Genomic DNA, 114,539 nt, shown 5'->3' on the forward strand with positions numbered 1-114,539 from the left:
GTGGAGCACGGCCAAGTGTGTAGTGCAGCAAAGCACCTTACTTGTTGGCCAACAGCAAACAGACAGGGGCCAGGTCCCCAGTGGTCTACTTCCTCCAAGCCTTAGAGAGACGACGGCTCAGCAGTAGGAATGCTTACTGCGCGCTCTCTCTCTCTCTCTCTCTCTCTCTCTCTCTCTCTCTCTCTCTCTCTCTCTCTCTCTCTGTGTGTGTGTGTGTGTGTGTGTGTGTGTGTGTGTGTGTGTGTGTGTATCTCTTTCTCTCTCTCTCTGGTTTTTTTTGAGACAGGGTTTCTGGGTGTAACAGTCCAGGCTATCCTAGAACTCACTTTGTAGACCAGGCTGGCCTCAGACTCACAGAGTTCTTCCTGCCTCTGACCCCCAAGTGCTGGGATTAAAGGGGGGCGCCACCACCGCCCTGCCTTACTGCACCTACAAAAGACTGAGGCTCAATATCCAGCACCCGTAACTCCCAACTGTCTTTAACTCCGGGATCTGATGCTTCTTTTGACCTCCTTGGGCTCCTGTACACACGTGGTATGCATATATATTCTCAGGCACACACACAGCTGTACACAAATGTTTAAAAAATAGATTCCTCTATTGATTAGTTCAAAGCCCTTATGAATCAATCACCTCTCAATGACTGACCCCACTGCATGGGGGAACCAAGCCTTCAAGAAAGGAGCCATTTGGCAGGCTCTGTATGTATGTAAATCATCACAGGCATGTGTACTCTAAAATCTGCACACATGCAGATGTACATACCTATGTGCTTACATAAAAAGCAAATATAGCAAAAATGGAGGAAGTCTTGCGTGGTTGGTTGGTGGGTTGCTTTCCTCACATATGAAGTTTATCACTCAACATTGTGCTACAATTTTTATTTTTGTTCAAAAAGGTCTTCAAATAGCTATGGGTGGCGGTGCATGGTTTTAATCTCAGCACTCGGCAGGTAGAGTCAGGACGATCTCTGAGTTCAAGGCCAATCTGATCTACTGAGCCAGTTCCAGGCAGCCAGGGCTATGCAGAGAAACCATCTTAAATAAAAAGAAAGGAAAAGACAAGAAAAAGAAAAAGACTTTAAAAATACTAATTTGAATTATTATTGTTATTCCGCACTGCCTCCAGAATACAACTCAGAATTTTTAGTCTGGCAGATGAGGCCCTTCTGTGAATCATCTCCACCCTCTGCCCTCCTCTCCTGCTTTGGTCTCTATGCTCCATTAAATTGATCTGCACACCTTCTCCAGATGATCTCTGGACTTCCTCTGCCCGGTGCCTTTGTAGAGGCTTTCTCTCCATTCAGTGGCCAATGGGATTACCACATTTTTATAGAATGTCCCCTGATTTCCATACTGTAGCAATCTCCCTTCTTCAGATTCAGACTTTCTCTGCGGTATTAATTATCTTAAGTGTTAGTCAAAACACCAGAGAAAAGCATCTTGAAGAAGAGGACATTAGTTTGGGATCATAGGGGTTTTTTTGTTTTTTGTTTTTTGTTTTTTTAGTTTTTTGAGACAGGGTTTCTCTGTGTAGTTTTGGTGCCTGTCCTGGATCTCGCTCTGTAGACCAGGCTGGCCTCAAACAGAGATCTTTCTGGCTCTGCTCCTGAGTGCTGGGATTAAAGGTGTGTGCCACCTCCACCTGGCTTGGGATCATAGTTTTAGAACTCTCAGTCACTCATAGCAGGAGGGGCGGAGACAGCTCAGCTAGTGGTCACAAAGGGAGGGAGAGAGCATGCCTGGAATGATGAGGACTTTCTTTTCCTTCTCTTTTTTCTTTTATTCTATGCAGTCTGTGGAATGCTGCTATCCATGTTCAAGGAGAGGTTGTCTTTATCCCTTAGTTACCCCTCAGCAAATGCCCTCATAGACCCACCCAAAAGGTGTGCTTCACTAATCTATCAATCCAATCAAGTCGGCAATCAAGATTAACCATTATGGTGCTGAAGAGATGGATGACTCAGGGGTTAAGATCATGCACCAGAGTTGTGTCCCTAGCTCTCACATCAGGCAGCTCCTCTGGCCTCCAAGGGAACTTACATATATATACTCCCACGTGTGCGCGCGCGCGCGCGCGCGCGCGCGCACACACACACACACACACACTTAAAAATAAATTTAAAATATTTTTGAAAAGCTAACCATTGCATCTTGTCTTATAAAGATTTATGTTTCAGACGTATCTCCCCCACTACAGGGTGCCTCCCTCTGAGGTACCATTCATACCTGCGTTATCCTTGGTTTTCTCACAATAGTGCTCAGCCTACCATATTCACCTATTCAACAGTGTTGATTGTGCATATGTTATCAACTTGAAGTGTCAGCTATGTGTTGGGAACACCAGAGTAAACATACAAATAGACTAGCTCCGTGCAAAGCGTAAAGGATCTGAGGGTCAGATGGGTACACAATATGGAGCACACAAATGAACATACACAGTATGTATACAGAGAAAAGATTTACAATAATTATACACACAAGGAAAAGCTATGGAGAGCAATTGGGATGTTAGGAAAGAGAGTGTAATTTGTTTCAAAGAAGAATAAACACTTTATAAGCTATGACCTGGCAGTTGAGGATGAGTTAGGAAATAATGGAGACAGTCATTCATGTGAAAGGGTCTGAGAAGGAAAAAGACAGTGACCCAGGTAGAGATAGAACATGGTGCTCAGAGACCTGAAGGGCCTCTTGGGAAGTTTGGATTTCTTCCTTAGTTCGTGGGGAGTCAATTAAAGCAAGTGACTTTTGTTTAAAAACTACCAGTGGCTGGGCTGAAGATGTAGCAGTTGGAAAAGTGCTTACCCAGCATGCACAAAGCCTTGGGCTCAGTCCCCTGCACCCCATAAACTGAGTATGGTGGCACATGCCTGTAACCCTAGAATATAGCACTTGAGGTGGAGACAGGAGTCACAAGATAACCTGCCTGAAAAACAAAAACAAAACAAAACAACAACAACAAAAAAAACAGCAAACAAAGAAACAAAGAGAAACTGGTAATGTCACTGAATATTGTGGCAACAGATATAGGAAGATGTTGACAAATTCCAGAGCATTTTGGAGTTAGGGTTGGTACATCCTAGTGGCTCGTCAATGTGTGTGACTACAAATGTTTGAAATTACTGTGCATTGTTTTCATAGAGTCCTGAACTCACCTGTGTGGTCAGTCACCAAACCGTATGTGATCTTTGCAGTCATTTTCTTTATAGGGCTAGGGTACAGGAGCTCCGTGCTTTCAGTGAGTCTGTTTATCTTCAGTCTGTCTTGTAGAATGCATCTCACACCCCAGCGGCCAGGGAGATCTTCTTAATCTAGTCTGTCCTCCATCCAGAATTCTCCTTTTGGTTTTGGTTTTTGCTTGTTTGTGGTTTGAGGATTTTTTGTTTGTTTTGAGACAAGATCTCACTATGCAAACCAGGTTGGCCTCGAACTCATAGAGATCACCCTGCCTTTGCCTCCTGAGTGCTGGGATTAAAGATGTGTGCCATCACATCCAGGCCTCCATCCTGGAGTCTCAATGGCTTCCTTAATCTAGAGTTGAAATCCAACATCTCATGTGCTAAATTTTAACCTTCCTTTACTATCTCAATTTTCACTATTCAGTCTGTTTCAGTATACCTACCAAATGCCAATGCTTTGGACATTTATATACTCATGACTTTTTTTTTTTAAGTAAAGACTCCTTTTACATACTCCTCCTCTGTTCCCCACCCCCACCCCCCAGAGAGTGTTTCTCTGTGTAGTTTTGGTGCCTGTCCTGGATCTCACTCTGTAGACCAGGCTGGCCTCGAACTCACAGAGATCTGCCTGGCTCTGCCTCCCGAGTGCTGGGATTAAAAGCTTGTGTCATCACCGCCCAGCTTATTTATTTATTTTTTTTATTTTTATTTATTTATTTTTTTTGGAGACAGTCTTTCTATGTAGTCCTGACTGTCCTGGAACTCACTATGTGCACTAGGCTAGCCTCAAATGCATAGAGATCCATTTGCCTTTGCCTTCTGAGTGCTGGAATTAAAGGTGCATACCACTATGCCTGGATGAGAATGTGTACATGTTTTATCAATCAGGAATAAAATGGATATGAAGAAAGATCCATGTGTAGATTTCTTTCTTTCTTTTTATTTTTTAAGTTAACATACAAAGGAGTAGCATTTTCTTTTGTGTGCTTGTGGGTACGTGTGTGGATGCATGTACACCTGTGCACAGAGGCCAGAGGTCAACCTTGGGTCATGTTTCTCGAAATCACCTTGTTTTTAGTGACATGGGCTTCTCATCGGCCTGGAGCTTGCTGATCTGGCCACCCTGGGTGGCCATCGAGCCTAGGGATCCACTTAGCTCTGCCTCCCCAGCACTGAGATCACAGATGTGCACTACCACATCCAGCTTTTTAAATAAGGGTTCTGGGTCTTAAACGAGTGTTTTGTTTTGTTTCCAAAGCAAAACCCTTTACCGATTATCACTCCAGTCCCCATTATAGAATTTCCACACAAATACTTTGTTCCTAATTACTCCCTCCTTGCCTCCGCTGGTCCCTTCTCCCCTCCAAACAGTCTCCATCTGCTTTCCTGTAATATGCATTCCATTACTTTCTAGTTCGTTTTCCTTACTTCTGAGCATACAAGGTTTTTTTTGTTTTTTTTGTTTTTTTTTTGGAGATTAGGATCAAACCCAGGGCCTTGCGCTTGCTAGGCAAGTGCTCTACCACTGAGCTAAATCCCCAACCCATACAAGTTTTTTATAGAAACATGTTTCCTACTTGTCAGGTTAAACTTTTTTTTAAATTTTTTTATTTTTGGTTTTTCGAAACAGGGTTTCTCTGTGAAACAGTCTGGGCTGTCCTGGAACTCACTCACTCTGTAGACTAGGCTGGCCTCGAACACACAGAGATCTGCCTGCCTCTACTTGAGAGTGCTGGGATTAAAGGCATGCGCCACCACCACCCGGCCACTAATGGTGCAGATGTTTGTGGTGGTGCAAGCCTCATTAACGTAATACAGTATGGGCATTGGGTGCCCCAATTTTACCCTCACTTCGCTTGTATAGTCAATAAAACACATTGTTATTGAGAAAAGTAATCTTTTTTTTTAATTTTAGTTATTGATCAATTGATTTTGTGTGTGTGGGTCTGTGTGTTTTCAATCAAAGTACTCACCATATAGCTCATGTCGTCATGGCTGTCCTAGAACTCACTCCAACTGCTTCTGCTTCCTGAGTGTTGGGATCAAAGGCGTGGGCCACCATTGCCCAGCCCAAGAGTCTCTTTGTAAAGATGAATATGAAGTAATTTGAGTTTGTCTTAGACTGAAGTCCCCTGAGGCTTTACTGGGGAGCATTCCATCTGGGAAATGAAAGCAGCAGGAAGGGTCTGAAGCTAAAGAATGCAGTGGCAGCAGAGACCCTCAAGTATAGCATGAGCTGGACCGGAGTCAGCTCACTGAGGTGTTCAAGCTTCAGAGTAGATGAGGTTCAGCCTTTTCCCTGAAGATTGTCCAGGGAGTGGGCAATCCTGAGAAACAGACACTCAGCTGTGAGCTATCAGTCACCAACACTCCCACCTGAGGACAGTGCTTACTCCTAAGGTGGGCATCTGGGGGCCGCTTCAGAGCATCCTATACTCCATAAGCACGTCCCCTCTTAGGTCAAGACTTTTTCAGTTCACTTAACCTACATGAAAGATCCTGGTAGAAGCTGCACTTGGTAACCCTGTTGTGACTTGCCAGAGGGACACTAATTCCTGCTCTCCCTAAGCGATTCTTAAAGCCTACCAGTTCCAGGTACTGTTCTCAGAGTGGGAAAGAGCTTGGGGAAGGAATTCTATTTCTGGGATCACTGGGGATTGGTCTAATCTCCTTTGTTTGCTGTCTAACTTTTCCTGCAGCAAGGGCTGTCTCTGACCTTCCTCAGAATGATGTAACTCATTGAAACTGAGGAGACAGAGTGAATGTGTCAGAAAGGATCCTTTGGCAGAGTCTGCAGGGAAGTAATGGGCCTTCTGCTTTTGGATCCTTAGGCTCAACAAGCACATTAGGTGTGTTTTGTGTCTAGCCACGTGGAGCATTATTGTGTGTTTTCAAATAAGGACAGCTTCACGTGCCCCTCACAGGAGGCACTATTCAACTCCTTATTCATTCAGTCATAATGTCCCAGGGCCTTGATCACCTGGGCTTAAGTCCTGTTTTTGTTAAGTAAATTCAATCTTGGGCTGTTTATACAACAGCTGGACAATTTTCTTATCACCATATTAGTAACTGTTTTGTAAGGATTTGGAGAAGGATTATGAAAACACAGGAACTGTGCCTTGATACATGATGTTAAATGCTACCTGTAATTATTAATTGTACCAGGTCAATAGAGTTCACCAGATCTCACCCAAGTTGTGGTTTGGCTTTGAAATGTCTCTCCCACAGGCTCATATGCAGAGGTTTGGTCCCTAGCTAGTGCACATATTGAGAGGTGATGGGATCCCAGGATCTAGCCTCATCATTTGTAAACTCATAGCTGACCGGGTTATTAGGAGATGGCACTTAGGGCCAGCCTTTGAAGGGCTACCTTGACTCCCGGACTCTTCCTCTCTTGCTCTGCCTTCTGCCCACCATGAAGGGAAATGCTCCATCCACCACATGTCCCCTGCCTTCATGCTCTATCTCATCACACCCAAAAGCGATGGAACCATGTGAGCATGGGCTGAACCCATGAGACCCAAATCAGCCCTTCATCCCTTAAGTTGTTGTTGTTGTTGTTAAAGCTATTTTTTTTTTTTTTTTTGTTTTTTTTCGAGACAGGGTTTCTCTGTGTAGCTTTGCGCCTTTCCTGGAACTCGCTTTGGAGACCAGGCTGGCCTCGAACTCACAGAGATCCGCCTGGCTCTGCCTCCCGAGTGCTGGGATTAAAGGCGTGCGTCACCACCGCCCGGCAAAGCTATTTTTTTTTAAATGTGTGTACATGCGTGCATGCTGGTCTGATGTGTACCACACGCAAGCAGTGTCTGGGGAGGCCAGGGAGAGTGTTAGATTCCCTGGAGTTAGAGTTACAGGGAGTTACGAGCTACATGATTAGGGTACTGGGAACCACACCTTATCTTCCGAAAGAGCAGCAAGTAATCTTACCACTGGGCCATCTTTCCAAACTCTCCAAATTGTCTTATTATAGATATTTTGTCCGAGCAACTACAAGCTCAGACAGTTTCCAATGAGAGCTGTAGAGAAAGCCTGGAAACATTCGAACTTCTTAGAAGCAGAAGTGGATTGTTATTTTGTGTAAAGTATCTTCATGTGTCGTGCTGTTTGTATTCATACCATCCTCACTCTTCTACCTACATTTTTGTGGAGAGGACAACTGAGACCCAAATAAGTAAAGAACCTGCAAAGGCAGAGCCTATGTTCAAACACAGACATGACTAGGCATGTCATATATTACCTATGCTTTGTCATCTTTTATTTATTTATTTAGGTTTTTCGAGACAGGGTTTCTCTGTGTAATAGATCTAGCTGTCCTGCAAATCACTCTGTAGATTAGGCTGGCCTCAAACTCACAGAGATCCACCTGCTTCTACCTTCCAAGTGCTTGGATAAAGGCATGTACTACCACTACCTGGCAATTTTTCCCTCTTTTAATTCACAATTTTGTTTCAGATTTTTTTCCTTTAAATTTGTTTTGTTGTATTTATTTATTTATGTGTGTGCGCATCTCACGGTTCTCATGAGAAAGTAAAAAGACAACTTTTGGGGACTGGTTCTTTCCTTCTACCATGGGGGTCCTGGGATTTGAACTTCAGTCATCAAGCTCAGTGGCAGGAGCCTTTAGCTACTGAGCCATCTTACCCACCCTAATCAGAGAGGGATAAGAAAACAAAACAGGATCCATTCAAACTAGGAGTCACAGGGGCAGGGGATGCGGCTCGGTGGTAAGGCACACACCCAGCGTGCACAAAGCCCTGGGTTCAAACCCCATCACCACACTAAAAATGGGTGTGGTGGCACATGCTTGAAGTCCCAACACTTGGGAAGCAGAGGTAGGAGGATCAGAAGTTCAAGGCTGTTCTTGGTTATAGTGCATGTTTGAGGACAGTCTGGGCTGTGTGTGGCTTTGTTTCAAAAATGGCAAGAAAAGTAAGCAAACACAAGGGCCAGTGAGACAGCGCTGCCTGGGAAGGCGCTTGCTGCCAAGCCTGATAACCCGAATTTCATCCCCAGAATCCACGGGGTGGAAGGAGAGAACAAACCCCCTCAGGCAGTCCTCTGACCTGCAGGTCTGTGCCGCGGTGTGAACCCCCCAATGGATAAATAACAGGCATCAAGGTGTCATCAACACAGCAGAATGACATTTGACTTAATTTTGATAGCATGATACATTTTCTTATGTCTTAAAAGTGTCACTGGTCGGGCTCGAGAGATGGCTCAGTGGTTAAGAGCATCTGAGTCCTGAGTTCAATTCCTGGCAACCACATAGTGGCTCACAACCATCTGTAACAAGATCTGGCACCCTCTTCTGGTCTGTAGGCATACATGCAGACAGAACACTGTATACATAATAAATAAATTAAATAAAAAAAAAAAGTGTCACTGGTCTGGACCTGTTCCTGTAAGCCCCAGAACTGTCACCATTTTCAAACTACATAGCCCCCATTGTTTCACATCAGAAAAGCATGCTTTGCACTGCAGAGGAAATTGGAGGCTCTGGGTGACACAAAATCCACAAAATCTGTATCAGTTAGAAAGTGCTTTTCCTGCCGGGCGGTGGTGGTGCATGCCTTTAATCCCAGCACTTGGAAAGCAGAGGCAGGTGGAGCTCTGTGAGTTTGAGGCTAGTCTGGTCTACAAAGCAAGTTCCAGGACAGCCAGGGTAGTTACACAGAGAAACCCTGTCTTGAAAACAAAACAAAACAAAACAAAAAAAGAGAAAAAGAAAGAAAACGTGTTTTTTCTTAATAATATTAAATGACAGCAAAAGTCTTTTGTAACAATTGGCTAGGCTTATTTGCAAGTAATAGAAACTCAGTTTATACTGGATTAAACACAACACTTTCATATACAAAGAAAGGCACAGAAAAGTAGCCAGCTTCCTCCATCTTGTATTGTTTCTTTTGATAAGGTTGCTTTTTGCCTCACGGCGGCTGGCAGAGCTCCAGTTGTTTCTAACTGCGTCATAAGCAGCATGAAAAAAGAAGGAAATAAAAAAGCAAAAGTCTCTCTTTCCTTATAGTTGTTGTCCCAACATATAAGCTCCCATCTAGATCCAGCACCATGTCTACCTGCTTGCTGTCATGCTCTCAGGCATGATGGCCATGGACTGTAACCCTCTGGAACCAGAGCCAAGCCTCTCAAAGCTCAAGGGGCCGAGCAACATCTAAAAAGAATCCAGCACAGCTACCAAAAGTAGCGCACTACTTTGGCTTCCATTGAGTCAAATGAACGGGATCCTCTGAAGGCAAGTGACTGGATCCGGCACAATGGCTGCAAGTATTCGAATAGTCTTGTGCAAGCAAGAATCAAGGATGCACCAGGCGGTAGTGGAGCACGCCTTTAATCCCAGCACCCAGGAGGCAGAGGCGGGCGGATCTCAGTGAGTTCAAGGCAGCCTGGTTTACAAAGTGAGTTCCAGGACAGACAGGACTGTTATACAGAGAAACCCTGTCTCAAGCCAGGCGGTGGTGGCGCACGCCTTTAATCCCAGCACTCGGGAGGCAGAGCCAGGAGGATCTCTGTGAGTTCGAGGCCAGCCTGGGCTACCAAGTGAGTTCCAGGAAAGGCGCAAAGCTATACAGAGAAACCCTGTCTCGAAAAACCAAAAAAAAAAAAAAGAAACCCTGTCTCAAAAACCAAAAAGTCAAGGATGCAAACTGGGGATGAGAAGGGGGCAATAGAGGGTAGGGGATGGGGGATGAGAACATGAGGGAACAGGATGGTCAAGCTGGGGGAGGGATGGAGTGGGAGAGCAATGAATGAGGTATCTTGATAGAGGGAGACATTATGGGGTTAGGGAGAAACCTGGTGCTTGGGAAATTCCCAGGAATCCACAAGGACGACACCAGATTAGACTACTAGCAACAGTGGTCAGGGTGCCTGAACTGGCCTATCCTGGTAATCAGATTGGTGAATACCCTAACTGTCATCATAGAGCCTTCATCCAGTAACTGATGGAAGCAGATGCAGAGATCCACAACCATGCACCAGGCCGAGCTCTGGGAGTCCACTTGAACAGAGGGAAGAGGGATTACAAGAGCAAGGGGTGGGGTCAAGATCATGATGGGGAAATCTACAGAGACAACTGAACCAAGCTCAAAGGAACTCACGAACTTTAGACTGATAGCTGTGGAACCTGCATGGGACCGGACAATAGCCTTTGCATAAGGGAGATAGTTGGGTAGCTGGGTCTGTTTGAGAGGCCCCTGGTAGTGTGATCAGGATCTATCTCTAGTGCATGAGCAGGCTTTCTGGATCCCATTACCTATGGTCGAACACCTTGCTCATTCCTGATAAAGTGGGGAGGGACTTGATCCTGGCTCAACTGAATGTACTAGGCTTAGTTGTCCCCCCACAGGAGAACTTACCCTATTGGAGGAGGGGATAAGGGATGGGATGGGGGGAGGTGGGGAGGAGCAGGAGGAGGGATGAGAAGGGAATCTGTGGCTGGTATGTAAAATTAATAATAAAAAAAAATCAAAGATGCCATGAAAGGTGTCCTGGCTGGTTCTGTGTGTCAACTTGACACAAGCTAGAGTCATCAGAGAAGAAGGAATCTCAGTGCAGGAAACGTCTCCATGAGATCCAGCTGTAAGGCATTTTCTCAATTAGTGATCAATGGGGGAAGGCCCAGCCCATGGTGGCTGGTGCCATCCCTGGGCTCGTGGTTCTGGGTTCTATTGAGCAAGCCATGAGGAGCAAGTCAGTGAGCAGCATCCCTCCATGGCCTCTACATCAGCACCTGCCTCCAGGATCCTGCCTCGTGTGAGTTTCTGTCCTGAATCCCTTCTATAGTAAACAATGATGTGAAAGTACAAGCCAAATAAACCCTTTCTTCCCCAACTTGATTTTTGGTCATGGTGTTTCATTACAGCAATAGAAACCCTAGCTAAGACACAAGGCTTTATCATCAACACTGAAAAGAGATATATTAAGCTATGTAAACTTATAGCATCAGAAGAAAATGAGTATTTTTAAAATGCAATTAAAGAAGAAACTATTGAAGAGAAAAGAGATAGAATAAGAGAGAAAACCAAGTTATTAAGAATGAAAAGGAAAAAGAGAGGCAGGATTTTTGTGGCTGAAAAATTAGACTAGCAATTAAGGGAATGTTGTGAGGAGTTCAATACTAAATTGGTTTGTGCCTATGGGAAAAGTGGGTGAAGAGTGGAAAGCGAAGATAGCATTCAGCAAGGAGCTGACGAGGCAAAAGCTGGTGGAAGAGCAGATGTTCACAGGTTCCTCTGGGAGGAAGATGGATTAAACAAGGAAAAGTGAGAAGCCCAAGAAGAGAGGAAACAGGAAAGAAACAAAAACCAAAACAAAAAGCCAACGGTGGGAAAACACACACGTGGGGCTGAAGGCCTAAGTCACCGGCATCCAGGAGCAAAGGCAGACTGTACAGTGAGTGAAGGGAGAGGAGGCCTGCCTCCTGCAGCACAGCAATGCACAGGTTAAACTAGAGCACCAACATGAGAAACTCCAGAAATAGGAGGCAAAACTGGGAAACTAAGAGCATTTGGGGAAAGCAAGAGAAGAGTCTGTGCAGCAGGAGCACAGACCAGAAGAGGCTGGGGCAAGAAACTTGCGGGCGGGGCCCTTCAAGATTAGAAAGAGAGGCAGATAAAAGTAAGCAAGTGAGAGAAGGCATGGCGAGAGAAAAGAAGGTATGCTATGGATGTCTAATGTAGCGAGGAAAGGAAGAAACAGCCCAGGAGAAAATGGGACAGAACTCCAGAGGACATAAAGGCAAAGAAGTTGGCTGAGGAGGGTCAGGAGCTAGCACTTAAAAAGGGAGCAAGGATGGAACTCATGAATGAGGATTGCATGTACAAGGAGACTCAAAGTTCAAGAAAAGCATAAGGAACTGAGTTATATCTATTTTATTATTTGCCTTTACTTTTAAAAAGTTAATTGTTTCCTCCTTCTACTTATTCTCTCTGCCCCCCACCCCCCCAGCCCCACCTATCCTTCTACTGCCTAGCTACTGGCCGTTCGGCTTTTTATTAGACCAATCAGGTACTTTAGGCAGGCAAGATGAAACAGATGCAACACATCTTTACATAGGTAAACAAATGCAACACATCTTTACATAGTTAAACAATTATTCTGCAACACAAATGCAATACATATTGAAATGTATTGAATGAGGTAACCCAGACCTGGAAAGACAAATGTTGCATGTTCTCTCTTATTGGAGGTTCCTAGATCTAAATCTTCAGATGTGACTACATAGCCTGCAGTTAACTACAGAAACTATGAAAGTAAGATGGGACCACTGCCAGGATGTGGGGGGGTTGAGAGGCAATAAAGAGGGTAATAGCAGGGTACAAGTGATCTGATCAGGTAAATGGGAGAGTGAGATCTCCTAAGGGATGAGGAGAGAGGTGAATAGGGAAGAAGGTGGGAGGAAGGTAAAAGGGAATGGCAGGACACAGGTGATCTGGTAGGGGAAATGGGAAAAGGTGGGAGGGGGCCTACTTAGAGAAGAGAAAAGGAAGGGAGATGGGTAACATAACAGTATGGTAATCTGACAAGTCCACAAGGATTATACTGCTATTTACCTTAAAAATACCTATAATACATGTAATTCTGTGTATAAATATTCATATATAGTTTTAAGAAACTTTTCTCATTTGGGTTGATGATGCTTCCTCCAAGAGCCAAAGACCACCTCACAAAAACCTCAGTACCAGACATGAGCAGCCTTCTTTTGAGCTGTTGACCAGGACTGTCCAAGGGACTCCAAAGCACTACAAACCATTGCTGTTGCCCTTGGTTGTCCCCTAGAGCTGGAAGGTAAGTCCCTACTTCTGACGACACCATGCACTTCAGACACAGGACCAGAGGCACCTGAGCTGGGTTGACCTGAATGCCTCCTCTCAGAGGACTACTTTTGATGGTACCAGAAGGTTCCACGCAAGCTTCCAAAGGAGGTAGGCAGCCAACAGTCCTACCCAGCTATGATGTCTATGAACCACAGCAACAACAAGCACGGCATGACAACTTTATGGGTGCAGTAGCGGCACATTCCTTGGTGGTACCCAACAGCTCTCTAACTGGATTTAAAACCTGCTCAACAAAAGGGATGCCAGGTCTAGTGCTGGAAACCTAGCTGACTATTCAGTGCTAGTGAAGTCCATGGTCATTAGAGGAGAATCTACAACTACTAATTTACTAAGCCAGCACAGTCCCTAACAACAATCTACACATATTTGTCCTTATATTCACAGATAAGTGTAGTCTTCACCCCTCATCAAGGAAACTTCTCTTTGCAACAGATGGAGACCCAGGAAGACATAACCAATCAAAGTATAGAGTTGTGGAGTTCAGTTCCAGTAGATACATTTACAAAACACACCTAAGGTCAGGGATTATTGCTGAAGATGGGGTAGAAAGAATGTAAAAGCCAGAGGATTCGGGAGTTTGCTGTGAGATTGTGTCTTATAGTAACATCAGAAGCTATACCTATAAAGTCTCACCAACGTGACTGCCCAAACATGAGCTGAACAAGAATGACACCAATGAACATGCCAGACTAGATGGGGGAAAAACCCATGAGGAGTCAACCCTGTGCAAAGAATTATAGGCTGTTGAGGAAAGCTGGGAGCGGGAGAGGTGGTCCTCCCCAGGGAAGAGCATACCGATTGATTGTCAGGTGCTAACTGGTCAGCCCTGAAAGCACAAGTAACATTTTCTGAACTCAACAGGTTGTATATACATGTATAAAAATACACATATGGATGCAATATGTATCTTTAGTGAGAAAAGGAGAGGCCATGCATTTGGAGGAGAGTAGGGAGGGGTATATAGGAAGGTTTGGAGGGAGGAAATGGAAAGGAGAAAAATTGTAATTAAATTGTAATCTCAAAAATAAACAACGAAAAAGTTATTCCCTTGGGACACAGTGGTTAAAAACATTTGCAATTGTGGGTCAGGAGGACCCACATTCAGTTCTTAGCACCTACTTGGTCAGCTCACACCTACCTATAACTCCAGATCTTTTGGCCACCATGGGCACTGGCACTCATGTACACACACACACACACACACACACACACACACACACACACACACACAGAGTAAATATTTTTAAAAAGTTATTTCCTGAATGATTTCACCTTTTTTGTTTGTTTGTTTACTTGTTTTGTTTTTTGTTTTGAGACAGGGTCTCATGTAGCCGAGGCTGGCTTTGAACTCCTGACCTCTTGCCTCTACCTTTCAAGTGCTGAGATTATAGGGAAACATCTTCACAACTGACTAGTCACTTTGTCTTTTAAAGGCACAGATTCTGCCTCTTGCAGAAGAGGGAAAACAGTGTGAGATTTTATTAGGGTACCTGTTATGTTGTGGGTGTGACTTCCCCTGTAAAATTTATGTTGAAGTTCAGTTGCCCATGTGAGACAATTAAGAGGCCATGGGACCTTTAAGAGGTAATTAGGTTATAGGGTCTCCACTCTCAGGCAGGATTAATAAAGCTCCATGAAAGTGGGTTAGTTATCAGGAGGGCTTGTGCAGTGGGTCAGCTGCTCTGTTTCTTAGTTCTGCACTCACTTCCTCTAGCCTTTCCATCATGCATGGAGCAGCACGGGGCCCTCAGCCAGATGAGCAGATTCCGGAGCCATGCTCTTGGACTCTCAGCAAAGAACTAAAATACATCTCTTTTTTTTTTTTTTACTCTTTCACAACTGAGACTTTATTGGTTGAGTACACAGACATTTCAATTCTTAAAACACGGACCCAAACTCTAAGAGTCATACAATGTATTCACGTACCCAGAAGAGCCATGTGTTGTTTCTCTTTGAACTTATTCCAGTGATGTTCCATCCTAAACTTGGCAAGTTTTCCATAAGACTTCACATAACAATCAAATGCTCACAATCCTTAATTCCACTGACTCACAATTTTATGCCACATACAGTACATATTCAAAATTTCAATCTTTCACAGCACATTATCACAATTGTTAGGAAAATGGACTGCCATGACCAGAGACAGTTTGACAGGGCAAGGACCGAGGAGTGGTTTTTAGGATACAGTTCTACTAGAAACACAAGACCAGAAATAACTGAAAATATTCCAGACACAAATGCACGACCAAGACTCCAAGTATGCTTTGTGTTGTAGGATATAAAACTAGCCCCCTCTACGGAATGTTTTGGTGACCCCCGAGACAGTCACAGCCTCTCCTGATTCAGTATCCTGCTCTTTTCTGGTTGTACCAAAAAATAAACAACCAGCAAGTGATTTAACCTCTTAAAAAAATCATTTACACTTAAAAAATGGGATGAGGCGGGACTTCTTCCCACCTTTTAAAAATGTTTCTAGAGCTACTAAAAAACTCGCATTTACAAAATAGTTGATAAAAATATTCCTCTGGATTGTACAAGAAGGGAGGCGGGGACACTGACAGACACGATGGATGGTTAGTCGGACTTGGCTTCTTTCTCTTCAACTTCAGAGGCTGGACTCTGGTTCTCAGCCTCTCCGTTCTCCGCAGGCACGTCTGTGGTCTGCTGGTCAGCCACCTCCGCCTGTTTGCCCTTTGCTCCCCTCTTCCCTTTGGTTTGCACTTTTTTGTCTGATGGTTTATCCTTGCCCGCGGCCTTCTTCGGCTTCGCGTCCACCTTGGCAGGGGCGGGCTTGGCCGACAGCCTCGCGGAGCGCCGCTTGGGCTCCGCCTTGGCCGCTCCGTCCGCGCTAACCTTCCTCTTGGGCATCGTGGCGGCGCTGGGTGGGAGGCGCGTGCGAGGCCGAACCCGTCACGGAGCTACTCCGCCTCGGCCGCCACCGCACGAACTAATACATCTCTTTTTGTTAGAAGTTAACTACTTTAGCAATTTTGTTATAGCAATAGCTTAGGTCTTAGGTCTCTTTCGACTTCCGTGCCGTGGTGATTGCTAAGGGTGGATATCAGGTGTTTTTTTACTTTCATTTTGCTCTTAGAAATGCTGTCTTTCTGATGCAGTGAGGCTGGATCCCTCTCCAGCTTTTGAGGTCTATTCTGCTCCCTTCCTAATGCATGTCCTATGATCCCACTCCTGTTACTTCAGTGACATTGCCCTTCAGGGGCTTTCTTTCTTGCTTTTAGATTTATTGATTTCATCTCATGTGTATGACTGCTTAACCTGCACTTATGTATGTGTACCACTTGCATGCCTGGTGCCTGAAGAGGTCAGAAGAGGCCACTGGGTCCCCTGGAAGTGGAGTTGTGGATGGTTGTAAGCTAGTATGTGGGTGCTGGGATCTAAACCCTGGGCTTCTTCAAGAGCAGTCAGTGTTCTTAACCACCCAGTCAGCCTTCTACATCAAGTGCTCTTAACCACTGAGCCATCTCTCCAGCCCCCTCTAGTGGCTTCTTAACATTATTATTTATTTATTTATTTATTTATTTAAATACAGGGTCTCACTCTGTAGCTAGCCTTGAATTCAGACAGTGGTCCTCTTGTTTCAGTCTCCCAGATACAGGGTTTACTGGCTCACACCACCACTTCATGAAGTTCCCATGGGCTTCTTTTGTGTAACTGTTCTCTTTTCATCCATATTTGCTTGAAAAGCACCCAGTTACAAAGCCCCACCCTATCCTGCCATGTACAAACCTTCCTTCCTTCAAAGCCATTACTCTGGCTGCTTCTTTCTAGTACTTACCAACTACAAGTATCCACTAGGACTGGGAGCTGCACCAGAACAATCAGGTCTGACTTCCATGATCAAATTGTTCCTGACTTGCTGAGAAAACAAGTGACAATGTGTTTCGAAACAGGCCTCGGGAAACAGACTTCCCATTTTGTTTCTGTTTAAAGGGGTTCTTGGAATATCTCCTTTATGCTCGGTCTCGTCATAGCACAGTCATTTCACAGTCAGATGGTTTTTGGTTGCCTGCTACCTATCAGCCCTCTGCTGGGTTCTGGGGTGAACAAGACAGTTTCTGCATTTGTGCAGCTCAAATGTGAATGCAGCAAATCACAGAAGGAACAAGTCTGTGTGTTTCACAACATCGATAGAACGGAAGTCAGGAATGCCATTTGCTTCTCCTTCCCAGGATCCACATCTACAGCACTGCACCCATCCCTGTGGTTCAAAACTTATCACAAACCCAGTTCCCTTTTTGGACATTCCCAAGAGGCAACTGCTTAATCTGCCTGCTGAAAGTGAAGTCATTAAAACCCAATCAGGAAGGCTGCAGATGTTGCCTTCAAGCCATCAGCTTTCCAGCTGCTTCTACACAAAGCTCAAATCTAGGATCAGGAACTATCTCCCAGCTAGGACACAAATCCCAGTTTTAGCCCTTACAGCCAGATGGTCTTGAATTCAGTGGTTCTCAACCTTCCTAATGCTGCAACCCTTTAATACAGTTCCTCATGTTGTGACCCCCAACCATAAAATTACTTCATAATTGTAATTTTCTATTGTTATGAATGATAACGCAAATATCTGATATGCAGGATATGTGATATTTGACTCCAAAGGGGTTGTGACCCACAGAGAGAGAACAGCTGGTTTAGATGGACCTTTTGACAGTACAATTTACAGTTGTCCGAATTCTGTTTCAAAATGCTAGATAATCAAAGTAGAAAAGGTTTGTTTGGGGCCATAGATACGGTTCATGGCACACATACACACAGGTAAAATAATCATATGTATAGAAATCTTTTTTAAAAAGTATGTTCTTTCTATATTAAAAAATAGTTACAGGAATGTAAAGTCATGTAGGCTTACTCTTGTTTATTCTTCATGGGAAATGGTGACAGATGAGAAATATTTGAAACAGTTACATTTTCGCACCATGGGACACAGAATCATAAGCAGGGTGGCTTTTTCTGCACTGATGTAGAAAGATAGCCATGGTAAGTGCAAAGTGTCTCTAATTTATTTATTTGTGTGCATATTCATGGTGAAATCACTTCAAGAGCAACACACTAAACTCTTACCTTTCTGGAGAGTAAAATTTTAGATAATTTTTTTCCAGAATGTTTTATTTATTTTATTTCTGGACAGACTCTCTGCATAGCCCTGGCTGTCCTGAAACTCATAATGTAGACCAGGCTGACTTTGAACTCACAGAGATCCTTCTGCCTCTGCCTCCTGAGTGCTGGGATTAAAGGTGTGCACCACACGTGACTCAAGATGTTTTTTTTATTAGCATATATTCTACACACAAAAAAAATGGTTGCACTTTTTATACATGTGCATTATCTATTTGGATCACACTTACCCCTCTATTACTCTCTGCCTCCTTCCCCTTCCCACTACCCTCCTTCCCCTTCCCACTACCCTCCTCCTCTTCCCAACTGGTCCCCCTTTTACTCTCATGTCTGTGTGTGTGTGGCTCAGTCTCATTAAGGTCCCTTATAGGAATGTAGGGAGGGTTTGTTTACAGAAGCACGGACACTTTACCAGTGACTACACCACTGGAATAAAAGTCTCTCCATCCCCCATCAACCATTAACTACACATAAAACCTCAGGCTGGGTGGGGCCCCACGAGCCTCTCCTTCTTCCATAACAGGATGTTGATCTAACCTTGCACAGGTGATCACAGATGCTGTGAGTTCAAGATTACCATAGTCCTATCATACCTGGAAGTCAGTATTCTACCTTATTCCATTTCCTCTGTCTTTTACATTCTTCCCACTCCTTCCAATAGTGCCCTGAGATTTGTAGGGAGTGATATAGATTCCCCTTTTATGGATATTCAACAGCCATTTATTCTCAGTATCTCAGTACTTTGACTTAAGAGTCTTTGAAGTCACCACTGACCCCTGCTAAAAAGAAGTTTCTCTGACCAAAACTGACAGCAGCATTTATGGTCATATGCACATAGGTATTTGGAAGGCAACTTGACGGACACATCACACCTATTAGCAAGACAACAGCAGTAGTTTCCTGACTTGGGCATATGACCTCTCCAGTCACGGGCTTTTGAGTGGGTTTACAGTATCAGATGTGAGTATTCTCCCGTGGTGCAAGCATCCATTTCAAGCAGAAAGTGGTTGGTCACCCCCATAACACACCTGCCACTATTGAAGCAGTGGGCTCAGCTTGCCTAGCTGGTCTGTACCATTGTAGCTAGCTAGTGTCTACAGCTGAATAAGACTACTGATGACAGTTCTCATCAGCTTGCATAGCATCTTCCAGCACTGTGAGATCTAGCTGACACATAGGAAACTTCCAGCTTGATTTCTTTATGTCCTGAGACCAAAGCACCTTTACAAACAGGGTCTTACTACCTAGTTCTGGTGGCAACCAACAGAGGTGGCAATTGACTGTTTTGAGGCCTCAGGGAACTCCCTCACCAACAGCCCATGAGGTAGTCCAGTCTCGGCACTGGGATTTTCATTTAATAACTTGTAACTGTCAGTTTTATTTTGATTGGCTTATCAAGTATCAGGTGTTTTCCTGTTGTTTTCCGCCTATTGTCATGTATCCTAGGCTGGCCAGGAATTCATTCTGCTGCTGAGGATGACATTGAACTCCTGACCTTGCCTCACCTCCCCAGTGTTGGGAGTACCCAGTTTTATGCAGTACTAGGGATCAAACCCAGGGATTTGTGTATGCTAGGTTAGCAGTATCACCAGCATTTCTTGATCTTCAAACTGATACAATCTAAGCAGTTTTAAGGATGTTATATTCACAATTGGGAAAAACACACACTACACTACACACACACACACACACACACACACACACACACACACACTGCTCATCACTTAGTTCTCTTCTACATACTTTGGAGAATGAGTTCAGCTAAATTGGGAGCTTGGAGAGTCACGTTGAATAATGAGCAAGCTCCTCTGAACAGCCTTCCGTGCAACATTTGCAAACCAAAAAGTAAGGCAGAGGCTGTCATGAGACCTGCAAGCTATTCATAACTGTGTCTCTAATGCAAGAGGAAAGAAAGTCAACATAATGCTATTAGATCATTGTAAGATGCGGAGTTGTCAGAGCAAAGCCTTGCTTGCTGAAATCCGACATACTCATTTCTCAAAGATCACAATGCCAATCCACTCAAGCATAGCTAGAAGAGGAAAAATGTAAGATCATTTTGACCTTCCCACACAGTAGACCTCACTGTCCTCCCAAAGTAGAAATCCATAAGCCATGTCTTGTCTTCCTAAAGTTTAAGAAGGCTACTTCAGTGATTCAATAGCTGTGGTTTTGGAAAAATGCAATTTAGGGTAGATATGGGACCTTACTTAAGTACCTCTAGCTTGGACTTATTAAAGTAGAACTTTGATCTTTCAGCTGGTATGCTCTATCCTTTTACTGTATTTTCCCATGCAGCAATTTTTCTGGGGCTGAAGAGATGTCTCAGAGGTTAATAGCACTTGTTCTTTCAGAGAACTTGGGTTCAGTTCCCAGCACCCAAAATGGTAGTTCACAATCATCTCTAACTACTTCCAGGGTATCTGGTATCCTTTTGACTTCTGCAAGCACCAGCCTACATATGGCTGCACATACATTTGCAGAAAAAAAAACTCATAAAAAATCTTGATGCCAGTTTTTAACTGTTATACTGCAAACTATCACCTAATATAATTATCAACTACATTGATTATTCCTAGGCTTAAAAAATACTTTTAGCCAGGCGGTGGTGGCACACGCCTTTAATACCAGCACTTGGGAGGCAGAGGCAGGCGGATCTCTGTGAGTTCAAGGCCAGCCTGGTCTACAAAGCTAGTTCCAGGAAAGGCACAAAGCTACACAAAGAAGGCCTGTCTCAAAAATCCAAAAAAAGAAAGAAAAAAACAAACTTTTAAAGTAACTACAACATTCTCTGGGTCTTTACCATTAGTCAACCCAGGGCCTCAATCAAGTTCCACCTCCTAGAGCTTCGGTTTCCAGGTCTCTAAGTTGTGAAGTATTGCATCCTATGTTCTCCCACTGAAAACGTTTAATCTAGCCTTGTGGATCTTCCCCAAGATTAGCCACCTAACAGGGTTTATGCTAACGTTAAGAATCCATCTCTTGCTTCACCCAGCAACAGGTGGAAGCAGATGCAGAGACCCACAGCCAAGCATTGGGCCGAGCTTGGGGAATCCTGCTGAAGAGCGGGAAGAAGGATTATATAAGTCAGAAGGGTCAAGGGCATCACAAGGAAACCCACAGAATCAACTAACCCAGGCTCATAGGCGTTCACAGAGCCTGAACCAACCAATAGGGAGCCTGCATGGGACTGACCTGGGTCCTCTGCATGTATGTGACAGTTGTGTAGCTCGGTCTTCTTGTAGGCCTAACAATGGAAGTGGGATCTGTCTTTGACTCTGGCTGGCTTTTGGGATTCTACTCCCCAAACTGAGTTAGCTTGCCCAGCCTTAATACAAGGTGAGGTGCTTAGCCTTATAACTTGATATACCATGTTTTGTCAATATCCATGGGAGGCCTGCCCTTTTCTGAATAGAAATGGTAGAGGAATGGATGGGGGGGGGCAGAGGCGCGGGGGGGGGGGGGGGGGCAGAGGCAGGAGGGAGGCAGGGAAGAGGGGCTAGGAGGAGAGGAGGGAGGGGAAGCTGCATTCGGGATATAAAATAAATTGAAAAAACAAACAAAAACCTCTGAGGTAGTGGCAACACGCCCTTAATCCCAGCACTCAGAAGGTAGAGGCAGGGTGACTGCTGAGAGTTCCGAGGACAGCCTTGTCTACAGAGTGAGTTCCAGGACAGCCAGGGCTACACAGAGAAACCCTTTCTGAAAAACACATCTCTCCCCATTATATTCTACTCTTAACAAAAGTAACATTCCATCTAGTGCTCTGCTCTTGGATCCAACGTCCCTTCCCACTGTTTTTCCTATTAAAAAAAAAAAGTACATGTACGGGTGCTTTGCCTGTATGCATACCTTGGTACCATGCCTTTGTGTCCACAGAAACCAGAAGAGGGTATCAGATCCTGTAGAACTGAAGTTATGGAGGGCTGTGAACTGCCAATGTTGGTGATGAGAATTGAACTCGGGTCCTCTGGAAAAACAGCGAGTGCCTTTAACCACTGAACCATCTCTCCATTCCTTATCCTCCTCTGATTTTACTAGTTTGCTGAATCTTCAATCTTGATCACTTTAAGAGTAAAAATGATGAATGATCTTCCTGTTTCACATTCCTGAATGCTAGGATTATAGATATGTGCCTAGCAAGATTTTTTTTTGTTTTTAAAGATTAAACAAAGCTACAGGGCTATACCTAAGAGAAATACAAACCATGAGGGCAGCTAAATGCTTAAGGGAGCTACCTAAGTCTCTTAAAAGGAGAGAGAGATGGGCATCTTTCTAGAAATACGTGAATTTGTTTAGGGCAAAGTGGTATTTCTCCAACATCAAGAGTTTTGCTGGGGTTGGGGATTTAGCTCAGTGGTTTGGCCCTAGGTTTGGTCCTCAGCTCTGGAAAAACAAAACAAAACAAAAAAATCAACAACAACAACAACAAAAAAGAGTTTTGCTAGTGAATCCAAGTATGATGGAAAACCCATTAAAAACAAATTCAGAAACAAAAAAGGTATAAAATACAAGTACACGTTTTCAAGTATACAATTTGTTTTTATTTACAATACCCTATAAAAATGTAAATTTAGAAACTTTTATTAATTAGAACTGAACAAAAAGCACAATAAGGAAGAAAAAATAATCAAGTGTTTACTTGCTCAGGTGTGAAGGGAAGGTAAGAAAGGCTCAGTGGAGACAGTCAGCAGATGGTAGAAGGAAGCTAGAGACTGTCACTGGGGAGCAGCTGGTGGAGCCTGAGGCCACAGAATGAGAAGAAATGGAGATGAGAACAAGGACAGCTGGTTGTAACGGAGGGCTATACTGTTATACATTACATGTATGTGCAAAACGTTTACTCTTTAAATATCATAGCCTGTCCCCTGACTACATTCAAAAAGGTGAGAAGAGCAGAAAGCAGGATCAGGATGGGAATATAAAATAAATCCAATTTAGTTTTTCAGAATTGCAACTACTAGGGAGCAAGGTCCCTCATCCTGGCTGACTGCTGAAGGTAAGAGAGGTGAAAGGACAGTGTCCCTAAGATTCCAACCCAGGCCCCGGCTGCCAGTGGATGGGGGCTCAGGCAAGACTAAGCAGCCAGGACAGCAGTTCTGCTGCAGGGCAGAGGAGACCGAAGAGCTGAGCAGCCCAAGCTTAGCAGCCATGGCTACATTTGGAGGCTTCTACCCAAGACACTAAATGAAAATGGGGAAGAGAAGCAGAAGCATGGCTTACAGAAGTCACATCAGGAAGACAGTGCAGGTGCACAGAAGCCACACTGCAGAAGCAGGCTCTAGGTGAGGCTCATCTTGGGTACTCTTGAATGCACTTGAGGGACAGGCTCAAGCACGCTGTAGTCATCACAGGAAAAGGCTTAACTGTGTGTGTGCTGTTTCCATTATGGTGGTCAGGAACAAAGGAAATACCGGTAGGGAGAAAGACTTCTCAGCCTAGAGCTGGGCATCAACCATTTAACAAGTTTGATTTAATGTAATGTGCTGTGTACCCTGTATTATATATTAAAAAAGTAGAATCCACCAAATTACAAGATAGAACAGAAACAGACTAAAAATTTATCAGCTGGTTTATTTTCAGAGGTATATGTCAACTAAATATTTTTCAAACTAAAACTCATCCTGTAAGGACCCTCTGGAGACCACATGAATGTGTGTGTAGGGGTGTGTGTACATTTACCTATATTTTGACTTCTACTTAGTTTTGGCTCTCCTATAGTCCTATTAATAAAGGTGGAGGGAACCTTTGGCAGACTACAACCTACTCTGAACTGTAATAGTGGTGATGGGATAAAGGGATATTATATTTGTGTCTCTAGGGCAAAGAAAATGCAAAGTTGAGAAGAACTGAGTAAAAGTAGGACATGCAGAGTGTAACACGGAAGGTGAAAGAAACACCCAGCAGAAGTATCAGAGCAGTGGGGAAATACCCGGCATTCAGAGCTAACCTCTGCAAACAGGCTGATCCCACAGACTTTCCTTTGGGTCATAAGCTACCTCCCTCCCCTCATTAAAAACACTCCGTTGGTGATGGCAGCAGTGCAGGCGGCAGCCAAAAAAGGAGGCACAGGGCACACTGGGAGCTTTATCGTATCCCCTGGACCAGCCTGAGGACATGAAGAGAGAGAAAGACAACTTCTTGTATGAATAAGTTAGAATAGGATGAATCTTTTGCATTCAAATTATATCTTTAAAAGAACTCTCATAATAAAACACCCTAGATATATCTGTTCTCTCAGCTTTTGTCATTTTCTGAGGTACTGTTGCATACAATACAGTGATTTGTTTCAGCACACACACATTTAATGGATGTCTCAATCTCTCACTCCCATTTAGCTTCATCCTCCCCGCAGTATGATGTCTAAAGTACCAAGGTAGTGAAATGTATTTGGAACTTACTGTAGTTTTGTCTCCAGCAAGTTCAGTTTCTGCCGGTCAACATAGCGAGAAAAAAGGGACACTAGATTTGTGGGTATAGAGATTGGCTTGGCCAGGGCTGCTTGGGGGATCTGTAGAAGTTCTCGGGTTGCCATCAACATCACCTCTGTCCTGATAGAGAAAACCCAAAACAATATGAGAAGCAGAAGGGGAAGAGAAAGGAGAGCAAAGGTTATTTACAAGAATTTGAAAGAAAAGATAAACAATCGTACTGACCACTGGTTATTTTGTGTTGATTCTATAGCAGGGCCTGAACTCTGTAGGTCTTCCCCACGGCTTAGGAGGATTAGGAGCAGTGACAAGCCAAACTGGAAGAAAAGCCAGATAGAATCAAACTTAACAATGCATCTAGGAGGCTGGAGAGATGGCTCAGTGGTTAAGAGAACTTGCTGCTCTTGTGGAGGATCAGGTTTCTGTTCCCAGAAACTACATGACGGCCCACAACCATTCACTGACATCTATAAGGTGCACATGGAGATAAAACACTCATACACATAAAATAAATCTAAAAGCAACAACAGCAAAACCCAAAACAGTGCATCTAAGCCTCTTACACCTCAGTTGATGGGACCCTGGCACTGATGGGAATGGCTGTACACCAAAGTTTTTGTGTAGCCAGGTTGAGAGGGTCTGGCGAGCCTGGAATTAGAGGTGTGTCTTTCCTCTAGATTCTAAACACTAGGACGACTGTGCAAAGCCTGCATCAACACTTGCACATCACAGATCAGGAAACTGGCTGAGCAACACTCAGGATCATAAGGCTGGAAAAGGGCAGGCAAGGACCGACACTGCCTGTTTAGAAACTCACAATCCTCTTTTCTTATTAGGTTTCCTCTAAGAGGCTTTGAACTAAAAAAGAAAAAAAGGTTTTGTTTTTAGGGTAGGATTTATGTCTTGGAACTCGATATGTAAACTAGGCTGGCCTCGAACTCACAGAGATCACAGCCTGAATGCTGGGATTAAAAACAAGTGCACCAAGCTTTGCCTTAACCTTTGCATCTTTAACAGGACATAACTGAAAGCTGTACGTAGCTTTCCTGCAGCTAGGTATGCCATGTGACTAAATCCTGGCCACTGCTACTCAGCAGAAGCTTGTTAGAATTTCTGGGGAAGTCCTAACAAAGAGGACAGGCAGTTAGTCTATACTTTAATCATCCACATCCAGTTCTGTTCCTCATGCCATGACAGCTTTAACTTTCAGAACTGTCTTGAAGCAGGAACTTCATGAGTATGGGAATCTACTGTTAAAGAGGACAGGAATAATTGTAAAAAAGAATGGATGCTTGATGCCTCAAATTTCATAAAACACTCTTTTCTCCAAAGCATTGTTTGTTTTCTAGCCTTTGCTAGTGTAATGTAATTCCTGAGTGGAAGGAAGCTACAGCAGTCATAATTTTCCTATGTCAACTTTAGATGCCACATAAGTTAGGGACACTAAAGGACAAGACCACCTTGTTCTGGAGCACAGCAGTGAGGTGAGGGTTGGAGGGTGCTGGTGCAGTTGCACTTTGAGGTAGGTTCATTAGCTGTTGCAGAAGGCTGGTGACAGTCACTGAAGGAAGATGATAGAGGAGAAGAGAGAAGGGACTCAGTAAGCATGGCAGCACCTACAAAACAAACAAGAGCGTTACATTCTGCCAACTGGTCCTTCACTACCTCCCACCAGTGGTTGTGGCCAGCAGGATGCTCACTATATACAAAATCATTATGATATTACTGTGTGCCAGGACATTTGGTTGTAATGGAAAGGCAGGATAAATACTTGACTCTTCCTTTTTCAGTTTTCGAGATGAGTTACTGGCCCAGCACTCACTACAAATGATATATTTTTGGTATCATTTATGAACTCATTAAGTGAAATCTAATGCAGTCTACTGCTGTAATTTTTCTTTCTGATATTAAATATATCACTTCTGGCAAACAGGAGTTCCCTCAAATTGGTATGTGTATCCCTAGTAATCTATTAGTCCCTTGTCTCTGGTGTAAGACCAGGGTTATCTGTACTCCCATGCTTTACACCTGGAACCAGTTCTTACTGGAAGAAAATGGATTCTTGAGACATGGTTGATTACTTTTTAATTCACACAGGTTGAAAACACAGCACATGCATGTACACATACACATGTACACATACACACAAACAGAGACAAATAGAGAGAGGAGAATGAACTACATTCTACAAACACATATTTTTAGGTTGGCCTCGAATATACAGCAACTCTCCTGCCTTGCCTCCCTAATGTGGGGAAATCAGGCATGAGTTACCACATGCAATTTTTCTATATAGTTAACTAAGTGTTCTTTACTAGCAAGTAAGCTCTATAAAGGTATTGTTTTATTCCTAGCTTTCTTTCTATAATATAAAATGGTGCCTGGCATGTAGAGGTATTCAGAGAGTATTTGCCAAATGGACAAGATTCTTCCAAACTTGCTTCCATTGATGAGTTTCTGTGAGATCATGATTGACAGAGTGCCTACTGCTCCATTCTTTTCCTTTGGCATTTATGCTTTAAAATAGGCATACCTTTTTATTCTGGCCTTTTATTCTCTAGGATAAATCTAAAATCTTTAAAATTCCCTCCATCCTATTTTTCATTCTTGGGAGTCTCTTAAAAATGTACTGGTTTTGGGGCTAGAGAGACAGCTGGAGCACTTGTTGCTTTTACGGAGGACTCAGATTCAATTCCCAGCATCCATATGGTGGTTTACAGACTGTAACTGCAGTTGTAGGGGATCCAATGCCCTGTTCTGACCTCCATGGATACCAATCATGCACATACACACATGCACGTAAATTAGTCATTCACAAGTAAAACCTGCATTTTTCTCATAAGATTTAAACTTTTCATTCCTTTCTGTAAATTCTAAAATCTCAAAAGCTACAGTAGCCATTTCCAGTTCTTTTGTGTTTCATGGTATATAGGCATGTCTTCTGCAGATAACTCAGGTAGTTACTGCTCAATTTGTAGTCAACTATAATGTTTCCTCACAAGTATCTCGCTACTCTGAATCCCGTACTTAATAGTACTATTCCTTTATTAATTTCTTGTCTTGCACTTGAAAAAGTACAAGAAAATTTGCTAATCTTTGAAAAGCTTCTACAAGGATAAGCAGAAATCTTTTTTTTGGTTTGTTTGTTTTTCGAGACAGGGCTTCTCTGTGTAGTTTTGGAGCCTGTCCTGGATCTCGCCCTGTAGCCCAGGCTGGCCTCGAACTCACAGAGATCCGCCTGGCTCTGCCTCCCGAGTGCTGGGATTACAGGCGTGCGCCACCACCGCCCGGCAGAAATCTTTTAATCAAAAATTTACCTGAGGGACACCCCTGAACTAAACCTCCAGGCTAACATGAAGCTACTGACAACAGAGCAGGGAGGATGGTTCACATCCATAAGAGTAACCAGAAGTCCACGTTTTCCAGCTTGAGAAACTGAAGGAAAGTTGCCCTGCGTGGTGAGTACCTCATCTTGTGCATCCTTCTTGATAAGGAAAGGGAGGTTCCTGGCAGTTGCCATGAGAATGTCAGCTGCTTGCTCTGTGGAGAGGAAAGGGAGAATGCGGGCAACCATTCTCTTCCCTTTTCGGATACACATGATCTGTACAAAGTGGTCATCGCTTGGCCTGCAAGAAGAATGCCATCTAATGTCAACAAGGGCAATACAGAAAACCCACATTTTTTTTTTTAAATATGCAACCCTATCTTCACAATCATCTGTACTACCCAAACTGAGGATTACTCTCCAATTCCAACTAGATAATAAATAGTAAAATTAAGTTGTACAAATATGAAAAACTATTCCCATATTATATGTAAAAATGTGATCAAATTTGATTTAAGTAAAAATTAAATGTTAATTTATAAGTGTTAACAGGGCACATAGAATTTATATGGTTTTGTAATTTGACTTTTTTCACTTTTCCTCCCCAGAATGGGAAACTAAGTCCAGAGCCTCCTGTATGCTAGGCAAGTGCTCTACCACTGATCTACAGTTACATCCAACTTCAGTTAACCTTTTAAACACTTTTCTCTATCAATAAATATGCTTCTGTTAAAAGCATTTAATGGTTACATAACATGCCTATCTATGGATAAACCACATTTATCAGACCAACAGCACGTAAGTGTGCTGAAAAGAAGTCTATTCTTATGTGCGTGTAAGTTCTGGTTCAGGAGAATCTGAGCGAAGGGAAAGGAGCTGTCAGCAGGTGTAGTCACCTTACATTAAATATTTGGGATTTATAGGACATTATCACAGCTAGGTTTGCTTCAGACAATGAGCAGGAGAAAGATGACACAGAAAGAGGTAACATTCTTCACTGGAAGATGGACTGGCTTCCACATACACACTCTATGGAAATCTCAAGAAAGTACAAACGTTGGTAAGTGCCGCGTTAGCAGAAAAGTCAATACATAAAAATTACAAAGTGGAACACACTATTAATCATATTCCAGATATAATCTGTCACCTCAAAACCAAAATCTAGGAGCGTCCCCTCTGTATCTGGACCACTAGCACAATTGTAGAAGATACTGACTATATATTGTTGAATATATGAATCCAAGAAAGAACTCAAAAGGATTATGGAATGTTCTACATGAAGTAGCACCCAAGTCTGGACAAAAATATAGATACTAGTGTGGTGTGGTGGCCCATACCTTTAATAGAAACATTTGGAAAGCAATTCAAGGTCAGCCAGGGCTACACAGTGTGCCTTTGTCTCAAAACAAAAACAAACCCAAGAATAGATGCTAAGCTTATAGAAATGGTAGGACAAGGAACACCACAATCCCAAGTGGAGTTTAGTGGCAATGGAAAGAATCTCTCATTTCCTTCAAGTGCACAATGCTTACCTCTCTTGTCCAGGCAATTTGCCCCTCAGGTTGTCATACATGCTACAGATTTTGTGCTTTCTTTCATCCACCAGGGCAGGCCGCTCTTCTTCTAGACTTAGGAGATATCGCCTTTCATAATCCTCAACATCAAGGAGTAAACTATAGGTCTAGGGGAGAGACAGAACAAGCCATAACATGCTGGGTCAGGACCAGAGTATTAGATAAACATCTTCACAGTTTAGGGCTAACAAGTAAAAATACAAGAGTACAATTCAAAAAAAATGAGGTTTTTTTTTTTTTTAAAGTGCTTGATTAAATGTGGGGAAACATGGTGAAATAATAATCCTTCAAGCATCAGTCTTTCTCTCTCTTGGACTGATAGGTAGTAAAAATAGTGAAGTAATTATGCTTTCCAAATTTCCCAGCAGCAATGTTAGGCTGAAACACCCAACTTTCCTAACAATGCCACTAGGGTCACTTTCCAGTAATAAGTGAGGGAGTGAGTAAGAATGTGTGTGCATAAAGAGGTCAGATCTTGACTGTCAAGTGTTTTCCTCCATCTTTCAGTACTTTCTGTATTGATGCAGCATCTCCCACCTGAACCCAGAAGTTGCCAATTAGGCTCAATTTATCTTTTTGTCCAAGATCCAAGGATTCTGTCTCTGCCCCTGAGCACTGGGAGGGTTGCCATACCGGACTGGCATTTATGTGGATGCTGAAGATGCAAACTCTGTTCCTCAAACTTACACAGCAAACATTTTACCATATTCTCCAGCCCTGCTAATCTTTGAGATATGGTCTCACTGTGTAGCTCTTCTGGAATTTACTATGTAGTCCTCACATTCAGAAACTGCCTCTGTGATTAAAATCACCATACTGGATTCCTTTTTTCTTTCTTTCTATTTTTTTTTTTTTAATGGTGTTTTGCCTATATTTATGTCTGTGTGAGGGTGTCAGATCCTCTGGAATTGGAATTACAAACAGTTGTGAGCTGCCATGTGGGTCCTCTGGAAGAGCAGCCAGTGCTCTTAACCTCTGAGCCATCTCTCCAGCCCCCAGCATACTGGATTACTGATAAAGATTGCTAACCAAGCAATTTTTTCTTTTCTTTTCATTTTTTTTTAGTTTCTTGAAACAGAGTTTCTCTGTGTAGCCTTGGCTGTCCTGGAACTAGCTTTGCAGACCAGGCAGGCCTTGAACTCACAGAGATTCACCTGTCTCTGCCTCTCAAGTGCTGGGATTAAAGGCATGTATAACAAAAGACCAGGCAAGATTTTTTTTTTTTAAAAAGACTTAATTTTTATATACATTGGGGTTTTGCTTGCATGTATGTCTGTGTGAGGATGCCAGATCCCCTGGAAATAGAGTTACAGATTGTGAACAGCCACATGGGTGCTGTGAACTGAACCCAGGGTCCTTTGGAAGAACAGCCAGTGCTCTTAACCACTGAGCCATCTCTCCAGTCTGACCATGCTGTGGGATGTCTTTCTGTATGCTGTGAATATGTGTTGCTCTGATTGGTTGATAAATAAAACTGCACTGGCCTATGGCAGGGCAGGATGGAGTTAGGCGGGAACATCCAAGAGAGACAGTGGGAGGAGAAAGAACAGTGAAGCAGACACTGCTAGTCACTACCAGGAAAAGTAAGATGTAAAGCACCAATAAGCCACAAGCCGTGTGGCCAAGGTATAGATTTAGAGAAATGGGTTTATTTAAGATACAAGAGCTAGCTAGCAAGAAGCCTGCCATGGCCATAGTTTGAAAATAATATAAGCCTCTGTATATTTATTTGGGTCAAAGCAGCTGCAGGACCAGGTAGGACATAGAAAAACTCCCAACTACACAACCAGGCACTATTTTAAAGTTAACTTTACTACTGGTGTCAGCCAGTGGTCTAGCACTTTGCACAAATTCCATTCATTTGCAAACTCAACCCTAAAACAAAACTACTACAATCATCTCCATGAAGAAACTGAGGACAGCATAAAAGGTTAAATAACTCAGCCTCACGTTAGACTCAGAAAAGGGATGGTTTGAGCTTGTGTTCTAAACTACTGTGCTCTAAGTAGTGTAGTATGGTATTATGTATGTAATACTGCACTGTGGTATGTGTGCTTTACAGACTGTCTATATGTATCATCTTGTTTTCCTTAGCACATAAGGAATGCCTAATAAATGCCGTAAAACTAAATTAGTTCATGTAACAACGAAACTTTTATTCCAATTTTTATTAGACTGAAGATGAGTTGGGCTGATGAGATGGCTATGAACAAAACCCCAGTGCAGTGTTCTTTCCAGGATTCCATAGGCAAGGTATAGCACAATCATTTCTAGAATACTCTGGTAAACAACAAGCACTTAACACAAATCAATTCTTAGGTAATATAAAAGAAACTGGGCCAGTGAGATGACTGAGCAGGTAAAGGTACCTCCCCTCAAGCCTGACAATCTAAGTTAAAAGCCTCAGAAACCACAAGGTGGAAGGTCAAGAACCCACCCCTACCAGTTGTCCTCTGACATGCATGCACAATGCCATCACCAATCATAAAATGTAATTACAAAAAAAAATTAATTAACACTGATTTCCTGCTCACTCTTCTACTTCTTGGATACACACATTTTTGATAGTTCTTTAAATTGAAACTAAATACAGAAATAAATTCTTACTTTCTCAATTATGACAAGGGTTTTTCTTCTCTTGTCCCGAACTTGTTTTTCTTTTGTTTCCTTAAAAAAAGAAAAAAAAAAAAAAAGGTTATTCAGTATGAATTCTTTACCTTTACTGAGACCATTTTACCAAGAATGCACTTTTAGGTTCACTGGTGAAAATACTTGAGAATCCAGACTCCTTAAAAGTTAACAATCCAAAATGACAACAGTATGAAACAAAGGTCACTGACTGAGTCAGCTCATAAATTATTAAACTAGATTAATAATCTAAAAAACATAGAAATATTGTTTTAAGTAGTAAACTGGAGTAAATAGGCACTACTTGCAGCCAGAGGTATCAGATCCAAAGACTCCTGCTATTGCATGCTCTGGCTGGCCGTTTCATAAATAAAGGCATTAGGGCCAGCAAGACGGCTCAACTGGTAAACAGTGCTTGCTGCATGGACATAACTGACCATTTGAATTTGATTCCTGGAGTCCCTGTTGCAAGGAGAATCTGTTTCTAGAAAGTTGTCCTCTGACTTCCACAAGTGCACCATGGCATGTGACACACACACACACACACACACACACACATTTTTTTTTTTAAATGAAGGTATTATATTTCAGCTTATGTGTGAAAAACTAAAAAATTAGGACATACCAGGTCAGCTTAGATTACAGACAATTCCACCATGCCTCATCTCATTCCAATGACTGCCAAAATGAACACCCTATTAGCTTGCACTTACATCATCTTCACTCCGAGATGTCACGACAGCATCAATCATCTTTCGAGGATTATTCACACTAGAGACTGTAAGCTTACCCAAAGAGCCCTCAAACTGCACTGCAAGGACAAAAAAGATTCTGTTAATAAAGACTTGGAATATAGCAGACAGCGTTCAGTAAGCTTTCCTTTGTGCTTCACCCATAGTTTAATAATTCACCGCAAGAATGTATGTAGTGAGGCAACCCCTTTCCTTTTCTTTTTTGGTTTTGTTTTAACTCATGATCCTTCTGTCTCTGCCTCCTCAATACTGAGATTACAGATGAGAGCCACCACAGCCATCTAAAGCAACTCCTTTGCATAATCGATTCTCCATCCCTTCATTAAAATCATCATCAAAAGAAAAATTATTTCCTCTTCATTTTAGGAGTACTAAAAAAAAAAAAATCATAGTAAGTTTTGAAAGATTATAGACTCTCAAAGAGCAAAGGACCTGTGAGCTCATCTGTCAGGCTACTCATACTCTCCACATATAAATATCTCAAATTTATCAAAACAGTAGTGTCTCAAATTTCTCTTAATAATGAACTAGAAGCCGGGCGGTGGTGGTATAAGCCTTTAATCCCAGCACTCGGGAGGCAGAGCCAGGAGGATCTCTGTGAATTCAAGGCCAGCCTGATCTACAGAGTGAGTTCCAGGACAGGCCCAAAGCTACAGAGAAACCCTGTCTCGAAAAACAAAAACAAAAACAAAAACAAAAAAAGAAAGAAAAAAAGAACTAGAACCTTACCAGGCTTATATGCATGCTCCAGTTTGGCCACCTGGGGAGTGATGAGCTTGGTTCGCTCCTTCTTAGGACCATCACCTTGTATTTCTTCAGCAGCTGACAATTTCTCCAGTTTTTCAAAGTAATTCTATCACAAGAGAAGATGGTTTTCATTGCAAAACAAATACAGACCACCACTGTTCTTCACACTAATTACACCATTGGTAATAATACAACTAGAACTCTAGAAATACACTGAAGCCTAGTTTTTGTTGTATTTTATTTATTTATGTTGTGGGATAGTCCTTTTGTACACTGTGAAGATGTGTCTTTGCCAAGGTGCCTTCTGATTGGTTTAGTAAAAAGCTGACTGGCCAATAGCTAGGCAGGAGAGGATAGATAGGTGGGATTTTCAGGTAGAGAGAGGAAGAGGAGACGAATCTAGGTGCCAGGAGATGCAAAGCAAGTCGGACATACAGAATAGAAGAGAGGCCACATGGCAGAACGTAGATTAACAGAAGCAGGTTAATTTGAGCTGTAAGAGCTAGTTGGGAAAAAGCCTAAGCCAAAGGCCAAGCTTTCATAATTAGTAAGTCTCTGTGTCATTATTTGCAGGCTGGCAGTCTAAGAAAGCCTAACAAGAAAGCTTACTACATATTTATTTGTTTATTTTTGTTATTTTGAGACTGGGTTTCTCTGTTTAACAGCTGTGGTTGTTCTGGAATTCACTCTGTAGACCACGCTGGCCTCAAATTCAGAGATCTACCTGCCTCTGCCTTCCAAGTGCTGGGATTAAAGGCATGCGCCACCACTGTGAGGCTTTTTTATTTATTTCTTTTTAAAATTTTTTTCAACGTCCACTGCTAGGCTACTTTATTATTATTATTATTATTTGATTTTTCAATATACCCCGGCTGTCCTAGCACTATGTAGACCAGGCTAGCCTTGAACTCAAGACATCTTCCTGTCTCTACCTCCAGAGTGTTGGGATTAAAGGCATGCACACACATCCTTGGCTTCATTAAAAACCAATCTATGGATTATGGGTAAACCTCAACAACAGAGTAGGTTTATAGCATGTTCAAGGCCCAACTTTCAATGCCCAGCACCACAAACCAGACACTCACACACCACAAACCCCTTAAGTCTTCAAAAACATTAACTGGCTTGATAAGATGGCTCAGTGGGCAAAGGCACTTGTCACTAAGCATGGTGACTGCTAAACAGGTACCTCAGCCACTGCTCCTAGGTATGGTGGAGGAGAAGGTTTATTGTAGATAAACGGGACAGCATAAGCAGAGACAGGGACATCTGGCAGAGTCCAGAGGGGACATGACTGAGCCATGTGAGACGGGGAGGGGAAGGGAGAGAGGAGAGAGGAAGACCAGGTACAGCAGGCAAGAGGACAAAAATACAAAAAAGGCAGGTAACCAAAATGGCTGGATTATATAGGGAAGAGCTGCCCAGGCCCTGGGCTAGAGAGTTCTGGGGGGTAGGGGGTAGGGTGGGAGGGATAAAGGGTGGAATATGCCAGTCATACCCTGTAACAAGTAGGTAGAAAAGGATTCTGGGAGAAACTGGTGGCCAGGTCCATTTTGATGTTAAACAGGCACATTAGTCATTTGTCCTGAGTTTGAGACTTAACAATGACCTAAATTCAATCTCTGGGATCCCCCTGGTGAAAGGAAAAAACTAGTTCCCCCTCACATCCACACGTGGACCTTGACAGCTGTGCCGCACTGCCCACAAAACAAATGTTTTTAAAAGAGTATTTTACAAATGTGAATTAATGAAGATGTCTTTAAAGTTAGACTGCCAATATTCTTTTCTGTTCATCTGTCTTTGAATGTCTTTTCTTTTTCTTTTTGGTGTGTAATGAGGAGTACTAGGGATAGAAGCCTGGGACATGCACATGCTAAGCCAAGTGCTCTCCCACTGAGCTACATCCCCAGCCCCACACCACCAATATTCTTAATTGGAAGAACCAGATTATTAATGCCAAAATGAAAATATCAATCTGAGCACATATAGCTTGACACTGAATATTAAAAAATGGATGGAATCTGCTTAGTCAATTTGCATTCAGGGGACAGTATCTCCATAGAAAATTCTAAAAAAAAAAAGAAAATTCTATTACTAACATAAGCAGACAAACTGTTCTCAAAACAAGTACTGGCTATTTACCTGGTAATAGAAATCATCCAGGTAGGGATCAGTGCTCTGCAGCTGCATCATCTGGATTTTAGAGACCCAATCCTTTTCCCGCTGCAGCATGAGATTAGCATATGGGTCCTTCCGGAGATGATCTTGATGACTGGCCCGGTGACCTCCTCTGTCTCCGGCACCATTGAGATTCCGATGCTGACTGAAAGGCAAACAGATGCTGCATTCAGGCCAAGTCAGCACATAGGCCATGCTTTTCGAAATACAGGTATACAGTACTGCTGGTTCAAAAACACCCCTTTGCCTTTGTGAAGAAAAACAGAACTGCACCCTAACAGAATCAAAGGGGAAAAAGCTACGTGATACATAATCACAGAAATCAAACTAAGATCTGAGTACCTTCCCCTTTGTTAAGCACATCTGGACTTTTGTGTAAACTATAACCACACACATGAGGTAGATTTCTTCATTTAAGACAATACACTGAGGTCAGGAGAAATCAAAGCTGGTTAACAGGTGGTAGAGTAAGATTGAATACTGGCTAATCTGATCCTGAAGTCTGTATACTTTTTCTTTAACTCACTGAAAATCATAAAACATTTTAATGTATCTAGCTCAAGCAAATACTATAATAAATATCTACCTATCGTTCAAATTTAAAAACGTATTTAGGCCAATTTGGTTCACTTTGAAGTCACACAGTCAACCATGGTGATACAACCCTATACTCCCAACACTCAAGGCTTACTAAGAACTGTGGGTTTGAGGCCAGCCTGGGATAGAGTCTGAGGCCAGTCTTGACTACACAGTAAGAACCTGTCTCAAAAAACCAGGTAATACAGGTGAGAGTTGAAGGCCTTCAAGATTATTTTTAAAAATTTGATGTGTACTTGTGCATGTACAGGACAGAAGAAGTTGTCAGATCTCCTGGAGCTGGAGTGATAGTTGGTTATGCGCTGAATGATGCAGCTGCTAGGAACTGATCTCTGGTCTTCTTTTCAAAGAACCACCAAGTTGTCTTTATATGGATTCTCTTCCGCATGTCCATACCTTTATGCTGCTTGTTCATCTGTCTTTGAATGTTCTTTCTTTCTTTTCTTTGATTCAGGATCTCACTATGCAGACCCGGTTAGCCTGACCTTACTATGTACATCAGGCTGTCCTGGAACTCAGAGACCCACAATGCCTTTACCTCCTCAGTGGTGGGATTAAACACATGAGCCACCACACTTGTTTTGTCTTTCAGTCTTTTTTTGTTTTTGTTTTTTGAAACAAGGTTTCTCTATAGCTTAAGAGCCTCTCCTGGAACTTACTTTGTAGACCAGGCTGGCTTCCAACTCACAAAGATCTGCCTCCCTCTGCCTTCCAAGTGCTGGGATTAAAGGTGTGTGCCACCACTGCTGGGCTTTGAGTCTTACACAACATTATTCTGTATGCTTTTGATTACATAAATGGTAACGGGCATAATTTTACTCCTTGTTTCTTTACATCAAAAAAGTATCCTGGGAATTCTATAAAGTGAAATTGTGAGGTGTGGTCTAGTCATATTTTTAACTTTATTTTCTACTGCCTAAATTCTCTCCTGAGGAGCTACATACTCAATTCTCACCCCAAATGAAGTAGTGAGACACTTCAAGCTTTGCATGTCTGATGATGGTAACTATCTAATTTTTATCGTTACCCTGAAATAAGTGTGCTTGAACATCTCTTCAGTTTTAGGAACCACTCAATAAATTTTCTTCTATTGAGAACTGAATATTTGGGCAAGTGTTTTGTTAGTGTTTTCATTTCTTCCTCAAAATACTGGTTTTTAAAATTATTTTAAAATATGGAATGCTTCACGAATTTGTATGTCATCCTTGCGCATGGGGCCATGCTAATCTTCTCTGTATCGTTCCAATTTTAGTATCTGTGCTGCCGAAGTGAGCACCAAAATATTGTTTTTAGTGGTCTTTGTTTATTACTGTTTGGCTTCTTCCTTTTTTTAGGTCTTTTCCTTCAAGTGATAAAATTACAAGCATGTGTCACCAACCAAGGATTAATAGTTTAATACAGCTAAATGTATTAATCTTGCTCTATATAGCTAATACTTGGAGTTTTGTTTCTAAGTCCACATTGGTTCCCTTATTCTTCCCTGGAAAAATATATTCTAGAATATTTTTGAAAGTGAAAAGGAATTATACAAAGAGAACAAAAACGGATGTTGAGGACCCCTTACAGCTCTATCTAGTTTCCTTAATTTATCTAGGCAAATAATTATAGAATGACTTGATACAGACACAGAAGGCAGAGGCTTTATGTATCCTGCTATTTTTAGTTTTCAAAGCCTACCATAGTTTGATCACACAGCCAGGGGTACATATATAAAAATACATTTACATCTGAATGAAGAAGAAATAATGTGAGGAAAAGATGGCCATTGTGCTCACATAACACCTACATTTAGAGCTGGCTACTGTGTTTTAAGATTCTTTCTGAACTAGAAGACAAAGAAAAAGGCAGTTAAGATGGAGATTATAAATTTCATAAGGACTATAAATGTCAGAGCTCAACTTTAACTATGACTTAAGGTCAACATGACTTCAACTATGAATTCACTGATAAAAATAGGGTCATTTGGACAAGCCAGATGACTCAAGTCTTTAAAGTGCCTGACAACAAGACTGACAACCTGAGTTCAGCTCCTGAGACATATGTGCTGGAAGAAAACTGACTGTCACACACAGTAAGTAAATAAATGTAAGAGAAACCTCATCATTTAGAGCTAGCATATAGAGTGAGTGAGTGAATGTGTGTGTATATATATACACACATATACATATATGTATATGAATATATATGTGTGTGTATGTATGTATGTATGTATGTTTTTTTCCCCTCTCCTACCTTCCCCCCAAAAAAGAACAAAGAGAAGGGCCAGCAATACGACTCAGTCAGGGGGTTAGGGCACTTGACAGATGAGTTCAGTCCCTAGAACCAACTTGATGGAAGGTAAGAATCAACTCCTGCAAAGTTGCCTTCTGACCTCCAGATATACATATGCACACACAGCATAAATTAAATGTAATAAAATAAAACATAAAAGGACAGCATTCAAGCCAACAAAACATACTCCACCTTCAGTAAATGTAGTAACAAAACCAAAACCAAACAAACAAAAAAGTAGCCCAAGCCAGCAACTTCCACTGACAGGTCAGGAGAGTGAGGAGTACTCACTTTCTACTCTGCTGTTGCCGCTGATGCAAGAGGCGCCGGTGCTGTGGATGAAGGTGGGTTGTGTCTGGTCTAAACATTGGGGCCTGAGGTCTAAAGAAAAAAGAAAATGGTTCTTGATTATCTTATCTTGATGACTTCATTTTAAAAAAAGGTTGTCAATACAGGATACAGGTTCACTCAAGGGATGGCCAGAGTGTATTCTAAACAAACTTTTAGAAGTGAAAGTTTTTATTTCTTCCACAATGACCAATTCTTAAACCTAAGAGGATGACTATGAAACACCTTTAGTGTTCTTTCAGTGAACTACTCCAGTGCATTAGTAGTAAAACAATACAATTCTTCTTGTTCCTAACAGGCTTAATGGATTCAGCTTTAATTTTTTTGTGGGAATGACACTGAAATTGTATGTGTGGCAGTTAATTTTACATGTTAACTGACTAGCTATGATACCCAAGTTTAACCAAACCCCAGTGTACACTGCTATGAAAGCATTTTAAAGACAAAATTTACATTTACAATCAGGTGACTTTATGAAACTGCCCTCCATAATCTCGGAGGCCTAACAGCCAAAACCAGGAGTCACTCAGAGAAGAAACATAGCCAAAACCAGAAGTCACTCGGAGAAGAAACTTGTATCAAGAACGGAAACCATGTTCTGCTGGGTTTCTAGCCTACTGGCTGACATACTTCAAGGTCAAGACTGCAATGTGACTCTTAGTTTCTAGCCTACTAAATGGATTTCCAATTTGCCAGTCAGTTCCCTGGAATAAAATTAACTTTTCCCACATATATGTATCTTCTACTGATGTTTCTCTTGAGAACATGAACTGACATGATTTATATAATAAGACACAATTTTACCAAAGTAGAAACCAAGTCTGTCTCCTTATAAAACCAGCAACTCAGCTGGCACTGAGATCAGCTAGCTTCCTGGCCTCTGTTTCTATCTGTTACTTTTTGGAATAAATCTTTAGTCATCAGCACTGTACATCTTACTGCATGAATGTTCAAAAAATGGGTATGAAGTGAAACTTTAGTAAAAGTAAAAGAAGCAGTTATTATCATGTACAAAGGAAGCATGATACTCTGAAGACAGTAGAGAAGACAGTGGAGAGCCTGAAGACTCAAGCAGTTCTCTGAGAACTTGAGGACCCAGGAACTTCTCAAACACTATACTGAGCAAGTACCATAAGAATTTTACATCACAAAACTAAATGAGAAACATAATTTTTACACTTATAAAACTAAAAGGGACTTGGCTGACAACTCATCAACAGAGGCACATTTTGTATACCTTAGGTTTTGCAGGTGAGGTCCTGGGCCAGGAGGATGCTGCTGGGGAGGTGGTGTACCAGGGGGTGGAACACTAAAGAAGGCACGGAAGCCTGGTGCTGGGGGAAGCATCTGCCCAACTCGCCCTTGTAGCAACTTAGGATTCATGGCAGCCAGGGGGCTACCAACAAATCCAGGGACCCGTGCAAACTGGCTGGGAGACATCCGTCCAGGCTGTAGTCCAGGCTGTAGCTGCAAAGAGGAACAAGATCTTTAACATAATAGAATTAGTAATTCCCACTGGCCCCACCCCACTTTGTGAGAGGGTCTCATTATGTACTTCAGGCTGTTTGGGAACTCCCTGTGTACCCTAGGCTGGTCTCAAACACACGATCCTAACTCAGCCTCCCAAGTGTTGGGATTATAGGCATGCACTACCAAGAAGGTAAACACTGTTTCCATTAATATCTTCACTTGGGATAACAAAGTATGTATATTGGGGGAGACATGGCTAACAGTGAAAGAAAAAAGTGTCAAGCAATGAATCTTAGGACAGCAGGATTATCTTTATGGGCATGGCTAACCATAGGCTTACCTGTGCTCCTCCAAGAAGCTGTGCTCTCTGCAGGGGACTGAGGACAGGAGGAACACTAGGAGGAAAAGGGTGGCCCAGAAGGGAGGAGTTCTAAGGACACAAAAAAGGGAAATTACGTTCATATTATGGATCAAGCAAATCAATGTACTAAGCAAACTCAGTATACATCTGGTATAAAGTTAGGTGTAAAAACCTCTCAAACTGGAGAGTCTTATGCCAGAAAAGATTGTTAGAAATTATGAAACGCCATGTCCATTTAACAGGAAAAAGATAGCAGTAGAATGAAAGGCTTAAGCAGCAGAAATAAAAATGAACTTAGAATCTTTCTGTGCTTTTTCTTTTCTTGAGACAGTCTTGCTTAAGTAGCTCAAACTGGTAGCCTGAAACTCACTCGCTATGTAGACCAGGCTAGCCTGGAATTAAGGATTCTTCTGCTTCAGCCTACTGAGTGCCTGATTACAGGCATATACAGGAATTCCCAGCTAAGCTTAGAATCTTAAAGTGGCATGAAACAAAGTAAACCTTTGTCCTTTGACCTTGGAACCACAAACCCCAGAAAATAAGGAGAGATTACAAGGAATACATATAATCTAGGAAATATGAGCTACTACATACTAATGATGATTATGAAGTTCACATTAAACATTCCTACATGTTGTAAAGTGACATACCGGAACACTGCAGAGCTGGTTTGGAGACATCCTCTCACCATAGGGAGCAGGATAACGTGGTGGCATTGGGGGCCGTACATGAACAGGCTTCGGACACAGAATCTATTAAGACAAACATACACAACTACATTCAATGAAATCAGTCTTTTGCCTTCCTACACTCCCTCCCCTCGAGTACTGGTAGAGACACAGAACTCAATGCAAAGCCCTACTTCTAAGCAAATTGCTCTGGCTATGGGTTCAAACATAGAACTTTGGTTACTTCCTCTCACAAATCAGTTTCATCTTAACTGAGGAAGATTTAGCTAATTCTCCAGTATCCCCACCCTTCCATGCTATCTGAGGGAAGTACCAGCAGACATTCTGACTTGAAAATTTTCTCCAAGAGGATATATTTTGGTTCTAGTGAGGGGCAAGGAATGATAAGAAAGCTGGAGGATTAACTAAGTCCTATTCTGAAGCCTCAGTGATATGGCCGCCATGCTCAGCAATGCTGTGATACATTGTGACTCCACCATTTCTTAGGATATTGAGCCTAACTAGGCCATACCAACACCACCCTCCCCCCATACCTTCCAAATTGGCCTTCCTTTTCAGCTGCTGGTTTCAGGTGGAGGAAAGTCTATGGAACAGGACTGCACAGGCTCTAGGGAAAGCAGGGATATCTTAAAGGTAAAAAGGGATGTGGACAATGCTGAGTGTTCCCACTCCCCCCAGCTTTCTGTTATCTCTCTGCTAATGTACCCGGCAGCCAGCAAAACACTTAAGAAAGGATATATGCACTGATGTGGCTAACTACTCTTTTCTCCCCCAGTTAAAAGATATCAGAAGCAGCAGCAGCAAATGGTACTAGGGAATGTGTCTCATTCGTACTAACTTCTTCTCTAATTGGCTATTCTTTTAATGCCTACCCATAATGCCCACCCTCCTCCCAGTATCCCAAATAATTTTGCCCAGGTTCCCAATATTCTGGGCTGTGTGCGTTAATGGAAGGTACCTGCTGGTTGAAGCTGGGAATGGCCATCTGCTTAGGCGGGGTGCCTATAGGAACAGCTCTAACAGGAGGGCTTCCAATGACAGGTGATGTTGACCGCCTTGGTAAAGCTCGCTCAGAAAGGTCCCGGTCATCTTCTGGGCCCTGTGGGGGCCTCTGAGGCAAGGCATATTCTAATACAGACACTGTAGGCATTTCCTAATTGAGGAAGTGGTTAAAAAGCATACAGAGAAATTAGTTAAGTTGGTTGTAATATTTTAATAATCTCTACAGATGCCAAAGATACTTTGAGAAATTATCTTCATTTTTATTTAATTTTAACTCATATATAGTAAAAGTTATCCTTTATTTAGTATACAATTCTCTGACTCTTGATAAATATGCAGACCAATTTTATCATTCCCATAAAATTCCTTTACATTATCTGTTTATAATCATCCCTCTGGCCTTGTGCCCGACCACTGTCCAACAGTTTGTCCCTGATCTGCAGTTGTGCCTAGATTTTTAACTAGCTCAAATCACACACTGACATTGATGAGCTCTAACAACTCCCTTTCAGTCTTTAAACTGAGGGCTAAGGAAGGGAGCATGAGCAGGCACAACTGTCAAGTGCTGGATGTAGCAGTCAAGGTTAGCGCTGGTGAATGAGACATACTGCTATATTATTACAGTGTATTATTACAGATAATATACTATTTAATTACCGTAAGAAAAGGATGACAAGAGGAGCCAACTTATCTGTGGATGCAAGTCATTCTACATGAAGAGTAAAGTATTTAATACCTGAGCAAGTAGTGGTCCACGGATTCGCCTCAGAACTTCAGATCCATCCCAGATGCTGGAATTTAGACTTCTGGGTTGAGGCTGCCAAAAAAGGAACATACACACAGAGTCTAGATGGCTCTCAGACTTTAACCTCAACTACTTGGGAATAAGAAGTCACAGTGTCCCAGAATACACGCTTCCTCAACTTTATCTACAAAATTGCCAACATCAGGAATTATCAACCTTTTGGTCTGTTTTCTGAGATAGGATCTTATCTGTAGCCCAGGCTGTCCTTGAACTTGCTAGGTAGCTAGGCTAACTCCAACCCACAGTAATCTGCATGCCTCAGCCTCCCCGGTGCTGAGGTTTTATGTTTGAGTCACCCCATCTGACCAATTAATAATTTTCTATGGCACATGTTAATTCTGTTATTAAACAGAAAACAAATGACAAAGCTCAGTACTTTAATTATTAATCTGTTGTTATCTGAGCTATTGTTAGTTCCCAAATCAGAGTAACTTACTTGTAAAACCGGCCTGGTCTGCACTGCCCTCATGATAGCTGGATCTTCTAGCTCATTTTCAATCACCATCTTACTGAGCCTTTCTGCTAGATTCTCCTCATGGTCACCCAACAAGTCCATCTCATCCCTCTCTCTATTGCCTGTTTGCTCATCAGCTGCCGCAGGTAGCTTCTCTTCCAACTCAGCCAGGCGCTCATGTGCTTCCTGCCAATCATCATCTGTAAGACAGGTCAGTTCATATAAGAAATGTAGCTCAGCTGGACAGGGTGGTGCATGTCTTTAATCCCAGCACCTGGGAGGCAGAGGCAGGAAGATGTCTGTGAGCTCTGAGTCAGCCTGGCCTACATAGTAAGCTCCAGAGCAGCCAGGGTAACACAATGAGACCCTGTCTCAAAAAAAAAAAAAAAAAAAAAATCTATATCTATATATCTATCTGTCTGTCTGTCATAACAAAAGGGTTTTATGACATTTAAGTTTCTGTAAGCAGACATGATATACATAGTGAACTTTTCACTAATAAAAAGAAAAAACATATTAGGAATAAAATACAAGTTCTAGGGGGCGAGAGAAATGGCTTAGTGGATAACAGTGCTTGCTGTACAATCATGAAGACTGGAGTTTGGATCTTAGAACCTGCATAACAAGCCAGGGGTCCGGCAGATGCCTGGCAGCTTCTGACACCTGCTTTGGCCTCCACACAAAAAGGCATGCATCTGGACACACATGTGGGAATACACACACACACACACACACACACACACACACACACACACACACACACACACAATCTCTCTCTCTTCAAAATCAATCAAGCTTTTGGATCAACAGTTTAAAGTATTAACTAAGAGTGTCTGAATCCCAGTCTGAAACTGACTTTGGGATTTCAAATGTTTCAGGAAAAAACTGCAGGAAAAAGTAAAATCCTATAGCACTAACACAAGAACTTCTCTCATATTTTAACTGCCAACTTCTTCTAAGTCAGCAGTTCTCAACCTGTGGACCACGAACCTTTTGGCAAACCTATCTCCAAAAATATTTACATTATAATTCATAACAATAGCAAAATCACAGTTAGGAAGTAGCAACGAGAATAATTTTATGGTTGGGGAGTCACCACAACATGAGGAACTGTGTTACAGGATCAAAGCATTAGGAAGGTTGAGAACCACTTAGAATCTAAGTCTTTGAATCTATTAATTTCATTCACTATTTTTTAAGCCTCTATTATATGACAAGCACTGTTTTAGGAACACAGGATCCAATGTACACAACAGGGATGCCACCCTCACATAGCCTTCATTCAAACAGGAAGACAGATAAAGAAAATAAACACAATGAATAAGCAAATGACATACTGCATTAGAAGAAAATTCTATGGGAATATGGAAGAAAGGTAGACTGAAAATGTAAATAAATAGATGGTCAAAGACAGGCCACACTGTGAAGATGACAATTGAGGCAAAATTTTAATTCTCCCTCTGTACAATGTACCTTGGATATCTTCTCATGTATAAATACTAGGTATAGATACTTATTTTTTCTCATTCTTTTTAACCACTATATATGATCCCATTCTATCAACAAACTAATTTAGCTTATTCCCTAGTGAAAAACATTCCGAGGATTTAAAACTATACTGTAGGAAACATGATGCATATCTTAGAATCTTAAGTATTTATGTAGGCTAACTCGTTTTTTAGGATCAGGCTATGTATTTAAAATGTACTATTTATCAAGCAGAAATGCATCAATATATAATACTAATAATTCAAAAAGCAAAGCAGGTAGGACTTCCAAATTCAAGATTTTGATGTTAAAGGACTCAAGGTCTGCTCTTTCAGAACTCTGTGAAACATCCAAACTTATTAGTCTTCTTACTGTGTCCTTAAAATGATGCAATCATGGGGGATGGAGAGATCAGTGGTTAAGAGCACTGGCTGCTCTTCCAGAGGTCCTGGATTCAATTCCCAGCACCTACACGGCAGCTCATGACCATCAATAGTGGGATCTGATGCCCTCTTCTGGCATAAAGTCAACAGAACACTCATATACATAAAATAAATAAAAAAATTGTGGATCATTCAGGGCAGTGGTAGTGGCGTGTGCCTTTAATCCCAGCACTTGGGACTCAGAGGCAGGTGAATCTCTGTGAGTTCGAGGCCAGCCTAATCTACAAAGTGAGTTCCAGGACATGCTCCAAAAGCTATACAGAGAAACTCTGTCTCAAAAAACAAACAAATAAACAAAAATATTATAGAATTTAGGTGGGCGATGGTGGTGCATAAAAATTTTAATCTCAGTACTTGGGAGGCAGAGGCCAGCAGATCTCTGAGTTCAAGGCCAGCCTGATCTACAGAGTCAGTTCTAGGACAGTCAGGGCTACATAGAGAAACCCTGTCTTGGGGGATATATATAAAAATTAAAATTTTACTTTTTTATATTTTATTTTAAAATTTATAATACATTTTATTTATAAGTATATATATACTTATATATATATACTTATATATATAAGTATATATATATATATACTTATATATATAAAACTCAAATTATAGAATTCAAGTGGCTAATCATGAAACATTAAGAAAAGGGTAACTGCGGTTGGAGACAATTCAGTGGTTAAGAGCACTGGCTGCTCTTCCAGAGGACCTGGGTTCAATTCCCAACACCCACATGGCTGCTCACACTTGTCTGTAACTCCAGTTCCAGGGCTTCTGACAACCTTCACACAGACATACATGTAGACCAAACACCAAGGAACATAAAATAAAAATTTAAAAAAAAAAAAAAAAAGGGTAACTGGATAGTTGGCTCAGCTCAGTGGATAGCTCAGCACTTGCCACACAAGCATGAGGTCAAGAGTTCAAATCCCTAGCATCCACATAAAAACCTGTGTGTGTGTCCCATCTGTAATCCCAGTGGTACAGAGATTTGGGAGGTGGGGATGGAGGAATCCTAGGGCCAAGTTAGCTAGAAAGACTAGCAAGCTCTGGATTCAGCAAGAGAACCTATATTAGTAATAAAGTCAGAGGGTGATTGAGGAAGTCAATCTGACATTAACCTCTGGCTTCCACATGCACCTTCACACATGTAAATATGAACACACATGTACACCACACAAAATACACATGATAAAAAGTGAAATTAAAAACACACACATATGCACCTTCACAAACAACAGGCACATACAAATGAACTAAAACATGAACACAAAGTAAAAATATAGTTGCTTAGCTATATGCTTATACCTAAATATACTATTGGTCAAACAGATAAGACATAAAGAATAATAAAAGGAAGGAGAGATTTCTTCACTTAATTAACCTGCATACCCGGAATGAACTTTTTCCATAAACTTTAACCACACTTGAAGCCCATATTCAGGCTATTTCTAAATAAAAACAAAAAGTGAGGTCATCTAAGTCATTAAGTTTACGCTAATGAGAAGATGGGAGAAGGAACAGGGAGCTCTTCCACCTAAATGGAGATTTCCAGACTTCCCCAAAGACACCTGTACTACAGCCAGTAGTTCACACTAATTGTGTTTATAGTTTCTGAACCCTTGGTCACTGTGCTTATCTGTTAAAATTAGGACAATATTGGGGCTGGGGATATAGCTCAGTAGTACAGCACTCACCTTGTGAGGCATTTGTTCAACCCCTAGTACAGGGAAAACAAACACTGCTGTAAAGATTAATAATATATTAACTATTGAGAATGGAGTCTGTGACCACCAGGTAAGTTTAAGCTTTTATTTTTAGAGAATGGATAGGGATTACTTAACACAATTTGTTGCTCTGAGATACGCAAACTTTTATGCAGAAGATAAAGGTTAAGTGTCTTACAGAAAGGTCACATGAGAACTTTTGGTGCCAGTGACCTAAGGTATCCACTATACTAACAGGTCTTATTCAAGGTGCCAACTCCACGAATTACAAATCATCAAATTAACATTTCACCCACTGGTTTAAACTCCTATTAACTCTGTATATCTACAATGGTTTTTCCAAAGAAGTTACAGATCAACTTAGAAAGCAGTATTTTTTTTTCCATAACAAAGATGCTGTAAAGGAATTAAGAATTTCAGTTTACAATTCCAGCATATCAAACTCTGAATGGAAAGAGAAGACCTTTGGAAAACTTTTCTCTATTATAATCTTTGTTGGCAAAGAAGTCCTTAATCACCTTTCTGTTCTCAGGTGCAAAGTAAGCTAGCCATGTTACCCTGTTCCTCTACTGTTCTTCTACTATGCACCCCAAGAACATTCACCCGACCACACAAAATAGATTACATATTCTAGTGTCTTTTTCAAGTCAGTGATCTTTTCAAGTCATCTTGTGATGACAAACAAAAACATAAGGGGGAAGTGGGGATCCTGTCAAAACTCTGAATGAGAGGCAAAATTCATTCTGTCAAGGTTCAAAATTGAGAACACATTATTATGCTGTCTCATTTTAGTAAATCTAGAAATCTAGTAAATAATAGAAAAATCTAGAGAGAAGTATATATACACTGTTTGCAGCTTCTATTGTATTTTAGGGGTTACTGCTAAACTACCTCCTAAATACGATTTGCAATTCATATCACTTCTCAGTGCTTGTAATTCTATTCTACATAGCTTCCTTTGCTATCTCCATGGAGACAGACAACAGCATCTTGGATCATGTCATTCTCCTGGACAATCTCATCTCCTGAACTCTGGCTATCCTCCAAAAGTTCTTTAATTCCCTTTTCTACCAAGCATTGCTTCTACTTTCAGCATATTTCTTGTTGCTCTCCCTTGTGACAATTTTGGTTTTCTACTGAATTTTGTAAATGGTAGACAGAAGCAAACCTTTCCATTTTTGCCACTTGACTCAACTTTGTGAGCTTTGAAGAATTTAAGCTGTTTAAATTATTGCAAAACCAGTAACCACTATAACATTTTTAAAGTTTTCTGATACTGAACACCTTATGATCATCTACTACTGCTTTATTTTTCCTGGCTCTCTTATTATTTAACTTGGAACACTTGTTGCACAGACTGAACTTCAGCAATTCTGAAGAAATCAGAAATATTTACACACATCCCCAATCTAAACACTGTTACTGCTGCGTCTTGACAGCCAAAGCAGCAATATCTACATTTCATGTTCTCATCTGCATACTCTACGTGTTCTTTTTTAAAGCATAAACTTTAGCTTGTTAGTTTACTTACTCCGAACTTGTTCTAAGTACTTTTATTAACTCATGAAGGCATTCTATCACCAAAATTCTTTGTATAAAAAGTGTTTTCATTGTACTGAAGAAACCTTGAGACAGCAGAAATTATTATACAATATACTAGTGATAGTCTGCTGTGGATATCGCTTGATATAAATAAAGCACTGATTGGCCAGTGACCAGGCAGGAAGTATAGGCGGGACAAGGAGAGAGGAGAATTGAGGAAGGAGGAAGGAAAGGGAGACCGGCTGGAGCCACTGCCAAGACAAGGAAGATGTAAAGTACCGGTAAGCCACGAGCCACGTGGCAAAGTAAAGATTAATAGAAATGGGCTGAATATAAGAGTGAGAGCTAGACAATGATAGGCCTGAGCTAATGGCCAAGCAGTTTAAATAATGTAAGAGTTTGTGTGTTTGTTTTATAAGTGGGCTCCGGGACTGGCGGGACTTGGTGGTGGGAGCTGGAGAAAAATTCTCCAGCTACAATGGTCTAGAATGTTTTCCCCCTTTTTGAGACAGGGTTCTTTTTCATGTAGCCCAGGCTAGCCTAGAACTTAACATCTTCCCTTCCTCCACTTGATTGTGGTAGGCTGAATTTTAAAACATGTCTTACACAGAAACTGAATTTTCTACAAGTCCATTAGTTCTCTTTGCATGCTCTACAAACACTCCCTTCATCTACAATTATTTTCAACATCATTTAAATGTCTACTTTTCCAATTATTTAAATTCCTTATACTGGCAACCTAGAGCTACAATGCATAAGAGATTACCTGTTATTATAGGTAAGGCAAAGAGGCCCAGGTGAACAGAACAGCAGATAAACCACTATGACTGAGTGAAGGTTGTAGTAGTATATAAAGAACAGAGTAGGACAGGAAGAAGGCCCTTCTCAGTAGATAAAACCACTTCATTAACCAGGCAGCGGTGGTGCATGCCTTTAATCCCAGAATTGGGAGGCAGAGGCAGGCGGATCTCTGTGAATTCAAGGCCAGCCTGGTCTACAGACAGAGTTCCAGGACAGGCTACAAAGTTATACAGAGAAACCCTGTCTTGAAAAACCAAAACTACTTCATGCACAAGTCTGACAACCTAAGTCTGAACCCCAGAGCACAGCTGGATGCACGGGGTCCATGTGTGTAATCCCAACATTCCGACTTTGGGACAGGAGGTGGAGACACAAGAATAACTTCAGTCTCTGGGTCACCTAGCCTGTAATATGTAGCTCTGAGGCAGAAACAAGAGATCATTTCTCAACAAGGTGTAATGTGAGAACAAACTCCTGAAATCTGCCCTGTGACCTCCACAAGACAGCCCCAGCACATGCTTACCCATACTCATATGCAAATACACACAGAACAACAAAAATTCAAATTAGAGGTTGACTTTACTAAGACCAAAGCACTTGATAAGATGAACAGACACCATAAAAAGAAAGATGTCACTTACCAACTGCACCTGACCCAAATGTATCATCATTAAATTGATCAATTTCTTCATCTTCTTCTCCCAGGCCTTGAAATGCATCTTCATCTTCATCTAGAGGACAATCCTCTAAAGACTACAAAAAAAGAGAAAGACAGTTAACTTCTCAAGACATTTATGTGATCATTTCAAGTAAGTCCTAATATTGTTTCTTTTTAATGACTATAACATCTCAAGACGTTTTGTAAATAAGCACACAATTCCTTTACACCACTAGCCGAGATAGTGGTGAGTTTAATATAGCTTTTTCAACAAAATTACATTTTCCTCATTACATCCATGTCGTTTTCCCAACCCTTTCTAACCCTAACCTAACCCTTTCCATCTTTCTTCCTCTTTCCTGTAGAACTAAATCTAGCCAGAATGCAGAACTCAAAACATTTTCACCCACAATTAAGTTGAATATCAGAAAAAGTCAAAGGTTCTTGCTCTACTCTTACGCAACAGTCTAATCACAGGCAATTTTTAAAAAAATTCCTTTTAATAAAATTTATTTTTATTTTATGTGCATTGGTGTTTTGCCTGCATGTATGTCTGTGTGAAGGTGCCAGGTCCCTGGAACTGGAGTTACAGTTGTCAGCTGCCATGTAGGTGATGGGAATTGAACCCGGGTCTTGTGGAAAGCAGCCAGTGCTCTTAACAACTGAGCCATCTCTCCAGCCCCAGCAACTCACTTTTTAAATTAATTTAAATAGTAGGCCCGTTTGAGGGCCTCTATGTCTCAGGCTCTGAGCTAGGTACTAAACCTCAGGGCCTTAAACTGTAATTTTGAGCCAAATACAACTTGATTCAAAGAAATCTGTGTGAAGACCAAACAAGGCAAAGACTGTAGAATGCTGAATAAAAGCCAGAATCACCATTATACCTTGGGTATGTTCTACTATTTCTCTAGGTACAGGCTGGCTTAGATCCTCCTGCCTCCCCTTCCAGCGAGTAAATAAAACCGTCACCAGATTAGCTTGGTGTATTCTAATTTCAGTCATTCCTCCCACTTCAGTTTATATTCAGTTTACCAAGTTTCCTTTGCTTCTGGCAACTTTGTTTTGTTTCAAGACAGGGTTTCTCTGTGTAACAGCTCCGGGTGTCCTGGAACTGCTTTGTAGACCAGGCTGGCCTTGAACTCACAGAGATGCACCTGCCTCTGAGTCCTCAGTTCTGGGATTAAAGGCATGCACCACTGCTGCTTCTGGCAATTTCTTTTTTCTTTTGGGGGGGGCGGGGTTGAGACAAGGTTTCTCTGTGTAGTTTTGGTGCCTTTCCTGGAACTCGATTTGTAGACCAGGCTGACCTCGAACTCACAGAAATGCACCTGCCTCTGCCTCCCGAGTGCTGGGATTAAAGGCATGAGCCACACTACCCGGCCTGCTTCTGGCAATTTCTATTCACTGTATCTCATCATCTTCATGTTTATACAAAGTGAGTTGTGTCAAAAGTTGTAAAATCAAGTATCCTACCTGTTTTCAATGTTCAAAGATTCCAAATTGGAATCCCACACTCTAGTGGGACGGCTTGTGATACACCTCACCTGGGAACTTTTCTACCCACGCTACAGTCCTCTCAAACTTCCACAGAGCCAGCCCTGCAACTGCCTCCACACCAGAAGCAACTTCCAGCAGTTCTCTACGTAATCACAACGGTCTACTTGACCAAATCAGGATGGCTCTGTAAGGATTTCCCTAGCTCAGTCCTTAAACTATAAATCCGGAATCTGTTTCGTCCCAAGATTAGGAGTTGCTCAAGGTCACACAGCAGTGGGCGACGGTCAGCAAACAGCGGCATTCTCTGGACAACGTCACCAAACCCACTTTCCTCCACGCACCCAGAAGAAACTTCCCCTGGACACGCCCCCCTCCCCACGCCGAGCCTTCTTTACAAGTGGACTAAAGTCTCAGCCAAAAGGCCAGTCCCGGCCCTTCCACCTGACGGCTGCCCGCGTGCATAGGGGTGTGTGTAACAGGGGCGAGGGGGTTCCGAGTGCAGGGCGGGAAAAGCTTCTTCCGTGGGCATTCCTCGGGGATCTCGCCTCAGGAAAAGCAACCGGGTAGGAGCAATGCTAATCACCTCGGCAGATCCGGGAGCGGAGGCGCAAGTGTAGGGTCAGGTTACCGCACTTAACGGGCCCTCCCCGCCGCAACCCAGCGGCCGGCTCTCGGCAGTCCCGCCCCCTGAGGTCCGCTCCGGGCCCCGCCCGAGCCCCACGGCCGATGCGGGGTCCCCAGCCGCCCGTGCCCTGCCCCCCTCCTCAGCGGAACAGGACCCACGCGGCGGGCGGCAGAAGAAAAAGGGGCGCGCGGGCGAGGGAGGGGTCACTTCCGGTCGCAGCCACTCACCTCGTAGCGGAACATTCTTGGGGAGGGGGGAAGGGAGCGGGGAGGGGAATGGGGGGGAGGGAGGGAAAGAAGCGCCGACTCCCCGGGCTGCTCCGCGCGCGCGGGTCTTCCACCGGCTCGCGACCCCTGGCCGCCGCCGTACGCCGGAGCGTGCGTGGGGACGTGCGCAGGCGCGCCTCGGGCTGGGCGGGCGTCCCGGCAGCGGCGGCTACGCGGGGACAGATTTGGCGTTTGGCTTCCTAGTGTGAGCGGCGGGAAGGAAATCCCGAGGCGAGGCACTGCGCACGCGCGGGCTGTCGGGGACGACCGAGGGAGCCGGGGCCTGCGGCTCCGCCTCCGAGCTTCCAAAGGCAACCTTGCGCGGTGCTCGGGGTCACGAGGTTCCCGTCCGTGATTGGGCGGAGAAAAGCCTTGTGATTGTCACAGGATTCGTCCCTGAAGCGTCTCGGCTGAGAAAATCGGGGATTTATTCCTGGGTGGTTTTCTTTAACGTCCTTATCGGGGTGCCGTGACTTTGCCTGTGCGGGGGTGGATAATATGGAAAGTCAGTGTTCTTAGAAAGGGAAAGGTCGCTGGCTTAATCTGCGGGAGGCCGAGGCTGTGATTGATAAGGGGTCAAAGTTGACGGCACCTCTTTTCTTAGGAAAAAGCCCGAGGCACATTTTAGGAGGGTTACTTTAAAGTGTTTTTAGGCGTCACACACTTCAGGCTGGTGGGAAGCGGGAGAGCCCTAATAAGGGCGGCGCAGCCTGGGGGCTGGGGTTACCGCTGCAAGGTTTGCAAGCCTAAGTGCACAGCAAGGCCACTTCCGTTGGGGAACAAGCTTGCAAGCCTCAATACCTGGTTCTAGAAGTCTAGTGCTTTGGTGTTCTATTGCCTATAGCGTTTCTGGTGTTGCCCTGGCGCACTTCTCCTTCCCCACCTCAAGGACTGGGTGGGTTTTTGTTCGTTCGTTCGTTTGTTTGTTTGTTTTTAGATAGGGTTTCTCTATGTACCTCTCACTGTTCAGGCTGGTTTCCTACTCAGGGATCTGCCTATTTCTGCCTCCGGAGTGCTGGGATTAAAGGTCTGCACTACCTCCTGACTGTAAATTCTTTAACATGTTACTGTGACTGGATTAATCAACTAGGTTACTATAACCATTGGGTTTGTAAATAGACGTTCTGGGTGGGAAATGTCTGTATTTTCACTGCTGTGAGATACTGGTTATTTTTTTTTAAACACCTGACCCTTGGGATTTTTCTATTGTAAAATGGATATAATTATATCTACCTCAAGGGGGGGGGCACCTGCTTTAATCCCAGCACTTGGGAGGCAGAGGCAGGTGTATCTCTGTAGGTTCAAGGCCAGCCTGGTCTACATATTGAATTCCAGGACAACCAGGGATACATAGACCTTGTCTCAAGAAGAGCTGAGAAGAGACCAGGTATGGAGGTTGCACATCCATAATTCCAGAACTCAGATTAAGATAGAGACATGAGCATCAGGAGTTAAAGAATACTTTAGTGAAGTATTGGAAGTCATCTGGGCTACATGAGATAGACCTTGCCTTAAAAAAAAAAAATCAAACTGAGAAAGAGTTATCAGACATCACCATACTATTCCACAACTAATGACATAATGGAAACACCATTCAGGCCTTGAAACTCAGCATGTATGTAGGCAGCAACACCTGCTGAAAAGAAAAAAAAAGAGAACAAAGATCTAATCCATCAAAGTTCCATAGACTGGAAAGTTCCTAAATGTACTGACCTTGCTTTTTGGTTTCTGTAGTTTGGCTTCTGGCTAACTGTTCTTGTTAACTAAGGTGTGCCAACTCAGGGTATGGTTTTTGTTTTTAAATCTCACCTTGAGAAAGGCTCAGCACTGCACGGGGGTCCTGAACACCCATTGTAGTCAGAAGCCAGCTAATAAAGACCTTCTATTGGCTTAAACCCATGTCCAAGGAGTCTTCTCTGGTGGATACCTCACAGCAATACCAGCTTCCTTTGGTTTCACATTTTCTCCAATTTGTAAAGGTAATTTTATTTACTTTATACATATATCATGCATTTAAAAAACTTGTAAAACAGTTGAATGTGGTGGCACACACCTTTAATCTCAGAACTCAGGTGGCTGAGGTAGGTGGATCTTTGTGTGTTTGAGGCCAGCTCTACATAATGAGACCTAGGCCGACCAAAGTTAATAATAATAAGAGCCTGTCTTAAAAACAATATTGGGTGTCTGGAGAGATGGTCATCAATTAAGAGCACTGGCTACTCTTCCGGGGACTTGGGTTCAAATCTCAGTACCTACAAGGTGGGTCACAACTGTAGCTTCAGTTCCAGGGGATTAAATGCCCTCTTCTGACCTCTAGGGAACGAGGCATGTACGTGGTATGCAGACATATGTGAGGATGTGAAAGCCAGCCCTAACCTGATGGCACTGTGTTTTTGCTTGCCCAGAAATGAATTACTTTATCCCAGTCATTAGAGTGCTCAGACCTGAGTAATAGTTTACACAGGCCCCCTGTGATGACTCAAGCAACTTAATAAGGAGCCAGGCATCTCTTAAGGACCATTGACTTTGCTCTGGAATGCTTTGGAGATGCTAGTGCCCTGCAGATGAGATAAGAATAGCATAATGGGCCATGAAGCATTAACAGCTACCTTCTGTAAAACCGGCTTATCACATTGGAAAAGGGATGAAATGCTCTTTTTATTGCTATATAGTGGGGAAGTGAGAAACATCTGAGAGAAGTGTTAATTACATTGGGAAAGAATAAGATCATCATCACAATTTTGAGCCAAATTTGAAGCAAGCTTGATTTTACTGGGATACACCCAAGAGCTGGCCAGCGAGTGCCTCCTAAGTCCGGTTAAGGAGAGCAGCCCCAAATCCATTTCTCGGGCCCTCGTAAGGAGTAAAATCATAAGTAGTTGCAAAGCAGGTTTACAGAAGGGAGACAATGGAGTGTAGTAAGCAGGTCCTTTTGGACCACCAGCTCCCAAATAATGACACAGAGACTTCTTATTAATTATGAAAGTTTGGCCTTACCTTAGGATTGCTCCCAACTAGCTCTTAAAACTTAACCAGGCTGAGCAGTGGTGGTGCATCCCTTTAATCCCAGCACTCAGGAGGCAAAGGCAGGAGGGTCTCTGTGAGTTCGAGGCCAGTCTGGGCTAGAGTGAGTTCCAGGAACGGTGCAAAGCTACACAGAGAAACCCTGTCTTGAAAAACAAAAACAACAACAAAAAATTAACCAATTTATATTGTTTACATTCTGCCACATAGCTCACTACTTCTCAGTACAGTACTTCTAAATTCCTCTGCATCTTGCTGTGGAATCCCATGCGCCAGATTCTTTCCCTGAGTTCCTTTCTCTTCCTGGAAGTTCTGCCTACCCTCTCCTGCCTAGCTATTCGCAGTTTAGCTCTTTACTAAACCAATCAGAAGGTGCCTTAGGCAAATGAGGTAAAACAGACACATCAGAGTATACAAAAAGATTATCCTACAACGAGGCAATAAAGAAATACAGAAAATCTCAAGACAAAAAACAAAAAACCCCACCACTCGGTGACCATGTGTTTAGGGAGGGTGATTAGAGAGGGACAGGGACGGTAAGAGTATTCTCAAAAATAAGTCAAGGTCATGGGTTGGGGCAGGTCAGGCTCCAGGAAACAGACAAAAACAACAACTCAGCTTTTACAGTAAATAGAAACTTACTTAACAATACAGCATAATGGCTCCTGCCTTCAAAATGGAGTCAGGCAGGTTCCTCATCACCACTGCCTCCCCCCCCCCCCCCCCATTTACGTTTCCCTGTCAAATCTTTGATAGGGGATGTCTTAATAATGTCCAGTGGCAATGATTCTAGCATTGTCTACCTGATGGGTAGTTTGCGAGATTTTATGTTTTACGTAGGTCATCAGTTTGGTTGTCAATAACATGAGAGAAGTCAGAGATATTAGAACAGCACATTCCAGTAAATATGCTCTGCTGGTAATGAGCTGAGCAAACTGTAGGGATTTGGAACAGTCAGGTAAATGGATTCTACCCTTTTGTTCACTTTCCTCACTGGTCTATAGCCTCAAGTTCCAGGATTTTGGACAGGCAACAAAGGGGTATTCTGGGCTGACTGGCAAGAAATAAGTATGCCCGCTTCAAAGAAGCACTTGATGTGAGTCTTAGTCCCCACTCGGCTTCTGACTGATGGGGCATTCCTTGACTCAAATGGGCATTGCCCCAGATGTTAGTTACACTATGATGTTGGCATATGTTTTGCTAAGCCAGGAGGATTGTCCTCTGACCAAACTGTAGGAATTTCCTGGATCAATAACTTTTTCCATTCTCCTTCCAGGGAATAGTTTGGATTTTGGAGGAGCAGATATTTTACACTTATTGGACAGGATATAAATATATAGCCTTAGCAGAGCCTCCCAATTGCAACCTAGGAATATTTCCTGAAAACTATATTGTTGCCTGGAGTTTGTTCAAGAGTTCCTGTCCCAATAAAGGGTAGGGATATTCAGGAATAACAATAAAAGAATGAGTCACAGGTCCTTGTCCTAGGTTAACAGTCTGGTCAATGGTCCATTTGTTTTCTTTGACATCCCCTGTTGCCCTCTGTACTTCCACTGTTTGGTTGGTAAGAGGTCCTAGGGACTCCTGTAATACCTAATGAGCAGCAGCACCATGTCCAGCAGAAAATTTACAGGTTGGCCCCCTATGGTGAAGTGTTGCAGGATATTTGATTGCACTGTGAAACTCCAAGACTATGTTAATAAAATTAACCTTGGCCAGGTGGTGGTGGCGCATGCCTTTAATCCCAGCACTCGGGAGGCAGAGCCAGGCAGATCTCTGTGAGTTCGAGGCCAGCCTGGTCTATAGAGCGAGATCTAGGACAGGCCCAAAGCTACACAGAGAAACCCTGTCTCAAAACCTCCCCCCCCCAAAAAAAAAATAAAATTAACCTTGGATCAGAGGGTGAAGCCAGTGACTAGTTGAAAGGAATTAGCCATAGAGAAGACAGATGTAATTACATTTACAATGTCCAGTCCATTTTTATTCTGCATATTTGGAGAAAATACTCTATTTTTTATCTGTCTTGGTGAGTCCAAAGTTCTGTACCTAATCTACCTTTTATCATAACTAAGGAAAGCTATAACTGCTCGTCTTCAATTCCATCAAAGACCCCAGGAGGATATACTATTACCTGAATAAACAGGAAGTGCAGAGCAAGCAACTTCCAAAATAAAAGAAATGACAAAAAACAGCTGGCTGCTGGACAGTCACCCACGGTTCCTGTGCAACATTGGGGCACCCATCTTTGGCCTACAGGTCTAGAATATCTGACAGACTTTTCTATGAAGCAGGAATTTTTGAAGGACCATCCTACCCTGTCTTGGCAATGTTCAGCAGTTGCTTTTCTTTGTGTCCTGCTGGCCCAGTTTGGACAGCATACTGTCAGCAGTCGAGGCAAGGGCAGTTTCTTGACTAAATGGCTAGCTTTTGCCGTAAAGAAAGTAAGTTCCAGCTGGAGGTTCTTTGATGGCCATCATCCTTTTTTGAAGTAGATTGGTGCTGCCAGGAGCAGACATATCTCATTGTCAAGAAAAGCCTTATGTTATTAAAACATTTTATTTTATTTTTTATTTTTTTATTTTTTTGGTTTTTCGAGACAGGGTTTCTCTGTGTAGCTTTGCGCCTTTCCTGGGACTCACTTGGTAGCCCAGGCTGGCCTCGAACTCACAGAGATCCGCCTGCCTCTGCCTCCCGAGTGCTGGGATTAAAGGCGTGCGCCACCACCGCCCGGCTATTAAAACATTTTAAATGCCATATTCTGTGTTTGAAGATCACCTATCTATCTAAAATATACCTCTATATGACTTGAAAACATATCCAACATGACTATAAGTTTGATAATTATAGATGACTAAGTACTAACCTGTATTTATTTATTATCCTGAATAGCTTTTTTTTCCAAGACCGGGTTTCTCTATGTAGTTTTGGTGCCTGTTCTGGATCTCACTCTGTAGACCAGGATGGCCTTGAACTCAGTGATCCACCTGGCTCTGCCTCCTGAGTGCTGGGATTAAAGGTGTGCATCACCACTGCCTGACCCTAAATAGCTTTTAAAGACTAAAACTTTACATAACCTTTTTTTTATTTTTCATAATTTATTTCACTTTTATTTTATGTGCATTGGTGTGAAGGTGTCAGATCCCCCAGAACTGGAGTTACAGACAGTTGTAAGCTGCCATGTGGGTGCTGGGGATTGAACCCGGGTCCTCTGGACCAACAGTCAGTGCTCTTAACTACTGAGCCATCTCTCCAGCCCTACATAACCTTTTAAAATGAGCTGCATAGGTACAATACCTTAAACAAGAATAGAAATATGTATACAGTATAATGTAGCATGAATCTTGAAAGGTCTTATTAATGAAAATAAACCTGGAGCAAGGTATTGGGGTGAATGCTGGAAGATTAGAGAAGCAGAACAAGCCACAGCCACCTCACCTTGCCAGTTCCTCAGCTGATCCTGTTTCCTCAGACTGGAAGCTTTTGAGTCCTCATCTAGAATGAATCTCAACTGAAATGTTGCTCAAAACCTAAAAGCTTAACCAGCTCTAGTTCCTGGTCCTCACGCCTTATATACGTTTCTGCTTTCTAATATCACTTCCTGGGATTAAAGGCTCACTTCCTGGGATTAAAGGCGTGAGTCACCATGCCTGGCTGTTTCCAGTGTGGCTTTAAACTCACAGAGATCCATATTCTCTGACCCCAGATAAGTTTATTAGAGTGCACAATATTTTGGGGAACACAATATCACCACAGTATAACAATAATAACCTTAAATTTGTATCAATATACAAAAATCCATAACAATGTAAAATTTTGAGACTAGTTTTTCTTCAAAAGTAGACTCAACAATCTACCCTTTTATCTCATTATTTTTATACTATACTATACCCCCCTTTGTTTCTTCAGAAAGAGATCCTTGAATCTAACTCCCTTGTTTAGCTTTTTTCCTGGCCATGACCAATAACAACTTGTAGCTAATCCCCCTAAATGATTACAAACATCTATGACCCATCAAAGGACCGAAAGCCATCCACCCCACCTCTTGGGAATGTGGACATTGTGTTTTCTAGACTGCTTCCTCTTGTCTATGGTGCTGGCATCTTTAGGAGACCCTGGGAAAATTGGGATAACTACTATGCTTACTGCAAACCCTTCCTCCCTAGACCCTTATCCTGAGCATTGTTTCTCAGTCAAAAGAACACATTCCTAGAAAGAGGTCACAAGTGCTTTGCAAAAGACATACTCTACCAAGGAGTTTTGATGTAGTCATGCCCTAAGTTTTATTGTAATAATTGTCATGAGGAAACTTATTCCCAAATAAAGTTGTACTGTGTTTAAATATGAAAAAAATAAACAGACTCTAGAAGTTTGAACCAGATTGGCTAGCTAAGTTGTGCTGAACCAAGTTTCCTTCTTGCTCTCATGGTTCATTTCTCTGCCAGCAGTAGAGCTTGCAGGGACCCCACCCCACCCCCCACGTCCTTATAATAATGCATACAAAAGTTCTGGGAATTAGGATCTGGATAGCTTTGGGAAGCTATTTTTCAGCCTATAGCATATGGTATGTATAAGTCATTGGCGTATTCAAAATGAGTTTTGGTATTTATCTAGCATTGTGTTTCTTCCCTATTGAGTTAGGTTGCCTATTGTGATGGTTTGAAAGAAAATGGCCACCATAGGCCTATAGGCAGTGGCACTCTTAGGAGGTGTGGCCTTGTTGGAGTAGGTGTGGCCTTATTGGAAGAAGTGTGTTACCATGGGGGCAGGCTTTGAGATATCACATGCTCAAACCATGACCATGTGGCACAGTCTCCTGCTGCTGCCTGCAGATCAAGATGTAGACTTCTCAGTTACCTCTCCAGCACCATGTCTGCCTGCATGCTGCCATGTTTCCTGCCATGATGATAATGGACTAAACCTTTGAACTGTAAGCCAGCCCCAGTTAAATGTTTTCCTTTATAAGAGTTGCTGTGGTCATGATGTCTCTGCACAGAAACAGAAACCTTAATACACTCATTATATAAAACATAATTATATAACTCAATATATAACTTTATATAACAATATATAAACATTGTTTAACTTTTGGAACTGTTGTAAGTTATCTAATGTGTACAACACACCATCCTGGATTCAGAGGATGAAAATAATTATTTTATTAATGAATCTAAAACTTGACCATGACACCATGGGAACTGCTCATCTCCACAACATGGACCATTAGCTGGTACTGCCTGGAAGCTAAGAGTCAGTCAGTTGTTGGGAGTGGGAATCACCTGAAGTTAGAAGTTGGTGCAGTCTGTCATTTGGGAGATCTGAAGTTCTCAGCTGAGGCACTCAGCTGTGGGTATTTCTTATGGTCCCCAAATTTATTTGCAGAGCGATGGCTGGATTCCAAGAACAAGTCCCCCAAAGCCAGTGAGAAGATGTACAACATTTATCACCTAGGTGTGAGATGGAAAGACAGTATTCTTCTCATGGTCAGGAGGTTGACCAAAGCCTGGGGGACACTGCTGGGAGACTGAAAGAGTTAGAGAGCTGCCATATTGACCAGAAAGGAATACATAAGAATGTGGAACAGCCACTCAGCCAGACCCTGAGAGACTACCTTTTCAAGTCATTTTGCCAGTATACATTAGCAGGAAACCCATGAAAACGAACATCTGTATTTTCAGGATGGTGGAAATAGATCTGGTCCCTCTAGTTTGGTTTTCGCGCCACCTCCCCCGCACCGCGCCCCCTCCCCCATGAATATGATACATCAGGTTTTCTAAACAGAAGAAAAATTTTTAAGAAGCAGTGTGTTGGTGCTGTCAGCTGGGAGCTCCAGCTGATAAAAGGTAAGATACTTTTTTTTTTTTTTTATCATGTGTAGTGTTAGCTATTCTGAAGATGGGGCTTGCAGAGATGGCTCAGTGTTTAAGAGCACTGACTGCTCTTCCAGAGGACCCAGGTTCCAGTCCCACACCCACAAAGTTGCTCATAATCAGTCCCAGGGGATCTGACACTATCTTCTGGCCTCCATGGATACTGCTTGTATGTCGTACACAGATATACATGCAGGCAAAAACCCATACAATAAAAATTAATTAAATTACAAAAAAATACAATTCTGAAGATGAACTTATATTGTTCAGGTCACACTTCTGACTGAGTCTAACTTCCAAGCTCATCACCATTGATAAGTCAAATTATTTGCCCCATATGGGCAATTGAAATCAAGACACTGACCTCATTTTTTTGTTGTTGTTGTTGTTTAAGAATTAACTTGTAAAGTTTGTAAACATCTTCTATACTTCTAACCACAAGTCAATGAAAGTGCAGAAATTGGGCAAAAAGCAATATAATCACTAGGCTTTAAGGAGTTTATAGATATTCCATCACAATTAGATGGGTGGTCACATTTCTTTTAAGGTAAAGAAAACATATACTGTATATCTCTTTAAAAGTATATTTAGGAGTTGGGCATAGTGGTATATGCCTTTAATCCCATCACTTGAATTAAAATGATCTCTGTGAGTTCAGGGCCAACCTGGTCTACATAGTGAGTTAGTTCCAGGACAGCCAGAGCTACATAGTGAGACCCTGTTTCAAAAAAACAAACAAACAAACAAACAAACAAACAAACCATATTTAGGGAAGGAAGAGATGGCTCAGCAGTTAAGAGCATTTCATTTACTGCTCTTCCAGAGGACCCACGTTTGATTCCCAGTACCCTCATCAGATGGTTTACAACGGCCTGTAATTCCAGTCCAATGCCTCTGGCCTTCAGGCACCTATTCTCACACGCACATACTCACAGCTACACACAATTAAAAATAAATATTAAGGGCTGGAGAGATGGCTCAGAGGTTAAGAGCACTGGCTGCTCTCCCAAAGGTCCTGAGTTCAATTCCCAGCAACCACATGGTGGCTCACAACCATCTGTAATGAGATCTGGTGCCCTCTTCTGGCCTGTAGGCAGACATGCAGGAAGAACAGTGTATACATAAATAAATAAATCTTTAAAAATAAATAAATAAATAGTAAAATTATATTTACTTACTCCATGTGTGTATGTATGCATATATGTATGTGTGTGGGCATGCAGGTGTCATGTCATCCGTGTGGACATCAGGACAACTCGCAGAAGTTTGTTCTCTCCTTCTATCATGTGAGCTCCAGGAATGAAACATAGGTTTTCAGGATAGGTGGTATGTGTCTACCTGCTGAGATGTCTTACCAGCCCCTTGCATATCTTTTAAAATATAAACTTTAGCCTTATGATAATTCGTTCTGTGTGTATCTTTATTCCTCATAGATATATACTCTTTCTCAGTGGAAAAACTGCATCTTACTCTCTTTTTCATGCCTGCCATGATGATGAAGAAATGTCTTTCAAATAAATAAATAAGCCTTTTTAATAACCAGGTGAAGATTAAACTTAGGAAATGGTACTTAAGCGTTCATGTAAAGAAATATTTATTTTATAGGTGTGGTGCAGCTTAACTCCTCTGTGTTTAGAACATATAACCATATGATGTTTATTCACTCATTAGTACTTACAAATTTAACTTTGGACTGTGGAAATAGCTTAGCAGTTAAGTTGCTTGCCCAACGTGCACAAGAGTCTGGGGTCAATCCTTAGCACGACTCAAATGTAAATGAATGTGAATTTAACTTACAATAACTTGAGATTTTACTTATTTTCATTCCATGTGTATGGGTGTTTTGACTGTATGTGTGTCAGTGCACTAGATGTCTGCAGTGCCCAAAGAAGCCAGGATTTGCAGGTAGATTCTCTCGGAACTGGAGCTGCTGTGTGGGTGCTGGGAACCAAACTGAGTCTTCTGCAAGGGCAGCAAGTGCTCTTAACTGCTGAGACATCTCTCCGGCCCCGGATGAGTTTTTGGCATTTAATTCTCTTCTCAGTCCTTCATGTAGTCTATATATTAACACACTGTATGAAGTATACCTTGAACTCAGAGAAATCCTTCTGCCTCTGCCTCCTGAGTGCTGGGATTAAAGACATGAGCCACTACATTGTTATCCTCCTCCAACGTTGTTCTTTCTGATTATTATTGCATTAGTTATTCAGAGTCCTTTGTGTTTTCATATGAATAATAGTTAATAGCGAATAAACTTTCAGAGGAAAATAGTTTTAAAACGTGGACACCAAACCAGAAAGGAATCAGTAATTTTGAATGTTTACATCAGGCGAAGAGATTTGTCACAAGACCAATGTGAAAACACAATAATTATCTACTCATCTGATTTGTTACCCCGAGTCTTATTATATGCAGCAATGATTTTTAGGGACATATATACAAGCATAATATGTTAATCCTCACATTACAGTTTGTAGCATTTAGGCATAATTGTGAAACTTAAGAATAGAGTTGATGTTGTAGCCCACTAGGTCTCCTAGTGATTGTACCCAGCAGGACTACATAAGAGGTTGATTGGACCAAGGGCCTGGGGCCAGATGTTTGTAAAGGTCTACACTTGACTGTAACTAGCAAGGGGGAGGTCTTTTGCTCCACCCCTTGGCATTGTTATAAATAGACTTTGGAATAAAGTTCTGGGCTGGTGGATAAAGATCCAGGCCCACTTAAGTCTAAAAAAAAAAAAAAAGAAGAATAGAGTTGAATTTGTTTTAAATTAACAAGAAGAATTTAGATAATAACTGGAGACAAGAAATGTATTCATGTAAATAAAGGTTACCAGTTTTCAAATACTGGACATTATTTTGAATATAGGCAAAATGCTTTTTGTCATTTCTTTGTACAAATTTTCTGTCCAACTATTTCTAATATAAAACATTTATTATATTTGGCAAGAATGATTAACTCAAGATTTATCCTCTCAACAGATTTGTAGGTGTACACTATGACTATAGGGAGAATTTTGCTGAAATCTCTTGAACCTACTTGCACAACTGAAACCTTATGCCTGTTGTATTGATTGCTTTTCATCTGCTGTGATAAAATACCATGACTAAGAGGATTTATTTTGGTTGATGGTTCCAGAGAGATAAGAGTCCATCCTGGTAGGGAGGCGTGGCAGCAAGCAGCAGGAAGCTGAGAGATGATATTTTCAACTGAAACAGGAAACAGAGAAAGTGAACTGGAAGTCAGGTGAGGCTATGAACTCTCAAAACTTTTGCCTCAAAAGTTATTCCTCCATGAAGGCCTTACCACCTCCCCAACTTCCACCACCAACTGGGGTCAGATGTTCAAATACATAAGCCTATCGGGGACATTTCTCATGTAAACCACCATACATGTTAATTAGCAATTCCTCAACTTTTCCACAATGTCTTGGCATCTGTGCTTTTAACTTTCATGAGTTTGACTGTTTTGAATCTTATATAAACAGAACCATGAAGCACTTGTGTAGCTTGAGTTTTCCTGACTCGCCCACAGTCAGGACAAATCTCTGTCACCCGCCAGTCCCACAGCCACTCAGACCCAACCAAATAAACACAGAGACTTATATTGGTTACAAACTGTATGGTCGTGGCAGGCTTCTTGCTAACTGTTCTTACAGCTTAAATTAATCCATTTCTATAAATCTATACCTTGCCACGTGGCTTGTGGCTTACCGGTACTTTACATCTCCTTTGTCCTGACGGCGGCTGGCAGTGTCTCCCTCACCGAGCTTCCTGTTCTCTCAATTCTCCTCTCTGTTAGTCCCGTCTATACTTCCTGCTTGGCCACTGGCCAATCAGTGATTTATTTATTAACCAATCAGCAACACATTTGACATACAGACCATCCCACAGCACACTTGTCATTCTGTGACTGGTTCATTTTGTATAGTATATTACCCTCAAAATTCATATTGTTGCACAGTCAAGGGTTTTTCCTTTTATTTATTTATTTTATCATCATCATCATCATCATCATTATTATTTGGTTTTTCGAGACAGGGTTTCTCTGCATAGCTTTGGAGCCTTTCCTGGAACTCAATCTATAACCCAGGCTGGCCTGGAATTCACAGAGATCTGCCTGCCTCTGCCTCCCGAGGGCTGGGATTAAAGGCGTGCGCCGGCGCGTGGGGTTTTTCCTTTTAAAGAATAAGTAATACTTCCTTATATGTGTTTACCGTATTTTTTTCATTTTGATGGACATTTGAGCTGTTTCCTCATCTTAGCTGCTGTTAATAGCAGTCAAGGAGCCTGGGTACCAATGTCTCTTCCTGAACATGGTTCCGATTATTATTATTTCTTTGTTTTTTTTTTTTTTTTGGTTTTTCGAGACAGGGTTTCTCTGTGTAGCTTTGCGCCTCTCCTGGAACTCACTTGGTAGCCCAGGCTGGCCTCGAACTCACAGAGATCTGCCTGGCTCTGCCTCCCAAGTGCTGGGATTAAAGGCGTGCGCCACCACCGCCCGGCTTATTTCTTTGTTTTGAGATAGGTTTCTCTGTGTAACAGCACTAGCTGTCCTGGAGCTCTGTTTGTAGACCAGGCTGACCTCAAACTCACAGAGATCTGCCTGCCTCTGCCTCCTAAGTGCTGGGATTAAAGGTATATGCTACCACGCCTAGCTGATTCCAACTATTTCTAATAAATACTAATAATACTATGTCATATGGTAATGTAGGGAACAAGCAAAAGCACCTCGTCCTAAGTGCTGCCATTTTAACTTCAGATTCCATTTTACCTGTAGGGTGAAACAAAGTTCAGGTTCCCAAGCGCTAGGGAACCAGTAGCTGACCCACTTCCTCCTTAAACCATAGAAATAGTCGTTAAAGCATTTTTAGTTTTCTAGAAACATTATGGCTGTTCCTAACAACAGAAGGAACAAATGAATCTGATTGGTTGGACTGAAAAGCTTGTATTGTATGTCTGTTGACAATGATGGAACACTTAAGGAAAGGCCCTAAGTTTTGAATTCTGATTGGTGAAAATCATAACTGTGACTTGGCAACAAATGTTTGTGACTTTCGTGCTTACATACTTGTTTCAACTGACATTTGGGATCACAGCTCAGCTCCTGAGTCTATCCAACCCCTTCCCTTCCCCCTTTCTTTTGTGCTGCCCTGTATTAATCTTGCTTGTGATCACCTCTTGTGTCTGCTTGGGTTGATTTGGAGCCTCGGACCACAACAGTAGTTTTATTTTTAGTTTCTTAAGTAAAATTTATACTATTTTTGTTTTGTTTTGCTTTGTTTTTTTTTTTTTTTTTTTTTTTTTTTTTTTTTTTTTTTTTTGCTTTTTTGAGACAGGGTTTCTCTGGGTAACAGCTCTGGCTGTCCTAGAACTCACTTTGTAGATCACTTTGGTCTCAAACTCACAGAGATCCATCTGCCTCTGCCTCCCAAGTGCTGGGATTAAAGGTATGCACCACCATCATCCTGGTATTTACTGTATTCAATAGTGGCTGCATCATTTTGCTTTCCCAACACTGTGTTAAGTGTTTGTACCTCTTTTCATCTTTGACAAGAGTATTGTCTATAGTTTTTTAAATATAAATGTATTTATTTATTTTATATACTTGATATTTTGTCTCCATGTGTGTATATATGTGTGCCATGTGTGCTGTGCCTGAGGCAGTCGGAAGAGAGTGTTGGATACTCTGGAACTGGAGTTAGCAGAAGGTTGTGAAACACCATGTGGGTGCTGGGAACTGAACCAGGGTCCTCTGGAAGAGCAGCCAATATTTTTTAACTGCCAAGCCATCTCTCCAGCCCTATCTTTTGTTTTGTTTTGTTTGTTTATTTATTTATTATTATACTTTTAGTATCTTTTTTTTTTTTTTTTTTTTTTTTTGGTTTTTCGAGACAGGGTTTCTCTGTGTAGCTTTGCGCCTCTCCTGGAACTCACTTGGTAGCCCAGGCTGGCCTCGAACTCACAGAGATCTGCCTGGCTCTGCCTCCCAAGTGCTGGGATTAAAGGCGTGCGCCACCACCGCCCGGCTTATTTCTTTGTTTTGAGATAGGTTTCTCTGTGTAACAGCACTAGCTGTCCTGGAGCTCTGTTTGTAGACCAGGCTGACCTCAAACTCACAGAGATCTGCCTGCCTCTGCCTCCTAAGTGCTGGGATTAAAGGTATATGCTACCACGCCTAGCTGATTCCAACTATTTCTAATAAATACTAATAATACTATGTCATATGGTAATGTAGGGAACAAGCAAAAGCACCTCGTCCTAAGTGCTGCCATTTTAACTTCAGATTCCATTTTACCTGTAGGGTGAAACAAAGTTCAGGTTCCCAAGCGCTAGGGAACCAGTAGCTGACCCACTTCCTCCTTAAACCATAGAAATAGTCGTTAAAGCATTTTTAGTTTTCTAGAAACATTATGGCTGTTCCTAACAACAGAAGGAACAAATGAATCTGATTGGTTGGACTGAAAAGCTTGTATTGTATGTCTGTTGACAATGATGGAACACTTAAGGAAAGGCCCTAAGTTTTGAATTCTGATTGGTGAAAATCATAACTGTGACTTGGCAACAAATGTTTGTGACTTTCGTGCTTACATACTTGTTTCAACTGACATTTGGGATCACAGCTCAGCTCCTGAGTCTATCCAACCCCTTCCCTTCCCCCTTTCTTTTGTGCTGCCCTGTATTAATCTTGCTTGTGATCACCTCTTGTGTCTGCTTGGGTTGATTTGGAGCCTCGGACCACAACAGTAGTTTTATTTTTAGTTTCTTAAGTAAAATTTATACTATTTTTGTTTTGTTTTGCTTTGTTTTTTTTTTTTTTTTTTTTTTTTTTTTTTTTTGCTTTTTTGAGACAGGGTTTCTCTGGGTAACAGCTCTGGCTGTCCTAGAACTCACTTTGTAGATCACTTTGGTCTCAAACTCACAGAGATCCATCTGCCTCTGCCTCCCAAGTGCTGGGATTAAAGGTATGCACCACCATCATCCTGGTATTTACTGTATTCAATAGTGGCTGCATCATTTTGCTTTCCCAACACTGTGTTAAGTGTTTGTACCTCTTTTCATCTTTGACAAGAGTATTGTCTATAGTTTTTTAAATATAAATGTATTTATTTATTTTATATACTTGATATTTTGTCTCCATGTGTGTATATATGTGTGCCATGTGTGCTGTGCCTGAGGCAGTCGGAAGAGAGTGTTGGATACTCTGGAACTGGAGTTAGCAGAAGGTTGTGAAACACCATGTGGGTGCTGGGAACTGAACCAGGGTCCTCTGGAAGAGCAGCCAATATTTTTTAACTGCCAAGCCATCTCTCCAGCCCTATCTTTTGTTTTGTTTTGTTTGTTTATTTAGCCCAGGCTGGCCTCGAACTCACAGAGATCCGCCTGGCTCTGCCTCCCGAGTGCTGGGATTAAAGGCGTGCGCCACCACCGCCCGGCTATCTTTTGTTTTTGATAGTAGCTATCTTAATATGGTTGAGGATCTGAATTGTGGTTTTGATTTACAAAATCCTTGGTGATTTATGACACTGAGCATCTCCTTATATACCTGTTGGATATTTGTATATCTTCTGAGAGAAATGTTTATTCATGTTCTTAGGTAATTTTTAGATCAAATTGCTAGTTTTAAGATGTTCAGTATTGAGTTATGTGAGTTCCATACATGTTTTGGAGATAAACCCTGTTCCTGATGTATAATTTTCAAATATAATCTCTTATTTTGTCCTTTTTTCTGCTCTGTTGTTTCCTTTGTTATGCACAAGCTTTTTAGCTCGATGCTGCCTGACTTACCTATTTTCACTTTGTGGCTAATGTATTTGGTGTCATCCTTGAATCCATTGCCCAGACCAAGGTCAGTAATATTTCCTTTTATGTTTCTTGTAGGCATTTTATAATTTGGATCTTATGTTTAAGTCTTAAATCTATTTTAAAGATTTTTTTTTATTATTTTACTTATGTGCGTGTGTGTATGGATGTGTGTGTACATGTATGTGTGGGGTACCCAAAGATACCAGAAGAAAACATTGGATCCCCTTTAGCTGGAGCTAAAGGCTGTTGTAAGCCACTGAACTGGGTGCTGGGAACTGAACTGTGGTCCTCTTGAAGAACAGCAAGTATTCTTAACCTTTGAGGCATCTTTCTAGCCCTTCGTCTTTAATCCATTTTGAGTTAAACCCCCTCACCAAGCGTGTGTACAGGCATATGTGCATGTGTATGCATGGAGAGGTCAGGAGTCAATTGTCATTCCTCAGGAGTCTTCCATCTTAATTTTTGAGATAAAGTCTCTTATTGGGATCTGAGACTAACCAACTAACTAGGCTGGTATGCCAGAGAGGCCTAGGGATCCTCCTGTCTTTGTTGTCCAAGTGCTGGGATCACAAAGGCACACCACTTTGCCAGGTTTTTTACATTGGTCCTGATCCTAAAGCATTTACTAGCTGAGACGTCTCCCCAGCTCCAAGTTGCTCTTTTAAAAATTAGTATTCACGGGCAGTGGTGGCACATGCCTTTAATCTCAGCACTCGGGAGGCAGAGCCAGGCGGATCTCTGTGAGTTCGAGGCCAGCCTGGTCTACAAAGTGAGTTCCAGGAAAGGTGCAAAACTACACAGAGAAACCCTGTCTCGAAAAACCAAAAAAAAAAAAAAATTAGTATTCACTGTAGATAGTATTAGGTGTCATAAAGATATTTTCATATAAGTATATTATATACTTCGACCATGATCCTCTCTTATCCTCCCTGCCCTCCTCTTCTTGAGTTAATTTTCTTTTTTATTCTTTCCTGGGGAGTGTTGAGACAGAGTCTGACCCAGGTTGGTTTTGATCTCTCTGTGTAATAGAGGATGAGCTTGTTCTCCTGATTCTCAAAGCTCCACCTCTCAAGAACTAGGATTATAGGCATTAACCATACAGTTTTATGTAGTGCTGGGAATCAAGCTTCATGCATGCCAGGTGGAGATTCTTCCAACAAGTTACACTCCCAAACCTTGAGTTGATTTCTGTGTATAGTGTAAAATAAAACACAAAATCTGCCACATATCTTTGAAGAACTGTCAGATAGAAGTAACCTCTAGAGAGGAGAAACAAAGGGACCAGTAGAAGGATGTGAGTTGTAGATAGACTTTAGCCTGAGATGAAGTTTAACGACTTGAGCTATTTTGTAAGGAATAGTCCATCTTACAAGGTAGTGATCTCTCCTACCAGGAGCCAGAGCAGATCCTGATGAACATCCAGAAGGAAAAATCCTTTTTTTTTTTTTTTTTTTGGTTTTTTCGAGACAGGGTTTCTCTGTGTAGCTTTGCGCCTTTCCTGGAACTCACTTGGTAGACCAGGCTGGCCTCGAACTCACAGAGATCCACCTGCCTCTGCCTCCCGAGTGCTGGGATTAAAGGCGTGCGCCACCACCGCCTGGCGGAAAAATCCTTTTTGACTCATTTTGTGTGTATGAGTGTTTTGCCTGCATGAATGTATGTGTACCATATGTGTCCAGTGCCTGAAGAGGTCAGAAGAGGGCATAATATTTCCTAGAACTGGAGTTAGGGATGGTTATGAGCAACCGTGTGAGTGCTGGGAACTGAACCCAGGTCCTCTCAAGAGAAACAGATGTTCTTATCCACTGAGCCATCTCTTCAGCTCCAAGAAGAAGAAGATATTCTCAAAAATTATAAGGTTCAGTGATGCCCACTTTCATCATTTCCATTATTTTCATTTATTAAATTAAACAACTTTCTCCTTTATTACCACTCTTTTTCATGACTGAAAGTCTCTCTAAAAGTTCTGAACACTGTTGTGAGTTTTCATTTTGATTAACAACAACAAAATACAAAAGAAAAATTATCCTACATATTGCTAACTGTAAAGCTTTAGATACTTTTATTATTATTTTTCCATTCATGGCTTCGTTGTACAATAAGTAAACTAGAGCCCACAGAGATGGGGAGACTTGTCTGCAGTTACATATTGTCCTATTGGCAAAGCAAGCCCAGAATTATAAGAACATCTTCTCAAGAGAGTTTAGCCTTTAGATTTGTAGATACCGTGTTCTCATCTTGGATATATAATTTTTTAGTCACTTAAATTTTTTTTTCTCTGAAAAGTTGCAATGATGATGCTTAGTATGGGGTATATGAGTTAATTCATACAAAGTGCCTGGTATATAGTAGCTGCCCAATAAATGTTGCTTTACCTCTCTCCATCCCAGGGCATAATATTGTCTTACGTGATATAGTCTTATTTTCAGAAAGACAGAAGCATAAATTTTCTCTGGAAATCAAATTAGATTTAGCGTATCAGACCATGTGTCTCCAAGTGCTGAGGACATTCCTGATTTATGCATGTCATCCCACCATTATTTTATTATTATAATTAGTTGGTTTATTTGTCTTGAGACAGGATTATCCTATGTAGCTTAGGCTGGCTTCCAACTTGCAATCCTTTTGCTTCTGCCTCCCCAGTACCAGAATTACAGGATTGCATCTGTTTGCCTGGAACCTTCATAATTAGTAATAGCATCCCATTTCACTTTCAGAAGTGCCTTTATTTAAATAAATCACAAGATCATCCTACTAGAACTTTCTCAACGCCTTCCTTAGAGCATCCTTCAGTTCCTTGTTCCTCATACTATAGATCAAAGGGTTTAAAATGGGTGTGATAAAAGTGTAGACCACAGACACCATTCGGCCCATCTCAGGAGAGTAGCTGGAACTGGGGGACAAATAAATAAAACTGGTGCAGCCATACTGCAGGAGGACCACTATGATGTGAGAAGAGCACGTAGAGAAGGCTCTATGGCGCCCTTCAGCAGACTGGATCCGTAAAATGGCTGTAATGATGAAGACATAGGAGATGGAGATCAGAGATAGGGGGATGCTTAGGACGATGAAGCTGATGATATACAGGGCAGTCCTGTGAACATGTGTGTCTGCACAAGCCAGGCGCATGACTGCAGGCATGTCACAGTAGAAGTGGTAGATCTCATTGTTATGGCAGAATGGGAGATGGAAGATTAAAATAGTTAGTGGCAGTGACAGCAGGAATCCCAGCACCAGGGACCCCACCATCATCTCCACACACAAGGACCAGCTCATGATGAGTGTGTATCTCAGAGGGTAGCAGATTGCGACAAACCGGTCGTAAGCCATGACTGCAAGCAGGACACAGTCAGCTCCACCCAAGAAGACAAAGAAAAACATCTGGGTGCCGCAACCAGGGATGGAAACAGGAGTTTTGCCCATAGAGAGAAGGTTTGCCAAGGCCAGTGGTGCGATGGATGATGTATAGAAGATTTCCAGAACTGCCAAGTTAGCTAGGAAAAAGTACATGGGGGTGTGGAGTGAGCGGTTCATATGGACAATCACAGCGATTGTGGCATTTCCACTGAGGCTAGTCAGGTACATCACTAAAAAGGCCACAAAAATCACCCTCTGCACCCCAGGGTCAGGTGAGAATGGACGAAAGAAGAATTGGATCCTGGCAGTTCTATTTGTTGTTTCCATGGAGGAGTGTGCAAGACCCACCTCAAAGTAAAATGACAGGAGTCTCAAGGTGTTTCTTACTGAATATGATGCCTTCCCAACACCTCCGTTCACTGTTAGAGTACCTTCCAAGGTACCTTAGCAGCAACATGCATAGTTCATTTCACAGAAGGTCATGGAACGTATGACCTGTTCATTTGCTATCTCCTTGTCTCTCTTTTCTTTCTCTCCAAGTGCCAAAGACTGAGAAATCCTCAGTGGTGGGAGCTTTGATGACATCTGAATGAAGTGTGTACCGCAGTTCCTGATGTAGAGGAGTTCTCCAAAGTATGTGCCGAACAAATCAATGAATAAGACCAATTAAAAGTTCAAAGCTGCAAAATGGAGAAACAGGTATTGATTCATTCTATGAAACTTGAAATAAAAAATGTTGGAACTGAATAGGCAAATGTGTTTCATAATTTAGAGAGAATTGTGCTGTTGGTATTTTATGATATTATATCATAAACTCTTGTGTTTCTTTTCTTTTCTTTTTTTTTTTTTGGTTTTTTTGAGACAGGGTTTCTCTGTGTAGCTTTGGAACCTGTCCTGGATCTCACTTTGTAGACCAGGCTGGATTCGAACTCACAAAGATTCACCTGGCTCTGGCTCCCGAGTGCTGGGATTAAAGGTGTGCGCCACCACGGCCCAGCAAAATGTGTATCCTGGGCTGGCCTCAAACTCCAGATCCACCTGCCTGTGCCTCCTTCAGCAAAACCTACCTGCCTGTGCCACCAGAACCGGCTCTTGTGTTTTTCAAAACCTAGAGTCTTTATTGTTTCATTTAGCTTTTGCTGCTGTTGTTGAAAAAGGGCCTCTGGTAGCCCAGGCTGGCCTCAAACTCACTGTAGAGCTGAACCTGATCTTGAACTTCTGTCCTTCTGCCTCCACTTCCTGAATGCTGGGATTACTGGTGTGGACCACCATGCCCAGTTTTATGGGGTGCTGGTGTTTTGTTCCTGCTAGGCAAGAACTCTACCAACAAAGTTGATTCCCCAGCCCTGAATCTACCTTGCTTTTCTTAACATGATGATCTGTAGTTCCATTAATTTTCCTGCAAATGTGACTGCCTCTTTAAATGCTTAAATGCCTACTTCCACATGCATCTGCCTTTTTTGGACCTCACTGTTCACGTTGACACTGAAATACTCATTTTTGTACCATGTAGTTTGCATTGGTTTGTTTATATGACTTTGGGAGGACCAAAACCATAAGATTTCAAGTAAAGGTTTTTGTTTTTGTTGTTTTTCCTTCCCCTTGTGGCTAAATAATTAGGAGTGTGAACTGTCTTGTTGCTGATTTTAGGTGCGTTGATTTAGAGCACGGATTGACTATCGCCTAGTGCAGGACACAATTCCCCAAAGTTTTCAAGTCAGGAATCTTCCCTTGGAACAGCTCCTCTCTTAATACTTTTAAACAAAACTATCTTTAAAGTCGCAGGCAATTTCTTCTGAGACAGATACAACTCAGAAAACTCCCAAGAGGCCTCTCCTTTTTAAAAAGATAGTTTATTATTATCTCTTGAGATTACTCACCAGCATGAACCAAGAGCAACAGCTTACAAGTTCTTTGCCCATCGCTTTACCCCTGTACCAGTTGGCTAGTGGCCTTTGAAACTCACTGATGCCTGTAGAGTGAGAATTCTGTAGTTTACCTAGTCTATCTCTTTGAGGAAGAGAGTGATTTGTCCAAGATTGATAATGGATCAGTTTAAAAATTAGTCATTTAAATACACAAGATGCTAGAGGGGACTCAAAGATGATAGAGATGCCATCTCCTCTATGGGATTGATGGGACAACACCATTTACCAAGATTTTTGTACAATCCCACCTTGTCAGTTTCTGTCAGTTTTGATTTGTAGACAACATTTAATTGCAGGGAGAAAAGGGTATATTGAAAGAAACTTTGTTTACTAAAAACCTCAAAAGAAAATCTCAGTGGCTGTAGGTCAATAAAACTGCCTTCTTGATAATGTAATTCCAGTTGTATGTGTGTGTGTGTGATACATATGTATGCTCCTATATATTATATAAACTTGGGAGTGACGTTTCCAGGGAAGATGGCAGAAAGTAGGCTATGACAGAATTACATGGGGTGTGTTAGAATTCCATCTTTCTCACTTAACTAGTTTTGTAATCTTGTAAATTAGTTTACCTTATCTCCTCGGACTAGCATCTCACTACTTCACTATAAGGTTATTGTTAGGTGCAAATGAAACAGCATCTATGAGAAAAATAATCTAAAATGCCTAGCATCTATGAAATGTTCAGTAAAGTGGGCAGATTCATTGATTCATTCCTTCGTTGTCTGTCCTGGCGATGAAAATAATTTCTGAGTGGATAGAATATGTGGCAACCTACCTCATATTTTCTGGAAGAGATTCTGTGGCTCACTTGGTTCCATTTCTAGTTTCCTACATCACCTTTTACTGTTAAAAAGATACTAGCTTATGTACAAGTGTGTGTGTGTGTGTGTGTGTGTGTGTGTGTGTGTGTGTGTGTGTGTGTGTGTGTGTGTGTTGTTGTTGTTGTTGTGCTGTATGGGCATGTATGTGCACTCTGCCTTATTCCCACAAGACAGAGTCTCTCACTGAACCCGGAGCCCACTATTTGAACTATGCTAAAAGTCATTAAGTCCCAGTGATCTTGTCTCTGCCCCACCACAGTGTGGTCACGACCAGCTTTTCACGTGGATGCTAAAGATTCTAACTCAGATCCTCATGCCATTTCCCTATCCCCATCTTAAAATATTTTGACTTTAAGTCCATCTGCATTGCAGGACTGACCTAAGTTTAGATATTGGCATCAATTTGGACTTACCCAAGGAGGGGAATAAAATATTAGTTTGGGGATTCTGATTGTGAGATAAGCAGAGCTGGAGGAACAGCATCATAACCATCATAGCCAGGGCAAAAGCTCTGCCTGCAATACAGCATGTGGTAGCTTCTGGAGACACACTGGCTGCAGCTGTCGGAAGAGCTGCTGATGTCTAGTTAATAGCAAGAGAGGACAGGAGGTTGGCAAAGTGGAGATAAAACAAAATTGGACCCCTCTGCTATTCACTAGCCCGTTTAATTATTCTTTTGTTTTACATGATCTTGTTGGAAAAGGATCAAGACAATTTTGTATCAGTGAAAATCCCTTTATCTCTCTGGCCTCAGTTTTTGTTAAACAAAAGCACTGGATCTTCCCAAACAATGACAGCAGCAGCAGCAGCAGCAGCAGCAGCAGCAGCAGCAGCAGCAGCACTGCAGGTTTCAATGTTAGATGCATCCAAACAAAAACTATTGTATTCCTATGCGAAATTATCTTTTGAGACAAAGTCTACCTATGATGCCTTGACTTGCCAGAAACTATAGAGTAGGCTGAAGTGCTAGGGTTAAAGTCGTGTGCCACCACTGCCAGGTTTCAGCTGTGACATTCTTGAATAAAAGTTATGTAAGATTTGCTGTTTTTTTTTTTTTCATTTTTTTTTTGTCAGTAGCATCTAGAAAGGAAGGAGAGCCAAAGCTGGACCCTTTTATTGATAGCATACTCCTGAAGTTCAACAATGGCAGTATCCAGGCAGGCAATTTAATGTGGTTGACACGATATGTCTGCAAGTGAACCATGAAGGTATCACATAAAACTTGTGATTTTATTGTTCATGTATGTTTAATTTTAAAAATTATTATTATTACTTTATGTGTATAGGTGTTTTGTCTACATGTATGAATGTGGTCCATGTGAATGCCCACGTGAGGGCAAAAGAGGAAGTCAGATCCCCTGGAACTGGAGTTATAGATGTGAGCCACCATGTTGGTGCTGGGAACTGAACCGGGTTCCTCTGGAAAAGTACCCAATGCTCTTAATTGCTGAATGATCTCTTCAGCCCCTCATATTTTCTGAATGAAGAAAATGAGGTTTAAAAGTTTAACTAGCTTGCCCAATTGGTAAGTGACAGGTCAGGAGTTAATGCTGAGATCAACCTGGAATTAAGTCTGTCATAAATGATAGCTCATTAAACAATGCACTAGATGCAGAGTAAGTGACAGCTGTCCTGGAGAGGAGAAGTCCTTTAATTCTATATTTTGATTTTTTAAACTAATAAACTATACCACTGTAAAGTGGTACACCCAGCATCCCATCACAAAATTATGTTGATTTTCAGGCTCAATGGTTGAGTATGTGTGGCACCCATATGACAGCTCACAATCATTACTAACTTCAGTGTCCTAGAGAACTGAATGCCCTTTACTGGCCTTCATGGGCACCAGACATGCACACGATGTATATAAATATATGCAGATAAAACACCTACACACATAAAACAATAAAAATAAATTTTAAAAAATCATGCTGATTTTGAACTTCTATTTCCTTTCCAATCTTCTTACTCTTTCATTACCTACTTACTTAATATTTATTTTCTTGAATAATTTTGACAAATGTGTGTGTGTGTGTATGTACATATATTATATACATTTTGGGGAGAGAGTGATGTTTCCAGGGAAATTCGCACATCCCCCTCCATACACACAGAGGGGAGGTGAGAGGAGGAGATGGAAGGAGGGAGGGAAGGGGGGTTGCGGGACAGGGTCCGACTGTGTATTTCTATCTGGCCTGGAAGTTGCTACATAGACCAGGCTGGCCACAAACTCACAGAGTTCAGTCTGCCTCTGCCTCCCGAGTGCTAGAATTAAAGATGTACATCACAACACTTAGCTTTATTTTAACAAATATTATTGAGACTTTATCTTTTCTTTCCTTTTTTTTTGGAGACTTTATCTTATACAAGGTCTAGCTCTAGTTTCTGGAGAAAGAAGAGTTGAAAATGAGAGCGCTCAACACTGAATACAAAAGACAGTGAAAAGCACACAGGCAAATCCAGCTCAGGCCTGCTCTAGGACGATGTGCTACGGTTGCCAGGCATTTTCCTCTCTTTGCAGCAATGCCTTTGAACAAGATGTGTCCCATCACAGTTTTTATTTTTAATGCAAAAGGAGGATCCAAAAACATTTGATTATTTCTTTTTTAATACTGGTATTTTCTATTTTCTACTGCCGTGAAATTAAAACTGTGGATATTTTCAAAAAGCAGAGAACTCCTTGAACATATTCATATCTCTGTTTTAGGGCTGATTTAGTGTTGAGTGTATATTCTCCGACTTAGGATGTGTGACCTCTTACTCTTTGGAACAGATGTTTCTCCCTGCCTGGCATCAGTTTGACAAGCACGGCTTCACAATGCTTGAATTCCTGAAAAGCTCCCAAGTATCAAATGCTGCTTCTGAGGAGGGACTACACAGTGGCTTTCTTTGCAAAGCTCCACACTCAGCCTCTCTCTGGCCAATGGCTGCTCAAGCCTTGGCCTGATGACGGGTACAGGAGTTTTCTAATATAAAATCTGAGGTAAAGGATGAAATTCTTACCTTTTTGATGGACTCCTATACATTATGAATTTACAAGAATCCTTGGCAAAATTCTGAGACCTCAAAGTCTGTGCCTCAAGGCTTTTTTGTTCTTGTAAACTCTCCAGGCTGCAATAGTGACCACTTCTGGATCACATGTGTTGCTAATCGACAGCATGACGGTAAAGCTTTTAAAAAACAGACAAAATTCCTATCCCATTAGTTCTAAGTGTACATTCCATCCTACCCTTTTCTTTGTTCAAAGTGACAAGTGGCTTTTACTAATGACATCTTTGTAGCTTGGAACTTAGCCTTGAAGTTGCACTAGTATTCAGACTTGAAAATATTATTAAACAACAATCATAACTAACTTAGCTAACAAGCCATTGTTGGTCCCCCGAGATGACTGAGGTCAGCTTGGGAAGCATAAATTAGCAAGATGAAAAAACCCTGTACCCAAGAGTTAAAATGTATCAGGGCTATTCCACCGGTACAATTTCCCTAAGGATTGTATTTTAGTTAACTTGTTCATGTTTTCAGTGATGAGGTCAGTTGGGGGCAAGACAAATTAATGTTTCCACTTAGTTTACCTGAAAAATCATTTGTTTGTTTGATTATTGTTTTTAAAGGCTTAAATTGGGTAGACTAATTTTTGAAATAGGGTTTGAGGCAATGTACAAGAATGGTTAAAAGATAATGCAGGTCTGATGCTGGGGAGATGGCTCAACTGGCAAAGTCTTTGGGAGTTTTGATCCCCAGCATGCATTTAAAAAGTTGAGATAAAACACTTGTAATCTCAGCACTGACGGCAGAGGCAGGAAGATCTCTGTTGCTGGCCAGCCAGTCTAGCTAAATTAGAAACTTTCAGGTTTAGAGAGAGACGTTGTCTCAGAAAATAAGGCAGTGACAAGGGAAGCAACCTGATGTCAACCTCTGGGCAACACACACACACACACACACACACACACACACACACACACACACACACGGTCTGGATTCAGACATTTTTGAATTGAAATTTTGGCACAGCTACCCATCAGTTGTATGCTTTTGAATAAGTTACTTATCTTTTTAAATCCTCAGTTTTTTTTTTTTTTTTTTTTTTTTTTTTGGTTTTTTCGAGACAGGGTTTCTCTGTGTAGCTTTGCGCCTCTCCTGGAACTCACTTGGTAGCCCAGACTGGCCTCGAACTCACAGAGATCCGCCTGGCTCTGCCTCCCGAGTGCTGGGATTAAAGGCGTGCGCCACCACCGCCTGGCCAATCCTCAGTTTTTTAATTTGCAAATTGGAAGCAATACTACTCCCCTCTCCTCATGGGCTAGTAGTTCTGGAGAAAGACTAAGATAAAATATGGGCAATGCTAATCACAAGACTTAGCACACTATTGGCTCTATTACAATTACTATGCTGTTCAGAGAGAACACTGTACAATTCCCATGGTGCAGAGAACGTTGAGAATTGCTTATGTAGTCTAACCCCATTTCCAATATGGCTATTCATCTACACTATTTTGGGCAGAAATTAAGTAACCCAGATCATCCACAATGGGAAATTAAAGTTGGACAGAGGGGATGAAGACTTCAAAGGAAATAATAGTTCTACAGAATTATTGTCAGATATAGATCAAAACCTTGAGGAAAAACTTAATGATGACCATGAGATCTGACATACAACTTCACTTTCTCAGAGTATCACACAAAGGCATGAGGTGTAAATTGAGGCTACCACACTGTGACCCACTTCTTCCAACAGGTCCACGTCATTCCAAGGGCATCATTGTAAAAGTTAAAAATGAAATTATGTTCACATTTTCTCTGAAATAGCTAATTAGCTGTGCTCTATAATGGGGAAAAGTCTGGAGATGAGGCCAGACTAGTGAATCAGGGTGACTATTTTTCATCCATGAAGCCACAATGTGTAAAAATACCAGTTATTTACTCAGAGTGCTTATGAGTGTAATGAGTTCATATTGATACTGGAAGAAAATGCCTGGGAAGGAAGAGGGTGCACAGGGACAGAAAGTTAGATAAGCACAGGATCAAAAGAAAACAAATGGAATCCACATGGAAACCTCTAGTTACATATATTAGAATATATTCTGTTTGTGTGTTCAAGTGGCTGAATCCATGATAGAAACATGTCACTCTACTGTCCAGCACAAAGTTTACTGCCTGACAATTTTAAAACATCAGCTTTGAAGACTTTAAGAAGATGCAAGAAACAATTTGTAACTCTGTTAGAGAAGTATTTCAATGGATTTATTTACCCAGAAAAAATGAGGGCTCAATGCTTGATTTGTCTCTTTGATAGTAACTCCAGACCATGACAAAGTTTTGAAGTCAGATATATGTACACATACACATGCTAAGACGGTTCCCGATTTACAATGGTTCAAATTATGATTTTTCAACTTATGCTAGTGCAATAGAGGCTAAATACAAATTGAACTGAAATTTGAAATATTAGGGTTTATCTCTTCCCAAGCAAGCAGTTTATAAGCATGATACTCTTATGCTGCAAAACAGCAGCAGGAAGGCATAGATTCCAGCCAACTACGTGATTGCAAAGGAAAGTGGATTCTGAGTCTGTAAAATACTGAATTCAATACATTGTATGGACAGTCAGTGCTTCACAATAAAATAGCTTTTATGATAGGTGGCTTTTGTCAAATTGTGGGCTGAAGTAAGTACTAAGGGGGCTAAGTCGTGATGTGCAGTAGGCTAGATGTATTGAATGCATTATGACAGGATTTTCAATTTGTGTTAGGTTTATTAGGATAATAACACTCTAAGTTGGGGGCAATCTGTGTATGCCATTAAGATATCAACTCCTCTTAATCTTTTCCTTCTTCTACATTTTAACTCTTTACTGTTCCTTGACATTCTACTTCTGCAACCACCAAATACTTATTACAAGCTGTCTGACTTCAGAATGCCTCATTTTAATTTCATTATCATTGTGAGGCCATCTGGAAGCAACAACTCCTAGTAGCTAAGATGTTAGGTATGTTTAATCAAACCTCTTAAACTTCAGGGCATGGACATCTTTTAGGTTATGGAATTGATACTTGATAATTGCACACAGAGGATGTGTAGCATGAATCTTAAAGGTACTTATTAATAAAATCAAGCCTGAGGCCAGTTATTGAGGTGAATGCTGGAAGATCAGAGAAGCAGAACAAGCCACAGCTACCTCACCTCTCCAGTTCCTCAGCTGATCCTGTTTCCTGAGACTGGAAGCCTCTGAGTCCTCATATTTGAATGGATCTCAGCTGAACTGTTTCTCAAAAGCCTGAATGCTTAACCAGCCTAGTTCCTGGTTTTTACGCCTTATATACCTTTCTGCTTTCTGCCCTCACTTTCTGGGATTAAAGGCTCACTTTCTGGGATTAAAGGCATGTGTCACTATGCCTGGCTGTTTCCAATGTTGCCTTGAACTTACAGAGATCCAGATGGATTTCTGCCTCTGGAATGCTAGCATTAAAGGTGTGAGTGCCACCATTTTCTAGCCTCTGTATCTAGTGGCTGTTTTGTTCTCTGACCCCAGATGAGTTTATTAGAGTGCATAATATTTTGGGGAACACAATACCACCACAAGGATGTAATCAATTTTCCCACTTACTAAACATTTCAGCTCTCCCAAAGCATCTGACCCACTCACATTTTCCTGTTTGTGAAATCCTTATATAAATATATAAATTTATAAATGAGAAAGAGGGAGAGAGAGAGAAAGAAAGAAAAAGAGAGGATAGATTGATTAGGAAGATACCAGTTGTTCACCAGATTTACTTTTTCTCATGGAAATCTAACTACTATTAATAACACAGAGGCAAGAAAACTGCTGAGAAAATCCCAAAAGTTGTGACTAAGGCTGACCATTGCCTCCCTGGACTGTAGGACTGAAAAAAAGTCATGACTGAATGATAGCTATAAATGTCAAAGATAATAAATAATCAGAGAAATCCATCAAAATGCGCTAACCTGAGAAGAAAGTCGTATTTATCTTGGAATATGCTGGAAAATATCATGTATTTCAGTGGAGAGTCTTTTTCAATGTTTTAAAATTTCTTTATTCTGGGTTACATAAGGCCATTTTTGTATAAGTATATAATATACCTTGAGCATAGTCCTCTATGCCCTGTTATCTTTCACTCTTCCTGCTTCCTAATGTCCCTTTTGTTGCTCCAGACAGTTAACTCCTACTTTTCATGAAATGAACCAAATAAGGTACTAGCGACCAACTTCAAGTTAATGGAGATGAATGAACAGCTCAACAAAGAATTAAAAATGTTTGCTTGAAGGTGGCTCAGCAAACTTTAGAAAATACAAGAAGTGATTCAAGAAGTTATTAGAGAAACTTAACAGATATTGAAATAATTAAAGAAATAAAATAGAAATCCTACAGTTGAAAAATGTGATGAACAAAATGAAAAGTGTAAATAAGGAACATCAATAACAACTGATCAAGTAGAAGATAGAATCTGTGAACTAGAAAATATATTATTTGAAAATATTCATCAAAAGAGAAATATGAAAAAAGGAATGAAGAGTAAGGGTAAAGATTCCAGATTTACTGGATATAATTAAAAGTTAAAACATTGAAGTTATTGATGTTAGAGAGGGACAAAGACAAAGGAAAACTGTTTAGAGATGTAATAGTTGAAAAACTCAAATTCTGGAGGATATATAAATATTGAGTGCTGGAATGTCTTCAGTAAGATTCAATCAAGCTTTCAAAATCAAATGTAAAGATCTGAAAAACACCGTGAGGAAAGAATCATATAATGCATGTGTGATGGTAGACTTCTTTGTAAAAAATAATTAATTAAATTTATTCATTTATTTTACACCACGAACACATTTTCCCCTCCCTCTTCTCTTCCAATTCCTCCCCCTATATCCTCTTCCCCCCAATTCACTCCTCTTGTTTCTTTTCAGAAAAGGGCAGGTCATCCATGGGTATCAACAAAGCATGGCATATCAAGTTGAGGTAGGACTAAGCTCCTCCCCTTGTATTAAGGCTGAGCAAAGCAACCTAGTATGAGGAATAGGCTCCCCAAAGCTAGTCAAAGTGTTTGGGACAGCACCTGCTCCCATTGCTAGGATTCCCACCAGTAGACCAAGCTACACAACTGTCAAACATATATAGAGGGCCTAGGTTGGTCCCATGCAGACTCCCTGACTGTCAGTTTAGACTCTGTGGGTTCCTATGAGCCCAGGTTAGTTGTTTCTGTGGGTTCCCTCATAATGTCCTTGATTGCTCTGGCTTATACAATCTTTCCTTCCCCCTTTCAGCAGGATTCCCTGAGCTCAGCTCAATGCTTGGCTGTGCATCTGTTTCTATCAGTTACAGGATGAAGGCTCTCTGATGACAATTGGGGTAGTTACCAATCTATGAGTATAGCAGAATATTGTTAGGCATCATTATGTTGACTTTTTTTCTCCTAGTCATGTTTGGTTTTATCCTAGGTCTCTTGGCTACCCAGCCTCTGGGTCCTAGCACTCTGGGTCTGACACTCCTAGCAGTGTCACGGGTGGACTCACTCTCATGGTATGGGTCTGAGGCTGGAACAGCCATTCGTTGGTCACTCCCACAATCTCTGTGCCACCCTCACACACCCCCCTCCCCCCAACCCTCACTGCATTTCCCATAGGCAGGACAAACTGTAGTTCCAAGGTTGTGTGGCAGGGCTGGTTTCCCAGTCTCACCACTGGAAGTCCCACCTGGTCACAAGAGACAGGACTAGTTCAGGCTATGCAACCACCATTGCTAGGAGTCTTAGCTGGGGTCATCCTTGTAGATTCCTGGGAGTTTCTCTTGCACCAGGTTTCTACCTGACACCGAAATGCTTCCCTCCTTCCAGTCATCTCTTTCAGTATTCTCTCCCTCCATTTATTCCACAACATGATACCTCATGTTCCCATCTCCACCTGTACCCAGTCCATCTATAAGCTCTCTTCTATTTCCCCTTCCCCAGGAGATCCATGCTTCTCCCCTTGGGCCCTCCTTGTTACCTAGTCTCTCTGGGTCTGTGGATTGTAGCATGGTTATCATTTACTTTACACTAATATCCACTCATAAGTGAATACATTCCATATTTGTCTTTCTGTGTCTGGGTTACCTCACTAAGTATGATTTTTTTTCTAATTCCATTCATTTGTCTTCAAATTTCATGACATCATTGCTTTTAACAGCTGAGTAATACTCCATTGTATAAATGCCCCACATTTTCTTTACCCATTCTTCAGTTGAGAGGCATCTAAGTTGTTTCCAGATTCTGGCTATTATAAATAAAGCTGCTTATTATGAACATAGTTGAGCAAGTGTCCTTGTACTATGATTGAGCATCCTTTGGGTATATGCCCAAAAGTGATATAGCTGGGTCTTGTGGTAGGTTGATTCCCAGTTTTCTGAGAAACCTCTATATTGATTTCCAAAGTGGCTGTAAAAGTTTGTACTCCCACCAGCAGTGGAGGAGTGTTCCCCTTGCTCCACATCCTCTCCAGCATAAGCTGTCATCAGTATTTTTGATCTTAACCATTCTGACAGGTATAAGATGGTATCTCAGAGTCATTTCGATTTACTTTCCCTGATGGCTGAAGATGTTGAACACTTCTTCAAGTGTATCTCTGCCATTTGAGATATTCTGTTGAGAATTCTCTGTTTAGATCTGTACCCCATTTTTTAATTGGATTATTTGTTTTTTTTGATGTCTAGCTTGTTGAGTTCTTTGTATATTTAGGATATTAGTCCTCTGTTAGATATGGGATAGTGAAGATCTTTTACCATTCTTTGGGCTACCTTTTTTGTCCTGTTGACAGTGTCCTTTGCCTTACAGAAGCTTTTCAGTTTCATGAGGTCCCATTTATTAATTGTCATTTGTAGTGTCTGTGCTACTGATATTCTATACAGGAAGTTATCTTTTGTGCCAATGTGTTCAAGGCTATTTCCTACTTTCTCTTCTGTCAGGTTCAGTGTTTAACTGGATTTATGTTGAGGTCTATGATCCACTTGGACTTGAATTTTGTTCAGGGTGATAGCTATGGATCTATTTGCATTCTTCTACATGCTGACATCAAGTTAGACCAACACTATTTGTTGGAGATTCTTTCTTTGTCCCATTGTATAATTTTGGCTTCTTTGTCAAAGATCAGGTGTTCATAAATGTGTGGATTCATGTCTGGGGCTTCAATTTGATTCCATTGACCCACCTGTCAGTTTTTATACCAGTTCCATGCTGTTTTTATTACTATAGCTCTGTAATAGCACTTGAAATTAGGAATGGTGATACCTCTGGAAGATCTTTTATTGTACAGTATATTGTTTTTAAGCTCTCCTGTTTTTTTCCATATGAAGTTGAGTATTGTTCTTTCAAGGTCTATAAGAATTGTGTTGGAACTTTGATGGGGATTGCATTGGATCTGTAGGTTGCTTTTGGTAAAATGGCCATTTTTACTATGTTAATCCTACTGATTCATGAGCATGGGAGATCTTTCCATCTTCTGAGATCTCCAATTTTTTTCTTCAAAGACTTGAAGTTCTTCTCATGCAGGTCTCTCACTTGCTTTGTTAGAATTACCTGTTGTGGAATAATCTTTTTGTACACTGTGAAGAAGTGTCATTCTGATTGGTTTAATAAAAAGTTGAATGGCCAATAGCTAGGCAGGATTTTCAGGCACACAAGATGCTGGGAAGAAGATGGCAGAGTCACCAGCTGGATAGAGAGGAAGCAGCATGGGCAGTACAGAGTAAATGGTAATAAAGCCACAAGATAAAAAGTAGATTGATAAAAATGGGTTAATTTAAATTGTAAGAGCTAGTTAGTATCAAGCCTGAGCTATCAGCCAAGCTTTTATAATTAATAATAAGTATCCATGTCATTCATGGAGAGCCAGCAGTCGCAACAAAAAGGTCTGGCTATAGTTACCCCAAGATATATTATTTGTGGCTATTGTGAAGGGTGTTGTTTCCCTGATTTCTTTCTCGGCCCAATAAATTTCTTACTGTTTGTATATGAGGGCTACTGATATTTTTTGAGTTAATATTGTATACAGTCACATTGTTGAAGGTAAACACCAGCTATAGGAGTTCTCTGGTAGAATTTTTGATGTCAATTATGTCTACTATCATATCATCTGGAAATAATGATACTTTGACATCTTCCTTTCCAATTTGTATTCCCTTGATCTCCTTTTGTTGTCTTATTGCCCTAGCTAGAACTTCAGGTACTATGTTAAGTAGATATGGAGAGCGTGGACAGACTTATCTTGTTCCTGATTTTAGTGGAATTGCTTTGAGTTCCTTTCCATTTAATTTGATGTTGACTGTCAGCTTGCTGTATATTGCTGTTATGTTTAGATATGTTCCTTATATCCCTACTCTCTCTAAGAAGGGTGTTGGATTTTGTCAACGGATTTTTCAGCATCTAAGGAGATGATCATGTGTTTTTCTTTCAATATGTTTATATGGTGGACTACACCATATAAACAGAACTATCCCTGCTTCTCTGGGATGAAGACTACTTGATCATGGTTGTTGAGTTATTGAATTTGGCTTGCAAGTATTTTGCATCAATATTCACGAGGGAAACTTGTCTGTAATTCTCTTTCTCTGCTGAATCTGGGGAGTTTGGGTAGTCAGGGTGACTATGGCCTCATAAAAAGAATTTGGCAATGTTCTTTCTGTTTCTGTTTTGTGGAATAACTTGAAGAGTATTGGTATTAGCTCTTCTTTGAAAATCTGGTAGAATTTTGCACTGAAACCATCTGGCCCTGGACTTTTTTTTTTTTTTGGTTGGGAGACTTGTAATGAATGCTTCTATTTCTGTAGGGGTTATAGATCTATTTAAATTGTTTATCTGGTCTTGATTTAGTTTTGGTACCTGGCATCTATCAAGAAATTTGTCTATTTCTTTTAGATTTTTCAATTTTATGGAGTCAGGTTTTTGAAGTATGACCTAGTGATTCTCTGGATTTCCTCAGTGTTGGTTGTCCCTTTTCATTTCTGATTTTGTTAATTTGGATATTATCTCTCTGCCTTTAGTTAGTTTGAATAAGGGTTTGTCTATCCTCTTGATTTTCTCAAAGAACCAGGTTGTGGAATAATCTTTTTGTACACTCTGAAGATGTTTGGTTTAATAAAAAGCTGAATGGCTAGTAGCTAGGCAGGAGTTTTGGGTTGGAGAAGATGCTGGGAAGAGGGAGTTGCAGAGAGAACAAGCCATACAAGAGGAGAGGTAAAAGCCATGAGTCACGCAGTAACATGTAGATGAATAGAAATGGGTTAATTTAAGTTATAAGAGTTAGTGGGACAAGCCTAAGCTATAGGTCAAGCTTTCATAATTAATAATAAGTCTCTGTGTTGGTTTTTGTGAGCTGGTAGCTCAAAGAAAAAAGTCTGTCTACAAATGGCATCCAACATGGGGTATGTATCTCCACATAAGACCTGAGAAAGCTTAAAAAATAGCTTCCAAACACACAAAAATGGAGCCAAACATGGCTTCCTAATCTCACAGTCTCTCATGAAGGCTGCTGTACAGAGACACATCTCCTGGCCTTTGCCTGCAGAGTTGAGCTGCCAGTGTGCAATGAACTAAGCTGTGTAGAGGTTTTCCTCATGCAGACAGAAAAGGTTACAGATATGCAGTAAAGCAGTTTCAGATGAAAAAGAAAAACAAACCTCTAAACAGGTTACAGTGTGTTTAACAATGTGTGCAGGCTTAAAAAAAAAAAGAAAGAAAATGAGTATAGACAACCATAGAAATATAGTTTATAAATAATAAATTTAAAATAATAAATAAAAGATAAATAAAAGTCTTTAAAGAAAAAATAAAATAATGTAAAAAGGATAAGCCGCATAGAGATAGAAAATACACAGGGAGTCTGGGCCCTATACGGTGTTTCATTGACTTTAAATTTTTTGATTGCTGATGAGCAAACAATAGCTGCTGAGAAACACTGAATTATAAAAACTACTAAATTAAATTAACTTATATATTTTAAAAACGTCTTAACTTCAAAATGGAAGTAAAAAATATATCGTGTTGGGGAAGAGGTTATATTTTTGTTTCCACAGGAATCAAAAGGCTGTAGATTCCTTCAAGGTTGATAAAAGTCAGGTTTGATCTGGGGAGGACCCCCTGAAAATCCTGACCACAGACATAAAGAAATATACCTAGAAAAACTACAAGACAGGTGACATATATTATACCTGCTCAAACATAAAACAAAAAAATTGTCTTTGCCTGGCTTGTGTATAATGCACAGTCCATACTTGTGTTAATGTAGATATGTATATTACCTTTGAAAGTTTATGTGTTGTCAGAGCCAGGGGACCAGACACCAATGAAAATGGGTGGCCCAGGTGATTCAGCCTCTCAGAATGCCTCCTTTGCAGTTTCCTCAAAGTTCTTCATCCAGAACAGCTTCAAGGCTGCTGGCTGAGATGGGTCAGCCTCACAGACTATTATAGCAAGGACTTGACCATTATCCTAATTTTCTCAGAATCCCCCAAAGATGCCAGTGCCCCCTGACAACAGGAAGCAGTTTAATGAACACAATGCTCACATTCCCAAGGGGCAGGGTGGGTGGTTTTTGGTTGCTCAATGGATGTTTGTCATCATTTAGGGGGGTTGGATACAAGTTGTTATTGGTCATGGTCAGGGAAGAAACTAAGAAATGGAAATTAGATTCAGAGATCTCATTCTGAAAAGAAAAAGGGGGATATGTAAATTATGGGATAAAAGGACAGATTGTTGATTCAATTTTAAACTAAAAGCAACTATTAATCTTTAATATTTTTACATTGGTATGGATTTTTGTATATTGACACAAATTTTTATTTTTGTTATATTATATATACATTTCTTGTTTAAGATATTTTTGTATATTTGATACAAATTTAAGGTTATTTTTGTTATACTTTATATATATTTCTATTCTTATTTAAGATATTATACCTATGCAATTCATTTAAAAATGAAATGTAGCCGGGCGGTGGTGGCGCACGCCTTTAATCCCAGCACTCGGGAGGCAGAGCCAGGCGGATCTCTGTGAGTTCGAGGCCAGCCTGGGCTACCAAGTGAGTTCCAGGAAAGGTGCAAAGCTACACAGAGAAACCCTGTCTCGAAAAACCAAAAAAAATGAAATGTAAAGTTTTAGTCATTAAAAGCTATTTAGGATAATAAAGAGATATAGGTTAATAGTTATCTATAACTATCAAACTAATAGTCATGTTAGGTATATTTTCAAGATCATACAGAGATATATTTTAGATATATAGGTGATTTGCAAACACTTCTAAGACCTACAGAATATGACATTTAAAATGTTTTAATAATATAAGACTTTTCTTGACTATGAGACATGTCTGCTCCTGGCAGCATCAGTTTACTTCAAAAAAGGATGATGGGCATCAAAGAACCTCCAATTGGAGTTTACTTCTTTGTGGCAAAAGCTAGCCATTTGAGCAAGAATGTCTTGCCCTTGTCTTGGCTGTGTACAGTATGCTGTTTAAACTGGACAAGCAGGACACAAAATAGCAACTGCTGAACTTTATCAAGACAGGGTAGGACAGTCCTTCAAAAATTTCTGCTTCACAGAAACATCTGTCAGATATTCTAGTTCTATAGGCTGAAGATGGATGCCCCAATGTTGCAGAGGAACCACAGGTGACTGTCCAGGCAGCTAGCTATTTCTGTTATTTCTTTTAGTTTTAGAAGTTGCTTGCTCTGCACTTCCTGTTTACTCAGGTAACATTATATCCTCCTGGGATCTTTAATGGAATTGAAGGCTAGATATTCATAGTTATAGTTTTCCTTAGTCGTGATAGAAAGTAAACTAGGTACAAAACTCTGAACTCATCAAGAGTGGATAGTTAATGGAGTATTTTCTCTGAATTTGCCAAACACATATGGACTGGACATTGTGAGTGTAATTCTTGCCTGATAATTGTTCTTATTGTATATCGTTTTACTGTGTTAGAGTTAAAACCTTTCTTTATTTTTTAGACAAAAAGGGGGAAATGTTGTGGAATAACATTTTGGATACTGTGAACATGTGTCACTCTGCTTGGTTTAATAAAAAACTGAAAGGCCAATAATCAGGCAGGATTTTCATGGCAGAGAGATGCTGGAAAGAAGGGAGATGCCAGGAGACTCAGAGCAAGCAAGATGGGCAATACAGAGATGAAGTTATAAAGCCATGAGTTAGAAAGTAAATCAATTATACATTGGTTAAGTTATGTTATAAGAGCTAGTTAGAAACAACCCTAAGCTATTGGCTAAGCTTTTATAATTAATAATAAATCTCCATGTAACTTTTTGTGAGCTAGCAGCCCAAATAAAAATCCATCTACACAACCAAATCTTTGTTTTATTGATTCTTTGTATTGTTATCTTTGCTTCTATTTTATTGATTTCAGCCCTTGGTTTGATTATTTCCTTCCATCTACTCCTCTTGGGTGTGTTTGTTTCTTTTTGTTCTAGAGCCTTCAGGTGTGCTGTTAAGTCACTAGTATAAGATTTCTACCAATTCTTTATGGAGGCACTTAGTGATATGACCTTTCCTCTTACCATTGCTTTCATTGTGTACCATAAATTTGGGTATATTGTGTATACATTTTTATTGAATTCTAGTAAGCCTTTAATTTCTGTCTTTATTTCTTCCTTGACCCATTGGTAATTCAGTTGAAAGTTGTTCAGTTTCCATGAATTTGTAGGCTTTCCGTAGTTTGTGTTTTTGTTGAACTCCAACTTTAATCCATGGTAATATGATAAGATACAGGTGGTTATTTCAAATTTTTATATCTGTTGAGACTTGCTTTGTGACTGAGTATGTGGTCAATTTTGGAGGTTCCATGAGGTGCTGAGAATAAGGTATATTCTTTTGAGTTTGGGTGAAATGTTCTATAGATGTCTATTAGGTCCATTTGAGTCATAACATCTGTTAATTTCATTATTTCTCTGTTTAGTTTCTGTCTGGAAGACTTGTCTTTTGGTGAGAGTGGCGTGTTGAAGTCTCTCATTATTAATGTGTGGGGTTTGGTGTGTGGTTTAAGCTTTAGTAATGCTTCTTTTACAAATGTGGGTGCCCTTGTATTTGGGGCATAGATGTTCAGAGTTCATTCATTATCTTGATGGACTTTTCCTTTGATGACTATGAGATGTCCTTCTCCATCTCTTTTGATTAATTTTGGTTTGAGATAGTACACTTCTTAGCACAAACCTTTTAGGTCATGAAAAAAAAATGAGGTGAGATTTTCAAAATGCTAATGGTTAAAAGAAGCTGTGCCATGTAAGAACACTTTATTCAGAAAAGATATTCTTTAGAAATGAAGGAGAAATAAAGTGTTTTCTAGACCAACAATAGCACAGGAAGGCATCAGTACTCAGCCTGTGTCATGAGAAATACCACAGGTACATCATCAAGCTGAAAGAAAAGGACACTTGTGACAACACAAAAACACATAAAACTGAGCAGAAGGTAAACAGTCAAATTTAGAACAGTCTTGTGCTATGCATGTTTAAGTTATAGCATTAATATAAAGGTGATGAGACAAAATTATTAAAAATAGCAGCATAATAAGTTGTTAAATTATATGTAATATAAAAATGTAAGTTGTGACAGTAAAACTCAGAATGCTGAAGTAGGAGCAGAAGAAAAGTGTAATCTCTTTGGGATCAGAGGGTTTTTTTTTTTTTTTTTTGGTATTTCAAGACAGGGGTTCTCTGTGTAGCTTTGCGCCTTTCCTGGAACTCGCTCTGTAGACCAGGCTGACCTCAAACTCATGGAGATCCACCTGGCTCTGCCTCCCGAGTGCTGGGATTAAAGGCGTGTGCCACCACTGCCCAGCTCAGAGTTGGGTTGTTATGATCTTAAAATGACCTGTTATAATTATGAGAATAGACACAATATATAAAACAATTAAAAAGAAAGAACTCAAAGAAAGTGTTGGAGAAGTGGCTCAGTAGCTAAGAATATTGGATACTCTTGTAAAGGACCCAGGGTGCAATTGCCAGCACCAGGCTGGCGACCTACAACTGTCGTTAACTCCAGTGTCAGGGCTTCTGGGGCCCTTTTCTGGCCTCCAAGGGCACCAAATGTGTTCATGGTGCACATACACATGTGCAGGCAAAACACCTGTACACATTAAAACAAGCAAGCAAACAAAACCCAAAACCAGCTGAAAGGATACTATTAGAGAAGATTACTTAATCACAAAGGAAAACAGAAAGGAAAAAAGAAAAGATCTACAAATGGCAGGTGAGACAGCTTAGTAGACACTCATTGCCAAGCTTGGTAACCTGAGTTTGCTTTCCAGAAACCACATGGTAGAAGAAGAGAACTAGCCCCCACAAGTTGACTTCTGACCTCCACATGTGTCCACCTCTAAATAAATAAACAAATGTCACAAAATGAACAGATATTCAAAAAAGCTAGAAAACAATTTTAAAATGCCAGTAGTATATCATTACCTTTTAATAATTATTCTGACTATAAGTGTATAACTTTCTCAAGCCAAAAGATGTGAAGTAGCTGAATGAATGAGGAAAAATGACCCAACTAGGAACTTCTCAAAAATAAAAAAGACTCATCTCTCTTTAAGGAAACATGTAGACTGAAAGAGAATGAATGGAAAAAGATAATCTTTGAAATTATAAACTGAAAGAGAGGGGGAAAGTAGCTATATTTTTAAAAGATAAAATAGACTTTATATTTTAAGAAATGTTAAAGGAGGAGACAAAGGAAGGAATTACATAGTATTAAAGGGATCAATTCAGCAAGGAGACACATTATGAAGATGTATGCACCTGGCATTGGATAGCCTAAGTGCATTAAGCAAATATTGACGTATATGGTTGGAGAGAGAAGCTATTGTATAGCAACAGTAAGAAACTTTAACTCCAGATTTCCAGTAATGGGCAGACCATCCAGATAGAAAATGACAAGGAAGCATGGGATACAAGCTACTGTTTTGGCCAAATGGACCTAACAGGCTGCACGTAATTGCACACAGAAAATTCCCCAGGAGAGATTGTGTATTAGACTGTTAAACAAGTCTCAGCAAAACTGAGTAAGATTGAAGTCATGTCAAATATACGCAATGATAGAAATACAGAAGCCAGCAAAAGGAGCTTCAGCAAATCTGCACCTCCATGGGAATCAAGGAACATCCTTTTGGAAAACCAACATCAATGAAGAAATGGCAGAGCATTTCAAAAATAATATTGAGATGATTAACACAGCATGTTACAACATATAGGATTCAGCAAAACTACTATCAAGAGAGGTTCATAGCAATGACTGCCTAAATGAAATAACTCAAATAAATAATCTAACAAAAAAACAAATAGAAAAAGTAAGCAGATGGAACAAAATCTTCACTTTTTGTTGTTGACAACTGGAGAAACCCATAAAAAAGTAATGAACAAGAATAAAATAATATTGATCTTGGAAGATGCTCAAAACTATCATGTATTTCAGTGGAGATTCTTTTTCAAAGTTTTAAAATGTCTTTATTCTGGGTTACATGAGGCCATTTTCATCAAAGTATATGATATACTTTGAGCATAGCCCCCCCCCATACACTGTTCCCCCTTCCCTTCCTGTTCCCTCCTCCTAAATGTCTCTTTTGTTCCTCCAGGTAGTTACTCTTCTACATTTTATGTCATCTGTACACACACACACACACACACACACAAAAAAAAAAAAAAAAAAACATACCATACCACACAATTACTCATCAAGAAAAAGTAAGAAATGCTGGACAGCAGGGTCACTGATACACTCATTGTGGGGAATGTGATTGAGTCCAATCACTATGCAATTCAAAAACTAAAAATGAATCTACTATGTGACCCAGCTTTACTACTGTTGGATATTTACCTGGAAGACTGTAGTAGGAACATACTATAGGCATTTAACACTCTCCACAGTCGCTAAGTTACAGATCCAACCTAGCTGTCCATCAACAGAGGAACGCATTAAGTAAATGTGGCTTATGTCACAAAGGCTTTTTTAATCCATAAAGAAGAGAGAGGTTACATCATCTACAGGAAAGCAGATGCAACTGGAGATAAGCATATTAAGGAAATCAAGCTCATCTCAGAAAGACAATTATTACGTTTTCTCTTATTTGTAGGTCCTAAATGTAATACAGGCACATAAAGTCAGCAAAAATCTTTATAGTTCTGAGTAAAATAGAACCAGAAACAAACTACTTATTAGCACTTATTTAATTTTTTAAAGTAGCCAAGTAATAGATATCAGCATCACATTTTTACACATATTTTGTCTTTCCTGAACCTCCTCCCTCATTCGCCTTTCCTGTCCTGTTTTCCTCTCCTTGTCTCTTTCCTCCTCCCAGGAGACTTTATTCCGCTCCCATGCATTCTGTTATTTTCCTTCCGTACCATCCCAAAGGCCTCTTTTCCTGTCTCATCATCCCTTGTCTGGTTTCATGTGCTGTACCCATAGCCTCCATATATACACACATATGTAAACATAAACATCTAGAATCCATGTGTGGGAATGTGAGGTATTTGTCTTACTGAGTCTGGGCAACTTGCTCTAGTATAAATATTTCCAGTTCCATCCACTTTCCTGCAAATGTCATGATTTCATTTTTCATCATGGTTGAATAAAATTCCATTGTGTCTATGTTAGCTACTAGATATTTAACAATTTCTGGATTTTAAAAATACATGGTGACTAACATAATCAATTCTGCAAGTATTGAATGCATAATTTTATGGGCTTAAAACTGGTCGTACAAAGGCAAATAAGTCAGAAAAGATTTCTGTTTGTATTTATGTCACTGGACGGTTCTTGGGAAGAAGACCCTCTGAATACTTCACACGAATCAGTCAGCGTTCATGATGACATTATGAAGTAGGGACTGTTACTACTCTTATTCTCCAGATAAGGAAATTGGGAACTAAAATGATCACTAACTAGTGCAAGGTCACTCACATAGCTAGTAATTAATGGTGTCAAAATTCAAAGCTGCCAGTTCTTTGGAAGCAGTCAGGAGCAGAGTACAGCTTCCAGGCTTCTGCAGGCTGCCTCCTGTATAAATAATGCTTTATTGGAACACAACCACAGTCATTTGTTGTTGTTTGAGACAGGGTCTCTCTATGCAATCCTGGCTGTCTTGCAACTCGCTACACAGAACAGGCTGGCCGCAGACTCTCAGAGATCCTCCTGCCTCTGCCTTCTGAGTGCTGGGATTATAGACATGCACCACCACACTCAGCTGTCACAGCCATCTTTTAGCTGATGTCCATGGCTGCTTTCATTTGTAACAGTAGAGCTGAGTGTTTATGACAGGGACTGTGTGACCTGTGATGTCTAAAATATATCTATTCTCTGGAATTTCACAAAAGGTGTATTAGCCATTGCTATGGAGCCAGTCTTCATTTATGTACAGATGCTTAAATGAGAAAAACTATATTAAAATCTCATAGCATGAGCTAGAGGAACGGCTCAGTGGTTAAGAGCACGTACTGCTCTTGCAGAGGACCTGAGTGTTGTTCTCAGTACCCTCATAGGACCGCTCACAAACTGCCTGTGTCTCTAGCGCCAGGAGATGACATGTGCACACCTCACACCTATAGAACTGAAAATAAAATAAATCTTAAAAAAAGAGCTCATAGCAAGGCTCATTTTTAATAGCAAGAATCAGAGTCAAGCTTGTAAAATACCAGACACCAGACAGGTTATCCCTGATCACCACAATAATACTGAAGGTCACAAAAAGGGGAGAACTGGCCTCATAGATTATCAATTTATACCTAGTAATGGTAAGGAATTTTAATAAAAAGCTACTATATTTAAAGTTTAGCGTGCAGACCTGTAATCCTAGCCCTCCAGAGGTGAACACATGCCTCTGTATTAGGAGGAGCATAAGTTAGAGACTCTCCTCAGCAACATAGTGAGCTTCAGACCAGCCGACATAAAAACCTATTTCAAAAAACAAAGCCAAACCAAACAAACCTACCATCTTTGTTTGAGAGCTGGATATGTCTGGAGAACTACACGCCTACCTGCTGCCGCCACTGTTGGTCCCCGAACCAAACTTTGCACAAAGACCAGGTCCATCGCCAACTCAGTGCTCTGGGACACAGCTTAGACGTCCATCACATTGAACTTCGGTCCCACAGATACTTGTTTTTAAGATATCTAATTTTGGTCAAGTTGTTTAACTTCTAAACATTTTTATTTATTTCTTTTTAGTTTTTCAAGACAGGGTTTCTCTGTGTAGCTTTGCGCCTTTCCTGGAACTCACTTTGTAGCCCAGGCTGGCCTCGAACTCACAGAGCTCCGCCTGCCTCTGCCTGCTGAGTGCTGGGATTAAAGGCATGTGCCACCACCGCCCGGCTTTTTTTTTTTTTAAGAAATGTTTTTCATTCATTTTACACACCAATCAAGATCCCCTCTTACCTCCTCTCACCACCCCCAGCTTCCACTCCCAACCAACCCCCCCACTCCCTCCCACAAGAAGGCAAGGACCCCCATGTGGAGGCACATTCAGTAGAGGCAAGTCCAAGCCCTTTCCCCTGTCTCAAGGCTGCATGAGGTGTCCAATCATAGGTAGTGGGCTCCACAAAGCCCGCCCATGCACCAGAGATGGATTCTGATCCTACAGCTAGGGGGCCTCCCAAGCAGGGTACAGCAACTTTGGAAATCAGTATGGTGGTTTCTCAGAAAATTGGGAATCAATCTACCTCAAGACCCAGCTATACCACTCTTGGGCATATACCCAAGGAATGCTCAATCATACAACAAAGTTACATGCTCAACTATGTTCATAGCAGCATTATTTGTAATAGCCAGAACCTGGAAACAACCTAGATGCCCATCAACTGAAGAATGGATTAAGAAAATGTGGTACATATACACAATGGAGTACCACTCAGCAGAGAAAAGCAATGACATCATGAAATTTGCAGGCAAATGGATGGAACTAGAAAATATCATCTTGAGTGAGGTAACCCAGACTCAGAAGGGCAAATGTGGGATGTACCCACTCATAAGTGGATACTAGATATAAAGCAAAGGATAATCAGGCAACAACCTGTAGCTAAAGTTTTCCTGCCTGGCCCACAGTCAGAACAAATCTCTCTCACCTGCCAGTCCCACAGCTGCTCAGACCCGACCAAGTAAACACAGAGACTTATATTGCTTACAAACTGTATGGCTATGGCAGGCTTCTTGCTAATTGTTCTTACAGCTTAAATTAATCTATTTCTATAAATCTATACCTTGCCACGTGGCTCGTGGCTTACCGGCATCTTCACATGCTGTTTGTCATCGTGGCGGCTGGCAGTGTCTCTCTGACTCAGCCTTCCACTTCCCAGCTTTATTCTCTTCCTTGTCCCGCCTACACTTCCTGCCTAGCCAATGGCCAATCAGTGTTTTATTTATTGACTAATCAGCAACACATTTGCCATACAGAACATCCCACAGCATGGTTGGTAGATGTAACCAACCTTCTTATTAAATAAGAAACACAGAACCAATGCAAAGAAGAAAGCCAAGAGGTCAGAGCTAAGAGCTAAAACCTTACCCTTCCTCCTGCGGTGGTCCTACCTCTCTGAACCAGAGCTACCCCTGTGTTAAAGTCTTTATATAAAGTTCCTGTTCTGCCTTCTCATTGGTTGTAAACCCAACCACATGACAGCCTGCTCATGGCCTGTCTGTATAGGCCTCCAGGTTTTCCATGATTGGTATTGATTAAAGGCATGTGTATCCAATAATGGCTGTATCCCTGAACACACAGAGACTCACCCAGATCTGCCTACCAAGTACTGGGATTACAAGAGTACACCACCACTGCCCTGCTTTCCTATGGCTTGCTAATAGCTCTGACTCCCAGGCAACTTTATTTATTAACATACAAATAACATTTTAATACAAATAAAATATCACCATATTTCCCCTTTTCTATTTTAATAAAAAGAAAAAAAGCTTATAACTAACATAAGAAAAACTATATACAAAAGTACAGTAACTATATACAATATAAGTTCATTTGTATTTGACAAATTCAGAGAAAATAATTCCATTATCTATTCTATTGTATCTAATTCACTTTCTATCCTAATTAATCTTCAACTATAACTAACTAATCTTCAACTCCCTCAGAGACCCAAGAAGGAAATAATATTAGCTAACAAAAAAATAAAAACGGGAAGTATATGCAAGCAACTTCCAAAAAATTGTGAGTTGACAGAAACAGCCAGCTGCCTGGACAATCATCTGAGGTTTCTCCGCAGTGTTGGGGCATCATCTTCAGCCTATAGGCTTAACGTGTTTGACAGACTCATTTGTGAAGTAGGATGTACACAAGGTCAACAGTTCAACCTCACATTGGGTAAGAGCAGTCCATGTACCAGAAACACCTGAATTCCACTAGTGTCATGTCATGATTCAGGATTTTAAATTCTGGAAATTGTTGATGGTTTTTTAATTCAGCTGTCCATTCTTCTTGGCTGTGTGTGTGTGGCTTCATCTCAGCATCCCGTTCTTCTCCACATCCCTCTATTAAATGCCAGTCTACTATTGAGAGGCGTGAGCTTAGTTACTCTTCAAGAATAACTGTTTCAGCTGCTGTTCCATTGCACATCAGAGGCCATCGGCCCACTGCCTGTTCAGCTGCCTTCGAAGAAAAGGGCACTGTACCTTTTCCGAATTGTGAAGGCCACTTCAGGGATGGTGCCATATTGTCCTGGCCTCAGAAGATGCCTTTTTTTTTTTGGTTTTTCGAGACAGGGTTTCTCTGTGTAGCTTTGCGCTTTTCCTGGAACTCACTTGGTAGCCCAGGCTGGCCTCGAACTCACAGAGATCCGCCTGGCTCTGCCTCCCGAGTGCTGGGATTAAAGGCGTGCGCCACCACCGCCTGGCGAAGATGCCTTTTGATAAAGCCATAACCACACTTGTTTTGGCAAGAATCAGTAGTCCTTTGTTTCATGTCCTGTCTGTCCATTTTGTCCTGTTGATTCGAGGATACTTTGTTGTCCAGTGGCTAACTTTTGCCACAATGAAAGTTAACTCCATATGCAGTTTCTTCAATGCCCATATTTTCTCTGAAGTAGATTGGTACTGCCAGGAGCCAACATGTCTCAAAAAAGAAAAATTTTCTAAGTTATTAAAACATTTTAAATGCCATATTCTGTAGATCTCTGAAGGGTTTGAAGATGACCTGTCTAAAATATATCTGCTCAATTTTTAAAACATATCTAATATGACTACAAGTTCTATTGTAATGTCTAACTACTAACCTTCATTTCTTTATATCCTAATAGTTGGTAATAATAGCATTCAAGGATCAGAAAATTGCATTACATTGTTAAATGAACGGTACAATTAGAAATATACATAAAGCATTTTCTAACAATATCAATTTCAATATATATAATTTGTATACAATATAAAACAATCCAATCCAATGTAAAGTATTTAAAACTAGTAATTGTCTTCTTCTTCTTTCTTTCTTTTTTTTTAAACAAGAACCTTAAATCTAATCTCCTTTGCTTAGCCTTTTTCCTAACCCTTGACAACAACTTGTAACCAACCCCCCTAATCAATGAAAATTATCCCAGACCCAAAACCCATTAAAAGACCAAAAAAACCACCCGTCCCACACCACCTCTTTGGGAATGTGGGTGTTGTATTCTTGAAATTGCTTCCTGCTGGGTATGGGCGAAGGTATCTTTATCCTGAAAAGAAAAATTTTAGGTTAATTGTTAAATTCTAGGAAAGGTAATTATATCCTTCATTATCCAGTCTGTGTATAATGCCAAAGTTCAGGGTTTATCTCAAGTCCTTATTCAAGTAGTCTTTGAGACTGGATCATTTCAGCTAGTCATCTCAAAATTGCTCTGAGCACCTTGTAGTTCAAAGCTGATCTGTAGATGATGTTTGTCAGCTTAGTGATATTATTATTGTCCACGTGGAATTGTTGTTGTTGTGGGGCCCCATCTTCTTCCTGGAGACTTCAGTTGATGTTAGGCTTGACCGTGATTTCCTGCAAAAAACTGATAAGAGACTCGAACACAAAGACTATATATGCGACTTTTTAGAATTAGTTAGTACTCTATATGACCATTTATATCTTAACAAAGTTTAAAATGTATATATATCTATATATATTAATCTTGTAAATTTTGATATAAAATTTATACTTTAAGAAAAGTTTAAAGAATCAGAATAGAATCAAAGAGTTGAGATTAGTAATAGAACAGTCCCTTAATTAATTTGACTTTTCTCCTGTCCCATAGCAGAAGATGGCTCTTTTCCTCTGGCATGATACAGGGAGTTTGCATTTTCCTTTTAACAACATGCTTGAGTTTAAAGAAGGAGAGAGCCATTCTCCAACTCCAAAGTCAGCTTTAAATTTTAATTGAACTGGGACTATTAGAAGACCAATAGTGTTAAATCTTTAAAGAAAAACAGAAACAAACATTTAGGAAGACATAAAATTTTTTAGGTAACATACCCATACGCCATTTCACTCTGTTTCTTAGGATAGACGATTTGTCCCTTTTCTTCAGTTGTCTCATTTGTACAGTGTTCTTCAAATTCCTTAACCTTCATTCTCCTAAAAAACAAAAACAAAAACCTTTCCCCAAGGTTTTTTGGGGATGTTCCTTTTTGACAAGTTATCTGATTAAATGAAAAGGCATGTGTTACTGGTGTAAGTTAGTTTAAATTGGATGTTTATGATAGTTGATGAACTATCACCTCCTCTAATTAAGAGGTCTCTCTTGTTCAAATCGAACCTTTATCAATTTTAATGGTACCCACAGCTTATCTTCTCCTGTAGAAATAAAAGCAAAACCTCGTCCCCAATGTAACACATATCCTGGTTTCCATTCTGAGGTCAGCACATCCTTAAAGTATATAGGTTGATTTAATTCTGTAGTTTTTTCTATTATCCAATGTCTCTCTGCAGCTGTTGTTCCTTTCTCATTGGCATTGAGAAAATTCAAAGTTAATAGAGCATTATGTAGTCTATTTCTGGGGTTTTTTGTTACTCCTTTTTGTTTATTTAGCATATCCTTTAGAGTTCTGTTTGATCTTTCTATAACTGCTTGACCTGTAGGATTATGTGGTATACCTGTAACATGGTTTATATTATAATAAGCAAAAAACTGTTTCATTTTAACAGAGACATATGATGGAGCATTATCAGTTTTGATTTGTGCAGGTATACCCATAATGGCCATAACTTCTAGCAAATGAGTGATTACAGAATCAGCTTTTTCAGAACTCAAAGCAGTTGCCCATTGAAATCCTGAATAAGTATCGATAGTGTGATGTACATATTTCAATTTTCCAAATTCTGCAAAGTGAAACATGTCCACCTGCCAGATTTCATTCCTTTGAGTACCCTTTGGGTTACATCCTGCTGGTAATGGTGTTTGATTGTAGAAGGAACAAGTAGGACATTTCTTTACTATTTTTTTGGCTTGTTGCCAGGTTATGGAAAAATCCTTTTTTAAACCTTTACTATTGACATGATGTTTTTTATGAAATTCTGAGGCCTCCAGCACATTTCCTATCAATAACTTATCAATCTCATCATTGCCTTGTGCTAGAGGGCCTGGCAGACCAGTATGGGATTGGATGTGAGTTATATATAAAGGATGACTCCTTTTTCTGATTGTATCTTGTAATTGAATAAATAATGAAGTTAATTCTGAAGCATCGTGGATAAATTCTGCAGTCTCAATATGTAATACTACTCTTTCAGCATACTGAGAGTCAGTTACTATATTGAGAGGTTCTGAAAAATCCATTAATACCAACAGAATAGCATACAATTCTGATTTTTGAACTGAATTATAAGGACTTTGAACCACTTTACTTAAATTTTCTGATTTGTAACCTGCCTTTCCTTGTTTGTTGGCATCTGTATAAAATGTATGAACTCCAGATATGGGTTTTTTCCTCACAATTCGAGGCAAGATCCAATCAGCTCTCTTTATAAGATCAATTCTATTGCTTTTGGGATATTTGCTGTTAATTTCTCCCAAAAAATTACTACAAGCTTTTTGCCAAGCTTCATTTTCTATCCATAATTTTTCAATGTCTTCCTTAGTTAAAGGTACGACAATTTCTGCTGGGTCTATTCCTGCTAATTGATGAAGTCTCAATTTTCCTTTCCAAATCAAGTCAGAGATTTTTTTCCACATAAGTTTTTAATTTTTTATTTGGTTTATTTGGTAAATATATCCATTCCAATATAATATCTTCCCTTTGCATTAATATTCCTGTTGGGGAATGCCTAGAAGGTAAAATAACCAAAATGCAATCCAGCTTTGGATCAATACGATCTACATGCCCTTCATGTACTTTGTTTTCTACCAAGGCCAATTCTTTCTCAGCTTCAGGTGATAATTCTCTTGGACTATTCAAGTCCTTATTACCTTCTAAGGTTTTAAACAAATTATTCAGTTCATCATTTTTTACCCCAACAATAGTTTTTAGATGAGAAATGTCTCCAAATAATCTTTGAAAGTCATTAAGAGTCTGTAGTCGATCTCTCCTAATTTGCACCTTTTGAGGTCTAATTTTTTGAAGTTCTATTTTATATCCTAAATAATTAATAGAATCTCCTCTTTGTATCTTTTCTGGAGCAATTTGTAATCCCCAGCAAGGCAAAATTTTCTTTACTTCTTCAAACATTCTTTCTAAAGTATCTGCATTTGAGTCAGCTAATAAAATATCATCCATATAATGATAAATTATAGATTTAGGAAATTTTTTACGTACCACTTCTAATGGCTGTTTTACAAAATATTGGCACAAAGTTGGGCTATTCAACATTCCCTGTGGGAGAACCCTCCATTGAAATCTTATAACCGGTTGAGAATTATTCTAAGTAGGCACTGTGAAAGCAAATCTTTCTCTGTCTTTTTCTTGTAAGGGTATTGAAAAGAAACAGTCTTTTAAATCAATAACTATGAGAGGCCATCCTTTTGGTAACAGAGTAGGCAAAGGAATTCCAGATTGTAAAGAGCCCATTGGCTGAATTACTTTGTTAATTGCTCTAAGGTCTGTTACCATTCTCCATTTACCAGATTTCTTTTTAATAACAAATACAGGAGAATTCCAAGGGCTGGTTGATTCTTCAATATGATGAGCATTTAACTGTTCTTCCACCAGCTCTTGTAAAGCCTGGAGTTTCTCTGTTGTTAAAGGCCATTGCTGAACCCATACAGGCTTATCTGTTGACCATTTTAAAGGTAGAGCTGTTGGTGTTTTTGGAAAATTATCAGTTGTTGTGCCCTGTTCTTGTATGACATGGATGGCTGGTGAGCACTCATTAGAATAATATCTTTTAATATTTCTCTCAGAAACATGTACTAATTTATGATTTGTTTCTGAGATTGGAGGGTTATTAATCTGAGTATTCCATTGTTATAACAAGTCTCGACCCCACAGGTTCATAGCTATGTTAGCCATATATGGTTTTAATTTTCCTTTCTGTCCTTCTGGACCTATACATTCAAACCATCTTGCACTTTGTTTCACTCGAGATAATGTCCCAATTCCTAACAGTTGAACGTTTACCTCCTGAAGAGGCCAAGTTGGATGCCAAAATTCTGGTGCAATTATGGTAATGTCAGCACCTGTGTCTACCAGACCAGACAACAAAACACCATTTATCTTTATTGTTAGTTTTGGTCTTTGTTCATTAATAGAAGTTTGCCAAAAATTTTCTTTATGTTTTTTCCTGAATTTCCTATTTTCTCTGTTTCATCATCTCGACTAGCATGATTTATTCCAATAGACATTTGGTTATTTAGTTGCTTTGAGTAGGGGTTTCCTCTACAACTGCAGGAAAAGTTTGAACTGTATTTACTGTGGGGGCCTGCCTGAGGCCCCTCTGGGAGTTTCCCGAAGCTCGAGGCAGAGGATTACCCTGTCTGTCCCTTGTTGATCTACATTCGTTGGTCCAGTGTTTTCCCTTACCACACCTTCTGCATACTCCAGAAGGAAGGGGCATTCTGTTGCCAGTGTTCCTTGAAGAAACATTATTTCTAGGAGTGACCTGTTTACAATCCCTTTTCAAATGTCCTTGCTTTCCACATCCAAAACATCTAACATTTCTCAAACCTTTTGAAATTGCTTTTCCTACCCACATATCATCATGGTCATAAGCCTCAACATTAACTGTATCTCTAATCCAATCTTCCAAAGGTGCAGATCTTGCCTTTAACGGCCTGATTATTCTTTTGCATGCTGCATTTGCATTCTCAAAGGCCAAAGATTCAATTATTATCTGACTAGCCTCTAAATTCTGGACCATTTTCTGTACTGCTGAAGTCAATCTTTGTAAGAAATCTGTGAAAGATTCTTTTGGGCCCTGTATAACCTTTGTAAATGACTCAGTTTTTTTTCCTGGTTCTTCAACTCTGTCCCATGCATTCAAAGCTGCCATTCGACATAGAACTAGGGTTTGGACATCATATAAACATTGTGTTTCTACTGAAGCATATTGGCCTTCTCCAATAAGCTGATCCTGGCAGACTTGTATTCCACTATCCCTCCATTGTTTTTCTATATTTTTAGCCTCATTATTGAACCACATTTTCCACTGGAGATTTTGTCCGGGTTCAAGAACAGCCTGTGCCAATTCCCACCAGTCCTTTGGTATAATCCTATTACAAGTTGACCAGGTGTTTAACGTTTGCTTTACATATGGGGAGTGCATGCCATAAGATGCTATTGCCTCCTTAAATCTTCGTAAGTCTAACATTTTAACTGGAGCCCAAGTATTTTGTTCATTCTCTTCATCAGGTAGCTGCTGTACGGCTACCGGATAAATTAAGGGTGATTGTGTGAGAACTGGCTTTCTTTCTGTAACCTTGCGATCCAATTTTGAAACAACTTCACTATTTATTTCTTCTGTCTGAATTTGAATTTCTCTATAATTCATCTTTACTGGTTTAACAGATTTTTCTAAGACTGTTATCCTAGCACTTAAGTTGACTATCTTTTTAAATAGTAAAATGAGGATAAGAAAAGTAATAAACTGAATAATTCGATCAATATTAATCTTTTCATATAGTTGTTCCATTGTCAGAGTGCCTAAAATTTCAAACAAAGCCCAATTTTCTTCCAATGTACACATAAAGCCCTTTTTTTTTTAAATGTAGAAAAAAAATTCTCTTTTAAATAGATATGTTAATTGACTTACCAAGTCTGGGTAGAACAGTAGACTTCCAGGGAATTTCAAAACAGCCACCTGGTGTTCGAGGTGTGAATCCAGAGAGAGAGAAAGCGTAGCTGCTTGAGCTGAGTCAAGCCTTGGCTTTACAGGCAGGGGCCCTATTCGGCAGGGCAGGCCTGAGTTGTTTGTAGCAGTTGCAAGTAGCTCCAGCTGCGGATCAGTCAGGCCTGGGCCCGAGCTAGGCAGCCGGGCCGCCCAGGCCGGAAACCGGACCTGCCGCCAAGCCAAGCCAAGCCAAGCCAAGCGGTTTTTAATGGATTCTTGTCCCTGTTCAGGCGCCAAATGTAGATGTAACCAACCTTCTTAAATAAGAAACACAGAACCAATGCAAAGAAGAAAGCCAAGAGGTCAGAGCTAAGAGCTAAAACCTTACCCTTCCTCCTGCGGTGGTCCTACCTCTCTGAACCAGAGCTACCCCTGTGTTAAAGTCTTTATATAAAGTTCCTGTTCTGCCTTCTCATTGGTTGTAAACCCAACCACATGACAGCCTGCTCATGGCCTGTCTGTATAGGCCTCCAGGTTTTCCATGATTGGTATTGATTAAAGGCATGTGTATCCAATAATGGCTGTATCCCTGAACACACAGAGACTCACCCAGATCTGCCTACCAAGTGCTGGGATCACAAGAGTGCGCCACCACTGCCCTGCTTCCCTATGGCTTGCTAATAGCTCTGACCCCCAGGCAACTTTATTTATTAACATACAAATAACATTTTAATACAAATAAAATATCACCATAACAACCCACAACTCCAGAGAAGCTAACTAACAGGGAAGACCCAAAGAGGGATGCATGGACTGCCCTGGGAAGGGGAAATAGAAGAGATCTCCATGAGTAAACTGGGGATGAGGGGTGGGCAATGGAGGGTAGGGGATAGGGGATGAGAACATTTTTGTTTTTAATTATGTGTAAACGTGTGTCATTGTGCACAGTTGCAGGCACTCTCAGAGGCCAGAAGAGGGCGTTTGGATTCATTGGAGCTGAAATGACTATAGGCTATAGGCTGCCTGGTACAGGTGCTGGGAACAGAACCATGGTCTTCTGGAAGAGCCGCCCTGAGCCATCTCTTCAGTCGGCAGTCAGTTGGTTAACTCTTAAAGCCTCAGTTTTATCACCTGGAACCTAGAAGCAATGATGAGAAGAGAGCACATGTGGATTCTGAGGATTGAACTGAGATCATCAGGCTTGGAAGCAAGTGCCTTTATCAGCTAAGCCAGCTTACTGACCTTTTTGTTTGTTTGTTTGTTTGTTTGTTTGTTAGAGTTTCATATAGCCTGGACTAGCCTTGAGTTCCATATGCAATTGAGGATGACCTTGAACTTCTGATCCTCCTGCCTCCATTTCCTAAGTGCTATTATCACAGGGGTGTGCCATCATGTCTGGGGACTGAACTAGGGCTTTGTGGATGCTAAGCAAGGACTCTATCTGTTCAGCAACATCCCTAGCCTCCTGGCTGTCACCTCACTTCCAACTCTGTTCTTTGTGCCATGGTCAAGTGTGGAGTTCTAACACAAAGGCTAGTCATTGCTCTACTTAAAAGACCCAGGAGTTTCCACGAGACTTACATTGCAATCCTGGCATAGTTAGAGCCCCGAACATCCTGCAGGCTCTGCTGCAGCCTTCTTTTTCATCTCTCCCGATTGCCTGCACCCCTCCATCCCCCTTTCCACTTCCTGGGACTCATTAAACAGCAACCAGTCCCTGCCTCAAACCGCTACACAAGTTGTCTTCTTTCTCAGGATGCTTTTCTTGGGGATCATATACATACATACATACATATATATATATATATGTATACACACACACACACACACACACACACACACACATATATATATATATATACACATATTTTACGTCTCTGTTCAAAGGTCATATTCCTAGACAGATCCTTCTCAACTCTAGTTAAATTTGCACACTTCCCACTTCCTACTTCCATTACTCTTCATTTTATTACCCAGCTGTATTTTTCACATAGCACATGTTACTTATTATTATATTGTTCGCTTAGTTTTATCATCTATTCTCTCTCACTAGACTATAACCGTCATCAAGTCAAGGACATTTTCTTTCTTCTTTTTTTTTTACTTCTGTATCTCTATGCCCAGGAGCAGTACAAGAAACATAAAGATGGTAGGGACTCAGTAGATACTACTAAATAAATGAACTCATTGGGGATTCCTGGGAAGAGACTCCACGTGGGTAATGTTGGTCTGCACCTTAACCCAGAGAGACATCTTTGGAGCCTCCAGGATCTCTGTTTCTCTGGTCTCCAAGATGATATATGTCCAATGCTCTGAGGGGCAGGGATGCTTGAAAAACCATCTGACAACTTAATGTTCTTGGGATTTTTAAAAAAAATCAGATTGAGGTAATCTTTACCTTTTGTTTAGAAGAGAGTTTCTGTGAAAACAAATTCGGTCTCTGTCTCCCCCCCTCTTTCAACTGGGCAATAAAAATGACAACAACCAAGGATTCTTATTTCTCTTATCACATATTAAAACTATCTATGGTTTCATACTAGGTATACTTAAGGAAAAAAAGGATTTCTCACTCTCAACTGGTAGGTGACATGTTTTTCTCCTGTAGATAAAATGTGGTAAATCATTATTTTCCTACAAGTGCATGTATGTAAAGCTGAAGCCCCCAAAAGTGACAGATGTGGGGACATGGCTGTGGCAAGTCAACGTGGAGCAGTGGGTAAGTGTACACAACCTGCAGCCTCTTGGCTGGAGTTAGGATGCAGGTTTTGTGTTTATCTGGAAAGAGAGGATAACAGCACCTTCCCTGTCAGTTTACTTACGTAGAGTAAATGAGCTAACTAATAGAAAATACTTAGAATAGTTCCGGGCATCCAATAAACACTAGTCACTTCTCAATACATGAAACATCAGCAGGCACTCAGCTCATGTTAGCTACTAGCTTTTGGTGAGCTGGCATAGCTATTAAGAGACAGTTGCATCTTATGTATTGTGTGTAAACTGTATAGGAGTGGGTATAAGGACAAAGAAAAGCTGTCCTCAAGGAAACCAATGCGTACATAGTACATAGACAGGGAGGCCCACGTACACAGATGGCTCAAGAGGAAATGAGGTGGAGTGAAGGGCTGTGTTGACCATGCACAGGGAGTGGTGTGAGACAGCTGTCTGGATCTTGATTTCCTTTCTTTTCTTTTTTAATGTTGTATTCATAATTAATTAAATTGAGTATTTCTGTTTACTAAAAGAATAAAATATTATAAAATGGGAACATATGGCTTATAACTTAAAATCTGGATTCTGTTGACACTGTTTTATATGCAATTATGTAACAAATACATGAATTTTAAAAATATGATTTCAAACAATTATATTGCATCAGCTTAATCTAACATTTTATATTAGATTGTTTTATTATTCTCTATTAAAATGAAACTCTTATTGTTGTTTTAGATTCATTTCTAAGCTTAGACTCCTGGAGTAGCATGGATAAATTTGCATTAAAAATGTTAGTTTTGGGTCTGAGATATCTTTAATCCACACCCAGTAAGAGGCAGTATAGTGAACACTTCTGGGAGCATTGCCAGCTTGGAAAATTGTCAATATTTTGACAAAATAAGACATTTTAAGGTATTATTAAACTATTTTTCTAGAAACAATAAAAACAAATTTTATTTGAAAATTGTCACAATGAAACCTAATTCTTTATAAGCTGATAAACTAAAGAATAAAAGCAACTTTTTCCCTAAATATTTAAAACTTCAACTTTTCTAGTAACTAACTTGCAAGTATTAATTTCTCCTCAGAGTTCCCAGCATGGAGGGTCAGTATTTATTTATGACTATTTCTCTTTATTCTTTCAGAATTTCATGCATAGATACAATATATCTTGGTCATATACACCCCAAGTCCTCCTCACTTTCCCCCAGGACTCTCCCCACATGTGCTCGGTCCTCCTCTCGCCTTTATGCCCCCTTTTCTTTTTAACAACCCAGTGAGTCCAGTTAGCACTGGCTTCATGGGTATAAGCCACATGGGTATAAGCCACCTATGGGTGGTCACGCTCCCAAAGGAAATGATTCCTCCTCCATCAGCCTGACCGCCATAAAAAACAAAGAAAAGTCAGTCACCCTATTGAAGCTTGGCTTAGTTGGTTATGAAACCAACACAAACCCATAGTCATGTGAGATTGTTATTTGACCCCATCCCTCTCTTTTTGCACAATAGTGTTCTTAGCTTGGCTTTTCTAAGTTCCCTCCTCAGACATCAAGGGAAAGAACACTCTGACTGCTACGTTTGGCCAGTTTCATCCAATTGAAAAGGTCAACCACAATCACAGGGAAATGTTTGCCCGAATCTGCGAGTCCTGATTGCAACAAACTCAAATCCAGAAACATTGAAGTGTCAATAAAGACATGCACGGCTAGTGACAGGGCAATGGAGTTTTTTTTTTATAGTTATTTCCTGAAGTTACACCTCAGAAAAGTATTGCATTTTCATGTAAAAAATTGTTTTGTGAATCAGGATTTAATAATTGCATTTGATAATGCAAGAATAAGAAGCTATCCTTTAAAACTCTCAGAATTGAGCAACACAGCTTAAAAATTGTGTAAAAGAGACTACACTGGTTCTTTGATGTTGGGGTGGGTGAGAGGGTGAGCCCTGTACAAGGATGTTGGAAATTCTTTGTAAAGTGGATGCCATCAGGACATGGATAAAGGGAAATGTGAAAGAAGATGAAGCAATAGTAAGGCTGATATTTGGCACAGCACAACTATGAAAGTGGATTGTTGAAGATTTAAGAAAAAAAACCAAATTCCAAGTAAAAGTACTACTCAGCGTGACAATGTGGCCTATTTAATTTCTCTGGGCTTTGAATACCCACATTTGCAACCTGGGTAAAGGACAGGCTGGTGTAGCTTGCTTTCTGAGCTTGGTGTGCAAATTGCATGCATCCGTAGATATTTGTATGCATGAGCCATTCTGCTGGTGAATGGCATAGAAACAAAGAGGCATGAGACTTGTGAGAAAGCTTTGCTCCAAAAGGAGACGGATGGTGACCAAGGACAGAACGGAAATCACAAGGAAACATATATTGAGAACCTCATGCATGTCTGGCATTGGTCTCTGTGCTTATACACATGGGGTCTCCTTTAATTTACACCAGCACTCTGAGGTAGGTGTTATACATTTCTGAGTTTTACAGTGAAAATGCTGGAGTCCACATTTCTCCAAAGTCACAGGGATAGTGGGAGATAAAGCCAGAGGAAGCCTTGAGGCTAAGTACTCATTGACTGTAGAGTATGTCTTTACTACAACTCAGTGACATTGGGACAGTAACTTTACCCTTGACTTCTTCCCTTGTACTAGGTCTAATGGAGGAGGAAAATCAGACAGGAGTGGTATATTTCCACTTCCGCCCCTTTTCAACCAGCTCCACAGTAGCTTCCCTGGTGTTTGTGGGCTTCTTGCTGCTGTATCTTGGAAGCCTCATTGGAAACCTCACCATTGGGCTCACCATCTGGCAGGATCACTCCCTCCATACCCCAATGTACTTCTTCCTTTTTGTGTTGGCCACATTAGAGCTTGGCTATTCCACCAACATTGCTCCGTTGACTCTGGCTAGCATCCTCTCCATGGGGAAGATGCTTATCTCTCTGCCCAGCTGTGGGGCTCAGATGTTCTTCTTCATCCTTCTAGGAGGATCTGATTGTGTCCTGCTTGCCATCATGGCCTATGACAGGTATGTGGCCATCTGTCATCCACTGCATTACAGCCTCATTATGAGTTGGCAGCTGTGCGGGCAGATGACTTTAGGTTCCCTGGGGCTGGGATTCCTGTTGTCATTGCCTTTGACCATTCTGATCTGCCACCTTCCATTCTGTGGCCACAATGAAATCTACCACTTCTTCTGTGACATGCCTGCAGTCATGCGCCTGGCCTGTACAGATACCCACATGCACCAGGCAGCTCTCTTTGCCATCAGTGTGGCTGCGGTGGCCATTCCCTTTCTCCTCATCTGTCTTTCCTATGGTTGCATTGTGGCTACCATCCTGAGGATGAAGTCAGCCGAGGGGAAGCGCCGGGCCTTCTCCACCTGCTCCTCACACCTCCTCGTGGTTGCCCTGCAGTATGGGTGTTGCACCCTCATCTACCTTCGCCCGAGCTCCAGCTACACCCCAGAGGAAGGCCGGGCAGTATCTGTTGTCTATACTTTTTTCTCCCCATTGCTGAATCCCTTAATCTATAGCATAAGGAACCAAGAGGTGACTGATGCAATAAAAAGACTTTTGGCAAGTATGTTCTGGCTCAGGAAGCCAGAAACGTTCCTTCCTAGGAAAATTATTCACCAAACAAGGAGGGACTGATGGGAAGGAAGCTCACAATAAACAATGACAATGGAACAGTAGTTGTGCTCGTTACTACCTTGGTTGGTGAAGTGCTCATTGTCATCCCCTTACTGCTATTAGATTTTCAGTGACTAAGTCCTGGATTGACTCGTGCCGCTGTAAGGAGCCTTCTTTTCCCCCACAGGACTTAGAATAAGGTCTGGCAGAGGAAAGTCAGAGAAGAAAGGAGGAAATGAATGAATGAGTAGAGTGGTGACAGTGGATGATAGATGGCTGTCGTTCTGTCACATTGTTAAAGTCTTGTAGACACCAATGCATCTACATCCATAAACGCTCCTTTGACTTTGCTTTTTGACATTACAAGTGTCCTGACATCCCACTCCCTTAATGCAATCTTGCCATTCTATCTGATAGTGATCATTAAAAAAACTAAATCATATTTCTTTTTATAAAATTGAGTTTAATATGTCATGATATTAACCCTGCAATAAAACTGAAACTTCTTTTGAGGCAGAAGAAATGGATTGCTTTTCTCATTTTTCCTTGCACATTGCTAAGGACATAGTAAGGGCTCAGCTTTAGGATCTATCAAAGTTGAGTCCTAATCTTTCCTTTATTTGTTTTATTATTTTATGTGTTTGGGTGGTTTGTGTGAATATATATATATATATATATATATATATATATATATATATGTACACCATGTGTATGTTTGGTGCTCAAGGTCAGAAGAGGGTATCAGATCTCCTGGGCCTGGAGTCACAGATGTTTGTGAGCCATCATATGAGTGCTGGGAGTGGAAACTGGGTCCTTTGCAAGAGCAACAAGTGCCCTTAGTTTCTGAGTCTTTTCTCCAACTCCTAGTCTTTCCTTTATGTTAAAAGTAGACAGTAATAAATTCTATCTATCTATCTATCTATCTATCTATCTATCTATCTACCTATCTATCTACTCTTTGGAGCCACGTAAAGTTACATTTGCCTTTAGTCCCAGCACTTGGGAGGCTGAGGCAAGAAAATAACTTAAGCTCAGGAGACTGATGGAGAGGGTTAGATGGAGTATTGGGAATACAGGATGATACTTTCAATGTATCTTTCTTAAAAAGAAAAAGGTGAGATGGGAGATGGATCAGTGGGCAAAAGTGCTTGCTTTGCAACTATGGGAATCTGTGTTTGAATCTGGAGTACCCACATAAAAGCCAGGCATGGCTGTGTGTGCCTGCAGTTCCATGCTTGTAGCAGTGAGGGTGGGGGGCAGACAGGTGGATCACTAGGCTTTGCTGGCTGCCACCCAGCTTCAGGTTCAGAGAAAGGCCTGGTCTCAAGGGAATAAGGTGGAGAGTTGTAGATCAGGACAATTGATATCATTCTTTGGTCTTAGTGTGTATGCATGGGTATTCACACCTGTGAACATGTGTGTACATACACCACACACACACACAAAATGGTAAAGAAACCATTCTCTTCTCTTTATTTAACTTTTATTTTTATGTGTGTTGTATATTTAACATTTATGTGTATGTGTGTATATGCTACATGAGTGTATGTGCTCTCAAAGGCCAGAAGAGGGTGCTGGAGCTCCTAGAGCTGTACTTACAGGTAGTTATGGGTCCCTGACATGGGTGTTGGGATCTGAACTTGGGTCCTTTGCAAGAGCAGCAAGTGTCCTTAACCTCCAAGCCATCTCTCCAGCCCCCACTCCATTCTTCTCTTAATTTTGCAAATACATTACAATAGATAGTAACAGACCATCTATCCCTTATCTGATGCTGCAACACATAAGTCAGGAGGAGAACAGAGAAGAACAATATGAAAACCTAATGGCAAGAATTCCTGGGTCTGTGGCCTGGAAAAAACACTGAAGCAGAGGGCCATACATCTATTTTCATTAACTCTAATAAGGAGGAGAGCCAATGAATACTTCATCACTAGCCATGTTATTTGTTGAAATGAATGAGGTCTATTTCAGGGTACTATATTCTCAATAGCTTTTCAAATAAGATTTGAAGCACCTACAGAGCTAAACAGAGAATTCTCAACAGAAGAATCTCAAATGGCTGAAAGACATTTAAGGAATTGCTCTACATCCTTAGTCAGGAGGGAAGCGCAAACCAAAATGACTCTGAGATATCATCTTACACCTGTCAGAAAGGCTAAGATCATAAACACTGAAGACAGCTTATGTTGGAGAGGATATGGAGCAAGGGGAACACTCCTCCACTGTTGGTGGGAGTGTAAATTTGTACAGCCACTTTGGAAATCAGTGTGGTGGTTTCTCAGAAAATTGGAAATCAATCTTCCTTAAGACCCAGCTATACTACTCTTGGGCATATACCCAAGGAA

General features: G+C 40.9%; 4 protein-coding genes, 1 long non-coding RNA gene and 1 other non-coding gene across 8 annotated transcripts; 2 read left to right on the forward strand and 4 right to left on the reverse strand.

Moving 5' to 3' along the window:
- Positions 1-14,860: 14,860 nt before the first annotated feature.
- LOC128125184 (non-histone chromosomal protein HMG-14) lies at positions 14,861-15,978 on the reverse strand. The gene has a single exon (XM_052762311.1). It carries the CDS (start codon positions 15,898-15,900, stop codon positions 15,607-15,609), a length of 294 nt encoding a protein of 97 aa, XP_052618271.1. The 5' UTR covers positions 15,901-15,978; the 3' UTR covers positions 14,861-15,606.
- A 6,755-nt stretch (positions 15,979-22,733) lies between these two features.
- On the reverse strand, positions 22,734-52,890 carry Patl1 (PAT1 homolog 1, processing body mRNA decay factor). Of its 2 annotated transcripts, XM_052762998.1 has the most exons (19): positions 52,800-52,890; positions 50,434-50,545; positions 43,780-43,997; positions 43,275-43,355; positions 42,495-42,689; positions 41,498-41,599; positions 40,827-40,916; positions 40,254-40,483; positions 38,960-39,049; positions 35,765-35,945; positions 33,605-33,728; positions 32,837-32,934; positions 32,103-32,162; positions 29,454-29,602; positions 28,063-28,222; positions 26,057-26,212; positions 24,822-24,913; positions 24,567-24,716; positions 22,734-24,274 (listed from the first exon to the last, which is right to left on the reverse strand). In XM_052762998.1, the coding sequence occupies exons 1-19, from the start codon at positions 52,812-52,814 to the stop codon at positions 24,253-24,255; spliced, it is 2,325 nt and encodes a 774-aa protein (XP_052618958.1). In that variant the 5' UTR covers positions 52,815-52,890; the 3' UTR covers positions 22,734-24,252. The 2 variants fall into 2 exon arrangements, with proteins under 2 accessions (XP_052618958.1, XP_052618959.1); XM_052762999.1 differs by lacking the exons at positions 43,780-43,997; positions 52,800-52,890 and having other exon boundaries at positions 50,434-50,546.
- Positions 37,566-37,673, reverse strand: LOC128095721 (U6 spliceosomal RNA). Its single transcript, XR_008213333.1, has one exon. It is a non-coding gene; the product is annotated as a U6 spliceosomal RNA (small nuclear RNA).
- Positions 52,891-53,035: 145 nt separating the features above from the next.
- On the forward strand, positions 53,036-109,450 carry LOC128125524 (uncharacterized). 2 transcript variants are annotated; one of them, XR_008223181.1, is made up of 4 exons: positions 53,036-54,817; positions 64,871-64,978; positions 73,435-73,593; positions 106,802-109,450. It is a non-coding gene; the product is annotated as an uncharacterized LOC128125524 (long non-coding RNA). The 2 variants fall into 2 exon arrangements; XR_008223180.1 differs by lacking the exon at positions 53,036-54,817 and having other exon boundaries at positions 64,484-64,978.
- On the reverse strand, positions 71,287-73,443 carry LOC128125523 (olfactory receptor 10V1). Its single transcript, XM_052763000.1, has one exon. The coding sequence runs from the start codon at positions 73,219-73,221 to the stop codon at positions 72,292-72,294; it is 930 nt and encodes a 309-aa protein (XP_052618960.1). The 5' UTR covers positions 73,222-73,443; the 3' UTR covers positions 71,287-72,291.
- Positions 109,451-111,222: 1,772 nt separating the features above from the next.
- On the forward strand, positions 111,223-112,328 carry LOC128123774 (olfactory receptor 10V1-like). The gene is given in 2 exon segments (XM_052760082.1): positions 111,223-112,180; positions 112,183-112,328. Coding segments are annotated over 2 exon segments (1,104 nt in total).
- The last annotated feature ends 2,211 nt before the right edge of the window (positions 112,329-114,539 follow it).

The sequence above is a fragment of the Peromyscus californicus genome, unplaced genomic scaffold, assembly GCF_007827085.1.
Source record: "Peromyscus californicus insignis strain IS unplaced genomic scaffold, ASM782708v3 Scaffold_4__1_contigs__length_199733344, whole genome shotgun sequence".
In the NCBI taxonomy this organism is placed as follows: domain Eukaryota; kingdom Metazoa; phylum Chordata; class Mammalia; order Rodentia; family Cricetidae; genus Peromyscus; species Peromyscus californicus.

What these genes read in the sequence shown, in the direction of transcription:
- LOC128125184 (XM_052762311.1), bottom strand. Translation starts at nt 15,900, where the DNA reads ATGCCCAAGAGGAAGGTTAGCGCGGACGGAGCGGCCAAGGCGGAGCCC.
- Patl1 (XM_052762998.1), bottom strand. An exon ending in CGGCAACAGCAGAGTAGAAA is followed by an intron (nt 35,946 to 38,959) that starts GTGAGTACTCCT and finishes TTTGCCTTTCAG; the next exon opens with TCAGCATCGGAATCTCAATG. An exon ending in TTGCTGGAGACAAAACTACA is followed by an intron (nt 24,275 to 24,566) that starts GTAAGTTCCAAA and finishes TCATGTCCTCAG; the next exon opens with GCTGGTCCAGGGGATACGAT.
- LOC128125523 (XM_052763000.1), bottom strand. Translation starts at nt 73,221, where the DNA reads ATGGAAACAACAAATAGAACTGCCAGGATCCAATTCTTCTTTCGTCCA.